General features: G+C 39.1%; 14 protein-coding genes, 1 long non-coding RNA gene and 1 pseudogene across 20 annotated transcripts; 5 read left to right on the forward strand and 11 right to left on the reverse strand.

Moving 5' to 3' along the window:
- Positions 1 to 6,917: 6,917 nt before the first annotated feature.
- On the forward strand, positions 6,918 to 9,887 carry LOC110746922 (uncharacterized protein At2g34160). The gene is made up of 5 exons (XM_021947151.2): positions 6,918 to 7,119; positions 7,444 to 7,492; positions 8,734 to 8,796; positions 8,878 to 8,942; positions 9,521 to 9,887. The coding sequence occupies exons 1-5, from the start codon at positions 7,003 to 7,005 to the stop codon at positions 9,614 to 9,616; spliced, it is 390 nt and encodes a 129-aa protein (XP_021802843.1). The 5' UTR covers positions 6,918 to 7,002; the 3' UTR covers positions 9,617 to 9,887.
- Positions 9,888 to 12,215: 2,328 nt separating this feature from the next.
- On the forward strand, positions 12,216 to 15,200 carry LOC110750046 (Pentatricopeptide repeat (PPR) superfamily protein). The gene is made up of 2 exons (XM_021950304.2): positions 12,216 to 14,002; positions 14,499 to 15,200. Exon 1 carries the CDS (start codon positions 12,330 to 12,332, stop codon positions 13,911 to 13,913), a length of 1,584 nt encoding a protein of 527 aa, XP_021805996.2. The 5' UTR covers positions 12,216 to 12,329; the 3' UTR covers positions 13,914 to 14,002; positions 14,499 to 15,200.
- Positions 15,201 to 15,358: 158 nt separating this feature from the next.
- Positions 15,359 to 16,396, reverse strand: LOC110745270 (protein PHLOEM PROTEIN 2-LIKE A1-like). Its single transcript, XM_088249770.1, has 3 exons — positions 16,200 to 16,396; positions 16,003 to 16,112; positions 15,359 to 15,874 (listed from the first exon to the last, which is right to left on the reverse strand). The coding sequence occupies exons 1-3, from the start codon at positions 16,242 to 16,244 to the stop codon at positions 15,499 to 15,501; spliced, it is 531 nt and encodes a 176-aa protein (XP_088105896.1). The 5' UTR covers positions 16,245 to 16,396; the 3' UTR covers positions 15,359 to 15,498.
- Positions 16,397 to 19,285: 2,889 nt separating this feature from the next.
- LOC110747120 (uncharacterized) lies at positions 19,286 to 21,931 on the reverse strand. The gene is made up of 3 exons (XR_015834376.1): positions 21,325 to 21,931; positions 20,473 to 20,553; positions 19,286 to 19,569 (listed from the first exon to the last, which is right to left on the reverse strand). It is a non-coding gene; the product is annotated as an uncharacterized LOC110747120 (long non-coding RNA).
- Positions 21,932 to 29,302: 7,371 nt separating this feature from the next.
- Positions 29,303 to 33,167, forward strand: LOC110745269 (putative disease resistance protein RGA3). Its single transcript, XM_088251159.1, has 3 exons — positions 29,303 to 31,244; positions 31,323 to 32,739; positions 32,839 to 33,167. The coding sequence occupies exons 1-2, from the start codon at positions 29,391 to 29,393 to the stop codon at positions 32,697 to 32,699; spliced, it is 3,231 nt and encodes a 1,076-aa protein (XP_088107285.1). The 5' UTR covers positions 29,303 to 29,390; the 3' UTR covers positions 32,700 to 32,739; positions 32,839 to 33,167.
- A 635-nt stretch (positions 33,168 to 33,802) lies between these two features.
- LOC110770372 (O-fucosyltransferase family protein) lies at positions 33,803 to 38,238 on the forward strand. Of its 2 annotated transcripts, none has more exons than XM_088250916.1 (6): positions 33,803 to 34,144; positions 34,545 to 34,624; positions 35,055 to 35,125; positions 35,221 to 35,309; positions 35,605 to 35,826; positions 37,287 to 38,238. In XM_088250916.1, exons 1-6 carry the CDS (start codon positions 34,017 to 34,019, stop codon positions 38,017 to 38,019), a joined length of 1,323 nt encoding a protein of 440 aa, XP_088107042.1. In that variant the 5' UTR covers positions 33,803 to 34,016; the 3' UTR covers positions 38,020 to 38,238. The 2 variants fall into 2 exon arrangements, with proteins under 2 accessions (XP_088107042.1, XP_088107043.1); XM_088250917.1 differs by having other exon boundaries at positions 34,084 to 34,144; positions 35,021 to 35,125.
- Positions 38,239 to 38,602: 364 nt separating this feature from the next.
- On the reverse strand, positions 38,603 to 41,516 carry LOC110770380 (endoglucanase 9-like). The gene is made up of 3 exons (XM_088250915.1): positions 40,299 to 41,516; positions 39,754 to 40,230; positions 38,603 to 39,667 (listed from the first exon to the last, which is right to left on the reverse strand). The coding sequence occupies exons 1-3, from the start codon at positions 40,785 to 40,787 to the stop codon at positions 38,942 to 38,944; spliced, it is 1,692 nt and encodes a 563-aa protein (XP_088107041.1). The 5' UTR covers positions 40,788 to 41,516; the 3' UTR covers positions 38,603 to 38,941.
- A 663-nt stretch (positions 41,517 to 42,179) lies between these two features.
- On the reverse strand, positions 42,180 to 48,239 carry LOC110748080 (Pentatricopeptide repeat (PPR) superfamily protein). 3 transcript variants are annotated; one of them, XM_088250914.1, is made up of 2 exons: positions 48,106 to 48,239; positions 42,180 to 46,113 (listed from the first exon to the last, which is right to left on the reverse strand). In XM_088250914.1, exon 2 carries the CDS (start codon positions 44,658 to 44,660, stop codon positions 42,186 to 42,188), a length of 2,475 nt encoding a protein of 824 aa, XP_088107040.1. In that variant the 5' UTR covers positions 44,661 to 46,113; positions 48,106 to 48,239; the 3' UTR covers positions 42,180 to 42,185. The 3 variants fall into 3 exon arrangements, with proteins under 3 accessions (XP_088107040.1, XP_088107039.1, XP_088107038.1); XM_088250913.1 differs by lacking the exon at positions 48,106 to 48,239 and adding an exon at positions 46,489 to 47,147; XM_088250912.1 differs by lacking the exon at positions 48,106 to 48,239 and adding an exon at positions 46,489 to 47,147 and having other exon boundaries at positions 42,180 to 46,286.
- On the reverse strand, positions 48,167 to 50,064 carry LOC110770373 (Tetratricopeptide repeat (TPR)-like superfamily protein). Its single transcript, XM_088250918.1, has one exon. The coding sequence runs from the start codon at positions 49,525 to 49,527 to the stop codon at positions 48,328 to 48,330; it is 1,200 nt and encodes a 399-aa protein (XP_088107044.1). The 5' UTR covers positions 49,528 to 50,064; the 3' UTR covers positions 48,167 to 48,327.
- Positions 50,065 to 50,603: 539 nt separating this feature from the next.
- On the reverse strand, positions 50,604 to 54,193 carry LOC110770381 (Peptidase S24/S26A/S26B/S26C family protein). The gene is made up of 8 exons (XM_021974510.2): positions 53,966 to 54,193; positions 53,348 to 53,460; positions 52,931 to 53,002; positions 52,182 to 52,217; positions 51,644 to 51,689; positions 51,356 to 51,443; positions 50,938 to 50,995; positions 50,604 to 50,842 (listed from the first exon to the last, which is right to left on the reverse strand). Exons 1-8 carry the CDS (start codon positions 54,042 to 54,044, stop codon positions 50,792 to 50,794), a joined length of 543 nt encoding a protein of 180 aa, XP_021830202.1. The 5' UTR covers positions 54,045 to 54,193; the 3' UTR covers positions 50,604 to 50,791.
- A 1,178-nt stretch (positions 54,194 to 55,371) lies between these two features.
- LOC110770377 (B3 domain-containing transcription factor VRN1-like) lies at positions 55,372 to 58,820 on the reverse strand. Its single transcript, XM_021974505.2, has 7 exons — positions 58,594 to 58,820; positions 57,505 to 57,898; positions 57,092 to 57,267; positions 56,639 to 56,915; positions 56,204 to 56,541; positions 55,796 to 56,063; positions 55,372 to 55,704 (listed from the first exon to the last, which is right to left on the reverse strand). Exons 1-6 carry the CDS (start codon positions 58,696 to 58,698, stop codon positions 55,818 to 55,820), a joined length of 1,536 nt encoding a protein of 511 aa, XP_021830197.1. The 5' UTR covers positions 58,699 to 58,820; the 3' UTR covers positions 55,372 to 55,704; positions 55,796 to 55,817.
- Positions 58,821 to 59,794: 974 nt separating this feature from the next.
- Positions 59,795 to 61,446, forward strand: LOC110770375 (Putative thiol-disulfide oxidoreductase DCC). Its single transcript, XM_021974503.2, has 5 exons — positions 59,795 to 60,020; positions 60,457 to 60,514; positions 60,669 to 60,776; positions 61,038 to 61,130; positions 61,248 to 61,446. Exons 1-5 carry the CDS (start codon positions 59,843 to 59,845, stop codon positions 61,327 to 61,329), a joined length of 519 nt encoding a protein of 172 aa, XP_021830195.1. The 5' UTR covers positions 59,795 to 59,842; the 3' UTR covers positions 61,330 to 61,446.
- Positions 61,447 to 61,523: 77 nt separating this feature from the next.
- On the reverse strand, positions 61,524 to 65,708 carry RBL5 (RHOMBOID-like protein 5). Of its 2 annotated transcripts, XR_002528738.2 has the most exons (6): positions 64,401 to 65,708; positions 63,486 to 63,649; positions 63,224 to 63,399; positions 62,703 to 62,959; positions 62,492 to 62,606; positions 61,524 to 61,840 (listed from the first exon to the last, which is right to left on the reverse strand). XR_002528738.2 is itself a non-coding variant. In XM_021974501.2 (5 exons), exons 1-5 carry the CDS (start codon positions 64,676 to 64,678, stop codon positions 62,549 to 62,551), a joined length of 933 nt encoding a protein of 310 aa, XP_021830193.1. In that variant the 5' UTR covers positions 64,679 to 65,706; the 3' UTR covers positions 61,854 to 62,548. The 2 variants fall into 2 exon arrangements, 1 of the variants encoding a protein (XP_021830193.1); XM_021974501.2 differs by lacking the exon at positions 61,524 to 61,840 and having other exon boundaries at positions 61,854 to 62,606; positions 64,401 to 65,706.
- Positions 65,709 to 66,212: 504 nt separating this feature from the next.
- Positions 66,213 to 69,162, reverse strand: LOC110770378 (RHOMBOID-like protein 5). The gene is made up of 5 exons (XM_021974506.2): positions 68,677 to 69,162; positions 67,871 to 68,034; positions 67,402 to 67,583; positions 66,696 to 66,952; positions 66,213 to 66,593 (listed from the first exon to the last, which is right to left on the reverse strand). Exons 1-5 carry the CDS (start codon positions 68,937 to 68,939, stop codon positions 66,515 to 66,517), a joined length of 945 nt encoding a protein of 314 aa, XP_021830198.1. The 5' UTR covers positions 68,940 to 69,162; the 3' UTR covers positions 66,213 to 66,514.
- A 28,028-nt stretch (positions 69,163 to 97,190) lies between these two features.
- LOC110763652 (F-box protein CPR1-like) lies at positions 97,191 to 100,706 on the reverse strand (annotated as a pseudogene). Its single transcript, XR_015834539.1, has 4 exons — positions 100,429 to 100,706; positions 99,285 to 99,677; positions 98,866 to 99,216; positions 97,191 to 98,156 (listed from the first exon to the last, which is right to left on the reverse strand). The product of XR_015834539.1 is annotated as an F-box protein CPR1-like (transcript).
- A 23,963-nt stretch (positions 100,707 to 124,669) lies between these two features.
- On the reverse strand, positions 124,670 to 126,402 carry LOC110750417 (F-box/kelch-repeat protein At3g23880-like). The gene is made up of 2 exons (XM_021950748.2): positions 126,342 to 126,402; positions 124,670 to 126,085 (listed from the first exon to the last, which is right to left on the reverse strand). Exon 2 carries the CDS (start codon positions 126,055 to 126,057, stop codon positions 124,774 to 124,776), a length of 1,284 nt encoding a protein of 427 aa, XP_021806440.2. The 5' UTR covers positions 126,058 to 126,085; positions 126,342 to 126,402; the 3' UTR covers positions 124,670 to 124,773.
- Positions 126,403 to 134,401: the final 7,999 nt, after the last annotated feature.

Below are 134,401 nucleotides of genomic sequence, written 5' to 3' on the forward strand. Positions count from 1 at the left end.
AACATCTCAACATCCAGCCTTCATTCCATATCAGCTTTGACACATCGGTTGAAGTGATGTGAGATATTATTTCTAGCTGTTAAATGTCTATTTGACACTTTTGACACATCGATTAGTGAAATAAATTATTGGGTGAGGTGAGGAGCTTTCGTGCTGGTTCCACTTCTCAGTAGAAAAATTGAAATGGGTTTCTTTCTAGAGTCTTCATTTGGGTGTCAATTTCTAAAGTGAGAAAAAAAGTTGAAACGAATCGGATCATACGTAGATAAATGACAAAATTGATCTTGCTGGGGGATGTTGGTCTCTGTGGGTCTGCCGCTTTATATTTTTTTATTTAATTTTTATTTATCTATTTGGCTTTAGTACAAGTTTATCTTCATTATAAAATTAGTGGGTTTCTTGTTTAAATTAAAAACATGTGAATTGAACAGTCAACTTTCTTTCTTCCTCAATAATGATAGGCGAAGCATTGAAATAAATATCACTAGATTAAAGATTAGTCTGTTACTATGAATTGCCCAATTGATAATATCCTGTACTCTTGTAGTAACTGAACTTCCTATAATATGAATTAAAGTATGGATATGTTTAAGTTATAACTGAACTTTCTCTAATATAAAGAGGTTGCAGCTTTGATGATTGAGTTTGACAGGACTGTTCGAGAGGATTTTGATGATATAGCTCACCTATTTTAGCATTCTAAAGCTGTTGTAAATACTTTTAATCTAACCTCATTAAAAGAGGTTGTGTGATTTACGAAGGGTTATTCTAAACACTTTTATTTTTTATATCTATTTCATGTCAAAATAGAAAAACACACGAGTAACAGGGGTGGCAATATGCCGCATAACAAGAATCTAATATGATATTCACTCATTAATTGGACGACATAAAGGAATTCAACCTAATTAAGTTTTTTCTGGCTCAAGAAAAATGGGATGATTCATTAACGGCGATTGGTAGGCCAATCGAAACTCTTTGCTAACTTTTAAACATGTCGCATTCATTTGGATGTGACTGGAGAACTCCACCCACTGATTTAGATTCACAAGTTGAGCTTGAAAACAGTCTCTAACTTGCATACGTTGTTGTGTAACATTTCCATTTTGGACCGTCGATATGAAGTGTCAACATTTTGACCACCAACTAGGTTTTCAAGTTGATCACAAAAGTTGGAACTTGATGGTGTTTTTATTTCAAATTTCTAGGAGTGGTCCATGTGACTGTCTGTGTCCTTGGCCATAGAGCTCCAAAACGAGAAGAGAATCGAAAGCAGACAACAAGGGACCAGGTAGGAAACAACTGGATTATTACTTAATAAATAATAAATCTTTTATAAACTTAATTGATAGAAAATTACCACTTGCATCTCTAATTGATGATGAACAATATTGTTTCAAAATACATAATAAACTTTTGTTCATTTTGTAACTTTCTTTTTTTTAATCAAAGAAAAACTTTATTAGATAAAATTCACTAGTACCGGACCATTTCTGGTACAAGTGGTAATTAAGCAAATCAGGTTAAGGCTAAAAAAGAAACTAAGCAAGAACCAGACCATTTCTGGTATAAACATTATTTCGAGTAAGGTTCGGGCAAAACTTGGATTTTAAGAGCAAAGCTTGGCTGAAATTGACAAGTGTCAAAATTCCATTTGTTTTGAGGAGGAGCAAAGCTTATCGGCCTATCTTATAAAGTAAAACTTAAAATTTCGATTTCTTGTGTATAAACCAAACCTATATATCACTCTCCACCTACTATGATTAGCATAAAAACCATATTATGGTTCATGTATATTTGTTTAATTAAAAACATTTGGTACCAATTAGCATGATTGTCTCGCATAATACAAAACTTGATCACGAGGTTAACTCCCAATTAGGTTCGGTTGACAAGGCATCCATTATGCATAGTTGTTTTTTTTGAATTTTCAATGGAACGTGATGGTATGCAAAAATAAATGAGCTTTATATTTTGAAGAATCAAAATTAATTACTCGATTTTATTCCAGGTTTTTAATGACTGCCAAGTCGGCCATCCTTTTTTTAGAGAAAGTGTAGACTATGTAGGTGTAGCAAGAAGAAGTGACAAAAAACATAATCAACATGAACCGTAAAATAGTTGATAAGATTTTTGAGTCAGCTGGCAACATGTTGAGGGAACATGCATGCATCACAGGAGGTCAAGTTGGATCGTGCTGTTTCAAATGACGCACGTGGAAAATACCTTAAGGGGATGGAAAATTAATTTTATATATCCCTAAATAATGTCTCAGGACCCTAATATGATCTGTAATTATGTTTAACTGAAGTGTAAAGAGGAGATAAGGGAGTTATAACTCAAGTCAAGTGGATAAGAAAATTTACTCTACACTAAAGGTCATAGGTTCGATTTCACTCTCCATAATATCACTTGTATTGGAATAGAAAATAGGATACCAACTCAAAGGTAATTAGGAGTAACTGATATATTTATTCTTCTCTTAGACGCCAACAATCCCTTTTAAGTTGATGCATAGATATTGGTAATGTCCAACTTGTCAAGTGAGGCTTTGAATCGTCGCTTTGACATGACATAGGTCAACATATATCTGCAAGCTGCTTCGAACAAGACACAAATGGTATAGCAATTGACTTACGCTCCATCTTCTCCTTAATGAAATGGTGATAAAAGTCTACATGTTTAGTCCGATCATGTTGCGACTGACTGTTAGCTATATCAAATGCACACTGCTATCACAGTGGAGCTTTGTAGCAGTTCTCTATTTAAACCAAATTTCAATAAGTAACCTCCTTAACCATAGTATTTCACAAATATTTCACAAATCCCCTGGGCAATCCCTATGCACTCACACTCTACAGAAAACCGAGATACAACATTTTGTTTCTTGCTATGCCACATAACTAGGTTACCACCAACAAAAGTGAAGTAACCTGATGTAGAACGCTTATATGTAATATTCCCTACATAACCTACATAAGTGTAATCTTCTAGATCCAAGTGACCATGCTTTTTAAATAATAAACCCCTTTCAGGAGGAGACGTTAAGTAACTCAGAATACGTATCACAACATCCATATGATCCTCATCAAGTGAATGCATAAAATGGCTAGCAACACTTATCGCACAGGCAATGTCAGGGCGTGTAAGTGACAAATAAATCAGTCTCCCAACCGACTTATGGTATCTCTCTTTGTTAGTTGGAACCTGATTCAAAAATAAAAAAAAAATATACAAAATCTTCTAATTTTACTCAAAACATTAATTACAAAATCCATTCGTAGTAGAAATAGTTGATTCACGCCAACAAATTTCCTCAAATGTCATGTTGAAGGTTATGGTTCTGTCGGCATATATTTCATATATATGCCAATTTTCCTCAAATCTCATTTGCTTACGCATTCTTCTTTTCTTTTCTGAAAAGGATCGTAATTGGATCAATCACCTTCTTCTACTAAAATTCCACTAAAATTTTACAGTAGAGACAACTGCAGCCGCCCCCTCCCTTTTCTCTTTGTCTCTGACATCATCACGAGGCACATATAAAGTGCATGTGGCCTACTTGCCTCTCCATAAAATAATATCACCGACTTTATGCGACAACAATGGGTTGCATAAATAAAGCACCCAAATTAATTAAACAGAAGCTAATAAAGCACCCCAAATTAATTAAACAGAAATTAAATTAAAGCATAAAGAAATTGATCTGCATGCATTTCACGTTTATTTTATACGTCTGTTGAGCTTTGTGTTTTGGAATCCTTGCGGTGACACTTATGTGATTCATAAATTAATGTTGTTGAGTGGGTTTAATATGAGTGAGTATGTCGTGGAGCTTGTCTAGTTAGCATGTAAAATGTACGTGAAAAAAAAACATGTATAGTGTTTTAGTGATTGAAGACACTAAAATAGTGAGGGGACACATTTTTTAATTGAATTCAAGAAAGTACCCTTCATCTGGTTTTGGCATGATTTACAAGTATATAGCATTGCCTATGAGTTTCTAATTACGTAGGCAAGACCACTTCTGGGAAGATTCAAGTAAGGTAGGTATCCGCCTCGAGGCTTCGATTTTTCTCTGGTAGAATTCCAACTAAAATATATGAAAGTGTTCTCGATCAAACTATCGGATGGCCATGTTTGGTGACATTGAATTGGATACTCTATATATTTAAAGCATGTTTAAGGAAGAAATGAAATATTTTTTTTAATCTAGTTGAAGATAGAAGATAGATAACTCATGAAGAAAACTTATCCAATCTAATCCCCACAAAATGGTAGGATAACAACTTATAACTAATCCTTCCTAATCCGTCCAACATGAAAAGTCATTCACCTCTACTTTCATTTTCTCCTCCAATATTAGGCACCAAACGGGTACGATCGTACATTTGAATGATCGATCAAATAAATTTTATTTCATGAACCATTTATTGGTACTCACCACCCACTAATCTTGTATTCGTACAAGATTAACTTTTATCCCTTTGAGTTAATATATCTTAACGATTTCTTGCTACTTTAATTTATATATAAGAAAATTTTAGCTGATTAGTTTTTAAAAAATATATGCAAAGTTAACTTTGTAGTGGTACTATTATATTTATGCTAGTATTCTACCGGAAGGGGACTCGAATTTGAATGCAAGGGAACGGGCTCACTGTCCTAACCAACTAGCCTAACCTACGTACTTTATCTAATCAAATCGGGGATCGGGTTTTACACCCGGGTTATACTAAGTATGTATTAACAAGTAGTTAATATACTTCTTTGATTATTTAATGAAGTCACCGAATTTTTCCCAATACTTGATAAAGTTATATTATGTTTTCAAGTAGGTATGATATTTTATTTAAGACTTGGCAACATGTCCAAAAACATACTCCAGTGGAGCAGTGCAAACTGGTCACAGGTGATGTCGAAAGCAACCAACATTATGAATTATGATAATGTTGTCCTAAGGCTTGTAAAGTTTATAAAATTTTAATCAGAGTTGGTAAATTCGTACACATGCTGGGACTGAAAGTGACTATGCTCAATGCTTTGGCATGCACGATAAAGCCCTCAGCTTTTCCTTGCTAATCCTTGTCAACCTGCACCACTGTTCTACAGCTTATACAGTAATAATGCACCAAGTGCAGCATGCGCATGCAAAGATTAGAAAAATATTAATTAGTTCTTTCTTGCAAGGATAAATATATTAAACCAGAAAGAGAGAGAGAGGAAGAAAAAAAAAAAAAAAACAGAAAGGTGTTTTACTTGCTCTGTGGTTGACAGTATGATTTTCACAAACAAAAGCTCTCGAAAGGTTCTTTCTTTATGACTCAAGAGACGAGAGTGCTTTGGGGTTTGAGGGTCTGTTTTAAGGGCTAACTATTTCTTGGGATGAAGGCTTCAAGACTCAAGAGAGCCACCCTCTTTTCAGTCTTGTTAAGTAGTATAAGGAGTAGTTGATCAAGAGTGAGTGCCTTATATGCGCCCTTAGGTGAGGTTCTATTTCTTAACCGTTAAATTAAATTGGTTGATATGATCTTATGGTTAAGAGATAGTGCCTCACCTAATGACCATATATAAGGCCCTCACCATAAAATGACTCGAGAGTTGATTTACCAAGGAAAAGAATTTTGTTGCAGACCAGTTTGCCCACTTGGGTAATGGTCTCAGTTTGGGCTGTCATATTCTTTATTTCCTCTACCTCTCATTTGTTTACCCAAAATGTCAATGGGGGCCTACTCATGAGAGCCCATAAATAACTTAGGCCCAGACCACTTGAGGAAGTGGTTGGACTCCATCCATGCGCTAAAATTCAATCTCCCCGAAGGTCGTCTAAAGCGGAAGACGCCGCATCATTACAGGACCAACCATCTAACCTTTATCCTTTTAAATTTGTGATGCAAGTTTTTTGTGGCCTGATTTGTGATACAATATTTAGATGATTGGTATTTATTTTTTTATATGCAAAATTTGTTGCCAGTTCCAAGTTGTTTCCTTTATCATTATGCTTGTAGATTTATGGTTTATGCTTCTACAACTTGAATGTTAAAGATAAGAAACTCTTTCATGGCAACAAATAAGAACTCTTTTATGGAAAAAATAAGAACCTCTTTTAAATTTACGTATGATAAATTTATTGATGTCCAATCACATTGTATGAGTGACCGACATCATTGATATTTCATTAACCTAAAAACATAGAATTAATAAATAGGGTTAATTACTCAAATGGTCCCCAAACTTGTACGCGATTTACATTTTAGGGCATGAATTAAATTTTTCGTTTAAATGGTCCATCAACTCTATATTAATTACTCAAATGGTCCCACCGTTACATTCTGTCAATATTTCCGTTGAATATGAGGGCAAATTGGTCATTATTTACCCTAAAATTTGGTTAAATCTAACAGAAAATTAGACGGTGGGACCATTTGAGTAATTAATATAGAGTTGATGGACCATTTGAATGAAAAATTTAATTCAGGCCCCAAAATGTAAATCACGTACAAGTTTGGGGACCATTTGAGTAATTTACCCTAATAAATAAATACACGTTTTATAATTTTTTGTGTTAAAGCGCGACGGTCACTTCAAAAAATTTCAAATAGGTGTGGACTTCCAATTTACCCAAAGAAATCAAATAAGAGAAGAGGATAAACAAAACTCCTATAATATTATGACAAAATGAACTTTTTTTTTTGGTATCTATTTGAAGGTTTTGGTTTTTTAAAGTTCAGTGAGAATCGAGATCGAAATTTTGCACTGTCCAGAATGATACCCAAAAAAAAAAAAAAAAACACTTATGCGTGCTTTGAAGTATTGTACCGTGGGTACCGACTGGCTGTAATGCTTGTACCCTTATCGTTTCGGACCGAACCACTTTTCGGTACCTCAGGCCCATATATATATGAGAAATCAATTTTAGAAAGATAAAAAAACGGAGAGACTGATCAAAAGGGGATTTAGGTTTAGGGTTTTGGAAGCTGTTCACTTAATTGGCTTACTGCAATGGAGGAGATTACTGAGGGTGTGAACAACATCATCATCGCAGATTCACACAAGAAGAACCGAATTCAGGTCTCGAATACCAAAAAGCCCCTCTTTTTCTATGTTAATCTTGCCAAGGTAAACCCTTCTCCCAACCCTGTTCTTAATTCTCTGTCTTTGTACGGATATTTACATGCGCATACATGTGTAGATATGCTTGTATGCCTAAATTGGTTCTGGGTTTTCTCTTCTTTCTTATTTATAATGCCTGGCTTCTGCTGAAATTTGACTTTGTTGGTTAACTTGCAAAATTAATCTTTACCTGGAAATAGAATGTTTTTGGTTGACATAAACGAATCAGTTCTTTTTTCTTCTTGAAGTGTTTTGGGATTAATAATTTATTCTTATCAGTTCATTTATTATTCGTATTCATCATGTTTCTGTCAATTGATTGTTTTGCAGAGGTATATGCAACAGTACAATGAGGTGGAGCTCTCTGCTTTAGGAATGGGTATGAAATCATTGAGCTGTTTCCATCTCATTAAGCTCTAAAACTTACGACTGTGTGTGCGTGTGTGCGTGTGCGTGTGTGTGGATCTCTGTGCATATGCATGTGCTAGTGTGTGCCTTATTAATATGTTCTTCGACATGACGCAAAAATCACGGAACTGTTGACGTTCCTAACTAAGCTCTGGATAACTAATGAAACTTAATGTTAGGTCATTTGTATGGGTGTTCTTTGGGTTCATCTATATTATTAAACAAGTTAACATTCCTGTTGTGGTTTCTATGCACAATCTAACATTCCTGTTGTTTGACGTCTGTTGGTCATAGTGAATTAAAGCTGGGATCAATAGTGTGGATATTACATTTATTTAGCCCTGGAAAGAGAAAGTTTGCCAAGAGCCATTATGTCATAATAACTCTGTTTCTAGTAGTGAGAATTTGAATAAAATCTTGACGTGTTTCACAATTTCTAGAGTGTAGACTCTTGCATACATGTTCCAGTGGGCTAGGATGAAGAAGTTCTCTCGTTTGTTGGTCCAGTTTGGTCATTGCTTAGGTTTCCTTGCTCATGTTTAATATGATGATTATTACAATTTTCAAGTAATTAAGTCCTTACTATTTCAATATATACTCATAGAAAGAGAACAAACTTTTAATAGGAAAACAAAGGCTTGTAGTAAAATTGTTCTAATTGGTAGTTGGAAGGGATAAATGGACAAGTGTTTAGTTAACAAGTAGAGGGGTTGCTCTAAGGTAGCGTCTGCTTTGCAGAATGGGATTCCAAGAATCTGATACCCATTACTGCTCCATGGGTTTATAGAAACCCATGACAGTTAGCTCCATTTCATTATTTGGCAATGTTGGGAGGGGAGATAGTTTTATGAAACCAATGAAATTCTTTAATGTTTTTTGGAGGCATAAATAGGGTCATTGTTGTTGTCATTTATTATGAAGTTTAAGCCAGTAGATGGGAGACCTGCCTGCTCCTTTTGGGAATGCAAAACCCCATTTTATGGGTTTTAGACACCGATAGGAATGGGAACCTCCCCTCCTGTGTGCACTTATCAAACATGGGAAATGAATGTGATTCCGTAAAACAAACTTCTAACCAAGAATTTTGGAACTTAGGCAGTTCTATAGTTTGAGGGAGCTAAGTTGCATTGAAAATTGTAGTGTTTTATTATAGTTTGGATTCCTTTAGTATGAATGCTAATTCGCAGATTAATTCTCATTGTACCACTGCAGCTATTGCCACTGTTGTTACAATTGCAGAAATTCTGAAAAACAATGGGCTGGCCGTTGAGAAGAGTGAGGCTTCTATCTACTTTTATATCTTTCTGCAAAGCAACTATCATTATTCAATTTACATATTCTTGAATATCAATGCAGAAATCATGACATCGACTGTTGACATAAAGGATGATTCTAGAGGGAGACCAGTCCAGAAAGCCAAGGTATTTGAAGTTTTATTTCTATTAAAATGTGTTTTGAATCTTATCTTGAAATATGTTTAGCTTAGATCTGTTAAAAAGAATGACTGAATGTATATGTTAATGAAGCATTGGAGTTTTGCATGGAGAGATCCTTTTGCAATTATTGTTGCCCTACTTGATTGGTCTGATTCATGATATTAAGTGTGGATTTATATTCTTGGGCTATCTGTCCTGGTAAAGGTTCCTACATGGAGGTTAAAAGTTTAGTGCACCAATAGTGTTATCATTTCACATGAACTTTATATGGTTATTTTCCTTTGCAGTTACTTTTTGACCATTTAGCAAAATTTCTTGGGTTCTTTTCAAAATATATCTTCATATCCATTTAGTGTACGTCATTAGAGTATAATCTTGTTTTCTGAGGTCATCTCAACAAGAGTTCTACCATTTTGTGAGGGCTTCTAGCTCAAGAAGCATAGAACTTTACACCCCACATCCATGACAAGCGATTGGGTCTTGTCTTCCCTGCCCCCTAATTAAGAAATAAGCTTGTGTTCCATTTTGTTTATATTATTTATTGTTATTTTCTTTTGGTTTAGATTGAGATCATACTTGGGAAGTCGGAAAACTTTGATGATTTGATGGCCGCTGCAGCTGAAGAGAGGGAAATTGCAGGTGCTGAGGAGCAAAGCTGAAAGAAATTCCTTGTTTGAGGTTCCTCTTAGAGTGTGTTTAGCTTGAATTATGTATCCTAAATTCGATTATGGGAATAAATTTTTTGCTAAAATATATTATCCAAGAATAGAATATGTTATGGGAAAGGCATTTGTTGTATGATTATAACATTTGTCCTCCGTTTTGTCTTAGGAGTGGGTGGGGTGTGGGGCTATCTGTTTCGTGAAAAATATGGGACATGCTAAGTGTAATTGACCCTAAAGTTATTTAAAAGTTTAGATTAATTGCCCATTTGATTGGTAATAAGCTATTTGGCTGCGTAAAAATGTGAATAATGTTAATTCCCAAAACTTAATTAAAAAAACTTACTATATGAATATTCATATACAAGCCAAAGTCCAATTTTTATATATATTTTATTTACGAAAGTCCAATGGTATTTAATTTCTGATTTCATAAGATTTTCTCCGGAGGAAAGTAAAAACCAATCAAGAAAAGCAAAATCAACTTCATACCTAAATAAGCTATGGTCCATATCCATAGGCAATCTCGTAAATATGTCCAATATCGATTCCTATTTTAGAAATCTAAATAATTGCTCCACAACACAATAAATTTTCTGTTGCAGACTAGCGGCGCGGCGTTTGCTAAACAAAACCGCATAGCCACCCACGCTCGCCTGAAGCGTGTGGATCAGCATTCGTTGGATAAACGTACAAAGTCTCTGTGCCGAGTGTCTCTTCCACCTAATCACTGCCCGATACGCCAACCAGAGCCCTAATCACTGCCCGATACGCCAACCAGAGCCGTACGATTGGAAAGTGTGGAACACAACTGTCGAGTGGGACTGTGGCATGTGATATGCATGAACCTGAGCTTGGATGGTCATGCATCATGTATGGGCCATGGCCCAAGGCCCATGACAGCTTTTCACCTCCTTCCATATATTTAAATTTCCAAAAATGAAATCAGTATTATAAAAAATTTGAAAATTAAGTCCAAGTTATGTTACTTTGAATTTGAATTTGTTTGGGTGGCAAAAGGTTTCTCAATCATATAAAATTAAGGACTTTGTTGGAATTATTTGTTCCATATTTCACGACTCTGCTTAATCAAAAAAGTTAAATTTGATTTCTGCAATTTTCAACACTTAATCAAAAAAGTTAAACTGAACTCCAACAATTTTCAACACTGAAGAAGTCGGACAGAATTGAAAAAGGTTATATTGGTTTACTCCACCATCTCAAAATAGTTTAATTCCAAGTCTTTGATATTGTTCCCTGAAGTTTTCAAAGACGTGGAAAATGGAAAAACAATGAAAATGTTACAATGTATGATTTCTAAATAGGTTTGAGAATATTTGAAGGCTTGCACATCACGAATCTTTAAAAAAGATGGGAGTGAGGAATACCCCTACGTGCTAAATTCAAAGGAACAACTAATAATTTGCATTTACATTTCCAAAAGTAGCATAACTAGACCATGTACTTTTCCTCTTAATCAAAATATATGCATTCTTCTCACAAACTAATTCACTTCACCCATCTAACCCAAGTTCATGAATATCATGCGACATCAATATTTCACACAATAAACATTCTATGACTTCCATGATAATCATGATATTTTTATTCTTTTGTAACTTCCATCAATATTTCACAAAATATATGCATTCTTTTATGTTAATTTTTTTTAAAAAAAACAACGCCAGTACAGCTGTACGGCTATACTCTTGTTTAAAAAAAAAAAAAAAAAAAAATTAAACTCAAGTATCGACGGGTGGCTATACTATTTATAAAAAAAGGGACCCGCCTAGCGATTCGCCTCCCACGTGTCAAAAACAATAGAGCCGCACGGCTATACTATTTTTTATATAAAAACCTGTAGTATAGCCGACCGGAGATACTCTTTAAGTATATTATATTTAAAAGGCGTATAGCCGCACGGCTCTACTATTTATTAATAAAAAATTAAAGACACGGATCCTTCTAGTTACATTAGTTTTTACTTTATAGATATTAATTTTCAATCAATAATATGCGAAACTTTTGTGTATAATACGTGAATTTTGTTTGTATTATTGAAAATTTGGTAAAAAAAACAAGTGTATTGTACATAAAAAATACATACATACATGTACAATACGAGTATTAAATGTAAAAATGTTAAATTATTTATACGGGTAATAATTCTGGAAATATAAAAACTCAAAAGGGAATAATAGAGACTCGGGTAATGGCCCAATAGTAATGAATAATGATATAAACTACTCTTATTGATAAACAAGAATGGGGGAAAAACAATTAAAAAAAATATCACAATATCTATGTAAAGAGTACACCCGGTAAAGCCGTGCGGCTATTTTCTTGTCTTTTAAAAAAAATCCCAAGTATAGCCGACCGGCTATACTATTTGTAAAAACAATTTAATAAACGATGCCCGTAAAGCCGATCGGCTAATATCGTCTAAAAAAAACCTAAGTATAGCCGTGCGGCTATACGATTTATAAAAAGGGACCCGCCTAGCGGTTAGCCCCACGTGTCAAAAACAGTACAGCCGCCTGGCTAGATTATTTTTTATAATAAAAAACCGTAGTATAGCCGCGCGGCTATACGAATTAAATCGCATATGTGCGAGTAGTCCTCGGCATTTCTCCTATAACTGCATATCATTTCCAGTGTTTTGGCCCCGCCTTGTTTCTCAAAAACCAAATCCATTTACTAACTCTCTAAAATGTCCCTAAGATCTCTCACCTCTAAACCCAAAACCCTTCACTCTATCTTCCACTCTCTTCTCTCACCCTCCAAACCCAACACTCATTACAATCCCTTCTCTTCTCTCACTTACCAAAACCCACCACCTCCACCTCCACCATCACCACACCTGGTGAATGAGATCTCACGCATTCTCAGCGACCACAGAAACCCTCACCACGACTTGGAGCATTCCCTCAATCCTTTGTCTACCCAAATATCCACAAACTTGGTTGAACAAGTTCTAAAACGGTGCAAAAATCTTGGCCTCTCTGCCCACAGGTTCTTTCTTTGGGCTAAAACAATTCCGGAGTTTCAGCACAGTTTTGAAAGCTATCACATTTTGATTGAGATTTTGGGAAGTAGCAAGCAATATGCTGTGTTGTGGGATTTTCTTATAGAAGTGAGAGAGTCCAAGTGTTTTGAGATTGTCCCAGAAGTTTTCTGGCTTATTTTTAGAGTTTACAGTAGAGCTAATTTGCCTCGTGACGCTATTCGAGCTTTTAATAGAATGGTTGAGTTTGGAATTAAGCCTGGTGTTCATGATCTTGATCAGCTTATGTATACGTTATGTAAAACAAAACATGTCAAGTATGCCCATGAGTTTTTTGATAAAGTTAAGAGTGGGTTTGAATTGAACGCTAAAACTTATAGTATTTTGATGAGGGGTTGGGGCGACATTGGTGATTCGGATGAAGCGCGTAAGTTGTTTGATGAAATGACTGAACGAGGATGTTTGTTAGATGTGCCTGCGTATAATAGTTATTTGGAGGCTTTGTGTAAAGGTGGGAAAGTTGATGAGGCATATAAGATATTCCGGGAGATGGGGTCAAATGGAACTGACCCGGATGCTTGTACTTATTCGATTTTCATTCGTGCATATTGTGAAGCCGATGACATTCATTCGGTTTTTAGGGTGCTTGATAGGATGAGGAGATATAATCTTTTGCCTAATGTGTATTCTTACAATTGTATTATCAAGAAACTGTGTAAGAATGACAAGGTGGAAGAGGCTTACCAACTTTTGGATGAAATGATTGAGAGGGGAGTTATGCCGGATGCATGGAGTTATAATGCAATCCAAGCTTATCATTGTGACCATTGCGAGGTTAACAGGGCTCTTAGGTTGTTATATAGAATGGAAAAGGATAACTGCAAGCCGGATCGACATACTTATAATATGGTGCTGAAGTTGCTGATTAGGATAGGAAGATTTGATCGGGTGACGGAAGTTTGGGAGAGTATGGAGAAGAGAGGATTTTATCCTTCTGTTTCAACATATTCTGTAATGATCCACGGTTTGTGCAAGAAGAAACATAAGCTAGAGGAGGCTTGTAAATACTTTGAGATAATGATCGATGAAGGCATACCCCCATATTCTTCTACTGTTGAGATGTTGAGGAACCGGCTTAGGGGTTTAGGGCTCCTTGAGTACGTTGAGATACTTGCAAGTAAGATGGAACAAAGCACTTCTTGCTCAATACAAGAGTTGGCAAACTTGATAAGAGGTAATAAAACTTATGCAACATCTAGAAGTGAACATACTGACAATGAAAGTGATTGATAAAACAAAAGGCTGAGTATCTGGGACTGGCAGGATCTGCATGACTCAGTTTCCTGAGTCTGAAGAGAGCTCTCCGGATGAACTGTCAGGTGTAGTCCCCGCTTCATGCTACTCTATTTGTCTATTTGTATAGAATCTTGCTCTTGCATGTCATTGAAAGTTTTAGAGAAAGCAATATGTTAATACCCCAGTTAGTTACTTAACCAGGACTATATCCTTAGAATTGATAATCAGGTGGTGTGAAACCAGAACTGGGAGAAGCAAATTATTGGTTTCCATGCCTCTGTTAGTAAGTAATACTAGTTACTGTTTTCTCAGTTGTGTGGTTGGTGGGTAGTGTTACTGCCTACTGGCAGTTATACATCTTTTGATGGTCCATCCATCGCTAAAACATCAATTTGGTATTGCATATTATTGCATATTCATGATATTTGGCTGCGTAAAAATGTAAATAATTTTAATTCCCTGGGGCCGGGGAATTCAGATGGTACTGGTTTTTTTTAATTACACATCATTAAATACTTTGCACGGCTACACTAAGGCAACTGCATTTTGATCATTGCCATGTGTTTTATGTTACTGCAGATATTGACATTGGCATCATATGATTGGAGAAATCTTGAAAAGATTGTGGGTTGTTATCTGAAGGGTTAGTTACTTACCCCTCTACAGTATAATTGTGTTTCTGGATTTTCGTTTATTATGGAATAATGTTTTGGGGACAAATTGATTTATTGTTTATGTTCGTTATATTCAAAATACACATAAACAACTATATCTAAAGTCATCCAACCAAAAAAAAAAACTCTTGCAGGCCTTAAAAAAAAAGAAAAAAAGAGAAAAAAGAAGAGAGATGAGAGGGGTACAGATCAAGGGGAAGAGGGCATCTAAATTACTTTGAAGAACTCAAACTTGTTGTTTTACACCTTCAGTGAAATTAATCTGCTTCTGTTGTATCAACACAACATGATAAATCATGAACCCAATAGAGCATGGAGACTGATGAAAAAATAAGTATTTAGGGGGTATGGGTTATGAGGAGGAAAAGATAAGTGTTGGTGATGAAGGAGGACGATATAGGGTGTGGGGAGGGAAACCAAGGGAGGCCATGGCAGATCTAGGGAAGATAGAGGCGTTGACTTATTGCTATTTAGTTTAATTTTAATTCTTTGATTAAGTAATTATGTGACAAATGACATAAGTTGCCATCTCATGTACCACATAAATTGTTAAGTAAGTTGGTCACCGTAGCATTACGATTAGACATAATCTTATTCATCTTAGTTCCAGCTGTTTGGGAGATTCATAATCCTACTACATTTAGGCTTGTAGGTTTAGACATAATCAAATCCAAGTTCTGTTTAGGCCACTAAGCATCTTACCAAGATTGTAAATCCTATTCGGTCATATGGTTAAAAAGTTAGGATGCATATAACCCAAAAGAATAAAGAAAAAGAAAGATATAGTATTACATGTACAACAAATCCCTGCCAGAACCATTGGAGAAAGACTTCAGCTAGCGTTGATCAGCAACAAAAAATCCTACACTTGTATCTTTTATTTCTGATAACCAAATAATGGCCGTCTAGTCAATCTTTTCAGCCGGCTTGATGATGATACCTTGGATGATAAGCCCTTTCTTCCAGTGTCCCCCATGTTGACAAAGATCAAACCAGACTTCTCCATTTTCTTCTCCCTTAACCTCAAAACTACCACCACTAAGCTCTATCCACTCCCCTCTCGGCTTCTGAAACAGACTATATTGCCGCTTTTGCTCCCGTCCGTCTGGGAATCTGATCTTAACAGTTACAGGGAGTTCCCATCCAAATGCTCCATTTGTTAGTTTGACTTTGTATGCAATCTCATACACAACTCCTGCTGAGAGCTCTGACATCTTGAATTGTCCTCTCACATTCACCCAGCATACAGACAATAGCTTGACTACCTCAACGTTGTCTTCACTGTGAATCAAACGAATAGTTAATCACCATTTTACCGTGCTTAATTAATAACAAAAATCTATGATGATAGTAATATATAATTCAAATTGTGCCCCGAATAAGACATGGATAGATAATATGATACGTACCTCATTTCTTTGTAACAATTCCAAACCCAGTATGGAGGGAAACCCCAAGTGACATCTAACCATCTTGCGTACAACGTCATGCATCTAGATTTCTTCTCAACCCATACTTTCTGCATGCACAATGATTAAAAGAATGGGGAAAACAAGTTAAAAGATAAGCACCTTGCAATTGTCTAGTAATAAATAATTAGGCTCACCACTTTCTTGAACTCCTGGAATTCGCCTTTCGCCGAATCCGTCATGATCAAATTGTTTCACCAGTGTCACAGAGAGGGAAGAACTGACCTCATCTGCTCGGCTTCTCTAAAACTTTTACAACCAACCAGTTTGGAATTGGAAGGAACTGAGTTTCATATAGTTTTTATAAAGGCCAAATAGTCATTTTCGTCCCCATAGTTTGGGTCAAGTTTTACCTTACTTTAATACTATAGTTTTTCACTTTTTCATAGTAAACTTATTAATCCAATTCCAGGGTAACAATTACCGTTCAACGGAATTAGCACGTGAGGTGCTTACACCTGGCATGCTTACTTTTAAGTAATAGGAATAAGAAGAAATGAGATAGGTTAAATAATCTGATTCCTATTTGATGAATCATTTTTTAGGTGAGAGACATGTATTAAATGATTCCTTGTGTGTAAGTAAACAAACGAAAAGTCATGAATGGAAATTATTCACTTTCTTCTAATTCTCATTATTTATAAGTAAAAACGTGCCATAAGTCGAATTTACACTTACACATGCCCTTCACGTGATAATTCCGTAAAAAAAAACTTGACGATATCAAACAGTTCTCAAATTTGAACCTTTCAGGAAGCTACAAGAGTAAAATCTAGAAGGTCCAATTTACCCTTACACTTGCCCTTCGCGTCAGAATTCCGTCGAAGAAACTTGATGGTATCCTCATTCAACAATGGTTGGTGTGAGGTCTGGATCGGATGACTTGTATAAATTTGAGAATCGGCATTATCATTAACTTTTCAAATTTTATATTCTGGTACCAAGTTGGCATATTCATGTTGACTATGTCGAATTAACTAGGCTCCACCAAATTGAGGCCCCGTTTGGGATTGCTTTTTTTCGCCAAAAACCTGTTTCACTTTAAAGTTAAGCAGTTTAAGGTGTTTGGTAAAAAGAAAATATCCCGATTATTTTAAAAGCAATGGCATTTTGACAGAAGCTTTTAAAAGCAGACTCTGGGTTGCTTTTCAAAGCTGCTTTCAAAAGAAGCAGAGATGAACATTTAATGAATTTTTTTAATTTCCAAAATACCATCATTCATTTTAAAAAATAACACCACCTCCACTTCCACATCCAACTCCACCACTTGCACCACCACATTCACTACCTCCACAACCACCGCCACCACATCCTCTTCCTCCTCATCCTCCACCACCACCACCACAACCACCACCTCCACCACCACCTCCTCCTTCACCACCACCACCACCACCACCACCTCCTCCAAAACCTCCAAATCAACCACCACCTCCACAACCAACATCACCACCACCACATCCTCCTCCTCCTCATCCTCCGCCTCATCCACCTCATCCACCTCATCCACCACCTCCACCACCACTACCTCCACAACCAACACCACCACCACCACCACCATGCTGCCACTGCCACCACCAACTCCACCTTCATCACCACCATCACCTCCACTCCATCACTACAACTACCACCACATGATTAGTACATAACACTTTTAACATCAAGTTTATTTTAGTCATTATTCACAGTTACAACAATTTTATATTAAAATTTACCAAACGCTTTTTACACTGCTTTTTGTACTAATATCACTTTAAAAATATTGTTTACCAAACATGGAGTTGCTTTACTTTACAGCTAATTATTTTCAAAGCACAGCAAAAGCAACTTTTTTTAAAAGTGACAGCAATCCCAAACTAGGCCTGAGACCTTTTCAATTCAAGTGAGTTTTAAAATTCCAGAAGGACCAAAACCAAAGTAGAGACGAGACACAAGTTTGTGTAACGTAATGATTAATATGATGATGGGTAGTTGGTATAACCAAGGACTAAAATATTTGATAATATCGAGTTTGTTTTTTTGGGTCTAAGATATTTTGGAATATATTCATACATATATTGTATAAGTATCGATAATATCGGAAAATATTGACGTCAATAATTTCTCACACTTCAGCAACATTTGACCAAAATATCGCTATAATATCGAGATGATGAAGACAATGAAAAATTTAAAGAGTTATTTACACTAACATCCCCTGAGGTTTCTTGTGTTTTTACAAAACCTTCCCTCATGTCTCAAAAATTACACAAACACCCCCTGAGATTTCAGTTTGTTTTCACAAATTGATGACTTCATTTTAAAAAAAACTTATGCAAATGACAAAATTAATCTCAATGAAGTATTGCAATCTAATCTCAAAGGCCAGCTTTGTCATTTGGGAATTTTTTTTATAGGTATAAAATCATCAATCTTTGGATGAAAAATCAATGAAAATGAGTTTTGTGAAAACAATTTAAAACCTCAGGGGGTGTTCTTGTAAATTTTAAAATCTTAAGGAGTTTTGTAAAAAAGCCGAAAACCTCAAGGAGTGTTAGTGGAAATAACTCAAACTTGAATCATATAGGAACTCTATGTGGTACTAAGTCATTCATGTATATTACCATGCAATGTATAAAGTGTAAAATATTGTAGTAAATCATTATAAATAAATGATTATGGTGTGTTTAATCTTCTTTCATTAATTACTACATATTTTCTACACTCGCAAGTCTTTGTTAGCTCGCTATATAATCAACTTAAATGAGTTAAACCCATCATGCAATGCATTTCCTTCCAATTTTTTTGTGATAAAGTAATAGATAATTGACTAAATAAACATCCTCCAAAGTTTCAAGAAATTTTTTCAAGTTTTTCTTACAATTTCTGTGGTTTTTATTTAATTTTTATCGATATTGATAATTTCCCAATAATTCCATCGAAATTTTCCTGTTTTTAGACTACCGATATTTCCAAACCATCAATATTTTAGATCTTGGGTATAACTTACTCAATACCTAGGACTTTAGTTTTTTGGTCTCTAGTTGGTTTAAGTCCTTGGTAGTGTTTTTTTGGGTGAAACAAAGGGGAACCCCAGAAAACAACAACTAAACACCGGACATCAGGCGAGGCCTAGCAAGACCAAGTATGTCACGCCCCGAATTTTCAACAACAATTAATCTGCAAAATTAAACAGAACAACCAACGATCCGGGACGCGAAGCTCGGAACCTTCAACAAAAGTACCTAGAAATTTAAACTTTTCTTTCTTGATACAACACACTGTTCCGAACCACAATGTCAATAATGACTCAACTCTTCTGAGTCAAATATTACATTACAAACTCACAACATAAATGAACAATCATCATTTTACATAATATGCTCCTCAGAGCTTATTTCACACAGCGGAAGTCTAACACTCACCAACACTCTCACACCACACTTTACAGTATGTGGAACCACCAATGAGCCTCCTGCTCCTCACCTTAATTCTCCTGCTCACCGTCTCTACCACCTGCAGGATTTTCCCCTACACCATTGAATAGTGCACCGGGTTCACCACAGAACAACCCGGTAAGCTTTCTAAAGCTCGTATGAGTAAACCACGTCCACAGTATAATATGTCAATTGCACATAATATACAAACACATGCACTTACATTAGCACACCACAATCCTTGTATAACCAAGGTAATCATAATCATCAATATCATCACAATCACAATTCTTTTGTTTTATTTAAAGAACTGTTTCGATCACCACCTGTGACCACACCAAAACTCTTTATTTCAAAGTAGTTTTCACACGTCAATTGTTTGACAGATAGAAGAGAGAATACTATGAACCTCTAATCTATAACACTACAAAACACCATAGTAGTGTTCACTCATGATTACACACCAGTCATGAGTACTAGATGGCGCCAGACTAGAGCTCTAACTGTTCTTGGGTCTTGCTCCCTAGGGTAATTTATCCCTCATTATTTGCCACGAGAATGCCCACCTGACAAACTCAGAAGGGATTCAAGGTATTCTCACCTAAATCCATCAACACCAAAACACCAACACCAAAACAATATAAAATGTAGTTTCACATTAAACATTGTTTTATAGCCAAATACACCAATCACAGCAATATATATTTATTATATATATTTATGTGGTTATTCACGAATGAATTTCCACCATACATCCACAACATATGTTATATGGTTAAACACCAAAATCTTCAATAATAAGTACTAATTCAAAACAAAATAGGTTTCACTTACCTCATGAACCGTTGATGAACAAGTTCATGTGTTTTAAATCAATTAAACATTTTATAAAATCACAACCAACATGTTAATTATAGCCATTAACATTATCCAAGGTCACCTTATAATAAATATAATAATTCGTGACTTTACTCACGATTAGGATGGTTTTACTCACCTCTCGTCCAAGCTGCGTCTTCAACAACTTAACGAATCCTCAATCTCAAACCTCAACGAGCAACTCAATCTCCAACAGTACCTAAGCAAAGTACATAGCTCAACTTAGTACAAAACTCCAAAAATCCAAGATTTCGCAACTAATGACGAAATTGCCCTTTGGACCAACCGGGGGTCCAAAGCGATCAAATCTCGTCCAACCAACTTCAAAACTGTGACATACGTGCTGTCGACGTCGAATCATGACCAATGACACCCATTGTCCAAAAGGTCACTATTTGGGTCCCGTGGGTCCCACATACCGACACTCCAAAAATCCGCCTTTGGCCCACAACCTCGGATTCCAAATCCGATCTCACCAATGGACTCTAAATAGTCCCAACATCACCCTGCAACAATTTGGGCCCAATCCAACGGTCGGATAATTCTACATTACACGATCGAATGGCGATCGCTCGCCTTAACTTTGAAATTTAATAACTTATGATCGGGACGTCCGATCATCAATCCGTCTGAACCTACAGACTCCTCACAACACCAGCTACAACATAATTAAAATTGGACACGATCCAACGGTCCGATAATCTCAAATCAATGGTCCACATTTGTGAGGCTCCGATCGTCGATTAAACGACGGAATCTCAACAATTCAAACATACAAACATGTTCAGTTACTCCAGCACTACATTCTGTCTCTAAAGCCCTAACTCAGAATCGCCACCCAGCGCCGCCACGCGCCGCCACCGCCGGTGGTGGTTTGGGTACTATTCCGGCGACGGACCACCCTAAAATCGCCGGTCAAGACCTATGCCAAAATGTTCGTAATACTGAGTAGAACAACTTTAATTCTTACCTCGAGGTCCAATTCGAAGTGTAAGTGGCTCAAACCGCCGGTTGAAGTTGCTGATTTCACTATTGACGAACCAACTTCGCGGCGTCGCCCTGCCTTCACTGCACCTCCGATGACTCCGAATCTTCTTGGGTTATGTTCACAAGATATCAGGCTTTCTATCTGGGTTGGTGGTGTCGATCACCTCCACCGTACGCCGCCGCAGAAGCCGTCGGAAATCGCCTCTCCGATGAGCTCTCAAACCTCCGGATTCAATTGCAATTTCTGAATCCTCAACAGTGTCCTTCTGAAATTTATAGGCAAAGTCTCTGTTTGCAGTTTAGTCCCTGAAACTTCAAACGAGTATAACTTCTTTGTTTCAACTCGGATTCACGAACCGTTTGCGCCTACGCGTTCGTGAGATCAACCTCGATTTTCCAAATCAAAAATCATAATTTTCTCGCTTCAATTTCTTGTACTTCCTTTGTAAAATCATAAACTTAATCATAAAGGTATTTTGTCCCAAATTGAGATTAAGTCACTTAATTCCAATATTTCCACACCAAACCAAAATCATACAACATCCAAAATAGTCACACGACTTAATAATATTTTCCACAAAAATAATAAAACCAAATATTATTTTTGAGGGTATTACAAAGTAAGTCATCCACCAATAAACCAAGCAAGTCCTTGGTGGTAGTTGGTTTAAGGTACATGAGTCAATTTTTTTGAAATTGGGATATATACTTTTCTATATGGTTCAAAAAATTGACTCATTCAATGAGCAATGAATGCAATGTTTGATGTTTCTAGAAAATCCGTGGCATACAAATTTTGTTCTTTGTTTGCAATAGGTTGAAGTGGAGTATTATTTGGGGTGGACTTAATTTGTAGGTAGTGTTTAAAGTATATATTTTAAATAAAATGATAGTGTGGGGATTTAAACAAGTTTTAATTTTGGGACTCGGACATAACAGATGTACAGTTTTCTACTAATTCATGATAGTTTAACCATTGGGATAAGCTGATCTATACCCTACAAAGAGGATGCCCAACAAGATTCTCGACCACCTTGCAATGTACTTCAATAATTGGAGAACGTTCATCTACTTTTCTAAAAACTACAGTTTCACAGATATTTTAATGGGTATCCTAGAAGACTAAGAACTATATGATTCCTATTCAACATTAGGAGTCAAATGTTAGATGGTTGAATTGAAACTTATAATTTTGTTTTTTTTTACAACGAAAAAAAAAATGGAACTTGACCCTGACCCTAGAGCTGTGTCAAGAAGTAGAACGAAATCCCTCCTGATGATTTCCTCTATAAATAAGCACACAAACACGCATATAGAATTAAAGCAGCCTGCAGGCCATCTTTGCTCTACCTCTCTTTCATTCAATAATGGAAGGCAGCCTGGGATGCTCTTCAGGCCTTAGGCCATACTAGCTTATTGTTTCCTTTCCTTCAATCATCTTTCTCTTCCATTTGTTGCTCTGGGTTTTCTACTTTGGAAGCAAATAGCAAGCTAGCAAGCAACATGGCTGAAGCAGTTATCACAACCCTTGTAAGTCCCGTAGTGAGCATTGCACTGGACAAATTGTCTTCTCTTGCTACAGCGGAATTTTGTGCATTCATTCATGTCAAGGATGACATATGTTGATGCTCAAAATGGTTGGGCCAAGATTGAGTCCAACTTAGTGATGAGGTGTGATGGATGATGGGTGAAGGTTTGGACCTTCAGCGTGTATGTGAGGACTTAGCCAGTTTATGAATATACAAAAGACAAGATATATGTGGTTCACCCTTAATGAATGGGCTACGTCCACAGAGAAGATGTTCTCATTATGATATTGTTTACATTTGTACAAGGGGATTAGACCCAAAGATAAATGGAAGAAGGCCTAGGGCCTAAGGTACAAAGTTTGGAGTCTGGAGCCCAGGAGTCAAGTCCCCGGGTCTGGAGACCCAGGACTCGAAGGCCAGACTAACAGGAGAGTCCTGAAGAGGGAGCCCAGCTCAGTTTCGAATCCTCTCTTAAGTGGAGAGTGGTATGCTTTTATAGGTGAGAGGGAGCCTTCACTTCTTGTTGTTTTCCGATGTGGGACTCCTCTTGCTTTGCTTAGAGTTCCTTCTAGTCTTCTAGTTGCTTGGTCAGTTATGGTGTCAACAGTAGTCCCCCAAGTTCGCGAGTAAGAAGATACTTCTTGCTTGGGGATTTGTAATCTTAAGTGCACTGGCCGAGCAACACCGTAGTTTGTCTTCCAAGTCGTATAGTGCACTATCCCCAGTCCCCCAAGTCCCCGGGTAAGAAGAACTTTGGAGGGAGAGAAGTTGCAACAAAAAACCAAAGTGGTTTGGAGGGAGAGAAGGTTTTTTTTTTTTTTTTTTTTTTTTTTTTTTTGGGCTAGGTCAGCCAAAAATTGGCAAGTCCCCATTTTACCTTCTGCATGCTTCCTGCCGTTCGGCAGTTCTTTTTTTTTTTTTTTTTTTTTGTTTTGTTTTTTTTTTTGTTTTTTGGAGGGCTAGGTCAGCCAAGTAGCTAGCCAAGTAGGCATTTTCACTTCCCAAATTCCTTCTGCATGTTGCCTACCGTTCGGCAGGTGCAAAATTTTTTTTTTTTTATTTATTTATTTTTTTTTTTTGGTGGCTAAGTCAGCCATTTGCTTTGGTAAGGGAACAAAGCTTGAGGGTTTAGCTTCCTTGCCGAACGGTAGGGAGCATGGAGAGGAAAATAGAGTCCCATACGGGCTTGGCTTTTGAGGCTTCGGCATGGAATTGGAGCCAACATCAAGAGCTGGCCTCTTAATGTTTCAACAGGAGAGCCGGGCATTTTAGGAAGAGCCGGGTCATGTGGGTTTAGCCTGGGCATTTAGCAAGGGCTGGGCCGCAAGGGTTTCGGCAAGGAGTCTAGTTATAGTTTGGGCTGGCATGAGTGTCCAGAGGCTGGGAGTTTTGGAATTTGGAAGGAGGCTAGGCTTCGCAAGGAGCTAAGCTGCAGATTTGGCTAGGCCTGAGTGTTGGGTTAGGCGGGGGACCAAGGTGCCGATCGGTAAGGGCCATCCATGGCTTTTATTGAGCCTGTTTTGCTCAAGATAGGGCTAGGCAAGGGCTAGGCCTGAGTACTCAGCTTAGCCTTAGGAGTTTGTTTTGGAGCTGAGCCTTCGGAAGGGGGCTAGGTCCCTTGGATACTGACATAATTTTGGAGTTGGGATGGCGAAGGCGATACAAAGCTTTGCATGTTGCAAGGTAATGTTCCTAGGCTCGGGGTGCCTAATGTGGGCTTAGGCATGGGGGGTGCTGAAGGCATGTTGCAAGAGATGGGTTTAGGCACGGGGGTGCCGAAGGCAAAGGGGATGCTAAAGGCACAAGGGTGCCGAAGGCAGAGTGGTTTGCCAAACGCACAAGCTCGCATGTCACAAGGCATTGTGCCTAGGCACGGGGGTGCCGAAGGTGAGCTTAGGCATGGTGGCGCCGAGGGTGAGCTTAGGCACAGGGGTGCCAAAGGTGGGCTTAGGCAAAGGGGTGCCGAAGGTGAGCTTAGGTAAAGGGATGCCAAAGCTTGGATGTTGCAAAGCATGGAGGTGCCAAAGGTGGGCCTAGGCACGGGGGTGCCGAAGGCGAAACAAGCTTGCATGTGGCAAGGGGAAGAGCTAGGCACGAGGATGCTGAAGGCACAAGACTTGCATGTCGCAATATAAAATGCCGGAGGGCATGGGGTGCCGAAGGTGCCAAGCTTGCATGTCGCAAGAGGAAGTGGCTAGGCACGGGGGTGCCGAAGGTGAGCTCAGGTACGGGGGTACCGAAGGTGAGCTTGGGCACTAGGGTGCCGAAGGTGGGCTTAGGCACGAGGTGCCGGAGGTGAGCTTAGGCACGGGGTGCCGAAGGGGAGCTTAGGCACTGGGGTACCAAATGTGAGCTTAGGCACGGGGGTGCCAAAGGTGGGCTTAGGCACGGGGGTGCCAAAGGTGGGCTTAGGCACGGGGGTGCCAAAGGTGGGCTTAGGCACGGGGGTGCCAAAGGTGGGCTTAGGCACTAGGGTTTGGATGGGTCCGACCCTTTCCCTGAAGGCTGGGCTTTGGAGTAGGGAGCTGGGCTTGTTTGGGAAATGTTTTGTGTCATGGCATGGGCCGTTTAGGGGGCTGGGCCTTTTAGGGGGCTGGGCCATTTGGTGAGCTAAGATTTATGGGAGCCCCCAAAAAAGTTGCATGCCCCTTGCCGTTCGGCAAGGGGTTTAGAAAGTCCCGGGCTTGGGCCTAGAGATGAGCCTAGTCCCTGTTTTTGTTTGAGTGCCAGTTTTTGGGTTTGGGCATTTTAGCGATAGTTGGGAGGTGAAATGGGGCTCGACCCAAGGTGGGCTTTTGGAGCTAGGTTAGCAAAAAGGAGCTAGGTCATTTTAGAGCTAGGTCAACAAAGATGAGCTAGGTCATCTTTTGGAGCTTGGAGCTAGGTCAGCAAAAAGGAGCTAGGTCATCAAGTGGGTGAGCTAGGTCGCTTTTTAGAGATAGGTCAGCAAGTGGGTGAGCATGAGCTAGGTCGCACTTTAGAGCTAGGTCAGCAAGTGGGTGAGCTAGGTCGTTTTTTAGAGCTAGGTCAGCTGCGAGCTTTGGTACATCCCTTGCCGATCGGCCAGGAAATTTGTTGGCAAATGTTGAGGCCTTGTGGCCCATTCTTCGGCATGGTGAAGTAGTGGAGCCTTTGGGGATTTTGACATGGATTTGGAGCTGGGCTCTAGAAGAAAGAGAAGGAACCTTCAGCAGGGCCTGGGTGTGTTTGAGCTAGGCACGTGTCGTGCTGTTCAACAAGGGGCCATGTGGGCTTGGGTTGAGCCTAGAGTGCTAGGCTAAGCTAGGCAAGGAGCCAAGGTGTCGGTCGGCAAGGGGGAGATGCCGAAGGGAAAAGGGATGCTAAGGGCACAAGGGTGCCGAAGGCAGAGGGGTTTGCCAAATACATAAGCTTGTATGTCGCAAGGAAATGTGCCTGGGCACGTGGGTGCCGAAGGTGGCACAAAGCTTGCGTGTCGCAAGGCAATGTGGCATGGGCACGAGGGTGCCGAAGGTGGCACAAAGCTTGCGTGTCGCAAGGCAATGTGGCCTGGGCACGTGGGTGCCGGAGGTGGCACAAAGCTTGCGTGTCGCAAGGCAATGTGGCCTGGGCACGAGGGTACCGAAGATGGCACAAAGCTTGCATGTGGCAAGGCAATGTGGCTTGGGCACGAGGGTGCCGAAGGTGGCACAAAGCTTGCGTGTCGCAAGGCAATGTGGCTAGGCACGTGGGTGCCGAAGGTGACACAAAGCTTGCGTGTCGCAAGGCAATGTGGCATGGGCACGAGGGTACCGAAGATGGCACAAAGCTTGCGTGTCGCAAGGCAATGTGGCTTGGGCACGAGGGTGCCGAAGGTGGCACAAAGCTTGCGTGTCGCAAGGCAATGTGGCTTGGGCACGAGGGTGCCGAAGGTGGCACAAAGCTTGCGTGTCGCAAGGCAATGTGGCTAGGGCACGAGGGTGCCGAAGGTGGCACAAAGCTTGCGTGTCGCAAGGCAATGTGGCTAGGCACGTGGGTGCCGAAGGTGACACAAAGCTTGCGTGTCGCAAGGCAATGTGGCATGGGCACGAGGGTACCGAAGATGGCACAAAGCTTGCGTGTCGCAAGGCAATGTGGCTTGGGCACGAGGGTGCCGAAGGTGGCACAAAGCTTGCGTGTCGCAAGGCAATGTGGCTAGGCACGTGGGTGCCGAAGGTGACACAAAGCTTGCGTGTCGCAAGGCAATGTGGCATGGGCACGAGGGTACCGAAGATGGCACAAAGCTTGCGTGTCGCAAGGCAATGTGGCTAGGCACGTGGGTGCCGAAGAGAAGGAATGCATATGTGCAAATTTTATTATTATTTTAAGAAATTTGGGTACCTTGTGGATATTTGAGCTTGTGGCATGTCCTTGGAGCTGGGCCTTCAAAGCTTCGGCAAGGGCTTGTCCTTCGGCAGGAAGAATGAGGGGCTTGATCCCGCGAGTTTCCAAGTTCTTGGTAGGTGGGCCTCATGAGCTGGGCTTTGGCAAAGGCCTGGGGTTTGTGCTCTGTGGAGCTTGGCTTCAGCGGGGGCTGGGGGCTTCCAGATTTGGCAAGGGTGTCTTGGGGAGCACTTTACGAGCTGGGTCCATGGGGGTCCGAGTGTTCGTTTAGTAGAAAGGCCAAGGTGGCGCGAAGGTGTGTTTGAAACTTCAGCAATGGAGTTTTATGCGATGTTGGGCTTGAGCAATGGCCTTGGGGCCGGGTTCCAAAGCTGGGCTTCGGCAAGCCTCCTTGACCCAGGTGGTGGCTAGGGTTTTGAGGGTAGATTCGGATTTTTAGAGGCTGGGTCCTTCCGTTTTTGAAACGTAGCTGGGGCCTTTTTGTAGCTGGGCCCTTGTGCTTTTATAGCTAGGGTTTTTATACCTTCGGTAAGGGAGTCCAAAGATTGGAGATAAGGGCCAGGGTTTGGGGAGAGGAGGTGCAAGTCCCCTATTAGCTTAAGACATGTCGTCACCTTTTAGCTTGAGGGGCTGGGTCAGCCAAAAATTGGTAAGTCACTCCTTCACCTTCTGCATGCTCCCTGCCGTTCGGCAGGGAAGCTAGGCTCCAAAATATATTCGGAGCTGGGTCCGTAGTTCAGCTCGGAGGAGGTGCCGATCGGCAAGAGATATTCGAAGGTATTTTGGTGAGGGGCTGATCTGTCTTCGGCGAGGAGTGGGTCTAAGTGCCTAGTTTTCGCATCGAGTTGGAGCTGGGTCCGTGGTGTCGTTCATCATTTGTTCGTGGAGGGGGGTTCATCCAATCTAGGACCGTCTAGGGTTTGGGTCCTTGACTGACGGCAAGGAAGTGATTGGAGCCTTTCGATCCTTCTGAAGTGTGGGCAAAGTTTTTAGCTGGTCCTTCAAGGCGTTCGCGATTTCTCTTGGCTTCAATTGGTGCCGTGAGGTTTCAAATGCTTTTGCCAGAGCTGGGGTGTCTTTGGCAAGAGCTTTTGAAAGATAGATAGATGGCTGCAAGGGTTTTTGCAAGGAGAAGACTCAAGTTCGTTCGGCAAGCTCCGACTGATAGACCTTCGGAGCTAAGGCTGGGGTCTCTTGTACTGTTGTAAGGAACCTGGGTCAGCCAAGCAAGGGTGTCGTGACCATGGCAAGGGTATGGTGGGGTGCCGAAGGCAGCGCACGCCGAATGATGGAGCTTGTGGGACAAGCTCAAGTCCCCATATTTTTACTCTTCAAAGAAGTGTCGGTCGGTACTTTGAACTGAGATGTTGGGTTGGCCCTGCAAGCCATGCAAAGTATAGCCACACTGATTGGCTTTTTCTTAAAATATCATCTTCTGCAATTTGTTGACCTGGCATTCAAGGTGGCTCCAGTAAGGCATTGCCTAACGGCAGCCTAGGTGATGTTGATTGTATGGGTGCCGAAGAGCACTGGAGAGGGGAGAACGACAGAAGCCTTTTGTGTCAATTCCCACAGACGGCGCCAAACTGTTGATGCTCAAAATGGTTGGGCCAAGATTGAGTCCAACTTAGTGATGAGGTGTGATGGATGATGGGTGAAGGTTTGGACCTTCAGCGTGTATGTGAGGACTTAGCCAGTTTATGAATATACAAAAGACAAGATATATGTGGTTCACCCTTAATGAATGGGCTACGTCCACAGAGAAGATGTTCTCATTATGATATTGTTTACATTTGTACAAGGGGATTAGACCCAAAGATAAATGGAAGAAGGCCTAGGGCCTAAGGTACAAAGTTTGGAGTCTGGAGCCCAGGAGTCAAGTCCCCGGGTCTGGAGACCCAGGACTCGAAGGCCAGACTAACAGGAGAGTCCTGAAGAGGGAGCCCAGCTCAGTTTCGAATCCTCTCTTAAGTGGAGAGTGGTATGCTTTTATAGGTGAGAGGGAGCCTTCACTTCTTGTTGTTTTCCGATGTGGGACTCCTCTTGCTTTGCTTAGAGTTCCTTCTAGTCTTCTAGTTGCTTGGTCAGTTATGGTGTCAACAACATAAAAAAGCTAGAGAGCACGTTAACAGACATTCAACAGTTGATTACTCAACTCATTTCTTCTAATTCTCCCGACATGAAGAATTGGCTCGTAAAGCTTCAAGCTGTAGCTTATGATGCAGAGGATTTGATCGACTGTTGGGCAACAGAATATCACCAGTGGAAGATGAAGAAGCAGGTACGAAAACTCCGTCTCCCATTCAACACTTCCAACTTTTTATTTCAGCAGCGCCAATTGCGCAAGTTGAGAGAAATTAAAGCAGAAATAAGTGAGCTTTTACCAAATGGACAGTGCTATAAAACCAGCATTGGGAACCCTACGTCTAGAAGTCAAAGTAGTTTACAACCACAACAAACTGGTTCTCTTTCAAACAATCTAGTTGTTAGCAGGGAAGAGGATAAAAAAAAGATTATAGAACTGCTAATACCAGATGAAGAAGCCAGTGATGGGGGCAATCTTTCTTTTGTTCCCATTGTAGGGATGGGAGGATTAGGTAAAACAACTCTTGCCCAACTTATCTATCAAGATGAAAAGGTTGAAAATTATTTTGAGATTAAAACTTGGGTTTGTGTAACAAACAACTTTGACATGAAGAGCATTTTCAGAGAAATAGTGGTTTCTCACATGTCTGAAAAAAATATTGGCCATGATGTCAACAACCTCTCCTACGCCCAACTACAAACCCGTGTTCAAGACATCCTGACCCGAAAATGCTTTATACTTGTCCTAGATGATTTATGGAATTATAATCATGTGGAATTGCAGCCACTATTGGATGTCTTAAATCTAGGGGGCAGGGGAAGTAAGGTTCTGGTGACTAGTCGGATTTCAGATGTTGCAAATATTAAGGGTTCAAAAGCCCCTTATTATTTGCAATGTTTGGATGATAATGAATCGTGGTCATTGTTCGCAGAGATTGCATTTAAAGAGGGTAGTTTTGCACATAGTGATGTTGAAGAGTTAAACGTATATGGAAAAGAAATTGTAAGAAAATGCAGTGGTTTGCCTTTGGCAGTAAAACAAATGGGAGGTCTGCTACGTGGGAAAACTGTGGATGAGTGGAAACATATCATGAGAAGTGAAGCATTGGAAGTAAAAGAGGATAAGATACGGCCAGTTCTTAGATTGAGTTATAACCATCTGCCTTCGCCTGATCACAAGCAGTGCTTTGCGTACTGTTCCCTGTTTCCGAAAGCTCATGTTTATGAAAAGAATGAATTGGTTAAATTGTGGATGGCAGAAGCATTTATTCGACCTCATAACAGACAGAGGACAGAAGACATAGGAAGAGCATACTTCAAGGAGCTGTCAGACAGGTTCTTCTTTGAAAGCTTAACCCAAGGCAAAGATGATGGAAAATATAAGATGCATGATCTTATCCATGACTTTGCACAAACAGTTTCCAGTCCTTTTTGTTGCCAAGTGACAGATACGAAAAGTTTAAAGTCAAGAGTTGATGAAAAATCTCGTCATGTATCATTTCTTTCAAAAGATGTTGAGCAGCCTACTATAGAGATCATCAGCAGATCGAACAAGCTGCGCACACTTTTATTTCCTGTTCAGCACTTGAGAACCTTTGGGAAAGCGCAATATGAGATATTCGATTCACTTACGTATATGCGTGTGCTAGACTTGAGTTCAAGCACGCTTCTCAAGCTGCCAGATTCAATTGAAAAGTTGAAGCTTTTGCACTACCTTGATTTATCAAAAACTGAAATAAAAAAGCTTCCAGAATCTGTATGCAAGCTCTACAATTTGGAGACATTGAAACTTTTGGGCTGCCCTTGGCTTCTCAGTTTGCCAAAGAAGCTCAAAAATCTTGTCAAGTTGAGGCATCTGGAGCTGGATGAAATGTTCTGGTACAAGGCATCCGCATTTCCACAAGGCATGGGGTGTCTAACCAGTTTGCACAATTTACACAAATTTCAGGTTGGCTTTCCCTTTTCATTTCTCTTCTTTTGTTGTTGCTCCTTATGCTTCCATCTAACCCCCATAAAACAATTTCAGGTTGGCAGGGATACTGGATACAAACTTGAAGAATTGAAGAAAATGGAATACCTTACAGGAACACTGCACATCTCTAAGCTGGAAAATTCAGAGAATGCAGTGGAGGCTAACTTGAAAGGAAAAGAAATGATTCAGAAAGTAGTATATGAACGGAGCAGCAACACATCTGATGTTAATTTGCAAGATGAAGCCGCTGCTAAGCAGGTGCTCGAAGACCTGCAACCTTACTCAAGGCTCAAAGAGCTCCAAATATGTCACTACAGGGGCACTGACTTTCCAAATTGGATGAAACATGGACAGCTTCGGAATTTGGTTAATATTTCTTTGAATGGTTGCACAAGAATCAAAATCCTCACTCTTGGAGAGCTGCACAACCTTGTAGAACTCCGTCTCAAAAATATGCTGGAGTTGGAGGAATGGCAAGGAGAGGTGTTCGAATCGCTCTCAACGTTAAAGATAAGCAACTGCCCAAAGCTGATGAAAATGCCTCGCCCCTTTCTAAATCTGCGTGTTCTAAAGATCAAAAAGTGCGCATCACTGGAGACCGTTCCATTCAGCGGAGCAATGGTCGTAAAACTTGTTGACAATCCTGTGCTGAAGCACTGGCCGGAAGTAACACTAGTTTCTGTTGTCCAATGGGTAACTAGATACCTAAATTTCTCTGCCTCTCGCTTGTTGGAAGTGAATATTATCCACTGCCCCGAGCTGCGTTCGCTGCCAAGAAACGTCTGCCCACAGAAACTGGAATTAAGTGGATGCATGTCGTTGAGATCACTCCCTGACCAACGCTGCTCGGGGAGGCTTCAGGTTTTAGCATTGGATGCTTGTCCTGATGAAACACTAGTGAGTATGATACCTGGCACCGGGAGTTTATACTCCTTGGCGGTTTCAAACATCTCAAATTTCATCTGCCTTCCAAAATGGCCTAGTCTCCCAGGACTCAAAGCGCTGTACATCAGTAATTGTGGAGATCTTGAGTATCTAACCAACCAAGAAAACAGGACATTGTTCAACGGCTTCACCTCTCTTCAACTTCTCTCCATCCAGAAGTGTCCTAAGCTTGTGACACTGCCAGTTGAAGGGCTCCCAACCTCTCTTCAAGTTTTGATCATTAGCTCATGCACGAGCCTCGAGTCATTTGGGGCCCCTGACGTGCTCAAGAATCTTACCTCCCTCCATGATCTTTACATCGAAGATTGCCAAGCACTCCAGTCATTGCCAGGGGATGGCCTGCCAACCTCCCTCCAGCATCTGTCTATCCAAAGCTGCCCTTCACTGATAGCACAGTGTGAGAAGGAAGATGGTGATTTGCCAAAGATTGAAGGCATTGCTGATAGGGAAATTAAGCCATCTACCAGAACAGCAACCTCATCATGAGCAGCTCGGTATCGTCTTCCTGGGTGCTGCGCAAGTGGAGGTACATCTAATTAGTGTATATATAACACTTTGCTTGCTTGATACAAATTAAGCCTAACAGTTATAAGTTTGCTAAAGGCTCTATATAATTGACTTGCAGGGAAGTGAAGCTGGATGGAAAACCTGCATGATAGTAAAAGAATTACAGCCTTTTTTTTTTCCCTTTTAATTTTCCTGGTGATGGATGTATCCTGTTTTAGAGGGTTGTAATTTTTTTTTTTTTTTTCCATCTTTCTTTAATGTACGATAATAAGCAGCTTCCTACATCTATGTTGTAAGGAGATTGCCTGTAAGTTTTTTTTCGTCTATTTCTTTAATGTGTAAGAATAAGCAAACCTTCCTACCGGTGTTTATGTTGGAAGGAGGATTGCCTGTAAGATTTTTATTTTTCTCTTTCTTTAATATGCAATAACAAGCAACCTTCTGACATTTAATTTCAAATCTTGTGACTGAAGAAAAGTAATTGATTTGAACAGAATGGTTTCAGCTCCAAATTATAATTGCCAATAACTAAGAACCCTAGTGGCATTTTAGTCTCTATTTTATTAGAGGAGATTATGAGTTCAAACTTCATAGCACTTGTTAAGAACACAAAACAAGTCTTGATAGAGAAGAGAAAAGATGATTGTTGTTGTGGTTAGTTATGTCATCTGAGCTTGTACTGGGAATTATTTTCACTGTTTGCAACTTTTCTCTAGTTGTTTAGGGAGTGACTGTTATACTTCTATATCTTGAAACAAAGGCCAAGTCTAAAAGTTCTTCATGTGTTGGAAGGGTACGTTTTCAGAATTCCCTTTGTTTGATGCGCGTGCGCCTCTCTCATGTTGTCTTTGCTTGCCTTTGTGGAAAACTTTTCATAACAAAAATGCTATTTCACATTTCAATTGGAGTTAACATTTTTATAGAGTATGAAATTGTCACTCAACTCATCAAATTCAAATATAACATTTTGCATTTAACATCGTTTGTTGTCAAAATGTTCCATACCAGTTGCTCGGGCCAGTGTGCCCCTTTGCACCGAAGTTTGAATAATGATGGGTTAATTACAGTTATGCCCTTTCAACCTTTTGATCAGAGGCACAATTGAGAAAACAATAACCGTAGAAAACCGGTATTTAATCCGGTCCGGTCCACGTTCCAAATCACCGACTCTTAATATATTCTCGATCCTACGGCAATGAGAAGACAGACAATCCACAGTGAGCTTCTTCTTCTCCGCTCGTTTTTCTGAGGCTCATCAAACAAATATTCAGATCGATTTGGCTGCTGAGAAATGAGATGGTGGTGATTTCAGTGAAGCCCATCTTCACCATAGGGGTCCTCACTCTCTCTCTCATCCTTGCCGTGCTTCTCTTATCGCCTACTTCGCCTCTCTACAAAGCCCCTCTCTTTCTCACTTCACCCATGTATGTGTTTATAAGCTCTTCCTCTGCTTCTTATTCTTACCATTCTTTGTTCTTTCATCTTTAATTTGTTGAATAGTTTTAGTGGTGAGGAAATTGGAGGAAATCTTAGATCTTCAAGAGTTCTCTTATGCATATATGTGTATAATATATACATATATTTTTAGTTCATTGGATATGTGTACGATTTATATTCAAAAGCCATTCATTTATTAAATAAAGATTTGTCTTTTTTTTTTTTCCCTTGTTATTTTCAATCGTGTCCTCCATGTTTGGTTGCTGTTAAAATCTGAGAAAAGAAAATTACAACGCAATTTGGGCATAGTTTGAAGTGATTTTGCCATTATTTCGGAACCAAAATACTGCGTAAACCATAAATGTCTGGTTGACTTTGTGAATGCAGGAACAAGTTGGATATATGGAGTGTTGGGAGGAAGGTAGAATGGAGACCGTGCAAGTGGTGGCTACAAGGACACCTCACTGGTAATTCCGGCAAATTTTGCTTCCTTGCCTTTCGCATCCTGTTAAGTTAGCCTGCCGTTGGGTTACTTAGATATTTTATTTATTATTTTGGCAAATTGGGTCAAATAATGCTTTCAAATTGAACAATGACAAACTAGAGTAAGCAAGTAATATCTGCGTGCTGAAATTAAAATATTTGAAATGTTACCCCAGAATGATTTGTGGTATTTCGGGTACTGAGAACTCTTTAGTTTTATAGATTTTATTTGGGCTTTGTATGTTATACGAAAATGTGGACACCACAAAATTTTCAAAAATTTATGGTATTTTGCTGTGATGGGAATAGAATTAGGATTGAGATGAGGTTACTGCATAGTTTTGATATTCTGAGTCAATCGTAATTGACTATCATTGCAGACAATTGCATTGGTTTTTTGTTAAAATGCTGCAGCTCTGCCATCAAAGAGTAGTGGATTCATCCGTGTGGATTGCTATGGTGGCCTTAATCAGATGAGAAGAGATGTAAGTGATTGAAGAATCTCATTAATTGTTTTAAAATTGCTCGACTTTAAGCAGCCAGTTTGCTAAATATGACAAATTATTTCTGTGGAGTGCAGTTATGTGATGGTGTTGGTATTGCCCGTCTTTTAAATGCAACCCTTGTTTTGCCAAAGTTTGAGGTGGCTGCTTATTGGAATGAATCAAGGTAATTGGTGGTTTGCATATCATTTCCATGGGACTGGTGGAATATCACCTCCTCTGGTTCTTGAAATTCTGATTGACTATGGGACCCACCTTTAATGTCTTGAGGTTGAGGCAAAGACAATTAATTACTTTATCTATCAAACTGAACAGAAAGGCTTGTGCTATACCTAAATATTGATTATGGTAATGATCTCGTGTGGAGAATATATGGCTGCTCCACTCCTTTAGAAGAATATGTTTTTTTAATTTTGCTTGTGCAAGCAGTATCCTCGTGTAACGCTTCGGTTTCACATCAGTGGTTTTGCAGATGTCTTTGATGTTGACTACTTCATTCAACAGATGAATGGCTTCATCAAAGTTGTCAAAGAGTTGCCGTCCGATATTTCATATAAAGAACCCTTCCATGTAGATTGCAGCAAACGCAAAGGCCAATTTGATTACATTGAAAGTGTTCTTCCGTCGCTACTGGAGCATCATTACATTTCAATCACGCCAGCAATGAGCCAAAGAAGGGATAGGTATCAACATTATTCATTTCTGTTCTTATATTTGGGTGTTTAGAAATTACATTGGAGGACTTGGTACTGTGAATAGGTACCAACTTTTTTGGTAAAGGCCAATAAATGTGGTAAAAAACTTACCATCAAGGAGTAAAAGTCAACTTGAAAATGTTGGTTAGTTTGTTAACTTGAAGGTTGTTAGCATATAGAAAAGTTTCTTGATAAATCTGTAATGTGTAAGATGCTTATTATCATCACATTGGATTTGAAATTTGATTCAATATGAACAGCGGCCTGTTTGATTCATATTCCAAAAATTAAGATACCATGCAAAAAAATCGGTGGGATTCTCAGTCTTTTAAATATATGGAAACAAGTTTGGTATTAATAAGAAATTGTTTTCAAATTCCATATAGTTGGTATTGGCTTATGAATCCTCAATGTAGGGCTCAGTGAGGCATACATTTGGGGCTATGGTCACGTCCAAAATGTGTGGCTTTGGGTTAGAAGACTCGGTTTCAGGGCTTGGGTTCTGTGGCTGTGGTTTTGGGCTTGGGTTCGAGCCGGGGTTCGCTACTTGGGTTATGGGTTGAGGTCCGTCGCTTTTGGCTCAAGGATCTGGTTTTGACTAGGTTTAGGATCCGGGGCTCCAAGACTTGGTCCAGATATGGGGGTTGGGTATTAGGTGAAGATCCTGAGCAGAAGACTAGGTGTGGGGTCTTGGGCTTGTGTTTGGGTTTTGATGCTCTAAGTCTAAGCCGAAGTCTAAGGTTTGAGATTCATTCTTAGGCTTTCGGTTTGGTTTTGAGGTCTTTTCTGAGGCATGAAGCCTGGCTTGGGCATGCATTCTTTATTTTGGACTCAGGTTCACGGCTAGGGGCCGAAGTTTGACGTTTGGTACTCGAGTCCAAGGTCAGTGGTATGGGATACGAGCCTGGCTCTGGTGTTCAGGAAAAGGCCCTCCTAGATCCAAGGTTCAGAGCACTAGGTTTAGGGCTTGAGTTAGTGATCTGTTGTCTCGGGCTTAGTGTTTGGTTCGGAGTTTTGGGATCTAGGCCCATGTTCTGGTTTACAGATTCACGGGGGGACTTTGTATTTGAGGTCGGATGTTTTGAGTCTCTTTGGATACAATGTTTTACAAAATGTTGAAACAACTTTTTTTTGCTTTTTCAGAACTTCGGTTATTTTTAGGTCTATATGAAACAGTCTGTCAAAGGCTCCTTTGTTATTCTTATATATACATATATATATATAAAGATTTATTGAATGCCTTGTTTTAAAAAAAGCCAAAAAAGAAATGGAAAAAAAAAGGTTTTGGGTTGCAAACCAAACAAGCCTTATTCTTGGTTATTATTTATTTTTTAGTCTGAATAAACATTTGTAGTTTCATGACTGAAAAACATATGCATAGCTTTCGGATGTTACAACTGCTGATCTTTAAAGTACACTGATACCGTTTTGTCTTCTGTACTATGTAGGTATCCTCAGTATGCAAAAGCTTCCCTTTGTCAAGCTTGTTACAGTGCATTACGCCTCACCAAATCCCTGGAGAAGAAAGCCTCCGAGCTTCTTGAAGCCATACCTAAACCTTTTCTATCACTTCACCTTCGGTTTGAGCCTGATATGGTAGCTTACAGTCAATGCGAATACCCAGACCTTTCTTCTGCCTCCATGGAAGCCATTGAAGCAGCACGGGGGCATAGAAAACCATGGACTGGAGAGGTGGCCCAAATTTGGAGGAAACGAGGGAAATGCCCTCTTACACCTAATGAGACAGCCTTCATACTTCAAGTGCTTTCCATCCCAACAACCACAAACATTTATCTGGCTGCTGGGGATGGTCTGATGGAAATTGAAGGATTAACATCTGTTTACACCAATGTATTTACCAAGTCTAGCCTTCTTAGTGGTGAGGATTTCAAAAGCATGCATGGGAACACAAAAGCTGCATTGGATTACTACGTTTCTATCCACAGCGATTCGTATATAGCAACATATTTTGGAAATATGGATAAGATGGTTGCAGCAATGCGAGCCTTTAATGGCTTGTACAAGACTCTTTTCTTAAGCAGAAGAGCTTTTGCAGAATTCACTTTTCAAGGTTTGAGAGGGAAGGAATTGATGAACGCTCTATGGAAGGCCCACAGAGATGATTTTGCCATGGGGAGAGGATCTGCTTTGCCTCATTGCTTTTGTGAGTTCAAATTATGATTTCAGATCCCAATTTGGTCTTTGCTTCCTTCCTGTTGTTTTTTTTTTACCCTTTAATTCATTTGTGTAATTGCTATTACTAATGTACTATACAAGAACCTTTCTGGATGCCCGTCTCTCCTACCCTGGAATTTGGTAGGATCAGTATGTTCATCAATGTAGACAGACACCAACTCTTGATCAAAAAAATTAAAATTAAAAAGGAGATATTGACTGTAAGCCAACTCTACGCAAGATCTACATTTACATCGTTGGCCAATTCTTTGACAACCTATGCTTTACAGGTTCAATATTATTTTAACTTGGTATCAGAGCTCTAACATTGTATTATGGGTTTGAAATCTTATCATTAATTATGGTTAAACAAACTACAACTAGGAATGGGTGATATCCTTAATTAGCCACAGTTTGGTGTAAAAGAAGACCTTCATGCTTGGTACGAGTACTTGGTTATACCATGGTTAGGTTATAATGTACTTAGATGACATTATAATGTAAAATTATTTGCATAGACTTTTACAATTCATGTATGCAAATATTTTTTCTTTGGTCAATCATGTACGCAAAGATTTTGAACAAGAAAGAAAGGAATAAAACAAATGAATTTCAAATAATTTCTTGCATGCATATCATTTCAAATGTACTACATCTTTCATTCTCTGTTTTCCTAGCTCCTAGCTATTCATTCCCCTATGGTCTAGGGTAACAAAACTATCAAATTTCAAAGCTACTTATATATGCTGCTGATCGTACTTATCTTGAGGGTATAATTTGTCTTCCTGCACTGCATGTCTTTTGTAGTCATGTTTGCATAGTTATAATTATATATTGAGATAAAGGCTACTTCAAATTCAAACTACTCTCAGTGTAGAACTTAAAAATGACACATTGAGAACATGAACAATTACGGCTTCGACATCGCTCATGGTTTTGATGCTGATAGAGGAGGAGGTGGTGGAGTTGGAAACATTGGAGGAATTGCAGAGAACATGGTGTTTTTGTCAATCCCATCAGTTCGATCTCCTGACAAAGCAACAAGAGCTGCCACTAAACCTGCATTTCCCACAAGAGTAGGCTCGGTGTAATTGTAATTAGCACGAACATCATGGAAGCCGTCATGTTTGTCCGGACCAGCAACCATGGCGCCAACAATTGTATATGGGTTTGGCTTAAAACTGTCCCTCCATTTCCACCCACCTTTACAACTGTATTTAATCTTCTTCTTAGGAATAGATGCGCCCCTATGGTGGACATGTTTCGGAAAATGGTTACCAAAGCCCACAACATAGCTCATTTTCTTTGGATTTTTTCCAAGGATGTAAACAATTTGGGTTTTAGCAAAATCTCGCAAGACATCAACAGAGAAGACGTTGGGTCCACAATGCAACCCGGCTGGTTTGTCTGCAGCTTCGAGATAATCACTGTAGACAGTGGCTAAGAAGGCTGCATTGACTACATACTCAAGAGGTCGCGGCCTTCGAAGATGTCCACGATTCAATTGGATCAAGCCCCCTCTTGTTCTGTTAAAGATTGTGAAAGCTGGTAGGTATGAGCACATGATTGTGTTGGTCTCGTTGTGAAATCTCCTCAAAGTTGTTTCGTATGGGTACCCAGGATTCAAGAGTAGCCTCAAACGGGTCAGAAGCACCTAAATAAAAGAGTACTAATCATAAATCGCATCAACATAACATATTGAAACATGAACACCACTTATTATATATAGATAATATGTACCTGAGCACCAACAAGCTTATTGTCCCAACTCAATACTCCATGATTAGGCCAGTATTGATTAGGCGCCTGGGAGAAGGTAGCGTGTTTGGCAAGAGCAGGTGTTGTTGCCAACTGAAGATAAGAGGAATTGCCTGTGGCGTAGTACAACCAAGTGCTGGCCCATAGGTATTCATCCCAGTAACTGGTGGAGTTATAGAAGAGTGGTGCATCCGAGCTACCAGAACTATAACGGCCTCTCGAATCCCTTGAAAATTTGAAGAGTGTTTTGGCTCCATGGACGAGCTTTTTTGAGTAGGCTCTGTTGTCTTTGAAAACAATGGATGCAGCGGCTAGGGAGGCAGCCATTTCCGCAGCAAGATCAGAGCAAGCGTGGCATTCGGTCACCGGACGAGTGTAATCTATATCTTCAGGACGCATCCAGCAATATATATCGTTAGGAGTAGTGTCTTTTCCTCCATCCATGTTCCCCAAACCAACCTGTCAAAATACACAGCAAATTAGTAAAAAAAAAAACGAAGAAAGTTTAGTGCTATATATATATACACCTGGGAAACGATCCTGTCAATGGTATCAGCTGAATTGTTGAAGGTCTTGAGGAAGTAATCGGTGCCCCATTTGATGACGTCTTTAATGTGGTCGAGTTCTTCAGCAGCTTCGTATTTCGCATTGTATTCAATAACGCTCCAGCTGAGCATAGTCATGGTGAAGGAATTAGGGAAGTTGAACTTGATGGCATTTCCGGCATCGTAGTAGCCGCCCACAAGATCACTTGTCAGAGAACCGGAGGCGGAGGGCTTGCCATCTGTCAGGCAAGAATCACCCCTCCACGACACATGGTTATGGTCTGAGAGTTTTCCTGATCGCTGGGCGTTGAAGAACATCAGAGCCTTGTGGAGCGCCGAGGTGTAGCTGTTTGGGGAAGGAGTTGGAGGGCTTGCGTGGACAGTCGAGGCTGCAAGGAAGGTGGCAACTAGGAGCATCATTGCCGCGGTGTCGCGATGTACGATGATGCATGTCAACTGATGATGATGCATCCTTAATGAGTTCTTACTTGTCTTGGAAGAGGAGGAAGAGATTTCACCACAAGCCACACCACACAAAGCATGCACAAATAAGATGTGAGGGTTTTGAAATCATCAGAAAAATCATCAAAAGAAACAAAGTCAAGTAATAGGGGAAAATTTCATTTTAATTGGTTTGAGTAAGTTGACTGGATCTTAGCATCTAGAAGTTGTTAAATGTTGCTCTCTCATGAAATGTCATCAATTTTAAATATGGTTTGAGTCCTTGGCTGGATCTTAGCTAAAATCTAAGAGGTGATTAAGAAACTGATTAAATAACGAGAAAAGTTATCAAAGAAATGTAATAAATTTTAAAAATATATTAAACCCATTGAGATCATGTTTGATTACGCCCTATCTTTCTTAAGCAGGAGAGCAGGCTTTGAGATCTTCTCGTCAAAAGTCAACCCCAGCATGATCCACAAATCACTCTTCCTTGATGACTATTGATTAATTATGATTCTAACTAAATCATTGCCCATATGTATGTGTATATCTATTAATTGTTGTTTCCATTGTTCTACTGTGTATATAATCAATTACTCATGTAATGAGTGTGAAAACCATTTCAGTCAAAGCCAATCTTAGGCTCGTTTCGGAGTAATTCTGGATAGGCCAATAATCACTTCTCCATATGTATTTTAACAAGTTAACATACACTCAAAACAAAAGGAAGAACAGTGTATATGTAACTGACGTAAAACTAACCTATGAAACCACTTCCTTTATGGCTTCACCACCCTGCAGTAGAATTGACCATCATCCTTCCTAGCCTGGCAACCGAAAAAGAGGAGCATACTGTTAACGCTATCACAACCAAAATCGCATTATTTGCCTTAAAGAAAAACAGAAATAGTAAAAAGAAAGACAGAAAAGATCACAAACAGACACACTGAGTTTGTCACATACCTCAAAAGGAAAGTCACGTTTGATCCAATATCCTGCTGACATGCATGATTGCTTTCGTATGTAATAATTAAAGCTAATCTACAAGTATACTGAACTATTTGTACTTGAGCGTCACCAAACTGCATTCACAAACACCATAAGGTAGGATTAATCTATGATCAAAGAAAGCAACCTTTGGCTCGTAAGTCCAAAGTGTTTGGTCTGTTAAGAATACCCTTACCAAAATATTTGTATATAGAGTCAAAGAAACTCTTTTGGATCCTCGAGAGCCAATTCTTATGATGGATTTATCAAGTCATCATGTCCACAAAATGTCTAAATGACCCTCATTTATGTTATGTAACCACTCAATGTATCATGGAGTGGAAAAGTGACTTCCGTTGTAGCGCTAGCTTACCTCAACTGACAACTCACTGGCCAAAAAAAAAAAACAAAAACAAAAACAAAGATGATGTTCTTCCTCTATGTTTTTATGTCTGTAAGATCCACTTCTTGGTCTTGAGACTTAAATTCTTCAACCAATGACTGCAGAACAAGTGTAGCTTCAGATGGTCTTCCTTGATGTAAGTAATCATCTAATATGAGCGAGTATTTTAAAGAAGTTTGGAGTTCCTGGTCCTTCAAGTCAAAAGAGATGATATTCTTCCATTCCTTGGATCTTCCTTCCAAGCAAATACCATAAAGCAGACCAGCAAAAGAAACAGAATCTAGAAAGATACCCTTATTTACAAACTTATCACACAACTGTAACGCAGTTTTAACCATCCCATTATGGCAAAGGCAAATGTTAATGGAATTATACACAGCAGCCTTTTGAGACCAACCATCTGATATCATCCTTCCAAAAAAACCCAGAAAAATAGATTTCTCATTTTCTTGAGACTCATGCACTTCCTCCAAAATTGCACCAGGTTCATTATTTGTGAACCCATTGACCAGATAATGGAAGGTAACATCATTAGGAATGCACTTGTTCTTTAGCATTAGTTCAAAAAAGGAGACTGCTTTTGCAAGTTTACCTTCCTTGCAAAAGTTTCCAATAAGTATGCTGTACGTGACTACATTTGGCTCCATACCACAAGATTGCATCTCTCTGAAAGTTTTTACAGCTCCACGGGAATCTCCCTTGTGGAAAAACCCATATATCAAGGAGGTGTACGTGACCACATTTGGCTTGCATCCCTGTTTGATCATCAGTTCAAACAAATTCAGAGCAGCATCCAAGTTATGCTGTTTGACATACCCATCAATTATTGTTGAATAAGTGAACTCATCAGGATGATGATGATGCACTTCCCTCATTTTTTTAAAGCATGACAGTGCATCCTTCATCATTCCAAATTTGCAGAAACCCTTAATCATGGCATTGTACCCCACAACACCAGGGTCTAGACCCTGGTCAATTGTTAACCCAAATAGTTTCTTTGCCTCGTCAAGGTCACCATTTCTGATTAACCCATCTACCAGAGTGGCATAAACAAATGCATCTGGCGGTATATTTTGGTCAAGCATCTGAGCAAGCAGCAGCTTGGCAGTAGAAAGCCTCCCTCTCTTGCAAAGGCCACTCATCAAAACATTGAAAATGCCAGCATCAGGCACTACTCCATTTTCCATCATTCTGTCCCGGACTGTCAATGCAGTATCAACTTCCCCAGAAACAACAAGTCCATGGATGAGAGCTCCATAAGAAACCAAATCAGGTTTGTGTCCCCTTTCTGTTATCTTAGTAAATATATCCAATGCCCTACAGTGTTCCCCTTTTCTGAAATATACATGAAAAAGAGGAGTATAACTAAACTTATTTGGCACTAATCCCCTTTCCATTGCGTTGTTTAAAAACTGCTCAGCTTCCTCAACCTTCCCATCCTTACATGAACTATTAATCAAAATATTGTAGGTCGTAATATCTGGCTCACAACCACACTCAATCATCATTGTTACAGACTCCACTCCTTTAGCCGAGCTACCGTGTTTACATCTAGCATCAACAATACTATTATGTACTTGAACATTGATAGTCAAGCCTCTCTCCTTCATTTCCATCAAAAGTCGATCAATCGCTTTAAAGTTTCCTTCTTTGCAGTACCCATTTATCATAGCTCCATAAGTTTCCAACGTGGGCAAAAACCCCTTCAACTTCAACTCTTTAAAAAGCCGATTAGCATTTTCGACATCACCTTTCTTACAATATCCATCAATAAGTGTATTGTAAAAAACAACATTTGGTACACAACTCTCTCCCCACCTATCCTCAATCAACTTTCTACCTTCCTCAACTTTCCCTGCCTTACACAAACCCTTCACCATGATACAAGTACTATAGTTATCCATACATACATGATCACCACCACCTTTCTCAGCCATTTCATCATACACCCGGTGTGCAACATCAACTCTCCGATTCTTTACAAGCACGTTTAGCAATGTATTGCACGCAAAAACATCCGGAACACAATCATACACTTTAACTACAAAACAATAAAAGTCAAGAGCCTTATCAACGAGCCCAGAATCTGCATATGCGCGAAGTACAAAACTCAACGCATCAATGGTCGGCTTTACTTCTTCAAATTTCATTTGCTCCATTACCAATTCAATCTCCGAAAGCACTCTAAACCTCGCCAAAAGCTTCAAAAGCGAAGAGTACGCAAACCCATCTGGAGAGCAGCAATACGGTCGCTTAAAAGCCCAATCAAAGAACTTCAAACCCAATTCTACATCATGTATTCGGTCCAAAACGAAATGGGCAACGTCGGAAACAAGCGTTTCGGTTTCAGAGAATTGGGTTGCAAGAGATTGTTCCCACTGGTCGTCGGCTCTGAGGATTTGGATGGTGTCATTGACTAGCCTCTTGATGTGGGGTGGTGAAGAAGAAGATAAAGAAGCGGGCTTTGGGTTGTGGAGGGGTTTGATGCGAGACAGAAGGGTCTTCGACATGTGAGAGTCTGAACAAGTTTGGAGTTCCTTGAGGGTTTGGAGGTGGTGTTCTTGGTATAGAAGAAGATTACAGTCAGAATCGGTGCACGCATTTGTTTGAACAAAAAAAGCGCCAAGTTTGATTTGATTTCCATGGCTTTGGATTTTGAAGGTCCCGAAAACGGTCAAGTCGACAGTATTCTATTGTCGTTTCTTGCTCTAAACGACGACACCATTTTTACAGTCTTGAGAGTTCAGTAATTATTTTGTTACCATGAAGTTCATATTTAAGGTAATTTCGTTTTTAGTTTTCAGCTTATACTCTTTTAGCTAGAGATAAAAGGGAAAGTACTTGAAAAAGAAAATCACTTAAAATTGTTTCCATTTTATGTACCATTTTAAATGTATTTCTTCCATATCTCTCCCTTCCTCTACGATTTGCTTGATATCTCGCTTCTTGTATATGTTTTTTTCTCTATTTCTAACAAAAAAAACAAAACAAAATGATTATCAAACGAGCTCTTCAACTTTTTAAAACACTCTCGCCAAACAATGAACCTGCAACTCGCGTGGTAAAAAACACTCTCAACAAGCATGGGCTCGTGCTGCCAGTTGACATGTTATATTAACTAAGTAAAAAGTTATGTAGGAATCATATTTCCAAAAAAAACTATTTCCTAAACCAAACGAGATATGAGACTCAATCCCTTCCTTCTGTTTCCTGGCTGGATGGATTAGTTATTCCGAGTCTCAAAACTGCAAAAGTGGTCTTAGATTGGGAAGTTGGTTTTGCTTTCATCTATTGGCATTATCTGTCACTTTTCTTTCCCATCTTCCTAACTCCATAACATACAAGGTAAAGGAGAGGCTACTAAATTATACGAAAGCCTTGTTGAAGGGTCATTTTGGGCATATTCGAGCTGGGGTTGCTATCAGGCATCACCAATCAAATACTTCGCATTTAGATGAATGTCACCGAAACTCTATAGGTAGCTCTAAGTCAAGTCTACAATTTGGAACCAAAACAAATTTATAACAGCAACACGCATTTGTCTAGAAGACGATTTATTTCCAAGAATGGCAAAGGCAAGAACCAACAAGAGAGAGAGCTCTATATCAGTTAATTTACAATTGGAAAGCTCTATCATAGACAAAGTTACTTAACTTCCTAGGCAGCGCCAGTATTTAAGAATCGAGGTTGAGCAGTCAATAGCAAGCCTGTTCTCACCTATCAAGAGTGGTTGGTAATGGTTAAACCATCCGAAACTGCAGAGCAATCACTAAAACTCCTCCGACACAAGAATTCCAAGAGCTGAAGAAAGATCTGCTATCTAAGCAAAGGAAACACACCACAATAACTTAGGCAGGACAAGCTCCAGCTCATGATGCAGCAACTCAACTTCTTCCTTTTGCCTCCAAAGGTACCAAATGAAGCGTAATGAATCAACTCCCACCTTGGTGCGTTCCAATTTCCCTTGCCACAGAACAGTTTAAGCCAACATTCTGATCAGAGACATAATCCAATGTACCTTAAAATATAAAGAAACACATCTAGCAATCACTTTGCTGCTGAAGAACTGCTACACATGTGACATCAATTCTCAACCAAATGACCCCCCCAATAAAATTCACTTTAACCAGCTGTTCCTACAGACAGAGACACACAAACGTACGCACATACACACCCCACCAAATCAGAAAGGCAAGGAAAGCTATATATCAAAGACATACACACAACAAAAGAAAGGGCACACACACACACAACAACACCAGATAAAAAAGAGTCAAGCTATCTATAATAAAAGGAAGTTCTTGACGTTGGGCCCACTGACAGATTTATTATCCTTACCTGAAGAAACTATGATGCACCTTGAGGAAGGGAGGAAGAAGATGTTTGAGGATTTTCTGTAAAATATAGCTGAATAAATATTTGATTATATTGTGGGAAGGTGAGAAAAACATTATACTTATACCAAATCAGAATTTATATGCAACGAAAGTCTATCCAATTAGCCCGGCAAGTTATTATTTATGAGAATTTTTTTATTTTTATTTTATGGATTTCTTATGAAGAAATATCTCAAAAGGAACATCACGTTATGCTTTCATCAGGTTCCTCCTCCTTTTTCTTTTTCAAATAAGTTTTTACCCTGTTCCTCCCATGAAAGACAGGCTAAATGATATGGTTAACCTTTTAAAACACTCAACAATACAGATAAATCTTTTGCTAGAGAGTAACCTAAAAGTGTGCATGAGAACTTGGATAGGAGGACTTCAGAAATTTCCTAAAGCCAAGTAGCGATATGAGAATAAAAACATCTCAAGCAAAAAACGGTCCCATTCATAAGAATAAAAGCTGTAGTTCTTCTGGAGTCAGACTCCAAACCATGGACTGCAGACAATATAAACTAAGTTGTTTAAATAAGTACTGCAACTGAATCCTCTCTTCATTTGTTGATATCTTTTTTTTTTTTTCTGGAACTGACACTCGATCTTTTCACAATCCATATTTCAGTCCATCTAACAACACTATCAGTCCCCAGAAGAAAAAAGAAACTAAAGGCAAACACTAGCTGTGTGCTGACCTCACACTATAAGAAAACCATGCATGGGGACACAAACAAGTCTGTAGATGTATTTCAACATATATATAGACAACCTTTAAATTAGCATAGATATTCATTAGTGTGTAAGCAACATTTGACCCAGTATATGTTCATTAGTGTGTACATATCATATACAAATGTGCATATCCTATTCTCTATCTTCCTCGTTTAGAGTATGCTGCAGCAACCCCCCAGTCACATCAGATAACTTATCATTTTGCTCATGTATGCCTAAATATTACCTATCATCCATTCAGCATGTACTTTGTTAATCATCAAAAGGTTTTGTACATACATTCTGTAAAAGAATAATCCCCATATGTTACTCACCTTACTTCCGGTCCATTAAAGAAATTGGGTAAAATGGTCAAGAAGGTCTGGCAAGTTTGGGACATAAGAACACCATTCCCAATTTTGCAGAGTTAGTCGTTTAAAACCACCACAGCTACTAATTATGACCAACTAATTGTTAAGAATCCAATGTCTATAAACTAACCATCACTCTGACCATCGGCCATCTTATATCCTTATGTGTTACTTTTAAATAACAAGTTTCGTACTTGTAAGGTCTTTAATTATAATAAAAGGAATTTGATTTAGATGGATGTAATACTAATAAATAAATAAATAAACACTTGTTTCATCATCATTCAAATTATTTGAAATTACCGAAATAAGCATTTAATAATATTAATATCTAATGGGTAGGACTTTGCCATTATTCCCTGACCCTTCTGTTCTGCACCACCAAAGCTGAAAGCATTGAACAAACAATCAAAATCATAGAAGCTAATGACCCAACAGTTGAAAAGAAGAGCTGACTACAGCATTAGAGGGGAGCCGTTGCAGAATGAACTTACAACAAATTTGGGTGATAGCTGTCCATTCAGTGCTCCATTTAAATTGAGGTGGTACTACAAATTATTGAAGAAATGAGGATGTCCCTTTCGTATGATTAAAAAAATTCATGTCAATTGTTCTGCAAATTTACAAATGAGTGGGGGAAAAAGAATACTAGCTCTTGTTGAGCTGTCCAGTTACATAATCTACCACTTCTCAGTTTTCCAGTCCCTCATCTTAATTCAACTCTTGCTCAGTATGGTTTGTAAATCCCCCAATTGTTTTGAAGAAAATGGAGGCACCCTTTTCCGAACCAACATCATGACTGCCTTAGCCTTACCAAGCTGCTTGCCCCTCTTTAGGCCTTCAAGCAATGCATGAATGGTATCCACATTCGGATACCAATTCTTTTGCATGCAGTCTTTACACATAGTATATGCCAAATCAAAATCCCTTCCTTTACAAAGATAATGAATCATGGTCTGATAAATTTTGATATTTGGCTTGTATCCCTTTCCATGTAGAGCAGAATACACCCTTTTAGCCATTTCAAGATACCCGGCCTGGAAAAACCCTTTGATCACCAAATTATATGTGACCTCATCAGGTGTTATCCCAACATTCTGCATCAAACCTATCAATTTGTTAGCTTCCCATGCTCGTCTTCTGTTAACCAAATACTGGATTCTAACATTGAAAGTTGCAAGATTAGGCAAACACCTCTTCAGCACCATAAGATTCCATAAACCATTACCAATCTCGCACCAGTTTTCCTTATAAAATGCCGACATCAGTGTGGTATATGTAATGACATCTGGTCTTATTCCCAACTTTTCCATCTGTACCATGATCCGATATGCTTTAACCAAAATTCCCATTTCACAAAAAGCCTTGATAAGAATATTAACCGAAAATACGTCCACTTCAATGTCAAACTTCTGTGGAACCTCGTTCAGAAATGCCTCAATGGCTCCTAAATCACGGGTTTGAGTCAAAACTTTGAGTGCAGCGTTGAAGGATTTAACAGTCCTACAACAACCATATAAATGCATATCACAAAAAGTATCAATAGCATGCTTAGTCATCCCAGCCTTACCATACAATGTTATAATCCTCATAATGAACCCTTCTCGCCGACCTTGAGGAAGAGTCTTCTGATGCTCAAGCAAATGTTCAATGTAATCAAACCTTCGAGCTCCAGCTAGCCTAGACACCGTGTCTTCAAATGCAAATCGGTTCTCAATGACAAGCGTATTATGAGCGTTGGCCTTAAACAGGTGGAATAGCTTTTCGGGGTCTCTCTCGGCTTTAAGCTTAACGAGGGCAGGTTCTTCCAAAGGTTTTGTATCAAAAACGTGATTTGACACAGCTGCAGGACAACCATTTGAAGTTATGGCAATGGCGGCATGACAAAATCTGCGACTGGTTCGCAGAGAGAGCATGTTTTAGGAGCTTCCTCAGATTGATACATACCCATCCATCAATATCAAGATTCTACACAAACCATTATGAATATATATATCCACTGCCTACTTCACAAGTTGAACAAAACCCAGAAATTAGAAAACCCAATGACTAAAACCAGAGACGATGTTCTTCAAATTTTCTCAAACTAGAACACGCCAATTAGCTAAAATCAAGATTTAGGCACCAACCTGAGAGAAGCTTCAATGCCCATGTGCCAAAACAAAGACCCAGAAACGTAAACTACAATCAAATTAAATTAACAGAAGAAGTGCAGGCATACAAGTATGTTCTTAGATTGGTGGAGACTGCGAATGAAGGGTTGGATAATAGCTGATTGAGCAAAGGAAGATTTATAAGAGAGAAAGCGAGGAGTTTTAGCATTGTGGATCTGAGCGAAAGCTCTGTGGGGTTTTTGGGGGTTTTATTTAGGTTTACTTTGTGGACTGTGTGATGGCACAGCGTGCAGGTCCATGCTAAGGAAGCGTGGACTGCTGAAATACATTTTGAGGGGATTGGTTGGTTAAAGGATCAAGCTTCTTTTTTTTTTTTTTTCGGATTTAGTCTATGTTTCAAAGAATGGACAGGAACATTATTATTGGAAACAAAGAAAAATACTTTTCAATACCGTGATAAAACTAAAATTTATTTTATATATTGATACTAAAAACACTGTTTATACATTGCATTTGTATTTCCAATGGTAGAATGCCTGGATGCTTGATCAAATCCTTGTTACATATTTATGTCGCACATGTTGTCAATATATATTTTTTATACAAGTGATATTGCAGAAAGAATGCTTTATTATATGTTGTAGAGCTAACCTTTTTTGGTTCGAGGAGTGTTGTGAGAAAGAATTACCGACACATGATGTTATTAATCTACATGTTGGTTATTATACGGACGAATCAGACTTAAACTACATTGGTAAATTAGTAACAGGGCAGGGTAAAACATTAGACTCAACCTTTTTTATGGTCTTGCTGAGAAATTACTCCGTATATGGGGCGTGTAAACAGTAAAGGTTTGAACGGCCAAGTCCTCAGCAAAATTTTGGTTCTACAAAGGAGAAACTTTAAATAAAAATTAAAACATTAACCAACTATTCTGCTGTCATCTATCATATAAAAATGTAGCATACAATAAGAAATTTAGCATATGCGAAGGGGAGGATGAGAACTTCAGGAAATTGACACAACGGTTCTTTTTCCGATTGACCACCCCCGGAGTTTGCTTCAGTTAGTCCTTTGATGTTATAACAAGCAACCCCAATGCGCCAATTAGAATATACTGAACAAAAGAAACAGAAGGGATTGCTTCCTGATATGAATAAAATCATTCTGTCTGTGCATGTTTTGTGAAACTTTTCTGGGGGAGAAACAAACCTTAATAATAGGCTTTTCAGTCATGATAATTGTTACCCAGCCAACATAAGGTAAAAACCTGAAAATGATTACAAAGTGATTAAATTTGTGATAAGAGGCATGCAACTTCCTTTTCTTTATAAGAAAAAGGGAACAGAGAATAAAATATAAAAGAACTATATATGGGTTAATTTTGTTTTTCAAATAATTTTGGATGGCTCCATTTTCAGTGCACTGGAACAAGCAAAAGTTGAATTAAGAGGGGTAGATAATTCGGTAGAGAGCTTAAAACTATAGCTCAAAATTTTGACCCAGCAGCACAATACGAAAGTTGCCTATGTTCAATATGTGGAAAATACCCAAAAATAAAATGGAGGCAATACTCTTATTTTCTTTTTTCATATGAAACGAAAAAGGAGGCAATGCTTAGAGTTCTCACCCCACAGCTCTACCCATGATATGATGCCGTTGAAGCCACAGCTGACCATGAGCATACAGAAGCCTGTCATCCCCATAATTGTTATCTCCTGAGGAAACAACATAAATTGGGAGTGAACACTTGAGTAAAGAAGCCATGTAGCAGGAAACAAACATAACTATCAGCAGCATGTTTTGAAACAGAAGAAATACTGAGGTAAGAGCAAAAATATGAAGTATGACACATCTTGGGAGAGTTTAATTGATCAATACTTGAACAACTATTTACATATACTCCAGAAACTGGTACCTTTGGTAAGGACATCAACTTCTCCAGTATCTTGTTGTTCATGAACCTGCAAAAACAATTGATGAATACTGCTCACTGGACCCCAATTGATTTTAATGAACTGATTCTGAAAAAAGAAAAAGGCAGAGACCAAATCTACATCAGGCATGTGAACCTTACTCCTAATTTAGTATGGTCCTTTCGAGAACATCATGATCTCTTTTAAGTTCCTTTCCAACTAACCTAATAGGTCCAAGGTGTATGCCATGAAAGAATGATAACATTACTATCCTTCAAACCATAATGTGGTGAAGGAATAACCTAATCTGTGAGTATAATTTTGATTCTTTTGATCCAACATAATTTTTCCTGCAGATACAATATCAAATGCTTATAGACAGATGCCTGAACCTTGTCCACAAAATCTGATTAGAGTCCTATATTCTCCTCCATAATTCATTATTCCTTTCATGAAGCTCAAAGATAAAACTCAGCACCACCTCATTTCAAAGGCCAAAAGTCAACATGATTTAGCAACATCAAAAGGTGTATTATTTACCTTAATGACACGATGGACAATTGGAATTTCACGGCCCTGGACAAAATAGACAAAGGAAAGGAGGACATATTAGCATGTACTTCTCAATATGGAGAATACATCACCAGCAAATATTGGCACTCTATTAATTCCTACATCACATTATTGACAAGATGCATACTGAATCAATAAATAAAATAAATTTTATTTATAAGAAAAAGTGCTACTACTTACTACCTAACGGAACACACAGATTCCATTCACATATTAATTAGAATGTTGGGAAAGAAATTATTAGAAAGAAGAAAATTCCAATATTTTCTCTTGAGATCACAACTGAAAACTTTCTGCCCTTTGTACAAATACTTAGAGGTTCCAATGAAAGTTCCCAATTATAGCTCTCACAGGCCCTAAGAACATGCTAGTTGACAAAATAGGAAAACAATGTATATCGCAACCCTCAAATGATTTAAATGCCAGAGGATTGGGATTTATTTTTAAAGAAGAGTGGGTTGTACGGTAATTCATCATCATACAAAAACAACAAAGACTGAAAAATGTTCAAATTCATCACGAAATAATGTATCACTAGTATATACTCTTTATCATCACAAGTTCACAACACATTAAGCCAAAAGGCAAGACATGGAGATGATTCAAAAGTATTTAGGAAAGAAATCAGAATGAATACTGAAACAAACCTGACAATTACCAAACATACAAAGATAAATTTACAATATAACAGAGTAAAAAAAAATAAAGGCACTTACATCAACATTAAAAACAACAATTTCTCCTGCACGAATGGGATCTTTACTCATGTGCAAGAACAAAATATCCCCCTGCAAAACATATTCATTCTTATAATTAGTTCAGTGGCAAAAGAAACATATACATAGATTGAGAAACGACATTGCTAAAGAGATAAATCCAGGTACATCAAAGAGGAGTATCAAGAATCGTTTTCTCAAAGAAAGATACAATACATAAGAGAAGGGAGAACTTTTCTTCTCACTTCTATCAATATGTAGAGCATGCACAATCCTTGTTTTATGATAAAAGTATAAATTAGGCAAAGTGAATTAAATTAATAACTAAGACAAATCAAAAGGCATGACAAAACTACTTTGATCAAAATATTATTTGGTACTAAACCATTGATGCCTTCATGCACTATTCTATCTCACCCTCTTGAAACCGGGTTCCATACTTCCAGACAAAACAACAACAACAGGAGATTCACTGCCGGTAACGCACATCAATGCCTTCCATATTATAAGAGCAGATGTAACAATCATACCTGAAACAGAAATCAGACAACACCCACTTAAGTATTTGCAGACAAATTTTGAAACCAGAACAATTGATCACTCTTCCAAAATCCAAGTATGATAAAGGATTACGATTTCGAAATTGACTACTAAGTCATAAAATTTCAACACCAGTTGAAAAAGAAGAAGAAGCACATCTTAAATTTAAATCAGCAGCCACAAATTAGAACCACTACCAAGTAACCAAATTAGCATTTGTTAATCAAATAAAGTCCCCAAACAATTCATTCACATTATTGATTTTTTAATAATACCCTTTAATTATCACTAAGCTCAGTAAAGTTTCAAGCTTTACTCTCCAAAACCGCCTGAAGATAAAACAATGAAAATTAAACGTTGAAAACATCACATTTTGATGCCTACCCACATTTTCTCATTACCCAAATAGATAATAGAAAGTATAAATTCCAAAGAATACGACCCGGAACGAGAAAAATAGAGAGAGGGAAACAGTGGGTTTAAGGGTTTACGAACCGAGACTGACGGCCTGGGTGAGGACCTGCCGGATCTGAAGGGATTTGATAGAGTCCACGGTCTCACCGATCCAATCCATTTCTTCTCTCTTTGCCTCTTACCACCTCCTTCTTTTTCTTCTTCTCCTCCCTTTTGCTTGTCTGAGAGAACTACAATAGGCCGTACTAGAAGGGCCGTTTCTCCGTGCTCTTCAGAAGCCGTTTCTTCTATTTTGTTCTTCGTTAATGTTTAATTTTTTCTTTAAAAAAAACAATTTAACAAGTTATTTTTGTTCTGCAGCAAAAAAGAAAAATAAATAACCAAGGTGGTTGGTGTGAGTGGTTCGGCACTCTCATTCCTTAAGAGAGGTCAGGAGTTCGATCTCTGCTCTCGTACGAAGTCACCGCTTGGCCAACACTTTACCCCTTACGGGCCGACCCGGTGTGAGTGGGGATTAGTCTGGGTTGTGGTTAAGGCTTAAAGGTGCCACCTATAGTTGGGGCCCATCCAGGACCACCTCATGGTTCAGACCAAAAATAAAAAAATAAAAAATAATAATAATAAATTTTATTTGTGAAGTAAAATAAATTTATTATGGGAAAATAAGTTTATTATACACAAAAAAATATTTTAATAAGGGAAGTACCACTAAATGAATGAAAAGATTTTAACCAATGAAGACGTGCCATATCAGCAAAATGATGTAGCAAACTTTACACATATACTCTCTACCTTTCTGTGGAACAAAAATAAAAAACTTTACCCATTACTTTTTTATGACGACTGTTATTGACACTCCAAAAATATCATCCATCTCTTGCTTTTTGCAACAAAAAAGAAACAAATACTCCACCTTCTACTTCTGGCAAATTTTTGGTGATAAAGTTTCTTTTTTGTTGCATCTGACTCGATAAAAATCTTGGCCAAGACTGCTTTTTCCGACAGATATATGAACCATTTTGGCTCACAAGTGGAATTAACATGGAAAGTGTACAAAATTCAACCAGTCCTTAAATCTTTACAGAAGGTATAAGGTTAGTACAATCTTTGAGGATGCCAAGTTTGAGCCGAACAAGAAGTTTGGTGAAATTGAAATTGCCAGTAGAGAAACAACTAATCAAGCACAACTCCTAAAATCATTCATTAAGATATGGTTTGAAAACCAAAAGATATGAGATATTATGATCAGAAATTCTCTTATACGGACATCCGGACGTTATTATCGTGCAGACGCCATGTATTTTGTACTACCCATCTCTGTTTTCCTGCCTGTTTACAATAGGATCCACACGTTAATAACGTGCGGACATCCGGATAAGAGAATAACTGATATTATGACAGTGTTTTTTTTATTTTATACAAGCAATATTGGAGGAGTGAATTGAACCGCACAAAGTATACTTCATCATCATTCAACTCTGCTGCAGTCATATAGAGACCTCCTAGATTCATGCCTTTCAAAATGAACTGTTCGAGATGGAGTTGAAATTCAAAACAACAAAAGAGATTCGTAGATTGTTCCCTTTCTAAGGTAATCAAAACAACAATGGAAGGCAAATATATAAGCATATAGTGGTAATATCAGTTCTTATGTTAGAACATCTTTGAATTTTCAGGCGTCCTCTGCCTTCAATATTCAGATAGGACTTGGCAGTACTAGTGGATTCATAACAAAATATTCAGCTTCCATTGCTTCATCCATCAGGCTTCTCTTTTAATTTTTCGACTTGAACTGATCCTCGGACTTCAGTTGCCTTCCCCTAAAACAAAAAGAGGGAAGGATAACACATGTGTTATGCAGAGCAGCCCTAATGGAGCACAAATTCACAAATTAACCAATAGATAACTCACCTGACAAGGTGCACTTTGCTGCTTATTTAGCGCGGAAAAGGACAACATCAATTAAACGTTTGATGTCATTACTCAACACAAAGACACACACATCTCCGATTTCCAACTGATTGTCTTGCACAAATTTCATCCAACCAGTCTGAAATCTGACACCTTTGCCTTGTTGGCCTAATGAGACAGGCCAAGTTCTTCCATCCGAAACACGAAGGATGGCATTATCACGACTCCGGTTAAGAAGATGTTTCTTGATGAACTTGGCTCCTATATTCTGAAAGGAGAAAGAGAAGCAGGTTAAAACTGAGAATTTTGGAGTGTTTATGATGTAATTTGCTAGCTATTCTTTTCACACTGACATACACAGATAGAAGTTAGCAGATGTTGTGCATAATGTCTCTCTAGAAAGCTTACCAAATAACGTGCATGGATATATGAGGGATGCATAACAACCGTGGAAGAAGGGTATTCTGATCTGAAAGCCTTTGCTCTCTGAAGAGCTCTATCTGTTCCGCTTTCCGTAACTGGATTCAACATCCTAGGAACCTGAGGTCTTCGTTTTAGAAATTTTTGAGTCCTAGACGAGCCACCGACACTTTTGTTGTTATTTTCTGCTGTACTAATCGAACATGTTCTGTTTTTCTTGCTGGGCTTTGTTTTCGGGCATGGTGGAAAATCGTCCAAGAGTTCAACAGAATCATAATCTTCATCAGTTTCTTCCATCTCGGACATTGTTTGTTCCCCATCAACATCTGCAGGCATATAAAAAAGAGAGATGAAGGTGACAGATAGTTAATCTCTGTGGTGCTTCGATTGACTAATTAGTTCAAAAATTGAAAGACAACTTACCCGGTGACAAGGTGTTTGCAGCTTCTATGGCACGGAAAATGACAACTTCAAAAGTAAGTCTAATGTCGTCAACCAACACAAACACACATACATCACCAATTTTCAAATTATTGTCTCGCACAAATTTAAACCAACCAGACTGGAATCTGGCTTTTCGTTTTGCCCTTTCACATTTCAATCCAAGAGACCAAGTTCTCCCATCCAAAACCCGAAACATAACGTTACCAGAATTGTTACTAAGACGTGTCATATGGAAGGAAAAATCGGATGGCAACCACTGAAAATAATTAAATGGAAAACAAGAAAAAGACAATAAGAAAATGTTGAAGAGAGAGTACCATGATTGTGCTCTGTGAAAGTACAGTTGCTTAGTTCTTTTTCATACTGTATGATCTATAAATACAAGTTAACAGAAGTTGTGATGGCAAGCACGGTTGTCTATTGAAAGCTTACCACAAAAGACCGATTGGTATAAGATCGCGTCATGGGAACTATGAAAGAAGGTTTGTCAGATTTGAAAGCCTTAGCTCTCTGAAGAGCTATAACTTTTGCACTTCCAGTTCGTTTTACGACTCTTCGAGTGGTAGACATGCCACTGCAATGTCTTTTGGCAGGAAACTCAGATTTTCCTGTTAAAGAAAATAATAGGATATTTCAAATGAGAACAGAATGGGAGAAAAAACAATAAAGTTGAAGAAAAAAGCAAAACACATAATTCTGTAATTTTCATATCTGATTTGAACAGATGAGAATTCTTAATTCTAATTGACTTCTCAAGCATCATTTCATAAGGTTGAGTGTTTTCTAGGTCTAGTTAAGATGTGGAGCCACATTGTGGAAGTTGATGTTGGTTTCTGCTTTAATACCACTTGAACTTGATTTTCTTGAGTGGGGTAGAAAGTTGTCCAAGATTTCAACAGAATCATCACTAAAATCATCATCAGATTCAGATTCAGATTCAGAATCATCAACTTCATCGGTTTCTTTCATCTCGGGCATTGTTAATGGATAGGCAATCTCTGTGAAGTTTCGGTCAAATATGTGAACGCAGAATTTGGACTTTCCTTCATAGCCAAAAACTAACGAGTGACAGTAGTCTAGAGAGTAAAACGTAGAGAACTTTGGCCAACCCTTGTCCAACCAGGCCTCGTCTTCCCATCTTCTGAGTTCAATTTTCCATTCTGAACCACTTGGAAGCTTAAGAAATACTGGATTTGATAGATCATATCCATATTTCATCAAAAATTTATTGGGAATCCTCTGCGCAACATAGAATGTGTCAGTCAAGTAACAGACCATAAAGTGAAAAACATTATCCCATACTTTTGTAGCTAAGAAATGAGTCATTCAATAAATATATAGCATATAGCTACTGCAGCAAAAAAAAAAATTCACTACCACATCAATGTAGATTCATTTCTCGCTTTCGCTTCAAGCATCAGCACACACATGTATCATGAATACTAGCCGTAGAGGAGAAAAAAACTAGCCATATAAACAGTAGCAGAAAATGTTGGCGAGTCATCAATTTCGTGCGGAAAAGCAGCCATAGTTGAACTTCAAATGTGTTTCAAAGATTTTTCTACAGTTTATGGAACAAAGCTGTGTTTACTCGGTTTAATCTGATGGCAAAGTCCCAGAGGTACTATAAAAGAGAAATTTTTTTATTTTTGTCTCTAGAATCACTGACATTTAACTATGAGTACATGCATCTCATATCTAAATTCTAACAGGTTTCCACGGCCTAAAATAGTTAATTAGGAAACACCAACCATGAGCAAACACCATTTTATCTCAGCAAAAACACAATCAGAAGGAAACTACGGACACCTATCTGTGGAAACAACTTCCTCATTATGCATTCATGGCTCTAGCTAGCTATGTAAGAGCAAAGTAGCTACATTTCTAGAGAGAGAGAGAAAGAGAGAGAGAGAGAGAGAGAGAGAGGTGCTCACAAGTTTGCTCTGTTTACAAGTACCCTTTGAGATAATCTTTAAGAAATGGGGAGTGTTGGTGGAAAACGTTGGCCGGTTAGGAATTTTCCGTTGAAAAGAAGCCATTTTTGAAGTTGAAAAGCTTCAAGATGTGTGTTTCAAAGCTTTAGCAATATGTTGTGTCCTCAGTTCTCAGCTAGAAAAGCAGGGGGAGTGTTTTTATTTGATTTGATGGTGAGTGCATGAGGTAGATAATAGAAGAAGGTAGCCAATTAATGAACTGTTTGCCCAATCAATTCAATTGTCAGGAATTCAACTCACAACTACTCAATGCCTTTATGCCTGTTTTTTTTCAGGGGAGTGGACTTTGCATGTCTTGGGAAGTTGGGATATAAATTAGTGTACGAGTCAAGAGTGATGAATGAATAAATGTGTCTAGGCTGACTCTGAGTACCAAATTCCCATATTGATATACCCGGTCGGTATTGTTGAAAATATTATCTGTTTTTAAGCTTCTATTTTTCTTCTTGGTAATTGATTAAATAAAAGGTGAGCTTTATATTTTGACACAATTATTCACTCAACCTATCTATGAAATGTTTTTGAGTTGTAATCGTTGCGTGAAATGCAAAATATTAAATTTGAATTCGACGGCTTAAGTAAATTTAACATTGTGTACATTTTTTTGCACAATCCGAGATGTCAACTATCATACTTTGATCGAATCAATTTTCTCCTTTAAGTCTTATTTCATGTTCATATCAGGTGGAGATAACAACTTCAATTAGCAGAAAGTCAGAAATTATACTTCAAATAAAATCAGACAAAATTATCGAAATTGCAAAATTAAAAAGCACAATCACCAAATTAGGTTTTGAGTCAAACTATAGTTACCAGCTCCATTCCGTTGACCAAAGTTCCACGTCAACCTTCAAAGCTTTGCTCTTGTCAACAAACAAAAATCTAACAAAAGAGCTCAGTGTCAATGGTATGTGAACTTCCACGTGGTACCCCAAATGTGAAGCCACGTAAAACTATTTTGTAAAATTGAGAGTCCATTTACTTTTCTACCCCATAAGTTTCCCTACTATCACAGAGAAGCCATTCTCACATCCCCAGCACACACAAAACTCATTCTAGCCAAAAGGGTACTTCATGTAATTACCTCGACTCTTCAAGGTCAAAATAATTCATGTACTTATATATTTTACAATTTCCTTTTGTGTTCTTATATTTTTGGGTCTGAATTCCTCCGCTTCGAACAGCTTTCATGGCGCTTCTGGTTCCTGGTGGGTGCGTACGAGTGGGCTTTTCACGGCCCGCGCACGTTAGACGAAGGCTAACTACGTTTGCTACCGTGTCCCCAACCCGAGGTGATAGAGTGGACTGGGTCGAAGCAACTTCAGGCTTCTTTGAAAATGACACGAGGCCCATCATGTTATTTGACGGTAAAGCAGTTCATTTTAGCACATAATTTCATTGTTATGTTATCATGCGCTTGGTGTAAATAGAACCCGTTTAATATTATGGGTTGTTTGGTTTTTTCATTTTATGGACAAATAATTTCTCTGTGTTGTTGAATGATGCACCTAAAAAAGTGATATTTTTGCATTAAAAGGCAACCTAATTTGATACGTTATAAGCCATGTTTAAAATAAGTAAAAATGGAAAATAAAGACTATAGATATTTTTACATATGTGATGTGTAAGATGATTTTGTGTTGTGGTTTTTACTGGTTTATGTGTATCTATCTATGCTTCTTATGGTCCTTTATATGTTCTAAACGAAAATGTGTCAGAGTTAAGTTCAATTGGTCAATGTGGACTTGGTTAAACTTCATCACATGATTGCCGATTTTTCGTTTCTTAATCTTTGTTTTACAGGTGTTTGTAACTTATGTAATGGAGGTGTGAAGTTCGTGCGTGATAATGATCGAAATAGGTTCGATTCTCCTCCTCCTTTGATCTTTTGTAGACTCTAATTATGATATATGTCATCCATATGTTTCATGACTGCAAATGTTTTGGTGTCTTATGAGGTTTATCTTCAGTTTTCTGCGCAACACGTTTATTCTTGTTTAAACCACCACTGACAGGAGAATAAGGTTTGAAGCTCTCCAGAGTGAAGCAGGGAAGAAACTGCTAAGAAGGTCCGGAAGAGCTCCGGATGATATTTCAAGTGTTGTTCTTGTTGAACAGGATAGGTATTTACAATGACTTTTGTGTTTATTAAGAGCAGTTTACCATCTTCAAGTTAACTTTATGATAAATGATTCCGACTTTAAATTCCATCTAAATAGTTGTCTTTTCTCACTTAACATATTTTATTTTCAGTGAAACACTTTATCAGTTTGATGCTTCCAACTGCTTGCATTTTTTTAATCTTAAATAACTTAGAATGTAGCAGATATATCTTATAAAGGGATTATATGAATAAAAATGAGAGCTGACATGGTGAATTTTAGATCCTTCATCAAGTCAGAAGCTGTTGTGAAGATAATGGAATACATCGACTTACCCTTCCCCCAGCTAGCATTCTTTCTACAGTTTGTACCTCTGTAAGTCCTTCCCTGCTTCTTATTTTATAATTTTTGTATGCTAAGATTTGAAACTGATGAAAGAAGCAATCGATGATAAACTGTTTCCATGACTTTATTTCTTCTTGACGGATGCAGTTTCGTACGGGATTTTCTATATGACAATGTTGCAAACAACCGTTACACAATTTTTGGTCGCTCAGACGCATGTGAGATATAGGCATTAGAATACTTAATTTTCCTACTAAAGGTATGTATATTGGCAAGTGCGGATCTGATGAATTTTGGTTTTGTAAGCTAAGTTTTGCTTTTATTAAATAGAGTAAAATTTCCTTCAGAGTTGTCTAATTGACTTTCTCAAGTTGATTACAATATAGTTTAATTTTAACAAGACATCTAGAAGTACAGTGTACATGTGAATTGGGAGAGTAACTCATCTTCCATCAACAATGCTTGGGGTGTTTAATCAAAATGCAGAAAAATTCTGAAATAGAAATTACAGAACTCATCTACATTGCTACCTTGACTAAAACATAGCATTGTCTTCATCTACTCCTCCTTATCCTAGAAGACTCCCTGCTGTCTTTGCTTATACTCTGTTCCTCTCCCGTGCTAAAATCTCTTTGTCGGTCCCCTTTTTGTGGTCAAGTGAGCGCACATGCACACCCACAAGTGTGTTTTGAGTCTATTTGGGGTTATACCATATAGGTATTTATGTCTTTCTTACAGCCCTGTTTACCATCTTGAAGTTTAGTGTTAAACTCATTATGCTCATTCTCAGACGAAAACAAAAAGAAATTCAATCAAGGACTATTAGCAACGGAAGTTTCATAATTTACGAATTTCACTTGTCATTGGCATGATCGGTGTAAGCAACCATCTCGTTAAAGACAATATGAACTCTTTACAGATAAGAAAGAATAAAAAATTATTTATCAGTAACTTCGTACGATATACATATATATGTTTGCATGTATACATATGTGTGTGGTATATTATACAACTTTTGCTAATTGCGGAATTCAAATAAATAATACTGAAACAGTGTTCAAGCCAAACTTAGTATAATGTGATCATTCATGTAGCTTAATTTCCTATATCTGTTGGAGCACTGTTAACTTGAATATAGCATATGTCAAACTGTATTCAAATCTGTAGCAGCTTCTAGTTGTCTGGTTTTCAAGATATATGCATTTTGTACATATACATACATTTACAACATCTGAACATTCACAAATATACATCCATACGTCAGCAGTAAAGTTAGATTCACTTTAGACATGCATGTGTTTCAGCCTTTTCTGATATAAGGAAGTATAATTTGTGGTGGGTTCTGTTGTTCTTTTTCTTTTTTCGGTCTTGTAGAGGAGGTGGTGTTATACCTGAAATTCTTGAGTAGGCAGTTGAGTTCTCAAGAATATTCATTCGATTTCTAGAACTTAAGGCAGATTTTTCAGTGCCTTAAGACCATATAGCTTACCAAAGCCATATGTGTATCTGGAATGAATGAAAATAGATAAAACTTAATCAGAGACTGGAGGTTGATTAATTTTCATTGGTATTAAGTAAATTGCCTAAAGGAAAGAAACTTACCCAAGAATTAAGATAACAAGAGCACTGATCCCTAGCACATATTGATAGCCCTTGTGCCTAGGTTTATGTTTGCCCTCATAGGTTGATGGAAGATGCTTACGGCGTATATAACCGTATTGAGGACGAACAAGAATAATAAAGCCAAGGAAAAATCCTGCAAGGAATCCTCCTATATGAGCTGAATTGTCCACTTTAGGTAGAAACCCGACAGCCATATTCAGGGCAATGACGACAATGAGTATCAGGAGCGCTGTGCACTGAATAGCAAAGTTAGATCTTAGATGCATCCCTCATAGATCTGTGCTTATAGTTATAGTTGTGCTTAAAATTTGTATGAGCTTGCCATATATGGTCTACCTCTCACAACATACATGTGATCTTACAATATTACAGTGAGTGCCACATACATGTTAGAGGTCATATTGATTGTATTTGATGGCGGTTCACGGGCATAGTTGTGGGTTATTTGACTTACCAGTTAAGAGTGATTGAAAGCCAGAGAAAGAGAAAAGAAAGGTTACCTTATTTACGTAGATTGTCCAGTTTATTAGAAGCTCAGAAAGCATGGCTCCCAACAATCCAAAAAGTGCTCCGGATGCACCAACTGATATAGTCGGGCTTGTGGTTCTCATAAGATGCATAGTCGATCCTAAACTTCCACCTAATCCAGCAAGCACATACAAGAGTCCTATTCTGACTGCCAAATTTAAACAGTGGAGAATGGTTAGCATGCACTGATCATGTAAAAACTAAGTTAAAATCTCCTGAATCTTAAGTTCTTACTAAATCCAAATTCCTGCTCAAGTCGGATTCCTATGAATAAAAGGCTCATCATATTGGCAAGTAAGTGAACGACTCCCGCATGAAGCCACATGCAAGACAAGAGGCGCCATCCTTCGCCCTCTTCCACCACTAGTTGCCTTTCAAGGGCTCCTAGTTTTTTTAGACTGCAAGCAGTAGCAATTAGATCAAGGTTTTTCATGTATTGAGCATGCTGACTATGTGCAATAAGTTGTAGCTTAGAGTTGGCCTAGTTGCGCTAGCAATGATTTCTAAATTGGCAGAGTAACCGGACAGATTTCCCGGGTTTGACTCGGGCTGCTGAAATCCACTGTCCCTACATTTTGGGGTGGCATAGAATCATGGGCAGTGAAGTTGCCAAGACCTAGGGGGGAGAATGTGAAACTATGCTAGAGAGATTAGGTTACTTAAGTAAGACATAAGAATCCAAATATCAATTGGAACTACCCCTTTTTGAGTAAGAAAATTCTTCTTTTTCTTTCAAATTCGAAGAGATTGCATAGACGGAAGTATATGAATGTACAGAACCAAACAGAGTATTGAATGGGATTCATGTTCTGAGCAAGTCTCAAGCCTCTAACAATGTTAGCCAACAGGCCGACTCTATAGGTTGCTCTAATTTTCCATACACCTTCAACTTTGTAGGTTGCTCAAATGAGTTATGCTTTAGTCGTAATCAAACTCCATACAATGGTTTCTGTTTTTGTTTTCCACTCTCATACCTCAGTTGATTATTAATTTTAAACCTCCACCCTCCACAAGAAAAAAAAAAAAAAAGAGAAGAGAAAATGGTAAGGATTGTGAAACACATTAAAAGAAAAGATTAGCCTCATAAATTCTATTGCGAAACAAGAAAATAAACTGAAAATAGAAATCATTGAGAGAGGAAATTCTTACGTGAGTCCGGCAGGACCAAGGAGAGGGTTTTCTTTGAAGGGTTGGAAAGAGAACCTCTTCAAAGAAGGAAGAATACACTTATTCTCGTCTATTGATGGACAGTCATTGACGTACATGGTGTAAATGAACACGGCTACATTGGCCACAAATATGATTGGCACAAGCCACGGCACCCATGGCTTTGGTGGTGGGGGGCATAAGTGTGGCGGAGGCATGGAAGGTCTAGCCTTTTCACGTCCCTTCTCCATGTCTTCGGAGGATGGCGGTCTCTTCCCCATTTCGGCCACGGGGAGAAAGGGGAAGGGGTGCACACTGCACCGGCACTATTGGCAGCGGTGGCAGATGCTAATGTGCACCACCAAGTTACAAGGAGGAGAGATAGACGAGAGAAAATATTGGCTTTGGGTGGCAAGGATCGAGTTTGGCTAGGGTGGTAGATAAGTTTGGCAACTCTCCCCGATAATAGATGGGAAGAAATTACTTTATGCCCCTTTTATGTTATAACCTTCCATTCTTCAACAAAAAAACAAACAGAACAGATAACAAAAAGGGAGAAAATAAAAATAAAGTTGGGATTAGTAAACAAGAGGTTTGACTTTAGCAACATAGAGGAAGCTGTATGATTAATGACCATGCTGCATGATGCTTCTGAACTGCTTTCAATTAATTTTTCATGAAAAGTTAAAAACCAATCCATATTGAAATGTGGTTTCCGTCGGTTTCTCTCAGATTTTATATATATATTTTTAAAATGTACAAATAAGCTTGTTTCATACTAAAACTTAAAAGTTCCAAGTGCTAATTTTATGATACTTAACGATAATTGGATCGGTTCGATTTGGTTTTTGCTAAAAATTACATCCAATAATCTCTATGATGTGGTACTTGGTGCTCAACCGCTCTAACTTATCCCATTGTAGATTCTTGTTACATGGAGAAATTGTGCCAGCAAAACCAACCTGGATATAGTTTAGTATTTGTTACAAGACTTGGCACATCCGCCACAGCCTTCTACCACAAACTTTCATATTCTCAAACCACAGACTTTGACCTGTTGATCGCCAGCTATGATGACTTGTTCCAAATGATAAGGAAGCTGACTCAACATAAGTGTTTTAGGTTTTGATAGGTGTTTCTGGTTAGGCTGTTAGGATTGGCTTCATGCCTTAGTTGTATTGGTGATTATGTTGTCAACAAACAGGGCATTTGTGATAATCAATACAGTTACTCACTCTCTTTGCAGTCTCACTCTGATCGTCTTTCACCAAACACAAAGGTTTACCTCTGAACAGAAGTCGAGTCGTGATAATGACGCATGTTGTGTGCCGGCACCCGGCAGTCAGCCTACTAGCAATAGACCCTTTTTCATCTCCAGTTGTTTTAGTTAGAAAAGAAGGATGTGTATTGATTATGGGGCTTTAAATGATATCACAGTGAAGCCAAGATGCCCCAAGTGTTTGTCAAATCGGGTGTCTTGGTCATGTGAAATTAAGGCCATACTCAAGGGTATCTTGGAATCGATGAAAGATGCAATAGATCGTACACTAGTTACAATTTTTTTCTTTCTTTCTTCAGGATGGTTGTAGGTTCCTCGTGAGATTCGTACATCACGATGACCGCCACACATTTTTCACTAGCACATACTAAAGGGTATGCATATTGGCAACTGCGGATATCATGAATTTTGTTTTGTACCCTAAGTTTTGCTAACAGAATGAAATCGACTTCATCGTTGTCTAATAAAATTTCTGTGAAAAATGCTCGGGTTGCTTAGTCCGAAAAATGCAGAAAAAAATTCTGAAACCAAAAGAATATCGCCAAAAAATTGTTGTGATTACTAAAATTATGAAATACTCATCTGAGCATCTCTCTCACAATCCACAAAATACTGACCTCTCTTAAATCCCCACAATCATCTCTCTCATGTACACTTACATATGAACATTGGCAGGTATATATATACATCAACGATACATATGCATGTGGTTCATACGTATGTTTTGCGTACATAAACAAGTATATATTTTGTTGTGTTATACTTGCAATTCTTCAAGAACATGCAGTTGAACCGTCAAGAAACTATGGTTTGTTCATTACTCAAAACTTATACAAGCTCAATAGTTTTTGACGCTGTCAGGCAGATGCTCTTTAATCTCCTTTATGTTAAATAGCTTACCAAAGCCAACTCCATATCTGCAAATTAAGAATTTTTTTTTAATCAGAGACTGGATAGCTAACTTTCAATGGTTAACCTTGAACAGATTGTTGAAAGAGAAAATGAAATTAGTAACTTACAGAATAACCAACACGACCAAAGCAACGAGCCCTAGAAAATATTGACAGAAGTTGTGCCTTGGTTTACGTTTGACTTGATGGTATGATGGAATGTACTTGCTGCTTACATATCCAAACTGAGGCTTGACAAAAAGAACAAAACCAAGGAAAAATCCGGCGACGAGTCCTCCTACATGACCTGAGTTGTCCATCTTAAGTAGAAACCCAATAGCCAAGTTCAGGGCAGCATTGAGGATGAGTATCATGATTGTTGAGCACTGAATAGGAAAATTAAGAGGTTAGATTAGGTGTGGGAAATAGGATCTATGCTTATGTTCCTGTGATGATATTGTGGTTGTGTTGGAATTTAAGGTTAAGCATTTTGGCTTTTGAGTTTGCATTGAAAAGCTAATTAAATGGAAGCGTAAAGCGACGTAACACAATATCAGAACAGAAAATATAAGCAGTCCAAACTTTAACTGTTGGGAAATAAGACTTCTGCTTATGCTCTTGTGACATTGTGCTTCTGTCCAAATTTAAGGTTAAGCACTCTGAGCTCAGAGTTTATATTGAAAATAAATTAAAGGAAAACCCGAATAGGAAACCACATAGTTTTGGATACAAACTCAATATCAGCACTTTGAGCTTAGAGTTTATGTGAACTTTTATTTACCAGTTAAGAGTTACAGAAAAGAAGGGGAATAACTAAAGAGAAAAGAGGCTTTACCTTATCGTCATAGACTGTCCAGTTTGTGATGAGCTCAGAAAGGGAAGCTCCCAACAATCCAAAAATTGCCCCAGATGCGCCAACTGATATAGTCTTGCTTGACTTGTCGTGTTTGATAATATTAAGGCAAGACGCTACATTTCCACCTAACCCAGCCAGCACATACACGAATACGAATCTATCTGCCAAATCCAAACAGTTCACACAACAGTTAGCTAAGCATTCATCATGTAAAACTGACTACTTGGATTGTAAACATCCTATTCAAGGGCTAAACCAAGATCGAACGATTTTTTGAAAGGATAATCCTTTAAAGATAACCTAAAACATAGACGGTTTCGATCATTGAAATACATTGTTGGATAGCCCTAGGAAAGATGTGTGCACTTTTCTTAAATTTAGAACATCCTTAACATAGAAAATGTATATATATATATATATATTTGTATCATGAATGTTAATTTCTTACGAAATCCAAAGTCCCGCTCAAGCCGAAGTCCTAAAAAATCAAGGCTGAGCATGTTGGCAAACAGATGAATCAGCCCGGCATGTAGCCACATGGAGGACAAAAGGCGCCATGGTTCACCACCATCCACTACTAGTTTTCTATCAAGGCCTCCTAGTCTTTGAAGTCTGCAAATAGATTAAGGTTTTGCACAGTCAGTAATTAGTAGAAGCTTAATTAAAGATGGCCTAATTGAGAATTAGGGAACAGACAAAAGAGGGAGAGAGAGAGAGAGAGAGAGAGAGAGAGAGAGAGAGAGAGAGAGAGAGAGAGAGAGAGAGAGAGAATTAGGGATGGTTGCTAAATTGGTATTGCTTTTCCATTTTTCCTCACCCTAGATAGTTTTGTTGAAGTTGGTTATAAAATCACAACTTAAGTGATGGATATCTCCTTTCACTTCCAATCACAACTTAAGTGGATATCATATAGGTTATAAAATCAATTAGCCTAGCTACATTCTTTTGTCTAACTTTTCACCCAATTCCAATTATAACTTGAAATCTTAGGTCCTTAAGATCAATTACTTTCCCCTAATTGTCATTGAAATTCGTATATGTTATGGTTTTTAACCTCCACCTCCCCCTCCCAAAAGAAAATGATAAATTACATAGAAATAATTGCTCTCTAACATTTGCAAAATCCATCTCAATTTCATCACATTAATTACCCTCATAACAAGTTTTGTAATCCCATTAGCATAAATAGAAAAATAAGAGAACAGAAACAAACAAATGAAAACATTGAGAGAGAGAGAGAGAGAGAGTCCTTACGTTTCAGGGGTAGGACCAACCATGCGGTTATCTTTCCAGGGTTGGAAAGAGAACCTATCCAAATAATGGCCTAACATGCATTGATCCTTTGAAATTCTAGATGGGCAATCATTCTCATACATGATCCATATGAACAACCCGAGATTCACCAAAAAGATAAGCGGCACCAGCCACGGAGAGTACCGCTTTGGTGGTGGTGGCATTAGTGGCGGCGCGTAATACGCTGGTGGAGGTGGAGCATAGTATGGCGGGGGTGGATACATTTTCTTTTTTGGTTTTCTTGAAGATATTATATCAAATTCGGTATATGTGTGCTGCGCTGGGGAGGAGGAGGTACACACTGTCCCGGCAGTGTTGGCGAGGGTTGCAGGTGCTGCGCTGGGGAGGAGGAGGTACACACTGCACCGGCAGTGTTGGCGAGGGTTGCAGGTGCAGATGCAAATGTGCACCAAGTTAGGTTGAGGGCGAAGAGAGAGATATAGGTTTTGGGTGGCAAGGAACGAGTCTTGTTGAGTTGTTAGTTAAATAAGGTATGTGTTTTTCCCGCTAATAGATGTGCGGTGGACATGACTTAATGGCCTTCCATAATTCCATTCTTGAAAAAAGAAAAAAAAGGAAGGAAATCTAGCTTTTGGTCTAGTTGTAATTGTCTCTATTTAGTTGGAGGATGTCTAAGGTTTGACTCACATTATTGCGAGGATGATATATTTGTGATGAGTTCGATACCTTATTGTGGATAGTCGCATTGTATGACGTAACTTTGTTGTGCGTGCATTATCTGACTCGTTTTGGCGTAACTTTGTTCTTCAGTAGGACTCTTTTTTGAACCCAAATTCTTCCTATGTTAAGTAAGGGAATAGGATGAACAATGAGTAAGAATGGGATCAACTATCCCTCCTAATTGATCACATTCTTGTATTTACTAACACACATAGGTATTAGAATAATTTCAATTCCTGACTTCCCATTTCTTATTATAATCAATTTCATTCCATAACCATTACTTGTAAGTATTAGAATTTCTTGGAATTGAATTTATGAGAGGAAAAAGATATCTCCAAATTTTGTAATAACTAATAAACGTATACGTTAATGATTACTATTCCCCATTTTCAAATTCAACATTTTTATATTTTGAAATTAAGGCCGTCAGTACCTGAGTTAGACATAAGCTGCGGATATAGTAATTAACACCGAAAATTTGTTGTGATTGGATTTCTAGCTGTGAGGAAAAGGAAAAGTATGACATGCTCCATTCTAGTCTTTTTTCTTTTAAAGTTTCGTATATTTTGTAGTAACGGAAAACTGGTCCGTATAAGTATAACCATAAAAAAGCACAAAATTCTAAAATTGTCCTTCGACTTGCAACATCTAGAAAGTACTTGGCTACTGTCGCCCAAATTGGATCTACAATGATGAAAGGAAAACTCGTAACAAATTACAGGAGCTAAATTTATCATTTGGTGTTTTCTTAATTTTGTATTTCAGTGGTGAATGTAATTAGTTAATCTTTGCATTTTCATTAAAACGAAAACTAATCTTTGCACGACACTACATAATATGTTGAGGTAAAGTTAGTTTAAGTACTAAAAGTAACTAGCCATTAATTGTCTCTCTGAGTTAATTCAATAGAAGCGCTACTGCACCTCCTCCCCTCTCCTCTTTTTTAATTTATTTATTCAAAGATCATATGTGCAAAAAATCACTTGAATCCAAAATCATTTTACCACTCAATTAATGGTTGTAATTTTAGTGCTTTTTTGAAGCACCATATTCGTCGATTTTGTTGGGCATAACTAGATATTTTACCAGTTTTCGCTTTGTTTAATTTTTTTTTTTCAAGAATGATCTATGAATGAAGACTTGAAAAATAGACGGTTTTGATAATTGAAATAAAATTCGTAGTGTGTCCCAAGGGGTGTCCCTCACCCTCAAATAAAATTATATGAGAGATTCCACAAGAAAGGGGAATATATAACGTGCGGACGTCTATATTGGAGAATAACTATATATATATATATATATATATATATATATATATATATATATATATAACATGTTTTTTCATATGTTTATAATGGCGTCAGCACGTTATTAACATATAGACGTCCGCATAGGAGAATAATTGTATATACAATATTTATAATCTATATATATAAAGCAAAAGGTAGAGAATGGTGAAACATTCAAAATACCAAAAAATGCCCTTGGTTAATGCAAACATTAAGAATTGAAATTATTAATTAAATGAGGATAATATGGTAAATTCATACTTTTTCATATTTAAAAAAATTAAAATTAAAAGAAAAATAAGATAATGGCCTATTTTTATGGAACACAACTACCCATTATCTTTTTTAATTCTAAAATAAATGTTAATTTTTTTTAAAAAAGCCTCTTGCAGGCGCCGAAGCATGTACGGAGAGGCTAGTATATATGTATATTCTAAATTTACATACTCCACTTAAGTATATCTGGCGTCACTTTTAACATTCCTAGAGGACAGATAAAATGAAAATTAAAAAAAGCCACATTCTTAGGTTTGCCTCCTCAGTTACTAGATGTAGCTACTGTACCTATTTGGTACTTCGGAGGATTTCATATTTGCCTTCTTGACCTTCCACAAGGCCCCATAATTATCTGCCCCCATAATAAATAAACAACTAGTTTGCTTAATTTAAAAAAAAAAAAGAAAAAAAAAAGTGGCAACACACAGTTAATGTTGTTTTGTATACTTAATACTAGCTTCTCCATACGCGCTTCCGTGCCTGCTAGAGGCTTTTTAAAAAAAAAAATTAAATTTATTTTAGAATTAAAAAAGATAATGGGTAGTTGTGTTTCATAAAAATAGGATCCATTATCTGCATTTTGCTTTATATATATAGATATATATAGATACGGACATCATTAATCATATCATGTAGCCCAACAATAGAAAATCTGAATTTAACCTATAAATAAATTTCAATAAAATTGTAAATATCAAATACAATAATAAATTTAGATGAAATTAATCTGTTAATCCATCAAACTCTTTTCTGAGGACAAAGAGCACTTTGTAGTGTTGAAACCATCCCAAGAAGTTCCATTCAAACTCTGTGGAACGGTTAGGTTGCACAGGACCTCGCCAGACATTCGACCAATTTTTTCTTGAAAAGCAATCACCACATCAATACTGTAGAGGTGAGCAGCATTGGGAAGCACAGGTTCCTCAAACAAGAGAGGTTTCCACCCTTGAATAAGGGCATTCTGAAAAATGGTTGTGTTCTTGGGGTCTTGGTGAATCGTTGTACGGCTATCGATCAAAGTCATCAAACCAAATTTCTTGTTTTGATAGTATGCAATGACTTGGGTGTCACTCAAGTTAAAGTGGATTTTTTTGTTAGGGTTTGTGAGGGTGATGTTGAGGGCGAGGTTGTAGGAGAGAGTATGGTTAGTTTCGGTGTAATTGAATCGATTAAGATACGCACCATTGATGCTGAATTCGGGAATTTTGTACCCCGAGTGCAAGGAGATAACTAAATAGGCGCAAGAACCAGCAATCACCACCAGCGCCATCACAAACAGGATAAAAAACACGATCATTTCAATTATTACCAATATCGGATTGTCGATCTTCTCGATGTCTGAACTTTCAGTTGCAAACATGGTTAAGAAAAAACAAGAAATTAATAGTTGGAGGAATTAATGGAATAGAAATTAATGGAAGAAAAAGCAAGAAATCGTTGGAGAGAAATTAATGGATACAAAGACGACAATTCTAAGGTTAATTTATAGCATTCCCCACCCCAAAACCTTCTTAGAAGAGGAATTGAATCCAAATCAATTAAGATTTCATTTATTTTCCTTTGGGGAGAAGGATTGGAAAATTTAAAGGTATATTATCGATTTGGATTTGGACTAATTGATTTTCCTTTCGTAAATTTATCAATTAGGATTTCGATTGCCCCCTTTTATCGTGTTTTTTTTTTCGTGGAAATTTTTGGAAATTTGTTTTGATTCTGTCTTTTTAGAATGCCTTGAATGGTTGAGTTGAGATTAAGTCTCATTAATTTTTTATTCTTTAATTAATTACATAATCAAAATACTTTTTAATTCACTCCTTCCTTATCTTTTCTCTCTCTTCATTGATATTTTCCACACCTTTCCTTATCTTTTAAAAAAATTGAAACTATTTTGGAGAAAGTATTAAGTCTGTCTGCTAGCATCCCATCTTCAAGTTTAACCCTGTTGGTGCCAATGGTGCCGTAAGAAGCAGGGCTAGTGTTCTGGGCTCCTTTTCTCCAAGCATATAACTTGCCCAAGACTCTTAAACATGTGTCTCTGAAATCGTTGGGTATTTAAAAGGAAGGGAAGCTATGGCAGCTATTGCCAACAAACAGCCTCCTTCTTCTTCTTCTTCTTCTTCTTATCTGCCTCCATCCCCTAATCCCCTTCTAAAATCTTATCTCACCTTGACTCTTCTCTTCCACATAGCGATATTAGATTTCCTAGAATTCCAATCCCTAGAATTCCTAGAACTCATGAAAATTGGCAACAAAAAAAAAAAAAAAAATCATATTCTTAATTTTTTTTTTTAAAGATTAGGGACTTAATTGAAAGTTAGGTACAAGTTCAACAATTACCAAAAGATATGAAAGCATGACTTGATAGTATTTCATGCATCATGAACGTTGATGATCACATATTAAATAAAGGGCTCCAGTTCAAATCAGACATAACAACTCCCAAAGTAAGCACACCCACCTTTTCTCCAATGGCTTTGACCAAGAAGTTCATTCGTTGCTAAATTAAGGCACTTCTTACAATGACCATCCATAATCAAGATCTCCAGTGCATTGAGCCGCATCATATACTAAATCTCTGTTTTCAAGACTCCAACTTGTGTTTTTCCAAAAGCATACAGAAGTTTACTAACGAGAGCTTCAAAACATAATTTGGTTAACAAATCTTGAACCATCTCATCAGAATACAACGAACTATCAACAGATTTTGTGTTTATTAAAAATAAAAATAAAATCCATTAACCGTGTCTGTTGTACCGAAGAAAACTTCATTTGAGTATTTAATGAAACATTCTTCATACCAAATGACAGCTCCTTGATTTTGAGGACATTTCTTGAGAATCTCTTGACTTGCTAATTGCAAACTAATTGGGGGATCATATTCCAACATTGTGCTACGCCATATACAAGAGGATTACGTTCTCTAGATACACCCTTGGCGACGCTTCTGAATCCTGTATGGGTTATGTTAGATAATTTTGTGAGTACAACATTCAACTTAACCTCATAAAGCCCCTTGGGTGGAAATTGTAGCTGCCTCGAACATTTATATCCTAAAACAACAAGAAGACCTCCATAGCTCACATAAGGAAAAAAAAAAGACATAGATAAGAGACTTATTGCGATCAATAGTCTTTTTGAGTAAAACATGTTTAAACAAAATTGAACTTTGTTTCAACTTAATTGTTAAATCATCTGCATAAAGCAAAATTGAAGTCATGAGCTGTGTACGGGTAATGTGCATATATAACGTTATTTGAATTTCTCGTTAGATTTTCAATATGTAAACTTTTACCCTGGAATTTACAATGTATGTGATAACATGATAGCAAATGCATCTTTTGGCCAAATCATTACATTATTCGAAGAAACACTACTACAAAAAGGGCAAAAGACAACCATAAAAAGACGACGGTAGAACAAAAAACCGTCGTTGTTTTTAAAAAGACGACGGTAACAAAAAACCATCGTGGATAAGTGACTTAAACAACTAAAAAATGGAGATACTGTTGAGAATTTTTTTATAACGACGCACACAAATAAAAAAGCGTCGTCTTATTAAAAAGCTTTTCTTTAGAGTTAAAATCTGACAAAAAAACAACGACAGCAGGTATGACAAGCGTCGTCTTTTAAAAATCAAGTGTCCTTTTTTTGGTAAAGACATGATTGTTTTGAAAGAACTGTCGTCTATTATATGTAAAGATGACCGTTTTTTTTTTATAAAAAGGGTCGTCTATTATTAAGTAAAGACGACAATTTTTTTATAAAAAGGGTCGTCTTTTATGAAGTAAAGACGACCCTTTTTATATGAAAATGGTCGTCTATTATGAAGTAAAGACGACGGTTTTCATATAAAAAGGGTCGTCTATTATATGTAAAGACGACGGTTTTCATATAAAAAGGGTCGTCTATTATGAAGTAAAGACGACGGTTTTTTTATAAAAAGGGTCGTCTATTATATTTAAAGACGACGGTTTTTTTATAAAAAGGGTCGTCTATTATATGTAAAGACGACGGTTTTTTTTATAAAAAAGGGTCGTCTATTATGAAGTAAAGACGACGGTTTTTTAATAAAAAGGGTTGTCTATTATATGTAAAGACGACGGTTTGAAAAATAGCGTCGTTTGAAAAACCTTTTACGTCGCTTTTTAAAAAACTATGACGTTGTTATGTGTGTACAACGTCATTTTAAAGAAATCATGGTTTAGAAATACGCTCTTCGATAATCATCGACGGAAAACAAAAAAACCGTCGTTAACAATATAAATAAACATGACGCTTATTACATCTATACCCTAAACCCTAAACCCTAAACCCTAAACCATAAAATATAAACCCTAAATTATATATATATATATATATATGTTTAAATAATTTTAGAAAAGGGATTATGGTTTTACGGCCTAATATATATTAACCATAAACCCTAAACCCCAAAAATAAACCTTTATCCCCCTAAACCCTAAACCCTAAACCATTAAAGTATAAGTGATGTTGTGACTCATGAAAACATTTTTCTTTTTTGTGGTAATTTTAAATTTGTATAACTCAAACTTAATTTTTTAAAGCTTAAGGGGGAAGAAAATATCTCAATGACTTCATAGGAGTTGACGTTGCATTTTTTGGATTTATTTTAAATTTATTATGAATATTTTGAATTAAATAGAATAAAATATTATTAATAAAACCCACAAACCACGTCGGCATTAAGAAATTAAAGACGTTGTAAATCATAATAAACGACTTAATTTTAAAACAAACGAATGACGGATTATGTAAAGACGACGGTTTTTTATGAAAAGGGTCGTCTATTATATGTAAAGATGACGATTTTTTTATAAAAAGCGTCGTCTTTTAAAACACGCTAAAAAAAGGCCGCTTAAGTGAATTCGCGCTCGACAAATTTTCAAATTTTCCCCCGTCTTTGAAAACCTTATCGCTCATTAACAAGCGTCGTCTTTTAAAACACGCTAAAAAAAGGCCACTTAAGTGAATTCGCGCTCGACAAATTTTCAGATTTTCCCCCGTCTCTGAAAACTTTATCTCTCCCTCCTTGAAACCTCCTGAGCTCCTCTCTTCTTGAAACCCTCCTGAGCTATCTGAAACACTCCATCTCTCACCTTTCTACTCCTCATACGTACCTATCAGCCATCGATGCCATCGAAGCAGCGACGCCGTCAACGCCATCGACGCAGCGACGCCATCAACGCCATCGTTCTTCGCATCAGTCATCACTAGCCGCCATCGACGCCATATTCACAGTCAACGACGACGATGTCCTTGAAAACATATCTAGAGACCTTGCGAGATGGGAAAATCCTAGAACATCAGATCTGGTCTTCGATGTCGCCTGAGGTTCGATGACAGATCTCCATCACGCCTTCTTGGTGAGCTCTCGCCATCCACGTCACAGAAGCAACTCTAAGTTAGTCAAAATGTTCTTCTGTATTGTGTTACAAATGAACTTTTCCTGCATAAGCTTATGCTTGTATAGATGATGCATATTTTTTGTTAGTTAAGATGACCTTGAAAACAGATCTAGAGACCTTGCGAGATGGGAAAATCCTAGAACATCAGATTTGGTCTTCGATGTCGCTTGAGGTTCGATGACAGATCTCCATCGCGCCTTCTTGGTGAGCTCGCCATCCACGTCACAAAAGAAACTCTAAGTTAGTCAAAATGTTCTTCTGTATTTGTGTTACAAATGAACTTTTCCTGCATAAGCTTATGCATATTTTTTGTTAGTTAAAATGACAGCAAGATAATGTAATCTTATTGTGGTTTTTGATTGCTCAGGTAAGATGACATGGCAAATAGGTGCTGCAGCTTATATCAAGTGCAGCTCAAAGGCCAAGATGACAACTTAGAAGAATATAAGATCCATTTGACCAAGATGACTTAGAACACTACTCCAAGATGACAGCTGAATGTGGAGAACAAGTACAAATTGTGGAAGATACAACAACCATAGGTTAATGCTTTGGATATGGTATTTTGTAATTATAGGTTATAATGTTATAAATATGGTATTTTGTATGGATATAGTAGGAATCAAGATTGGTAAACAATGTAATTACAATTGAATCTTCAAGTTTTATGAAAGAAATAATTTTTTAGGATATCTAAAATGAAATTAGTACATCATTTTTACAGATAATAAACGGCGATTTTTTGGAACAAAACCGTCTTTTTTAGATTTAATAGACGTCTTTGGATATAATAGATGACGGTTTTTTCAGAAAAAGTGTCGTCTTTACATTTAAATAGACGACGGTTTTTTCAGAAAAAGTGTCGTCTTTACATTTAAATAGATGACGGTTTTTTCATAAAAAGTGTCATCTTTACATTAAATAGACGACGGTTTTTTCAGAAAAAGTGTCGTCTTTATATTTAATAGACGACGGTTCTATAAAAAAAAGTGTCGTCTTTACATTCAATAACGACGGTTTTTTCAGAAAAAGTGTCGTCTTTACATATAATAGACGACGGTTTCTTTTAAAAACCGTCGTTTTTACATATAATAGACGACGGTGAATTACCGTCGTAGTTTGACTTTCAAAAAGACGATTGTCGATTTAACGACGGTTTGAAAAAGAAAAAGACGACGGCATTTCCCCGTCGTCTATTTCAATTTTTGTAGTAGTGAAAAAAAAAACAATATTGTATAACTGACAGTTTTATTACCTTACTGGTTTGGTCCACCTGATCAACATCCAATCCTCAAGCACACCACTTGAGGGTTTGATCCACTATGCTGAAAAACTCCTTGCATGTGGAGTTCAAACCTTTACACAACTAGAGCACACCGCTCTTTCTCTCAAGGTGGAAGACACCATTCTCACCTCACAGGGTGACACCAACCCTCGTTACAAGTTGGAATGAAGATTTCTAAAGAACAACAATTCTCCTTTATGAGAGGCATATACAAAAGAAGTTTCTTATATGATAACTCTCCTTTTTACAAATGAGATTCTCATACTAGAACTCTTGTATAATATGTGTTTGTGCAAAAATCCTCACGGGAGAATATTCGCTTTGTGATTCTTAAACCTTTGATCTTCCTTCTCTCTCTTCCTCGATTCTTGTAAAAAAGACCGGAGTAAATAGACCTCAACATGAGAGTTGACCAACTAACTCAGAGAATGGACGACCAAAATGACTTGGTGAGGCAGCTCCTCAACCAAATAAACTTGGCTCAAAACCTTGGCCTTGGACAACAAGGCGAAGAGGGAAGGATGTACGAATGCGCCGGTGGGCATTTCGATAGGTCCCAAGCAGGTCGAGCAGGAGTAAGCAGGCAAGGAGAGGGACAACAACGTGGTTAGCTTGCTAACATGTCACAAGCATCTATAAGCCATACTCAGAGCAGACGAAGTTTCCCATCTGGATTGAGTTCAAGGACCAACGCATGTGAAAGGCTGGAACCGCGACTTGACATCCGCGCCCGCCTGGGCCCGCAGGGAAATATTCACGAAATGCTAGGCCCTCAGGGAGGTCAACCTGACGACTCTCACTTGATGATCATGAAGAAATGTGCTCCACTACCCACTCCTGAATAACCAATTCTCGTCAACAAGCTACAGGGAATCCCTCGCAAGCACAGTCCACCAACACACGGCCTAGGCGGGACAACTGAGAAGGTCAACCCTTGCGAGCCAACAAGGAAGTCAATCTGCGTCACCCAAGTCGTGAAGCTCACCCACGTGACCCACAAGCCATGCGCGCAGAGGATGTCGAGAAACTTGTGAACAATCAGCTTTGAGATTTGAAGATCGGAGAAGGTTTCGAACATGCTCTGTGCAGGGAGGTGGACCAAGCAAACTCCTCACCATTCACCATTGAAATCGAGTAGGCTGCTCCCCTAAAGCGATTCTCAACGTCTTCGTTCACACACTTCAAAGGGGATTCCGATCCCGAGAGCCATCTGAAACACTTCAAAAGTGTTATGATCCTTTGCAAGGCCGACAACGCGCTAATGTGCAAAGTGTTTGTCATGACTTTGCGAGGAGTAGCCCAGGATTGGTTCCACACCCTACCATCCGGGTCGATCAGCAGCTTCAAGGAACTAGCTTACGTCTTCACCAAAGAATACACTTCTTACCGGACGATCAAGAAGAACCCTGACCATTTGTTCAACCTGCATAAGAAGTCTGATGAATTCCTCAAAGACTACATCAAGAGGTTCAAGGCGGAGAGGGCAAACATTGTAGGATGTGATGACCAAGTTGCGTCCTCTGCCTTCGAGACTACATCAAGAGGTTCAAGGCGGAGAGGACGTAATTTGGTCATCACATCCTACAATGTTTTCCCTTTTTTCCTTGAACCTCTTGATGTAGTCTCGGAGGTATTCATCGGACTTCTTGTGCAGGTTGAATAGATGGTCAGGGTTCTTTTTGATCATCCGGTAAGAAGTGTATTCTTTGGTGAAGACGTAAGCTAGTTCCTTGAAGCTACTGATCGACCCGGATGGTAGGGTGTGGAACCAATCCTGGGCTACTCCTCACAAAGTCATGACAAACACTTTGCACATTAGAGCGTCGTCGGCCTTGTAGAGGATCATAACACTTTTGAAGTGTTTCAGATGGATCTCGGGATTGGAATCCCCTTTGAAGTGTGTGAACAAAGGTGTTGAGAATCGCTTTGGGGGAGCAGCCTGCTCGATTTCAGCGGTGAATGGTGAGAAGTTTGCTTGGTCCACCTCCCTGCGCAGAGCATGTTCGAAACCTTCTCCGATCTTCAAATCTCGAAGCTAGTTGTTCACAAGCTTCTCGACATCCTCTACGAGCATGGCTTGTGGGTGAGCTTCACGACTTGGGCGACGCAGATTGACTTCCTCGTTAGCTCGCAAGGGTCGACCTTTTCGGTTGTCCTGCCTAAGCCATGTGTTGGTGGACTGTGCTTGCGAGGGATTCCCTGTAACAGGAATTTGTTCTTCAGGAGTGGGTAGTGGAGCGTCTTTCTTCATGATCCTCATTGTGAGAGTCGTCAGGTTGACCTCCTAAGGGCCTAGTGTTTCGTGAACATTTCCCTGCGAGCCCAAGTGGGCGCGGATGTCAAGTCGCGGTTCCAGCCTTTCACGCGCGTTGGTCCTTGAACTCAATCTAGATGGGAGACTTCGTCTGCTCTGAGTATGGCTTACAGATGCTTGTGACATGTCAGCAAGCTCACCGAGTTGTTGTCCCTCTCCTTGCCTGCTTACTCCTGCTCGACCTGCTTGGGACCTATCGAACTGCCCACTGGCGCATTCGTCCATCCTTCCCTTTTCACCCTATTGTCCAAGGCCAAGGTTTTGAGTCAAGTTTATTTGGTTGAGAAGCTGCCTACCAAGCCGTTTTGGTCATCCATTCTCTAAGTTAGTTGGTCAACTCTCAGATTGAGGTCTACTTGACTTTGTGGACCGAAGGCCCTTCGATGCCTAAGTTAGTTCGATTGAATCTAGGTGAAACAATAGCTAAAAAAAAGGTACATAGATTTCTTTATGATGAGAACCGGGTGGCCGGAGTCGTGTGTGGTGGCTGGAGCCGTGTATGTAAAATATGGAGAGAAGAGAATGTTGTGGTCGGCGGCGGCTAGGGAGAGAGAGAGAAATGGAGAGTTTCGGGTATTTTCTCTGGTTGTAGAATTAGGTTTTGAGTTACCTTGAATGATGAATGAAGCCATCTATTTATAGGAGACTCGGAGGCTAGGGTTTCGTAGAAAATAAAACTCTTATTAGGGAGGAGTTTATTCTTTCCCCAAATTGTAGAGATTGAGTCTATTAGGGATTTAATTGGGATCCAAATCTCCTTATTAGGATAATATCTAAATTAATGACATTATCTTATTAAATAAAGATAATATCCTATAATTAATATATTATCCCTATTAATTAATTGACCAAATAAATTAATTCTATTAATTAATTTAAGGGATATTCTTGAATTAATTAATATATTATCCCTAGGGCCCGTTGATATGTAGCAGCTTGAGAGAGTCTGCATGTTGAATTATGAGTTTGAAATTTGAAATTAAGTCAAGAGTGCAGCTGATTGATTTGGAAAAGCTTGGACAGAATGATTGATAGTTATCCGTGATTCCCCATGTTTGAAATGAAGTGCAACGGCTGTTTGAAATATGTGATCTGGTTCCAAATGGTCGGTTTGAATATGATCTGATTCAAGAAAGTGGACATCCAAACGGTAGCAATGTTTAGTCTGCCTTATTTCCATTGAAAACATTTAAATAAATTCAGTTTATATCAATATTGATACCTCAATAAGTGAATGTATACTTAAGATTAAAGGAATAAAAGTCGCCAAACATTTCTTTGAAAACATGAGTATTTCGAAAATCCATTTTTTGTATACTTAGTCAAATTCAAGAGAAAATGGCTTTGTATGATATGAAATGCGGTCCTAAGGTCATTCTAGGGTAAAGAGCCTTAAGAGTTCAGTCATCAAAAGAGTTTTACAAGAATATCCTAACTCTTACTTATTGAGTAAATATTTTCTTGAGTGTCGGCTTCTTGCTCGGTGTTCCAAACTTGTCCCAATGTCTACAGTACTTTTGATCCTTTGAGAATACATGTGTTTCTTACAGCTACCATACTTTGAAATACATTAGATAAATAAGAACAAATTTGTTATCATCAAAACATATACAACATGTAACCAAGGTGGTTGGTGTGAGTGGTTCGGCACTCTCATTCCTTAAGAGAGGTCAGGGGTTCGATCCCTGCTCTTGTACGGAGTCACCACTTTGGCCAGCACTTTACCCCTTACGGGCCGACCCGGTGTGAGCGGGGATTAGTCTGGGTTGTGGTTAAGGATTAAAGGTGCCACCCATAGTTGGGGCCCATCCAGGACCACCTCATGGTTCAGACCAAAAAAAAAAAAAAACATATACAACATGTTTATATAATAAATTCATAAGGCTGACATACCGAAGTTCGATTTCTTCTTCTTTGAATCTTCATTTTGGTGATATTGCTTGATTACCGACCCACAACCTCATATTTCCCTAAAATTAAGATCTTTGCATTGCAAAGTAATAATAGAACTTATGCTACTCCCTATTGGCATCACAATATTAAAATGTTAAAACCAAACATCATAAAACTATGTTATCAATAGCGCATAAGGAATGTGATTTAATAAAATAGGATGTTGAGAATAGTGTGGAAACGAAAATCATAAGGCAGACCAAAATAATCGAAACTTCATTTTTATATAATGCAAGTCATATTACGGTGAAATGAGAGTTACAGAAAACTAAATAGATTTTACTGTCGCCACTACCATGTCATCTCACACACCAACTCCTCAAGATCACCAACATTGACCTTTTCTTTTTTAGTAAATTGAGTTTACAACCTTTCATTTATTTTTCTATTTAAAATACCCAATTTTTTCAAATAAAACCCGTGACTAGGATCCAAGTAAGTAAGTTACCTAATCTAGCTTAAAATCTAATTTATTATATTTTTCAGATTCCAGAACTACCCTTATTTACAAGTTAACGTGTTATGTGGGGGTGTAACTAATGAGACACGTTGAATTTGGAAAGATCTTCAAAAGGTTGTAATGGATGTAGGAATTAATTTAGAAACTTATTCGAAATTAAATATTAAATTCAACATTAATGTATTAGTAATCTACATGTGATTAACGTTTTGGTTTAATAAAAAAATTATGTTGTTTTCCATTTATGAATTATACTACTAGTAATCTATTTTATTATAGTTTTATAAATAATAGTGTACATTCTAATTATGTTGAAAAATATTTTGATAATCTATTTATTGTTTGTTTTATGAAAAACATTTTTTTAAATGAACCTATTTTTTCTCTAAATAATGCACCTATTTTTTTCTTTAAATAATGTACCCTTTTTTCTCTAAATAACGTACCTATTGTTTGTTTTATGAAAAATAATTTGATCATCTTTTTATTGTATTTGTTTTATGAATTTTTTTATAAAATGAACCTATTTTTCTCCTCCAAATAATGTACCTATACACATTTATAAGTATATTGTAAAATAATTTATCTATGAGTAAATAATGTACCTATATTTTTTTATAAATTCTTGTGTACCTATTTTTAATTTATGAAAAATGTAAATAAATTTCAATTACAAAGTAACATACTTAGTTTTTTTTATAAAAATTTTGGTAAATAATATACCTATATTTTATTTAAATAATATATTTATATATATATTTATACGTATATATTTATATTTATATTTTTCATAGGTACATTATTGGATATGTAATTTACATATATTTTTTTTTTGGTTTGCAATTTTAGGGGCCAATATGTGAGAGGGAATGACAACCGAAAAAAATGGGGTGATTGATATTCTATTAATAGGGAGTATTAATTACAATTATGGTAGTTAATGAAATGCTTGAAATAAATTATAAATAAAATATGAAGTCTGGTGGCAACGATGTAAAAACATAGGAATACCTTGACCTCTTATATCCTATTGGTCATTTAAATTTGAAATTGGGTTTTATACATAGATTTATAGAGTGATGGGTATATGTCTAGGAAATAGAAAATGTAGGGAACTATATTGGACAATATATATTTAAAAATTTATATTAAAATATAATATAGTGGCTGAACTTTTAAGTTGTAATGTGCCAAAATAGTAGAGCCGTGCGGCTATACTCGGATTTTTAATTTTATTTTATAAAAATAGTATCGCCGAACGGCTATACTCGGTTTTTTCCTTCTTTTTTTTTTTTTTTTGAAAAATAGTATAGATGCTTGGCTTTACTGTTTTGACACGTGGCGCCAAGGCGCTGTGCGGGTCTTTTTTTTTAATATATATAAATAGTATAGCCGTGCGGCTATAACCGGTTTTTAAAAAATTTCCTAATCTTTTAAAAAAAAATCATATAGCCAAACGGCTTTACTTGTTTGACACGTGGCACCTAGGCGCTGGGTGGCCCCCTTATATATATATATATATATATATATATATATATATATATATATATATGTTTCATCGCATTAATGATATGATATTCCGTTAGACCATCAATATTCCATTCTACTATGGAGCTTCCATCATACTGAGCGGAATTCCACATTCCATCTTCCTCGAACTGTAAATCTACTGGAGTGGGTCTGGGGTAGTAATTTCTTGTTTTAGCAGTTTGAGTGAATTTCTTTTCATTTGTTAACCTATTAATTTCAGGTCGTTCTTCCTTAAACATCGTTTCAAGGTCTTCTATTTCTCCTTCAGTGAGAACCGACACTTGAGGACCTTTTCCTTTATCTGACAATTTTACTTCTGATAATTTCTTTGCCAGGATGTCAACAAAATTTTCATCTTCTGACAATGTTCTTCCCATCTTAAAGTTTTTATTATCTAAAGGGGGAGGTGGTTTGAAGAACACCTGACTACTCATTTCCTTGATCCTTTTAGTTTCTGAGGGCCCGGGGTCGGATTTCTGCTCCTTTACAGAAACAGACGTTTCAATCCTAGTGACTTGCTTTCCTAGAGACTGCAGAAACAGGTTGGTGTAATTATTCTGCTGAATAACTGCGCCTATATCCTCTTTACTAGCTGTGCGAAAATTATTGGCGCTATCATCAAGGAAAGTGGTTTCTTTGTAGGGAGCCGCTATCATATCTTTCTGTTTTATTACCATCTCGGGTGGATGTACGGCTTTTACTGATTTCCCATCTTTGGAAGTGTAAGTCGAGAATGGGCTTCCTATCATCTCTACATGGCTCCTATATTCAGGAATGTCATATTTCTGAGCACACCAATCTAACCACGTAAAAAAGAAACAATTGAATTTCTTTTCTTTCATAAAGGCGGTATGGGCTTTCCAGAGATGATTTTGCCTATGCTCCTGAAAGGCTGTTTCAAACCAGATTCTTTTATTAATATTTTCAATACTCAGATAATTCCTTTTTATCTTTTCGTGTTCTATTTCAAAGGATTTTAACATATTTATTTCAAATTCTACATCCGAGAAGGAAGGCTCGGGTTGAGGTGGATTTACCCTAATTCCTGGGTTTGGAAGGGTTTGTTCAAACCTGTAGGCTGGCCTTTGTGTCTGTTCCTGGGTTCTCCTAAGACCTGCCAAGATCATTCTGTCATGGTCTAGATCGTAAGCTATATCAGAGGAGGTGCTCGACCTATGGGGTTCTAGGTTGGGTCTAGAGGGTGCTAGATCAATCCTAGAGGTACTCGACCTATGTGGTTCTAGGTTAGATCCAAAGGGTGCTAGATCAATCCTAGTTTTTCTAGTATTGGAGAATTGTATTTCTACCTCTCCATCAGCGAATTGGGAGATCCGAGTAGGTTCTTGATTTTCAAGGGGCTTCTTTGGGACTATTTCATCCAAAATCCACTTTTCTGGTAGGGTTATATCACTCCACTTTATCATTTTTGGGACTGCTACGTTTGATTTTTCAAGGTTGGTTTGGAACAAGGTAGTTTCACCTTTGCTGTCTAAATCTTTAGCTTTGGGACAGACAGTGTTCATAACCTTATATGAAACCCTATAAATGATCGCTAGATTTTGGGATCCTGGGTCTATATCATAACCCTGAGTTTGAATATTCAATGTTAAAGCTTTTAAGACATTTACGTCGGAAAGTGCAACGGAAAAGTTTGGGAAACAGTTAAAGTATATCGGACCTTCCCCTAAGGTTGACTCAACTATTCCTAACAAGGAATCCGTGAACTTTCTATGTCTTCCATCTCTTACACAAAGCAAGTTTGAACTGGGCAATCCTGTTCTGGTAAGTGGGGTCCTACTATGGAATACCTTCCTCCTGAAATTAAGGAGTCTTTTCAAATGAAATTTTGTAAATGGAATAAGAATCATCCTGATCAAAGGACTTTGTTCATGTGGTTCATGATAATGTATGAGCTACCTTGGATATTAAAGTGGGAATATGTCATCTCGGAAGACATTGATGAAGAATGGACCTATATTCCTAACTTAGTCCGCAGCATCTTAATTCGTTGGTGGGATAAATTCACAAGAGACCACTTAGTTCCTGTCAAGATCACCCCAGCAATTATTCCCTCCTTTGATCCTGTTGCTGCTCAGCCTTTGGTCACTTCTCCTGCCAGTCTAAGTGTTTCGCAAAGGCTACAGATGCTGATAGATCAGCCAGGCTCTTCTTCATCAAAAGAAGATTTGAAAAAGAAAGTCCTCGAGATCCTGGATTTAGATGACGAGTCGATGGCATCAGCTTCCGCCACTCAACCTGAAGATGAGGTGGACCCTTTTGCTAATGAAGACATGCTTGACCACTTTCATCCAGATCTCCATTCGGATCTTTATGGTGGGCCCAAGTAATATTATGTCTGATAAGAAGACAATTTGTGTTTACTGTAATTTGTGATAAAGCTTTTTACTTTTACGTTTTTCTGGTAAAAGCAATACGTTCCTGCTTTTACTCTGTTTTTATTTGCCTTTTGTAAGAGTCTGCCTTTTTCCTTTTTTGGCCGCTTGCGTGAACGTTCGGACAGAATCATTAAAGTGAAGATGCCGCTCTACTGTAGGCTGCTTTGTGATCTTCTGCCTCTAATTGACACGTCAACAGCCAGGAGACTTTAAATGAAGGGCTTCTCCTCCTTTGCGAAGCACCGAAAAAAGATCGCCTCTCAAGCAGAAAATAAACTTTGTGTTTTGAGTGTTTTGGAGTGTTTTTGAGTGTTTTCAAGTGCTGCTTCTGCGAAGCTTCTGTTAAGCACTACTGCCTTCCCTGCTTCTATGTAAGTTTGTTGAATATTAATGATACTACGTTTGATATCGTATTTAATTTCTCTATATTATTATCCTTGGTTTTGGCTTTGTATGTTTGAATTACTCATAATAATTATGTTTATTCTCTACGTCTCTACACTACCTTCCGCTCGAAAGCTTAAAATTGATTGAGAAAAATTTTGCTCTTAAGAGTCTGGGCCAGTACCTGGTATCAGAGCCAAAAGTCCCTAGAAGAGTGGTTAAGTTTAAGGTTCAAACTAAGTTGTTGGTTTAATCTTCTGGTTTTTCTGTCAAGTTTCCTTTACTCACTAGTCATCGAGTTGTCTAGCTGTCAGATAGGCTCATTAGCCGTTGCCCGTTAAGCTAAGGCGTTGAGAGACCTAGGCAGGGACTAGCAACCTTGAATTAGGAGGAGAACAGAAGGAAAGCATAAAATCCAGAATTTTAAAATGGCAAGCCTTAGGAGAATGTTGTCTATCCGTTCTTCTGGAGAAGCAAGCTCTAGTAACAGTCCTAGCCATAGAACCCTACGAGTTAAAAACTCTCAAGAAATAATCATGCGGGACGTAGAAAAGGAGTTGTGCAACTGGGATATACCCAGAGTACCCATCACTGATATATACTATAAAGGATCTTTCAAGTTCAGATCTGATTACGCAATAAAAACTGTTGAAAAAACGATATCTGTCATTGATAAAAAAAGATAGTTTTCAGCTATTCACCCAGAGTCAAATCGACCAGCATCTGGAGAGAAATTATAACTATTTGCACATAGGATTGGTGCAGGTAGCGGTGAAACCACTTACCAGAACAGGATTGCCCAGTTCAATCTTGCTTTGTGTAAGAGATGGAAGACATAGAAAGTTCACGGATTCCTTGTTAGGAATAGTTGAGTCAACCTTAGGGGAAGGTCCGATATACTTTAACTGTTTCCCAAACTTTTCTGTTGCACTTTCCGACGTAAATGTCTTAAAAGCTTTAACATTAAATATTCAAACTCAGGGTTATGATATGGACCCAGGATCCCAAAATCTAGCGATCCTTTATAGGGTTTCATATAAGGTTATGAACACTGTCTGTCCCAAAGCTAAAGATTTAGACAGCAAAGGTGAAACTACCTTGTTCCAAACCAACCTTGAAAAATCAAACGTGGCAGTCCCAAAAATGATAAAGTGGAGTGATATAACCCTACCAGAAAAGTGGATTTTGGATGAAATAGTCCCAAAGAAGCCCCTTGAAAATCAAGAACCTACTCGGATCTCCCAATTCGCTGATGGAGAGGTAGAAATACAATTCTCCAACGCTAGAAAAACTAGGATTGATCTAGCGCCCTTTGGATCTAACCTAGAACCACATAGGTCGAGTACCTCTAGGATTGATCTAGCACCCTCTAGATCCAACCTAGAACCCCATAGGTCGAGCACCTCCTCTGATATAGCTTACGATCTAGACCATGACAGAATGATCTTGGCAGGTCTTAGGAGAACCCAGGAACAGACACAAAGGCCAGCCTATAGGTTTGAGCAAACCCTTCCAAACCCAGGAATTAGGATGAATCCACCTCAACCCGAGCCTTCCTTCTCGGATGTAGAATTTGAAATAAATATGTTAAAATCCTTCGAAATAGAACACGAAAAGATAAAAAGGAATTATATGAGTATTGAAAATATTAATAAAAGAATCTGGTTTGAAACAGCCTTTCAGGAGCATAGGCAAAATCATCTCTGGAAAGCCCATACCGCCTTTATGAAAGAAAAGAAATTCAATTGTTTCTTTTTTACGTGGTTAGATTGGTGTGCTCAGAAATATGACATTCCTGAATATAGGAGCCATATAGAGATGATAGGAAGCCCATTCTCGACTTACACTTCCAAAGATGGGAAATCAGTAAAAGCCGTACATCCACCCGAGATGGTAATTAAACAGAAAGATATGATAGCGGCTCCCTACAAAGAAACCACTTTCCTTGATGATAGCGCCAATAATTTTCGCACAGCGAGTAAAGAGGATATAGGCACAGTTATTCAGCAGAATAATTACACCAACCTGTTTCTGCAGTCTCTAGGAAAGCAAGTCACTAGGATTGAAACGTCTGTTTCTGTAAAGGAGCAGAAATCCGACCCCGGTCCCTCAGAAACTAAAAGGATCAAGGAAATGAGTAGTCAGGTGTTCTTCAAACCACCTCCCCCTTTAGATAATAAAAACTTTAAGATGGGAAGAACGTTGTCAGAAGATGAAAATTTTGTTGATATCCTGGCAAAGAAATTATCAGAAGTAAAATTTTCAGATAAAGGAAAAGGACCTCAAGTGTCGGTTCTCACTGAAGGAGAAATAGAGGACCTTGAAACGATGTTTAAGGAAGAACGACCTGAAATTAATAAGTTAACAAATGAAAAGAAATTCACTCAAACTGCTAAAACAAGAAATTACTACCCCAGACCCACTCCAGTAGATTTACAGTTTGAGGAAGATGGAATGTGAAATTCTGCTCAGTATGATGGAAGCTCCATAGTAGAATGGAATATTGATGGTCTAACGGAATATCAGATCATTAATGCAATGAAACATATGATGATGTACGCTACAGCCTCTAAGATAAAAGGAAATGGAGATAAGAGGGTGGCTGAAGCTATCATCGCAGGCTTTGTAGGTCAATTAAAAGGATGGTGGGATTTCCACCTAAGCGACTCAGCAAGAGCCCAAATCCTGAACGCCCAGGTGGCTATTGGTCAGCAGAATGTACAAGACCCAGTAACTGGATTAATCAAAAGTGAAAACATTTACCAGGAAGATGCGGTAAATTCACTAATTTACACAATTACTCTACATTTTGTAGGAACTACAGAATTACAGCACGACAGGTCTAGAGAACTCTTAATGAACCTTAAGTGTCCTACCTTGTCCCATTTTAGGTGGTATAAGGACGTGTTTTACTCTAAGGTGTTCACTAGGCAAGACTGTAATGCTGACTTTTGGAAAGAGAAATTTCTTTCAGGATTGCCACTTCTATTCGCTGAAAAGGTTAGGAATAGAATTAAAGAGAAAAATGGTGGTGTCATTCCTTATGGGTCTTACACCTATGGGGAATTGTCCTCTGAAATCTGCGCAGAAGGATTAGCTCTTTGCACAGATATGAAATTAAGAAAACAGCTTGATAAGCAAAAGGCCCTAGGAAAAAAGGAATTAGGTGACTTTTGTGAACAATTTGGTTTTGAACCAATAAAATCATATTCACATAAAACATACAAGAAGGGAAAGAAATTTGGGGGGCGTAAGACTAAAAAATACGAGAAATATAAGTCTGAACCCAAGAAGCCATATAGAACTTTCAGAAAAAGGAAATACACAGGAGATACTAGCAAAAAGGCTAGTAAAGGAAAGAAAGGAGCTGTCCCTACATGCTATAAGTGTGGAAAAGTAGGACATTATAAATCTGAGTGCAAAATGAAGGATAAAATCAGTAACCTAAGCATTAGTGAAGACCTTAAACAACAGCTTTGCCAAATAATGCTTAATTCATCTAGTTCTGAACAAGATAGTGATGACGAACTAGCCCAACTAGAAAATGAAGAATTGTTTGAATCAGATACTAAGACTAGCTCAGGTAGCGAGGAAGAGTGCGCCTGTCAATTTAAAGATCTGAGAATATGTGTCTTAACAAAAGAAGAAAGTCTAATAGTAGACTTAATTGATAAAATAGAAGATCCAGAAAAGAAGAGAGAAGCTTTGGAAAGTTATATCTCGCTAGCTAGAACCGGACCAAATAATCCCCAACCGGCCATAGCTAATGTAAGACAACCAGTTGAAAACTATAGTTTTAAGACTATAGTAAACAGAATGAATGATAAAATTCATAAAAAGGAACCTACGCTCAACGACCTTCAGTGCGAGGTCCATGATGTGAAAGAAGAACTTAGAGAGTTAAAAAATAGGGTTAGAGTTTTAGAACTCTATCGTCCTTTTTCAGAAAAAGATACAGAAGAAAAATCTGAGCAATTAGAATTCGAAAACCTAATGGAAGAATTTCAAGAGAAAATAGAACCTGTAACAAGAGAAACCCTACAGGAAGAACAAGTTAATACTATGAGATTCATTAATAGCATAGATAAGGTAATATCACAAAAATGGTATGCTATGATAACTATTGTTATTAATAAAACCTACAAGTTTACTGTTGAAGGGCTGATAGACACTGGAGCCGATCTTAATTGTATAAATGAAGGTGTTGTACCAACGAGGTATTTTCAGAAAACTACCCAAGTCCTACACACAGCAGTCAATAGTCAAAGGATGGGGATTCAGTTTAAATTATCTAACGCTGCTGTACTTAATCAAGGAATTTGCTTTGAAACCCCTTTTGTCTTGGTGAAAGGATTAAACCAGTCCCTGATATTAGGAACCCCTTTCATTAATATGCTTTATCCTTTCTCTGTTTCTGAAGAGGGAATAAGAACTGAGGTAGAGGGTCAACCTATAGTCTTTAGGTTCTCTCAACCACCCAAGCATAAGTATATTAATGAAATTCAAGAAAAGATAAAGAAGAAAGAAAGTTATCTATATCACCTGAAAGAAGAATTGCAGTACAAAAGAATAGAGGAACAACTGCAAGACAATAGGGTAAAAGAAAAGGTAGAAGAAGTCCAAAAGATGTTTGAAAATCAAGTTTGTGCCGAAATACCCAATGCTTTTTGGAATAGGAAAAGACACATAGTGGAATTGCCGTATGAGCCTGATTTTGATGAAAAGAAAATCCCAACCAAAGCTAGGCCAATTCAAATGAATGCTAGGCTAATGAAAATTTGTAAATCTGAAATTCAAGATTTATTAGGGAAAAAGTTAATTAGGAAAAGCTCATCTCCCTGGAGCTGTTCTGCCTTCTATGTAGAAAACGCAGCATAATTAGAAAGAGGGGTACCTAGATTGGTGATAAACTACAAACCTCTTAATAAAGCCTTAAAATGGGTTAGATATCCAATTCCTAATAAAAAGGACCTTTTGGATAGATTGAATAAGGCAGTAATTTTTTCTAAATTTGATATGAAATCGGGATATTGGCAGATTCAAATTGCAGAAAAAGACAGGTACAAAACAGCCTTTAATGTCCCATTCGGACATTACGAATGGAATGTTTTACCGTTTGGTCTAAAAAATGCTCCCTCTGAGTTTCAAAATATTATGAATGATATATTTAATCCTTACACAGCTTTCACCATTGTTTATATTGATGATGTTTTGGTTTTTTCTAATTCTTTAGAACAACACTTTAAACATCTGAATATCTTTTTGAAAGTTGTGAAGCATGCAGGATTAGTGGTTTCGGCAAAGAAAATAAAATTATTTTCTTCAAAGATTCGTTTTTTGGGACACAATATTAATAAGGGACTGATAGTTCCTATTGATCGAGCAATATCCTTTGCTGAAAAATTCCCTGATGAGATAAGGGACAAGCAACAGTTACAAAGGTTCTTAGGAAGTCTTAATTATATAAAAGATTTTTATAAAGATTTGGCTCAAGATTCAAAATTGTTATACCAAAGGTTGAAAAAGAACCCAACTCCCTGGTCAGAAGAACACACTAAAGCGGTAAGAAGGTTGAAAATTAAAGTCAAAGAACTTCCTTGCTTAGCCTTAGCCAACCTCGAAGCCTTTAAAATAGTAGAAACAGATGCTTCAGAAATCGGGTATGGAGGAATCCTAAAACAGAAGGTCAATAATTCAGAACAACTGGTTAGATTCACTTCTGGAGTTTGGAAACAGGCTCAAAAGAATTATTCTACTGTTAAGAAAGAAAAGCTAGCCATAGTCCATGCTGTTTCTAAATTCGAAAGTGATCTTTTAAATAAAAAAATTCCTGATAAGAGTGGATTGCAAGGCTGCAAAAGACATTCTGTTTAAAGATGTAAAAAATTTAGCATCAAAACAAATTTTCGCAAGATGGCAAGGAATACTATCTGCTTTCGATTTTGATATTGAATTTATTAAAGGTGAAACTAATGCGCTCCCTGATTTCTTAACTCGAGAATTTTTGCAGGGTGCGAACCAGGAGTTCCGGACAAATGACTCCAAGTAGGAGCTCTTCAGGAGCTCTTGCTAGGTCTTCCCCGACTGATCCAAAGCCCTTGATGACTTCTTCTCCATATAATAAGGGTAAGGAGAAGCAGATTGCTGAAAATCCATTCCGTGAATATATGAATATGTCTGTAGCAATTATTGAAATGAATGATCTGGACAAACATCCGAATTTTCTAGCTGAAAAATATTTAAGGGATAACCTTCCTCCCTTAAATAAGCCCCGTCTATTCTATGAAACTCTCCTAATTGAAACTAAATCTGTTAATATAGTTCATCGTCATAGGGGTGAAAATACCAACACAATAGCCTTTTCCAAAATTCAAATTCTAAATGTTATTTCCTTGGAAGAATGGGGTCCTAGCCCTGAAAGGGCTAAAAGATTTATCCATCCTGAAATTAGGCCATATTCATATAATTTCTGGGATTATAAAAAAGCATGGGAATATGTCTTATGTTTTCAAAATCAAAACTATTCTCATACTTGGTTCATCCAATTTAAGCTTCGGGCTCTGAAAGAACTCCCAAATTGGTTCAAGAGCTTTTTCCTTATCTGGGGTCCTACTATGGAATACCTTCCTCCTGAAATTAAGGAGTCTTTTCAAATGAAATTTTGTAAATGGAATAAGAATCATCCTGATCAAAGGACTTTGTTCATGTGGTTCATGATAATGTATGAGCTACCTTGGATATTAAAGTGGGAATATGTCATCTCGGAAGACATTGATGAAGAATGGACCTATATTCCTAACTTAGTCCGCAGCATCTTAATTCGTTGGTGGGATAAATTCACAAGAGACCACTTAGTTCCTGTCAAGATCACCCCAGCAATTATTCCCTCCTTTGATCCTGTTGCTGCTCAGCCTTTGGTCACTTCTCCTGCCAGTCTAAGTGTTTCGCAAAGGCTACAGATGCTGATAGATCAGCCAGGCTCTTCTTCATCAAAAGAAGATTTGAAAAAGAAAGTCCTCGAGATCCTGGATTTAGATGACGAGTCGATGGCATCAGCTTCCGCCACTCAACCTGAAGATGAGGTGGACCCTTTTGCTAATGAAGACATGCTTGACCACTTTCATCCAGATCTCCATTCGGATCTTTATGGTGGGCCCAAGTAATATTATGTCTGATAAGAAGACAATTTGTGTTTACTGTAATTTGTGATAAAGCTTTTTACTTTTACGTTTTTCTGGTAAAAGCAATACGTTCCTGCTTTTACTCTGTTTTTATTTGCCTTTTGTAAGAGTCTACCTTTTTCCTTTTTTGGCCGCTTGCGTGAACGTTCGGACAGAATCATTAAAGTGAAGATGCCGCTCTACTGTAGGCTGCTTTGTGATCTTCTGCCTCTAATTGACACGTCAACAGCCAGGAGACTTTAAATGAAGGGCTTCTCCTCCTTTGCGAAGCACCGAAAAAAGATCGCCTCTCAAGCAGAAAATAAACCTTGTGTTTTGAGTGTTTTGGAGTGTTTTTGAGTGTTTTCAAGTGCTGCTTCTGCGAAGCTTCTGTTAAGCACTACTGCCTTCCCTGCTTCTATGTAAGTTTGTTGAATATTAATGATACTACGTTTGATATCGTATTTAATTTCTCTATATTATTATCCTTGGTTTTGGCTTTGTATGTTTGAATTCCTCATAATAATTATGTTTATTCTCTACGTCTCTACACTACCTTCCGCTCGAAAGCTTAAAATTGATTGAGAAAAATTTTGCTCTTAAGAGTCTGGGCCAGTACCTGGTATATATATATATATATATATAAGGTATAGCCGTCCGGCTATATACGGTTTTTATATATTTTTTTAAAATAAATAGTATAGTCGTGTGGCTATACTCTGCTTTCGCCGACATAGATCTGTGCTACGAACTTTCTTTGGGAGAGTTTTTTTTGTTTTTTTTGTTAATTTTGGAAAAAAAAATTGTTTCTTTACTTTTGTTTTTTGGGCCAACTTCTTTTATTTAATATATGTAATTAAGTTATATCTTAGTCTTTTTGAATTACTTTAATTAGTAGTTAATTATTATTTCTTTAGTGAATATTTAAATATGTTACTAATTTCACAAATGACTTAATAAATAGTAAGTATTTGAAGTTCAATGGACGTCGAAAAAATAAATTACTTATTTCGTTTGGGTGTCTTAATTAGATTTCTCTAGAGCCCAAGAGCCCTAAGGCCCAAGTCTTTGAAAAGCAAATGTACAATACTCGTATTATACAGGTACGTAAGTATTTTTCATGTTTAATACACGTATTTTTTACAAAAATTTCAACAAGACACAAAATTCTCACACATTATTGAATAAAAATAATATATATTTATTAATGAAAGCCAAATCCAAAGCCGAGCCTATAATCAAGCCCATTAGCCCAACTCTCCAATATTAACCACACTTACCAAACAATCATAGTGCTTTGTTTATAAACACCTTTATAGGAGTGTGGATTTTCGATGTGGGTTAATCTGATCATGCCCTTCAAGATCATCAACATAGTGTGAGACAACATTCCCCTTGTTCATAAGTTTCCACCAAAACAGCAGGATGTACAAGTGGATGCAAATTAGCAGCTTCCCTTGCTCAAATGGGCAACTTGAGACATGATAAAAACTGCAATCTGCTGTACACTCTCATCCAATCTCCACCACTTTAAAGCAGGAATGAAGTTTGAAAGTTTTGCTACCAGATTGATTATAACAAACTCTCTCCTAATCGATTCACCAACACCAGGAAGCCTAACCTTTACGACAACTACTATGGGGCTTCACATGTTGACCAGGGTACCTAAATCTTAAAGTAGCTCTCGATCGATGCACTTGAGCAGTACTTCCAGATGTTACTGGTTTATCTTCAAAATTATCAAAACTCTCAGGGAGCTTGCGACCAAATGCTGGTTCGATAGTTTCTTGGTGTAGGCAAAGCTATAAATGTTCAGGAGCTTTGGTGTGAAGCTTTGAGAGCTTGGTGCATGCATAAATATAATCTATCGGGAAGAGATTTATGCAAATTTGATGATTCAATGGCCGAAAGATATGGAAATTTGATTCCATCGTTTTCGATGTGGGATTTTATAGTCCTGAGTCCTGACTGAAGGAGCAAGCACTGCGAAGCTGGTGGCTAAGTACCGGTCAGGCATGCCAATTTTGTCTGTGCTAACTGGTACCTGAGAAAAAAAAGAAAGAGACTCTTTTGACTGGTCATGCAGTGATGCAGCTCCAGCAAGGCATAGACTTATATACAGGGGTGTTTTCCCTCTTCTCAGAATCTCAGCTCTGGCTCCATAAGAGCTTCTCATGCTGAGTCCACATAAGAGATCATACGCTTTGCCATTGAATTTGCAAAGTCCCTTTACTTTAAACATTATTAATTAATGTGATTCTATTAACCATTATTAATTATGTCACTTGAAAATTAGGACAATAGAGTCCCACATTGGAAAGCGACTGGACGATGCAAATACTTAATTATAAATACTTATATCATATTTTGTAATTACCGAGTCTTGTAACGTGGGCTTGTAATTAAGTAGGACATTAAAGTGATTGCGATGTGACAGAGACTAAGCTAAGTTGGACAACCCACCCACTATGAGTGGGTAGCAAATAATAATGAATCTTAGTGTTTAATAATTAATCTCAGTGTTGAATAATTAATCTCAATTTATTGTAGCAAACCAAAAAAAAAAAAAATTCAGAAAGGAACAAAAAGAAACACGCCCTTGCAATGGCTCAACTCTTCATCTCCAAATCACTTATTATTATTATTATTTTTTAAATGAGCCAACTCATAATCAAAATAGCTTTTCTTTCTCTCATAAACCACACACCTCTTGAACCAAAGCTTTAGAACCCCAATCAACAAGGTCTACAGCAACTACAATGGCCATGGCCCCATTTGGCAGCCCTAGCAAAACTATTTACTTCTCTAATATGCAAATAAAAAGAGAAATGTAATTATTTTTTATTTTTTTATTTTTGGGTTTAAAAGGAGGGGTGCACAGATAGAACCCTGTTGGATTTGTTGGTGATTGTTATTTTATTTTTTTTCTGGTAATAATAATGATAGTAATTCATGGAGAAAAAAAAAGGGTAGGAAGTTGTGCCGAAATGTGTTCATCCTTTGGATAAGAGCTAATTGATATTGAATAGTACCTAGCTAGTTCAACACTTGGGGTCGTTTGGTACGGCGGACTGTCATGGATTGGACTAAATCCTGGGACTGTCTCGGATTAGCTCGGATTGGACTAAGCTGGATTAAGTACTGACCTACATTTGGTGCTGCGTCGGACTAAGAAGCTGGATTGTGAAAATAGTGAAGACCTATGTTTGGTGCTGTGTCGGACTAAAAATTCATTATTATAATATTTAAATTTAATTAAGAAATTTGACTTGAAAATTATTTATATTTAATTAGAAATATTTAATTGGGGCTGATGTGTAAAAAAATAATTTATAATTTAAAATTTATTTATTTTTAAAAATTATATTCTCTTCCTACCTCTGCCTTTCCCATCTTCTTCCTGGCTGTCTGTCTTTCTTTCCAAATTTTCAAAGGGAAAAACAAAAAAAAAAGCTAATTAGCCCCACACCATAACTTTTCACAAACCAATTACCACACCACAAAATTAATTAATTTTTTTTTTAAAAGGCCCAAGTGCCCAGAACGCAATTGGGATCTTATCTCATCCCTTTGTTCTTCTTTGGCCATTACCAGAACGATGGCTGCACGGCTCCAATCAGCAAAAGCCGCTGAAAAACATCTTCATGCGATTCGACATGAACTCCGACGGCAGCCTCACCCAGCTCGAGCTCGCTGACCTGCTCTGGTCTCTTGGCGTCAAGTCCACCAGCTACCAGCTCCAAGTCCTCTTGCCAACGAAAACGGCACCACCGTCGAGTTCGACGAGCTAGTCACGGCCATGGAGGTCTTCCAGTCGTTCGAGAGGAAGAGAATGAGAGAGTGAAGGCTGTGTTGGTTGGACTCGTGCTTTCAAAATAGCACGCTCGCTATTTTGCGAACCGCATTTCATCCTCGCAATATTGAACGAGCGAGTCCGGTGTTTTTTTAACCAACGGACTATACAATCCCATTTATTTTAGTCCCTCTTTCACCAAACGCTGGTTTCAAAGTGTTATTTAACACTGTCCTGGCTAGTCCTGGCTAGTCCAGCCTACCAAACATACGGTATAAGAAAATCACTTTTGGGGACAATGATATGTTGGGGCCAAGTAGACGTTAAGGGCTCGTTTGGGAGGACCTAGTTAGTTCAACCAAACGTTAAGATGTCAGAAGTTTTAAATTAATTTATCATGCTGATAACTTAGAATTTTGGCAGCTTTAAATTGCCATTGCCAAGTAAATACAACGAAACATCAGGCACTTCAGGCATAGGACGCTACTGCCCTACAGATCAGCAACAAAATCAACATGTTAGATAACAAGAACCGGGAGTTACCGCACTTCAGGCAAATGACGTTACAGCACTACAAATATGCAACAACAGAAAACAAGAAAAGCGTTAATCAATTGTAAGCATTATAGCTGACATCAGTGGTCATTAAAACTTTTCCAGTACTTCTTCAGGAGTGCAAATGAAAATTCTTCTTCCCCAAATGAAAGCTAAACTGGAAACGAAACTATTATACAAATGAAAACCATTGGAAAAGGGATTAAAGCATGAACTATAGCACAATCTCTTACAGAAGCAAACAATAAATTGAATACACAAACTTCACTACAGTAGCAGTAATCAGTCCACCCTCAAAAGTCATACCAACTTGATATTATATGAGTCAAAAACTAAAAGCACTCATAAAAGACCAGTCTAACCGTGTTTACATGAAAGCTGAGTTGATATTATTATAATTATATTGTTCTTAAACTTTTTGATATCCAAATTGAGTTTCCATGAGAGCTGAGTTGACTTTAGTCACAAGTTGTGTTCTAGCAACAGAAGCGAGAAAGACAATCAGCTAAAGGAAAAAAAACCCACACAAGTCGACATAATAAAGATCCCACAGCAATTTCGTCACCAATCATGCTTTTAATGAACATAAAAACCTGGCAAACAAAGAATTGAAATGTTCTGCTCTCAGCACTATAATCACATTACCTGTTCTTTCTCTTAGTAAGACTCTGCATCGCCCTTGTCGAGTAAGAGGAGGCTCTCTTTATAAAAATGACCAGTACAATATTTATATCCAGAAATCCCAAGAAGTTTAAACTGTTTGCTCACAAGGTCTAGTGGTACTAGTTCCTGCCTCTTTTTTTCTTTGAGCAGTAATAGTACTTCCCCACTCTTCCCTAAAACATAAGGCGCTGAGGAAAATTGTTTATGGACCTTGTGGACTAAGAGTAATCAATTTGGTCCATGATTCCTCTCTGCCATACTCTTTCATCACCCATATATCAAGAACAGATTCTTCACGCCCATAATCCATATAGAAATCTTCACGATTGTTGGCCTCATGAACAAAGCAATAGATTTTTTGTTATCTGAAACAGACAATTGCAATCCCCATTTGGGATTCCAATGGATAATCTTCGGCATAGGCATCTTACCGAACACCTCCTTGCCCAGGTCAAACGTCAATAGAAAATAGCGAGAATCACCATTTGTGTAACCAACTACAGGCCAATGAAGAACCCCATTAACAAAAGCATTGGATGCAGCTCCATTTGTTTCCACATGCAGCAGAAACACAACCAAGACTCCTCCATGTGCCAGTGGCTAGGGAATAAACCTCAGCTACAGTTGGCCCCTCATCTTCATGTTGTAAAGTTACCAATCGCACAACCTTATAGTCATTGGTCATAGCATCAAAACCGAACCCAATAGAAGCATCATACCCACCATGCGTCCTAAAGGTAACTCCAGGCCTGGGAAGGGTCACTAACTTTCTAATCACAAGGCAGATTAGCCCGCTACAAGTGCCGACCACACGAAATACCAGACCCGCCCATCATTTTATTTAAAAAAAATACCAGACCAGCCGAAGAAGTGGAGCTGACGTTTAGAGAAGAAGAGTGAAGAAGAAAGGAGTAGAACCCTTTCTAGCCTCTAGGAGATTCATTTCCGTACATGATAGTGCGGAAGAAGAAACGCGTCGGCTGAAATCCTAATGCATCTCTCTTCTCTATTTATATCTCCGTCCCTGATTAAAAGCTTGAATAAGGTTTATCTCCGGTTGATCTGGTGGTTTATGAATTGGAAAAGCTTTCCTAGGAACAATTTTATGCGAAAATTTCTTTTTAACGCCATAATGAAATCTTATTTCTATTTTGACCCCTCATTTTTCTGTAGCTTGTATATTTTGCCGAACTTTTCATTTGTACTTTTTACAAATTTTGCCGAATAAAACACATACGTATTTAGGATTTAGGGCATTATGTATTTCATTCGTACTTTTTCATGCATTGCCCTCTCTAATAATGCAAGCTTCTTTGGTGCTATGTTGAGAATTCTTAGCTATGGAGGTTCTTTTCAAGATTGCTTAATGAATTGTTTAACTAATTACAATGCTCATATCATAGTTTCTCTAGCTTTGAGCAAAATCTTACTTTTTGTTAGCAGATTTGGGAGTCCATAAATCATTGTTTCTTTCGACTTATATGCACTCATCCAACAAAAAGTTTGACAGTTGTTGCTCGCACTTGTGTTGAGTTCTTTTGGCACAGTACTTCTTCTGTATCAACTAATTCGGGGAGATCCCGTGGCCAAACTACTCCAATCAAATGGCTTCCGCCCAAGCCCCCATTTCTCAAGATGAACTTTGAAGGTTCTGTTAAAGCTTCTTCTTCGTCTGCTTTGGTTTTTGTTATTAGAGATGCAGGAGAAACACAACCAAGATTTCTCCATGTGCCCGTGGCTAAGGAATAAACCTCAGCTAGAGTTGGCTGCTCATTTTCCTTCAATAAAGTCACAAGTCGCACAACCTTATAGTCATTGGTCATAGCATCAAAACCGAACCCAAGAGAAGCATTGTTCTTACCATGCGACCGAAAGGTAATACCAGGCCTCGGAAGGGTCACCAACTTTCTAATGGTTGGGTTCCATATAAAGAAGTTGTAAGCATATTAGCATAAGAGGGGATATCATCCGCAAGGCAAATTAGCCCATCACAAGTGCCAACCACACGATTCACGAAGATGTGAATTCCCAAAGTTTTTCTTTGCGGCAATTGGAAATTCAATCTTGGAGTACACATCAAACGCCTGGTTATCATGATGCACAAAGTGAACATCGTCTTTTACCTTGTGAATGACATTGTTTTGGTAGTAGGTGAGGCTACAGCTACCAGAAATTCTGTGGAGTAGGAGGAGGTCAATGTCATTCTGGTTAGCAAAGTCCACTTTCGGGCTGAGGTGGGGGTGAATAAAGCATCAGTTTATGATCATGGACCTCCATGTCTTGCAGACTAAAGTACATTTAACCAGACTAATTAGGATCTCTTGTATGATTTCCTGAAGAAAAGAGCGTGCACTTCAATTTTCAATTTGATCCCTTGTCTGACATCTTTTATGTTATCTGTGGGAGCAAAAATCCTCCCACAAGAATATTCGGTTGATAGATTCCTTCGTCTTCTCCGCCTCTCTTTCTCCCTGCAAAATGAAGAACAATAAGAGGACCACACCCGGGGGGTGTTGGCCAAAGGCCCTCCGATGCCTAAGTCAGTTCAATCGATCTATAGAGAAACGATAGCTAAAATAGGGTACGGGAATATGTATGAATGGTGAAAATCGGGTTGCCGGAGACTCGTGTATAAAGGGAGAGAGAGGGTGGAGGCTAGGGTTCTTGAGAATAAATTCTGCAGAGTTTCAGTATGAGTTTAGACGTACCTCAACCCTTGTATGTGGCCATCCTTTTATAGAGGTCTCGGGAGCTAGGGTTTCAGAGGAATAATTCCGTAGATGGAAGGGAATTATTCCTCCCCAATTTGGCGAGATTTGACTAATTAGGGATTTGATTTATTGATTTAAATCAAATCCCTAATCAGGATAGCAATCAAATCAATACCTAATTTTAATTAGGTAACTCCTCCATTAATTGAGAATATTTGTAGGAATCAAATCAATCCTCAACCTAATTAGGAATCATTCTATTTAATTGGGTAACCCCCAATTAAATTCAATAATTCCTAATTAGGTCAAATAATCCCCAAATGGAAGGAATTATTTGACCTAGGGTTATCAATTAATTCGGTTCCCACAAATGCCCCCTAGCTTCTGCATGGCGCGTGGTGGCATGTAGGAGATGTAAATTATCTGTTGGGCTGTCCAGCTGTAACTGGGCTTCCTTCAGTGAGTTGGACTCCTTTTGCAGATTGGGTTCCCAATTGGAGTGAGCTTTTGATTGTTCTTGGAGTTGGGCTCCCAGTAGGAATGGGCTTGCGATTCCTTCTTGACCTAGGATGCTGTTAAGCTCATAATTTCATACATATACATGCCCTATTTACTTACTTCTTTTGCTTAGTTTCTTAGATTTCTAAGTTATTTGCCTCCCTTTGTGTGTTTTGTAGGCAAATAGAGCAAGAGAGCATAATTCATGCAATTCAAGCATGTTAAGGCCTAATTTGGATGAATGGATGAAGAGCTTAAAAGACAAACTCATTTTGGCTACAGCCCCCTGCCAGTCCAGTTCCGTAGGCCATATTGCAAGCTTTGTTTCAGTGACCTACACAGCTCGGATGAGGCAATATTCTTCATGAAAGTTGTTCCAATGGGTGTGTACTATAACATATCCACAATTCAGCCTCATTGGATAAATATGGAGTCTGTTACCTAGCAAACACAGAGCCATGCTCAGGATGGATTTTATCAGCGCGCAAAATGAGTTAGCAATTTGTTTTGGTCTTAACTTCCTCCTCCGACCTTGGATTGGCCCAAATGATATATGGCTGGAAAGAAGACATTCTGAACTTCAAGTTTGAGTGCTTAAAGTCTTAATTTTCTTAAGGGAAGCCCAATTCGTAAGCCCTTGAAGTTGCTGGTCATGCTGACCTCAGGATGAGCTATTGTTTCTGGTTGGAAGCTTGGTCATGGTGAGCTAGGCATGAGCTATTGAGCTGGTTGGAAGCTTGGTCATGGTGACATGAAGATGAGCTAGGGCTGCTGGTGGGATTTATTGGTGAAGTGCATCAACCAATTCAAATTTTCTAATACAAGTGCATCAACCATTTCAGATTTTATAAAACAAGTGTTGTATGCATTAGCCATATTGAATTCAGATTTTTCACTTCCTTAGGCCTATAAATAGGGAGGTTCTCTAAGCTTGTAAACACACCACAAGGGGGGGAGCTCTCAAACACTTCTCTAGAGCTCCCTTCCCTTCTCTCCCTCAAATTCTCTTAGTTTCATTTTCTAGTTTTCAATTGTTGTAATGAAATATTTGTGCTGAAATTCTCCTTAAGTTTTTCTTAGTTCCACTTTACTTTTCATTATGTAAATTCTTTTCTTTAGTTTTTCAAGTTTGATTAGTTTCCAAGTTTCAATTATGGTTCATGTTCTTATTCATTATGCTTATAAGTTAATATGCTAGTTTGAATGATTGATCACCATTTAGGCTTGCATGTTAGCTATCTTGGTTTGAATTAAGAGTATACACCATGCTTTAATTCGAATTGAACTATGAATAGGAAGAGTATGTATGGGCATTCGACAACAGGGATTAGATACATGCTTGGTTGTTTAAATTGTTCTTCTATGCTTAATGGGTTCCTAATGCTTAATTTTAGGTTAGACAACAAATGATCAAATTAGGGAATTAGGAACACAAGGTTATGACCACACACCATGGCTTAATCATACTTTAGCTAGAACCAATCCATTAATCTAATTGAACTTGGGAACTTATTTGCTTGAGTTAGTTATTTCTTTCTTCCTTGTTTTATTTATTTCCTTTCTTTTTCATTTCTGTTTTGTGTAGGGAAACTAAATTGGATCATTCAATCACCAATCCCTGTGGAATCGACCTCGCACTTACATACGCTAAACTACCAACGGTTCGTGCACTTGCGAGTATCACAAGTTGAGGATGCAACTCAATCCATTTTGGTGCAGCTGTATCTACGCAACAAGTTTTTGGCGCCGTTGCCGGGGATCGGTAACATTGTTTGATTCTATTTGGCTTTCCTACTTTAATTTTTTTTCTTAACTGGACAATTTCAAGTTTTAAAGTTAATGACGTTAATGGACAAGTTGTGTTTGTAGTCCAACAGAAAAGGACAATTGCCCAACAAGCAAGAGAACTGGGTTTAAGTCACAGCTTACACAACCCATTGGTGCTTGTTGCTTTGAAGCATGAAATTGGACTTGTGTTGATTTTTCCTTTTCATTTTTAGTTTTTTTTTATATTTCATAATCCTTTAATTCCGTTTCAAGTTTTTGTGTGTGTTTGTTTTAGCAATGTAAATAGCTCAATAAAAATGGAGAGAGATGGCAACTTCAAAGATAGGAAGTGTGAAGTAGTGGGAGAAGTCGCGACCTCCAAATGCATCACGCTCGACCTAATTGCTTCAAGGGGGAGCATTTCAATCCTTTCTCTTTACTTGTTATTATTTTAAATTTCTATTTCTTTTTTTTTTTTAATTTAAAAAAATAAAAAAATTTAAAAATTTAAAAAGATTTTTCATATAAGCTGACTTATGGTAACTCCAGTGAGCACTTCCGTCAATACAGTGTCTAGGAGTTCTTTAGGCGACACCTTTGGTGTCTAAGAAGTTTGGGTTTTAAGCGGGACCATTGTGACCCCTCCAATCTTCCCGGATCCCCTGGCTGTGTTTTCTGAGGCCCTTAACTGGTCATCCGTGAGTTGCTTATATATTCATTTTTATTTTTTTTCTTTCTAAACCTTCTTCTTAACTTTTCCCCTTGTCATTTACATGTTCTCAATCATCTTTACTTTGCTTTAACATTGAGGACAATGCTTCATTTAAGTTTGGGGGTGCTGGAAAGTTTTTAGCTTTTGTGTTTGTGTCTGAAAACGTAGGCTTCTTCATTGCTACAATTTTTTTTTTCTGCTACTGTTTTGAAAGTTTGGTCCACGTTGTGTTCTTCATTTTTTCATGCTGAATCCAACGACGTAAATAACGTTAAATTTGACCAAGTGGTTTGAAAGTTACATGTCAAAACAGATTATATGTTGAAATTGAGCAGAACAGCAATTTGAAACCTCACGTTTTTCTTTTCTGTTTCTTTTCTTTGAGTCATTTTCAGTTTTCCTTCCCACACCAATGATAAATCTTGAGTCTAACTTCTAATATGGCTCTTAGGAATTTGATAAGCATTGTGTTAGGTCTGAATCTTATTCTTTTGCTAGCTAAGTCTCACATAATTATTCTTGAACTTTCTATGCACTTTAGCCATGATTATACAACTCTTGCATGTCTTACCCAATTGTATGCATTTTTGCTTGTGTGATTCACTGGAATGTCAAGTTTATAACTAAGATATGATTTAGGCCATCTTTGTTAAGCCTCTTTCTTTTTCCTCCATCAACCCATACAATACATATTCCATTGTAAACCCCTTTGTGCTCAAACACTTAGCCATTTCTTTCTATCACCTTATCATCCATTAAACATCCTACCATCTAGGGAACATAAAGAGTATGATTGTATTTCAGATTGTATTCAAGGCAATAAATGAGCTAAAGAAAAAAAAAATCAAAAGAAAAAGAGAAAAGAAGTGTGGCCAATGTAGTCACGACCCTAGGGTGATATAAGGAGAAATAAAGGTGATCTAGGGTAAAGAGCCGCAAAATTGGGCCAAATTTTATACAACGTGTGTAAATGTCAAATTCAAATTGTGAAGTGATTCAATTGCAAAATATGGTGTTGTGAGCTTTTCAATTTATGTGCCTTACATTTCAAATGTCAATGATCTTGTTTATATGACATGCTCTACTTTGTTCCTTAGACTTTGTGTTCCAATATCCATTCTTTGTCTAACCATTACCATAACCCCATTACATCCATAAGTAAAGTCCTATTGATCTTGGTTTAGCTTGGCAAACTTGTGTTCATTCTTGCAGGAATTCATATCGTTGTTTGAGAAGCATGAGTTGTATCTTCATGGCTATTTCACACACACACGTTGAGCATGATTTTTTGTGAGATTGTGGTAGCACTTGAATAATGTTTAGAACTTCCTTAGTGCTTGTTTTGTTCCTTGTTGAGCCATGTCTATGAAGTTAAAATTTCTGTCTGGTTGGAAGGTTAACGTTTTTGTATTTTGTTTTGTTTTGTTTTGCTTAAGGACTAACAAATCTATTAAGTTTTCTAACCATTTTGTTTTGTAGAGTTAGAAAAACGTTTGTGGGTATCGTATCTGTTAAACCCTCAGGAGACACAACTCCTCCTACTAGGGATGCCTAGAGGTTTAAAGGCTTGTTGCATACGCTCAATGCAATCGAGTTACCTACGAAAGTGGTCTAGTTAACTTCTTGTTTTGTTTTTATTTTATTTTTTTTTGTTTTTCTTTTGTTTTACTCGAGGAATAGCAAAATCTAAGTTTGGGGGTGTGTTAAGCTCATAATTTCATACATATACATGCCCTATTTACTTACTTCTTTTGCTTAGTTTCTTAGATTTCTAAGTTATTTGCCTCCCTTTGTGTGTTTTGTAGGCAAATAGAGCAAGAGAGCATAATTCATGCAATTCAAGCATGTTAAGGCCTAATTTGGATGAATGGATGAAGAGCTTAAAAGACAAACTCATTTTGGCTACAGCCCCCTGCCAGTCCAGTTCCGTAGGCTATATTGCAAGCTTTGTTTCAGCAACCTACACAGCTCGGATGAGGCAGTATTCTTCATGAAAGTTGTTCCAATGGGTGTGTACTATAACATATCCACAATTCAGCCCCATTGGATAAATATGGAGTCTGTTACCTAGCAAACACAGAGCCATGCTCAGGATGGATTTTATCAGCGCGCAAAATGAGTTAGCAATTTGTTTTGGTCTTAACTTCCTCCTCCGACCTTGGATTGGCCCAAATGATATATGGCTGGAAAGAAGACATTCGGAACTTCAAGTTTGAGTACTTAAAGTCTTAATTTTCTTAAGGGAAGCCCAATTCGTAAGCCCTTGAAGTTGCTGGTCATGCTGACCTCAGGATGAGCTATTGTTTCTGGTTGGAAGCTTGGTCATGGTGAGCTAGGCATGAGCTATTGAGCTGGTTGGAAGCTTGGTCATGGTGACATGAAGATGAGCTAGGGCTGCTGGTGGGATTTATTGGTGAAGTGCATCAACCAATTCAAATTTTCTAATACAAGTGCATCAACCATTTCAGATTTTATAAAACAAGTGTTGTATGCATTAGCCATATTGAATTCAGATTTTTCACTTCCTTAGGCCTATAAATAGGGAGGTTCTCTAAGCTTGTAAACACACCACAAGGGGGCGAGCTCTCAAACACTTCTCTAGAGCTCCCTTCCCTTCTCTCCCTCAAATTCTCTTAGTTTCATTTTCTAGTTTTCAATTGTTGTAATGAAATATTTGTGCTGAAATTCTCCTTAAGTTTTTCTTAGTTCCACTTTACTTTTCATTATGTAAATTCTTTTCTTTAGTTTTTCAAGTTTGATTAGTTTCCAAGTTTCAATTATGGTTCATGTTCTTATTCATTATGCTTATAAGTTAATATGCTAGTTTGAATGATTGATCACCATTTAGGCTTGCATGTTAGCTATCTTGGTTTGAATTAAGAGTATACACCATGCTTTAATTCGAATTGAACTATGAATAGGAAGAGTATGTATGGGCATTCGACAACAGGGATTAGATACATGCTTGGTTGTTTAAATTGTTCTTCTATGCTTAATGGGTTCCTAATGCTTAATTTTAGGTTAGACAACAAATGATCAAATTAGGGAATTAGGAACACAAGGTTATGACCACACACCATGGCTTAATCATACTTTAGCTAGAACCAATCCATTAATCTAATTGAACTTGGGAACTTATTTGCTTGAGTTAGTTATTTCTTTCTTCCTTGTTTTATTTATTTCCTTTCTTTTTCATTTCTGTTTTGTGTAGGGAAACTAAATTGGATCATTCAATCACCAATCCCTGTGGAATCGACCTCGCACTTACATACGCTAAACTACCAACGGTTCGTGCACTTGCGAGTATCACAAGTTGAGGATGCAACTCAATCCATTTTGGTCCCAAGGTTAACAAGCCCAACCCTACATGAGGTGCAGGCGTGTCTGATCTACTCAAGACGAACTTTCGGTCAAGCTTGTCCACTTGTGCTGAATTGGTTAACCACGTCCGCCAGGGCGGTGATCTTGGCACCTTCTCGAGTCTTTCCTTGGAAAAACAAAGGGAAGCAACATTTCATCTACCTCAAAAAAGAGTAGTTCTTGTTGCTGAAACTATCCGAAACTCCTCTGTTGTTGCCCCCTCTTCTGCTGCTGACTTGGTTAGTCGAAAAGATGCCTACTTCCGTCTTGAGCACAAGAATGCTGACGTCTCCTTTAGTTACGACAAGCTTCTGGCTAGATTTGGCGCATATCATAAGTCTGCTGAAAAGTCCAAGTTCTAAGCTACCATGAATGCGTACAAGTTGGGCTACTTAGACTGTTCAAATGGAAATGATCCCTTCTATGCCGTTGGAGATGGAGATATTGAGATGATCTGTTTTGACTTGCTCCATATGCAAAGTGAGCAGGTTAATGTTGTGAACATGGAAGGAGTTGAAGAGTAGGTGGCCGAAGAAGCGGTAGTTGAAGAGCAGGTGAAGCAGAGGAGGATGCAGCAGATGAGGTAGTGGTAGACGTCGCGGACAAGGCAGGTGGAGCTGCTGAGAACGTGGCTGATCAGGCGGACGCCGAAGAGGCTGAAGATCAAAGATCTCCTGCTGGCGTCTCAGAGTAAATGAAGACTCCTTTATTCCTTTTGTAGTCTGCTTTCTTGTTTTGAATAATTAGTCTTATTCGACCATCTCCCTTTTGTTGAACTTGGCCGGTTGGTCAGCTTGCTATGAAAATTTCAGTTATTTTTTCAACTTCAATTTGCATATTGACTTGTGAACTGCTTGAGTAACCAGCCTGTATTTTGATTGCGCATCTTCTTTTGGAGATTTATAGTTGCCAGGGTCCCCCTTGAGGGACTCCGGGCGTGTTCTGCATATATTGTCGGATGTTTTGGTCGCTGCCTTGCGTCTCCCGAAGGATGCTCCTTATGGGCAGCTATGTGACTATCCTGCCTCCCTTAGGAAACAGATAGGAACCTGGATACCTCCCTTAGGAAATTCCTGGCGCACCCTGCGTCTCCCTTAGGACGCTTCTTATGGGCTGCGTCTCCCGAAGGACTCTTTGGTCGTCGCCCTGCGTCTCCCGAAGGACGCTGCTTATGGGCAACTGTGTGACTATCCTGCCTCCCTTAGGAAACGGATAGGAACCTGGATACCTCCCTTAGGAAATTCCTGGCGCACCCTGCGTCTCCCTTAGGACGCTTCTTATGGGCTGCGTCTCCCGAAGGATGCTTTGGTCGTCGCCCTGCGTCTCCCGAAGGACGCTGCTTATGGGCAACTGTGTGACTATCCTGCCTCCCTTAGGAAACGGATAGGAACCTGAATACCTCCCTTAGGAAATTTCTGGCGCACCATGCGTCTCCCTTAGGACGCTTCTTATGGGCTGCGTCTCTCGAAGGACACATTGGTCGTCGCCATGCGTCTCCCTTAGGACGCTACTTATGGGCAACTGTCTTTTGTTGGGGCAACTGTCTTTTGTTGTGGCACATTCTGGAATTTGCAGTAAATGGTTCTCTTCTTCAGAAATGTGCAGGGCTCAATCATCTGCTTATCGATGAATTGTGAGCCATTGTCGGTAATTGGTGGTTGTGGGCAGCCAAATCGGCAGATGATGTTTCTCCAGATGAATCGTTCCACATCGGCTTCTTTAGTATAGGATAGAGCTTCGGCCTCGATCCATTTAGTAAAGTAGTCGGTGGCAACGATCATCATGTCCTTTTTGGCGGGCGCCGGCGGCAGAGGACCCACTAAGTCAATGGCCCATTGCATGAATGGCCATGGATTGTTTTGTGGATGGTAGACTTCGGCAGGCAGGTTAGGAATTGGCTTGTATCGTTGGCAGCGATCACATTTCTTGACATATTCAGTGGAGTCGTGGCGCATGGTAGGCCAAAAGTAGCCTATATTTAGAGCCTTCTGGGCTAGTGATCTGCCCCCAGAGTGGTTGTCACACCCGCCGTCGTGTATTTTGCAAAGGACCTCGAGTGTTTGAGGGTACTTTATGCAGGTAAGATGAGGGCCGGAGTATGATCTGTGGACGAGCTTGTTGCCGTGCATGCAGTATCTCGCAGCCTTCTGCTGGACTTTTCTAGCTTCGGACTTGTTCATTGGTAGATTTCCATTCATCAGGTAGTCGATGATGGGGTCTTGCTAGTTGGGGTCCTCGTCAATCTGCATTGCGTCGATTGGCTCTATTTCTTCAATGCTTGGTCGGTCTAGGTGTTCGACCGGGATGGAACGTCTGAATTGGGTATCCAGCGCGGACCCTAGGCTTGCCAGGGCATCTGCATGCGCGTTCTCTGCTCGAGGCACCTGTTGGATGGTGAAGGTAGGAAACGCCTTCAATAGCTCTTGGACTTTGTCGAGGTACAAGATCATCCTTGGGTGCTTTGCCATGTATTCACCTGAGGCTTGATTCGTGATCAACTGGGAATCTGAGTAGATGGCTAGCTTCTTGATCTCTAGCTCCTTTGCCAGGCGCAGGCCAGCGAGTAATGCATCGTATTCTGCCTCGTTGTTTGAGGCTGGGAAACCAAGCCTGATGGCCTGCTCCAATAAGGTCCCATCTGGGGTGATGATGACGACGCTTGCTCCCGCTCCTTTTTGGTTTGACGCTCCGTCTACACGCAATTGCCACATGTGTGTGGGTTGGTCAAGTTCAGCGGATGTGCCATCTGTTTTTCAACTTTCCTTCTTATGGTTGACCATCTTCTCTTCTTCGGCTGGTGAGGTGAATTCTGCCACAAAGTCTGCTAGGCCTGGGCTTTTATTGCAGTCTTTGGCCGGTAGAGGAGGTCGTACTGGCTTAGTTCTATAGCCCATTTCATGAGTCGCTGGGAAGCGTCAGGGCTGTGAAGTATAGATCTTAAAGGGAAGTCGGTCATGACGATGACTCGGTGAGCTTGGTAGTAGGGTCGTAACTTTCTCGCGAAAACTACAAGTGCCAAAATAAGCTTTTCCAATTTCGGGTAGCGAGTCTCTGCATCGAGGAGAGCTTTTGACGTGTAGAATACCGGATGTTGGGCCCCTAGTTCTTCTCGAATGAGACCTAAGCTAACGGCTGAGTTGGACACTGCCAGGTATACGAACAAGTCCTCGCCTGGGACTGGTTTTGAGAGCAGGGGAGGTGAAGTGAGGTAAGTCTTCAGATTCTGAAAAGCTACTTCGCACTCCTCGTCCCACTTGTCTCTTTGTCCTTTTTTCAAAGCTTTGAAAAATGGTCTGCACTTGTCGGTAGATCTCGAGAGGAATCAGTTGAGGGCCGCTGCTCTGCCAGTCAGACTTTGTATTTCCTTCATTGTGGAAGGTGACTTCATCTCGAGAATGGCCTTGATTTGTCGTGGGTGTGCCTCGATACCTCGTTGCGTGACTAGGTATCCCAAGAATCGGCCGGACGATACACCAAACGTGCATTTACTTGGGTTCAATTTCATGCGGTACTGGCGTAGCAAGCTGAATGCCTCAGCGAGGTTTTTGATGTGATATGCACGTTTTGGGGCTTTGACCAGCATATCGTCCACGTAGACTTCCATAGTCTTGCCGATCTGCTCCTTGAAGATTTTATTCACGAGCCTTTGGTATGTTGCTCCGGCGTTCTTTAGCCCAAAGGGCATGACTTTGTAGTAGTAGGTCCCTCTCTCGATGATGAAAGAAGTTTTCGCCTTGTCATCCTCGTGCATCAGGATTTGATTATAGCCCGAGTAGGCGTCCATGAAGCTGAGCAGCTGATTGCCGGAGGTGGAATCTACGAGTTGGTCGATTCTCGGCAATGGGAAGTTGTCTTCAGGACATGCCTTGTTGAGGTCAGTGTAGTCGACGTAAACCCTCCATTTGCCCTTTTCCTGTTTCGCTACCAGAACAACATTGGCCAGCCACTCGTAGTAGGAGACCTCTTCAATGAAGCCGGCTGCTAGAAGTTTGTCGATTTCTACTTCAATGATTGCGACCGGCTTTGGAGCGAAGTTACGTCTCTTCTGCGCCACTGGCTTGCTGGCTGGGTTGACGTGGAGTCGATGACAGATGATGTTCGGGTCGATGCCGGGCATGTCTGATGGTGACCATGCGAACATGTCCTTGTTGTCCTGGAGGAAGGTGGTCAGCTCCAACTTCTCGTCTGGGCTTAGGCGCGAGCCGATCCGCGTTTTTTTATCTGGCTGGTCAGGATCCAAGGGTATTAGCTCGATGTCCTCTTCGGGTTTCCATCCTTCTTCAGGAGAGACCTCCGGACGGATTTCCTCGACTTGGTCCTGATGCTTTGATTGCTATAAGAGGATAGCTTTTTCCTTCCCCTTCTGGCTTGCTCGGTTGCTAGGAGTGGGATCTGGGTGTTCTACTCCCTCCAGATCTGCCTGATTCACAGGGAGGAACTGTGTTGGCTTGCTTTTCTTCAACCTTTGAGCTGAGCATTTCCTCGCCATTGCCTAGTCGCTGTTGATCTGGCCGACACCGCCCCCAGGAATTGGGTAGCGGATTTTCTGATGAGTGGCGGATGTGATGGCGTTGATCTTACCGATCCATGGTCTGCCCAGGATGCCATTGTAGGGTGAGACTTCATCAATGACCATGAATGTTTGTGAGCTGATTACAGGTGGGGAGTAGACATCGAGATCTATTATGCCCACTGTTACTATCGTTGCGCCATTGAAGCCAGTCAGCGACCTGGCTGATTTGTTGATCTTTGCTTCCAAGCCCATCTGCTAGATGACAGTTAATTGCAGGATATTGGCTGCGCTACCTTCGTCCACATGGATTCGGTTGACCATGGCCTGGGCGATTTGAATGCTAATGACAAGGGCGTCGTTGTGTGGCATATCGAGGCCGATCAGATCTTTCTTTTGGAAGTCGATCACTGGGCCGGTGGAAGGTCGGTCGAGACTTGGGAGACCACAGTGGCCTGTTTGATCTTCCTCTTCTTTTCTTTACTGGTCAGCCTAGACTCCTCGGAGTCGGCGAGGATTGTGTTAATCCTTATGACCTTCTGAGGTGGCTCCTTGGTGGTGTCGCGATCCTCTATCCGCTGGATGGCTTGCTTCGCAATAAACTCCGTGCAGTGACCTTCTCTCACGAGTTCTTCAAGTTGCGTTTTCCAAGCAAAGCAGTTGTTTTTTGTGTGTCCGTGCGTCCCGTGGAAGGCACATTATTTTCTAGTATCTCTCTTGTCTGGATCTCCTTTCAAGGGCGACGACTTCCTTACCCAAGGTTTGTCCTTCACTTGGGCTAAGATTTGGTGTATGGGGATGGAGAATTTGGTGTAATTCTCTCCTGCCGTAACGTCCTCTTTTGGGTGCGACCTGCGCTTGTCCTTGTTCCTGTTGCTGAACCCGTCGTTCTTTTGGCCTGCCCGCTTGGTTGGTTGATCTTCCTGCTTAGTAGACTTCTTTGCTGCGATTCGATCGTCATCCCAGAGCCATAGCGTTCCCCGGTTGCGAAGACCTCTGCCAGAGTCTGGCTGGGAGCGATAGTCAGCTCGCGGTATAAGTCGTGTTCAGCTGGAAGGCCTTTCTTGAAAGCAGAGGACGCGATCCAGTCGTCACATCCTACGATGTTGGCCTTTTCTGCTTTGAATCTCTTGATGTAGTCTCGAAGGGATTCGTCGGACTTCTTGCGTAGGTTGAACAGGTGGTCGGGGTTCTTTTTGATTGTCCGGTAAGACGTGTATTCTTTCGCGAAGACGTATGCCAACTCCTTGAAGCTGCTGATCGACCTAGATGGTAGGGTGTGGAACCAGTCCTGAGCTGCTCCCCGCAGGGTCATCACAAACACCTTGCACATCAATGCGTCGTCGGCCTTGTGGAGGATCATGACACTTTTGAAGTGTTTTAGGTGGCTCTCGGGATCGGAGTCTCCCTTGAAGGGCGTAAATGAAGATGTCGAGAATCGCTTCGGGGGAGGCGGCTGCTCAATTTCGACAGTGAAAGGCGTGGAGTTAGCTTGGTCCATCTCCTTGCGTAGGGCATCTTCGAAGTTCCCGCTGGCTTTCAAGTCTCGTAGTTGGTCACTCACAAGCTTCTTGACGTCCTCTGCACGCATTGCTGGTTGGACACGTCGGTGACCCTCGTGATTTGGACGACGCTGATTGACCTCCTCATTGATTTGCAAGGTTCGAGCTTCTTGGCTGTGTTGCCTAGGCGGCGTGTTGGTGGACTATGCTTGTGAGTGATTCTCCGCAGCTTGTCGACGAGAATCGGTCCTTCGAGAGTGAGCAGCGGAGCGCCTTTCCTCGCGGTTCTCACCGTGAAGGTTGTCAGGTTGACCTCCTTGGGAGCCTAGCCTTTGAAGAATCTTCCTCGACGAGTGGACAGCAGAGCGCCTTTCTTCACGATCCTCATTGCGATGGTCGTCAGGCTGATCTCTCTGGGAGCCTAGCCCTTGAGGAGCATTCCTCTGCGGGCCTAGGTGGTCGCGGACGTGGAGTCGTGGACCCTGCCTTCCTCGCACGTTGCTCTGAGTGTGGCTTGCAAATGCTTGTGACATGTTGGCGAGCTGATCACGTTGTTGTCCTTCTCCTTATCTGCTCATGCCTGCTTGACCTGCTCAGCGCCCGTCGATCTGCCTGTTGGCGTAGTCGTCCATCCTTCTCTCTTCGCCTAGTGGTCCAAGGCCAAGGTTTTGAGCTAAGCTTATATGGCTGAGGAGCTGATCGACTTTCTGAGCTAGCTGGTCGACTCTCTGATTAAGGTCTGCTTGACTTCACGGATCGGGAGGAGAGAAGTGTGTGGAGCCCAACTGCATACGGGCTAGGGTTTCATGGGAGGTGTACGCGGGAGCGTGCATCGAGTGCGGAGGCAACGGAGGGAACGCTTGAAGTTGCTCCAAGATTGGGCCTAGGTCGGTGGTGGTGATGAGCCCACCTTGATGGGAGGTTCCACCATGCTCGGCGGTGGTGCCATGAGGATGGCTAAATCCGGCCAAAGGGCCTTGGGCGGCTACGGTGACCGGCGCGGTGGTGAGAGGTGGTGGCGCCACCATGTCGATCGCGGGATCATGGGTAGAGTGGCTTTGGGCCGTCGCGGATTGAGCCATGGCGGCGGCTTTGCCTCTCGTCATCTTGCTTCCAACCATGGTTGTTTGGAAGGCTTCGGCGCATTGGAAAATAGGAGGAACGGATTCCTTGAGCACGCGTTGAGTATAACTCGTGCTCTCAATGAAAGCACCAATTTGTGGGGGCAAAAATCCTCCCACGAGAATATTCGGTTGATAGATTCCTTCGTCTTCTCCACCTCTCTTTCTCCCTACAAAATGAAGAACAATAAGAGGACCACACCCGGGGGGTGTTGGCCAAAGGCCCTACGATGCCTAAGTCAGTTCAATCAATCTATAGAGAAACGATAGCTAAAATAGGGTATGGGAATATGTATGAATGGTGAAAATCGGGTGGCCGGAGACTCGTGTATAAAGGGAGAGAGAGGGTGGAGGCTAGGGTTCTTGAGAATAAATTCTGCAGAGTTTCAGTATGAGTTTAGACGTACCTCAACCCTTGTATGTGGCCATCCTTTTATAGAGGTCTCGAGAGCTAGGGTTTCAGAGGAATAATTACGTGGATGGAAGGGAATTATTCCTCCCCAATTTGGCGAGATTTGACTAATTAGGGATTTGATTTATTGATTTAAATCAAATCCCTAATCAGGATAGCAATCAAATCAATACCTAATTTTAATTAGGTAACTCCTCCATTAATTGAGAATATTCGTAGGAATCAAATCAATCCTCAACCTAATTAGGAATCATTCTATTTAATTGGGTAACCCCCAATTAAATTCAATAATTCCTAATTAGGTCAAATAATCCCCAAATGGAAGGAATTATTTGACCTAGGGTTATGAATTAATTCGGTTCCCACATTATCCATGTCTTGCACATTCAAATAGTTATACCAACTGAGAAAAGCAATGGAGACATTCATATACAATTTTTAGTCGGAAAATTAAAAGTACAAAAATCCAAACCAAATCCATCATAAAGGAAAAAAAAAAAGTTACAAATTGCCTTTCAATTAATGTACCAAATAGCCAGCTTATTCTTCCTCCAGTATATCACGCTGGTAAAACTGTTAAGAGAAATGAAACCAGATTATATATGCTTGTACGTTGTACATAGTATGCACCTAGTAGTGTCACTAGTGGTGGTGGTTGTTGAGGCGGAGCTTGTTGGAAAATTGGCTCGCATAAAGGGATACAAAGTTTCGGACTCGCGACCGGTCACTAGCTATTTGCGACCGGTCGTTTAGAAACAGAATCGAAGTCTGGAGCTATGTCGACTCGCGACCGGTCGCCAGCTATTTGCGACCGGTCATTTAGAAGCAGAATCGAAATATGGAGGTTCTGTGCAAACGCGACCGGTCGGTCAGTGCGTGCGACCGGTCGCCCAGCACGTGCTGTTTCTGATTTCTCGAGTTTTGGACTCCAATTTCAAGGGCTATCGCCTCCTACCTACTTGCAAGGACTCTAGAGGTCACTTCTAAGTCAGAAGAACGTTGGCAATCAGTTGGGAGGTTGGAGGTAGCATTGAAGGACATTGGAAGACTTGTTTCAAGGTGTAGCTACCCTATAGTTCTCTATAGGGTGGCTACACAAGTAACCATCAATACATAGCTTGTGGCTGGCCTAAACCTGTGGTCTTTGTCAGGTTTCAAGGGCAGAACGTGGGAGACAAAGCAAGGGTCTTCTCTCAAGGCTAGAGGCTCAGGTATTAAAAGGAAAGAGTGAGCAAGTCTGAAATGAAATGAGAGTTAGAGAGAGTTGGAAGAAAAGTAGCTGGAACTAGTGAGTTAAGAAGAGGAGAGAATTCTCAAGTGTATCAAGGTGTTGAGCAAGGGTGAGAGAGAAACAGATTGTGAGGGTAGTGTTCTAAGGGGGTTTCCATTTGTAAACCAAAGTTGTAACCTACTTTCATAGTGAAATTTCTCAAGGGGATCACCAAAGAGGATGTAGGCAAATTGCTGAACCTCTATAAACACTTGTGTCTTTTGTGCTTGATTAATTTCTGTGTGTGTGTGTAAGACTCATCCATCAAAGAGTCTTGTCCAAAGTCCATCAACAACAAGGTCTAAAGGGGACTGAGTTGGTTCTAATTCACAACAAGTGGTATCAGAGCTGTGTTGGCAGCTGTGCTACTTCTTCTTTTGGAGTGCTAGTGTGTTGAAGATGGCAAGTGACAAGGAAGTTGAGAGTGGTGGCAGCTCACAGCAGCTGAAGCAACCACAATCAACAAGCATGAAGGTGGAGTTAAAGCCTTTCACAGGGAAGGAGAACTTCACACTTTGGCAACGAAGGATGAAGTCAGCTCTTACATAACAAAATCTCCATGTTGTGTTAGTTGGCAAGGAAAAGAAGCCAACAAGCATGACAAATGATGAATGGAGTGTTCTTGACGAGTTAGCTAGAGGAGCCATCGAAAACTACCTCTCCGATGAGGTGCTCATCAACGTGATGAAGGATACAGCGAAGCAAACATGGGAGAAGCTCGAAGAGATGTTTGCAGGGAAGTCGCTGTCCAACAAACTATTCCTCAAGGAAGAACTCCTAAATCTGAAAATGGAGGAGGGAGGTAATCTAATGGAACATCTAAGTAGTTTCAATAGATGTGTTGCTGACTTGCAGAGAATGGAAGTTAATTATAATACGGAGGATAAGGCTCTTATGTTGTTGACATCCTTACCTTCGTCCTATAAGCACTTCCGAACCACTCTTATGTCCGGGAAGGTTACTCTGAATTTTGAGCCTGTGGTGCAAGACATCATGACACACCATAGGATGGCTCAACGTTCGGGAGAAAACTCTCATGGCGAAGGTCTAGTTGCAAAGACCAGAGAGAGAGAGGCCGTTCAAAGAAGCGTGAAGGCAAGAAAGGCAACAGAGGAAGGTCCAAATCCAAGGCAAAAGAAGGTTGTTTCGAATGTGGGTCAAAGGAGCATTGGAAAAAGAATTGCCCCATATGGAAGGAGAAGAAGAACAAAGGAAAGAATGCAGCAAACACAGCTGAGGAAGTCACAGAAAGTGATGGTGAGCTTTTATGTGTAAATAGCAATGTTGAAACTAATGCAATTGCTAATTCTTCAAGGTGTTCCTCTTCCGATTGGATTTTGGATTCCGGATGCTCATATCATATGTGCTCAAACAAGGAGTGGTTTGATACATATGAGAAAGAAGAAGGTGGTGAAGTTATGATGGGGGATGGCTCAATTTGTGGAGTCAAAGGCATAGGTTCAATCAAGGTGAAGATGCATGATGGGGCTGTTAGGACGCTTGGGATGGTAAGATACATTCCAAAATTGCGTAAGAATCTCATTTCCCTTGGAACTCTTGATAAGAATGGTTATTCATTTAGAGCTAATGGAGGGAAACTCATAATCTCAAAAGGTTCACTTGTGGTTATGAAAGGGGAGGTTCAACCTAATTGTCTATATAGATTGTGTGGTACAACAATTACAGGTGGAGCAGCTGTATCCACAAGCAAGGACTCGGATGATGAAACTCAGCTTTGGCATTTGAGGCTAGGGCACATGAGTGAGAGGGGCATGCTGGAACTACACAACAGAAAATTGTTGAAAGGTGTTCAAAGTTGCAAGCTTGAGTTCTGCAAATCATGTACCATGGGAAAGCAATCAAAGGTGGCTTTCAAGCAAAGAAACAAGGAGGAGGGAAGCACGGGTGTGCTAGATTATATTCACACGGATGTATGGGGGCCATCACCGGTTAAATCAAAAGGTGGAGCTCGTTACTTTGTGACTTTCTTGGATGATTTTTCAAGGAAGGTTTGGGTCTACTTCATGAAGGAGAAATCTGAGGTCTTCACCAAATTCAAAGAGTGGAAGGCGGAAGTTGAGAACCTAACCGGAAGAAAAATCAAGATTCTAAGGAGTGACAATGGTGGTGAATATAAAGACAGCAAGTTCCTTGAGTTTTGTAGAAATGAAGGCATCAAGAGGCACTTTACCGTGAAGAAGACGCCCCAACAAAATGGAGCTGCGGAAAGGATGAATAGAACTCTCATGGAGCGTGAGAGATGTATGAGGATTCATGCGGGATTGCCCGAATCATTTTGGGCGGAGTCGGTTAACCACGCTGCCTATTTGGTTAATCGATCGCCTTCAAGAAATCTTGAGTTCAAATGTGCAGAGGAGGTATGGTCTAATAAGTCAATTGATTATTCTAATCTTAAGGTGTTTGGATGCAGTGCATATGCACTTATTCCTAGTGATGAAAGATCCAAGTTGAAGCCAAAGTCTCTTGAATGCATTTTCATCGGATTTGAGAGCGGTGTGAAGGGTTTCAAGCTATGGGATCCGGTGAACCACAAGAAGATACTAAGCAGGGATGTTGTGTTTGATGAGAAGACCATGCCTATGAACAAAGTCAAGAATTCAGAGGCAAATGAGGATGTTGTTGAGAGGGAAACAACCATTGAAGTTCCACTCAAGAAGGTGTTTAGGGATACTTCACAAGAACAGCCAACTGAAGACGTTCAGGAGGAGGTGGAGTCCGACATTGAGGAGGAAGATGCTGGGCAACAAGAACAACAAACTCAAGAGGAAGAAGAGGCTCAAGAACAGGTGGAGCCATCATCTATAGCTCGGTCCAGGCCCAAGAGAACCATCAAACCACCTCAAAGGTTTGGATGGGACAAGGATGCAGTTCACTATGCTTTGAATGCTAGTGAAGAAGAGCCAACCACGTTCCAAGAGGCTGTTGAGAACAAGGAACGGGAAAGTTGGATGGAAGCTATGATGCAAGAGATGGAATCTCTACACCAAAACTCAGTTTGGGAGTTAGTTCCTAAACCCAAAGGTCGAAAGGTTATTGGCTGCAAATGGGTGTTTAGGAAGAAAGAAGATATGCATGGGAAGGGAGCCACCATATTCAAAGCTCGATTGGTGGTTAAAGGATACTTGCAAAAGGAGGGAGTGGATTATGATGAAATTTTCTCTCCGGTGGTGAAACATACTTCTATACGGCTACTACTCTCCTTAGTAGCTCAAGAGAACATGGAGGTGGAACAAATGGATGTGAAGACTGCTTTTCTCCATGGTGACTTAGAGGAAGACATCTACATGAGCCAACCTCAAGGGTTCATTAAAGCAAGCAAGGAAAATCTGGTTTGTAGGTTGAAGAAGTCTTTGTATGGGCTGAAGCAATCTCCAAGACAGTGGAACAAGTGCTTCGATTCTTTCATGATAAAGATTGGGTATAGAAGATGTGAATCAGATTGCTGCGTATACACTCATGCATTCCAGGATGGTAATTTCATCTTTTTGCTTCTTTATGTTGATGACATGCTAATTGCATGTAAAGACATGTCAAAAATCCAGGAATTGAAGACATTGCTTGGAAGGGAGTTTGACATGAAGGATCTTGGTTCTGCACAAAAGATCCTAGGTATGGAGATAAGGAGAGACAGAAATGGAGGCAAGCTATGGCTGTCACAAAGTAAGTACATTTCCAAGGTACTTGAAAAGTTCAATATGATGGATTGCAAGCCGGTGTCTACTCCTTTGGCGGAGCATTTTAAATTAAGTGCGCAGGATTGTCCTTCTACGGATGAGGAGAAGGAAGAGATGAGCAAAGTTCCATATGCAAGCTTGGTAGGGTGTCTAATGTATGCAATGGTGTGCATACGCCCCGACTTAGCCCAAGCCGTAAGTGTTGTGTCAAGATACATGGCGAATCAGGGCAAACAACATTGGACAGCAGCAAAGTGGATTCTCAGGTACTTGAAGGGCACTAAGAGGATTGGGATATTGTTTGAAAGACAACAAGGAAAAGCATGTGTGTCGGGTTATGTGGATTCTGATTATGCAGGAGATTTAGACAAGAGGAGATCCACCACAGGATATGTCTTCATTTGTGGTGGAGGACTGATTAGTTGGAGAGCGGTGTTACAATCGGTTAGTGCCTTGTCTACTACAGAAGCGGAGTATATGGCGCTAACGGAAGCTTCAAAGGAAGCGGTGTGGCTGAAGAGATTGGCAAAGGATTTCGGGATTGCCCAAGACTTGGTGGTGATACAAAGTGATAGTCAAAGTGCTATACACTTAGTGAAGAATCAAGCATTCCACGGAAGATCAAAACACATTGATGTTCGGTACCACCGGATAAGAGATTGGGTGAAAGATGGAGACATCATGGTAAGGAAGGTTCATACAAATGAGAACGCTTCAGATTGTCTAACAAAGCCAGTCACAACAGCAAAGTTCAAGCATTGTTTGAACTTGCTCAATCTTGTTACATGCTAAAGATTGAGGTGGAGTTCTTGAGAGTTATCGGGACGATTCTCAAGACATTACAGATGTCCTGGAAGGCAATGATGTCCACAAGAAGCTTTAGGCTCGCCAAGGTGGAGATTGTTGGAAAATTGGCTCGCATAAAGGGATACAAAGTTTCGGACTCGCGACCGGTCGCTAGCTATTTGCGACCGGTCGTTTAGAAACAGAATTGAAGTCTGGAGCTATGTCGACTCGCGACCGGTCGCCAGCTATTTGCGACCGGTCGTTTAGAAGCAGAATCGAATTATGGAGGTTCTGTGCAAAAGCGACCGGTCGGTCAGTGTGTGAGACCGGTCGCCCAGCACGTGCTGTTTCTGATTTCTCGAGTTTTGGACTCCAATTTCAAGGGCTATCGCCTCCTACCTACTTGCAAGGACTCTAGAGGTCACTTCTAAGTCAGAAGAACGTTGGCAATCAGTTGGGAGGTTGGAGGTAGCATTGAAGGACATTGGAAGACTTGTTTCAAGGTGTAGCTACCCTATAGTTCTCTATAGGGTGGCTACACAAGTAACCATCAATACATAGCTTGTGGCTGGCCTAAACCTGTGGTCTTTGTCAGGTTTCAAGGGCAGAACGTGGGAGACAAAGCAAGGGTCTTCTCTCAAGGCTAGAGGCTCAGGTATTAAAAGGAAAGAGTGAGCAAGTCTAAAATGAAATGAGAGTTAGAGAGAGTTGGAAGAAAAGTAGCTGGAACTAGTGAGTCAAGAAGAGGAGAGAATTCTCAAGTGTATCAAGGTGTTGAGCAAGAGTGAGAGAGAAACAGATTGTGAGGGTAGTGTTCTAAGGGGGTTTCCATTTGTAAACCAAAGTTGTAACCTACTTTCATAGTGAAATTTCTCAAGGGGATCACCAAAGAGGATGTAGGCAAATTGCTGAACCTCTATAAACACTTGTGTCTTTTGTGCTTGATTAATTTCTGTGTGTGTGTGTAAGACTCATCCATCAAAGAGTCTTGTCCAAAGTCCATCAACAACAAGGTCTAAAGGGGAGTGAGTTGGTTCTAATTCACAACAGAGCTTGTGGCGGCTGCGGAGGTGGATGTAGAGGTGAATAGGGATTTTCATACTTAATTGGCTTGTTTTGTTGTAGTTATGATTCTAATTCCTCCGTCATATAATTAGTACTTAGTTTTGAAATTCGAATAAACCGTTGATATAGGTCAGCATTTGGTATATTATTACATGCTTTGATGTTGCCTTTTGACTATAGTTTCAAGCATATGGTATCCAATTGATTTCAACTCCTAATTAAATCCCTAGAGGAAAATCTTTCAATAAAAAACTGCAAAAGTGATTTCAACTCCTAATTAAAATGTTCTTACAGCAGACTAGTTCTTAATTCAAATGTTGAAACAGCTCTAGCCTCTAAATGTTGGAATCCCACATCAGTGGGGTGAAAGAAAACAAATGGGTTTAAATAGAATTACCACACTCTAACTAACATCAAGGCCTTTTGTGGTAAAACCCCACACCTGATGGATTGGGCAGGTGGTAAAGTGGGGACAGTATCGATATTGTTAGAGTGGGACCCATCGGGCAAATCCAAAAACTTCAACATGGTATCAGAGCCAGGTTTTTGCAAGCTAACGAAGCTTGTCACCACGAAGGAGAAACAAGTCGGACTCTTAAAAATTAAAAAATAATAATAATAATAAATAAATAAATAAAAAGGCCAATGAAGCTTGAAAAAGAGCCGACCTCTGAGTTCCATTGAAAACAAGTGGGCCCAACGAGAGCCGACCTCTGAGTTTCAATTGCTGATGTGTGGATCTTCACGTGTGATTACACGTGAGGGGGAGTGTTGGAATCCCACATCGGTGAGGTGAAAGAAAACAAATGGGTTTAAATAGAATTACCAAACTCTAACTAACATCGAGGCCTTTTGTGGTAAAACCCCATACCTGACGGATTCGGCAGGTGATAAAGTGGGGACAGTATCGATATTGTTAGAGTGGGACCCATCGGGCAGATCCAAAATTCAACATGGTATCAGAGCCAGGTTCCGTACAAGCTAACGAAGCTTGTCACCAAGAAGGAGAAACAAGTCGGACTCTTAAAATTTAAAAATTTAAATATTAAAAAAAAGAAAAAGAAAGGCCAATGATGTTGGAATCCCACATCGGTGGAGTGAAAGAAAACAAATGGGTTTAAATAGAATTACCACACTCTAACTAAAATCGAGGCATTTTGTGGTAAAACCCCACACCTGACGGATTCGGCAGGTGGTAAAGTGGGGACAATATCGATATTGTTAGAGTGTGGTAATTCTATTTAAACCCATTTGTTTTCTTTCACCCCACCGATGTGGGATTCCAACACTAAAACCAGGTGCTTTGTCCGAGCTTCTGGGAATTTTAATGAAATTTAAAAATCGAAGTGAGTTCCCTTCATTATTATTGAGTCGAATGTCAAATGGGGGTTGAGTTTAATGTTGCAAAAATAGACAAGCAACATATGTTGCAGGCATGCAGTCAACTAAAACACCTTCATTACCTTCATTACTTAATTAAAAGTGAATTCTGTGCTGTTAATTGTTCAGCTCAGGGAAAAATACGCAATAAAAATGGAAAAGAAAATTGCAAAAGCATTTCATGGAAACTGGTGCAGAGAACTGCAAAGGCAATTGAAATTTGTAACTAGATACTTCCATTAAAGTTTCCCAAAAACTGAAGAATAAATCGTGCAAGAACTACTAGATAACAAGTTCCATGCTAAGTAAATACACAGAAACATCAGGCACTTCAGGCATGGGACGCTACTGCCCTACAAATCGGCAAAATAATTGAACAAGAAAACGAAAATACATCAGCATGATAGATAACAAGAAACAGACGTTGACGCACAACAGGCATCAGGCACATCAGGTGCTTTCGGCAAACAACGTTACTGCACTACAAATCTGCAAGAAAAGAAAACATGAAAAGTGCTGCGTTAATCAATTGTTAAGCATTAGAGTTGACATCACTTATCATGAAAACTTTTCCCAGTACTTCTTCAGGAGTGCAAATCAAACTTCCTCTTCATGCTTACACAAATGAAATTAAATTGGAAAAGAAACTATTGTACAAATGAAAACATTGGAAAATGGATTAAAGCAGCAAACAAAACCATGTAAATTGAATACACAGACTTCACTACAGTAGCAGCAATCAGTCCAATGTCTATAGTCATACCAAGTTGACTAAGACTACGAGCACATAAAAGACCAGTCTAATCGTGTTTACATGAGAGCTGAGTTGATATTATTATAATTACACTGTTTTTAACTTTTTGATATCCAAATTGAGTCTCCATGTGAGAGCTGTGTTGACTTTAGTCACAAGTTGTGTTCTAGCAACACAAGCGAGAAAGACAATCAGCTAAAAGAAAGAATCCACAAGAAGTCTGACATAAAAAATATCCCACAGCAATTTAGTCACCAATCATGCTTTTAATGAACATAAAAACCTGGCAAACAAAGAATTGAAATGTTCTGCTCTCAGCACTATAATCACATTACCTGTTCTTTCTCTTAGTAAGACTCTGCATCGCTCTTGTCGAGTAAGAGGAGGCTCTCTTTATAAAAATCAACAGTACAATATTTAAATCCAGAAATCCCAAGAAGTTTAAACTGTTTGCTCACAAGGTCTAGTGATACTAGTTCCTGCCTCTCTTTTTCTTTCAGCAGTAACAGTACTTCCCCACTCTTCCTAAAACATAAGGCGCTGAGGAAAATCGTTTCTGGACCTAGTGGTTGTGGATTGAGAGTAATCAATTTGGACCATGATTCCTCTCTGCCATACTCTTTCATCACCCATATATCAAAAACAGAATCTTCACGCCCATAATCCATATAGAAATCTTCATGATTGTTGCGCCTCATGAACAAAGCAATAGATTTTCTGTTATCTGAAACAGACAATTGCAATGCCAACTTGAAATTCCATAGAATAATCTTCGGCATAGGTATCTGACTGAACACCTCCTTGCCCAGGTCAAATGTCAATATAATATAGTAAACACCGACATCTGTCTGACGGGCTACAGGCCAATGAAGAACCCCATTAACAAAAGCACTGGATGCAGCTTTATCTATTAGACATGCAGGAGAAACACAACCAAGACTCCTCCATGTGCCGGTGGCTAGGGAATAAACCTCAGCTACAGTTGGCGTCTCAACATCTTCACCCAATGAAGTCACAACTCGCACAACCTTATAGTCATTGGTTGTAGCATCAAAACCGAACCCAATAGAAGCATTGTACCCACCATGCGTCTGATAGGTAATACCAGGCTTGGGAAGGGTCACTGACTTTTTAATGGCTGGGTTCCATATAATGAGGTTGTAAGCATAAGAGAGGAGATCATCCGCAAGACAAATTAGCCCATCACAAGTGCCAACCACGCGAATATGTGAATTGCCGTAGTTTTTCTTTGCGGCCATTGGAAGTTTGATTTTGGAGTACACATCAAACGCCTGGTTATCATGATGCACAGAGTGAACCTCGTCTTTCACCTTGTGAATGACCTTGTTTTGGTAGTAGTTGAGGCTATTGCTAAGAGAAATTCTGTGGAGTAGGAGGAGGTCAATGTTATTCTGGTTAGCAAAGTCCACTGTTGGGTTGAGGTGTGCGTGAATAAAACTTTGGTTTATGATCATGGACCTCCATGCCTTGCAGACTGAAGTGCATTTGATCAGAGATTTAACGGATAGCCTAATTAGGATCTCTTGTATGATTTCCTCAGGAAAAGAGTGTGCCATCGCTTCAAATTTCAATTCGTGTATCCCTTCTGTGATATCTTGTATCTTATCCATGTCTTGCAAATTCAAATAGTTATACCAACTGAGAAAAGCAATAGAGACAAAACTCAGCAATAATTGAGAAAGGAAAAAAAAAACAGGGGAGCTGTTCTTAAAGCAGAGTACTGAAAATAACAGAGCAAAAAGAACCCTAAACGTCATATTATTCATATCAAACCTAATAAAAAATCAAAACCCATCTGGGAAAAAAATACTAAAGCCAAACCCATAATTTTTAGCTGACAAAAAAGCTCTAAAAAAACTCCCATAAGAAGGAAAGAGAAAGTTTAGGAACTTACAAATTTTGGTCCTGATGAGCAGGGCCGAAGTAATGTAGCTGAAGAAGAAAAGCTTCTAGGAATTTCCTTTCCGTACCCTACCAGATTTATATGCTTCTCTATTTATATGCTTTGTTACTGCAAAAGCTTTCCTCTTTTTTTTGGTCAGGCCGCAAAAGCTTTCCTATTTGTTTTTGAAGAAATCAAACGTTATAGGTTCGATCCTAGGCGCTTGTGAATAGAACAGACTTTGTTGGGAGAGGTCCCCGCTTTGCGCCCGACAGTACCTCGAGGGTTAGTCCCCGCAATCGCGCGGGGGATACCTTGGTTTTCACCAAAAAAAAGAAATCAAACGTTATAAGTTTCTTAGAATAAGTTGTTTGGAATATATATATATATATATATATATATAAGGTAAAAGGCAGAGAATGGTAAAACATTCGAAATACCAGAAAATGTCCTTGGTTAATGCAAATATTAAGAATTGAAATTATTAATTCAATTAGGATAACATGGTAAATTCACACTTTTTGGTGGGGGAGAATTTGGGTTTAGCCCCTCATGGGTTGGAGATGGTCTAAGAGCTTCTCATGTTGAGTCCACATAAGAGATCATACGCTTTGCCATTGAATTTGCAAAGTCCCTTTACTTTAAACATTATTAATTAATGTGATTCTATTAACCATTATTAATTATGTCACTTGAAAATTAGGACAATAGAGTCCCACATTGGAAAGCGACTGGACGATGCAAATACTTATAAATACTTATATCAGATCTTGTAATTACCGAGTCTTGTAACGTGGGCTTGTAATTAAGTAGGACATTAAAGTGATTGCGATGTGATAGAGACTAAGCTAAGTTGGACAACCCACCCATGAAATTCCCTAGAATGGCCAACCGATCTGTTTCTTAATACTTAAACACCAAGCAGGATTGAAACACAGCAACAATCCTGTAAACAAAAAACTCCAGAATACGCAGCGGAATAAATTCAAATAAAAACGCAAACAATTGCACAAAGGGACACACGATATGTTGACGCAGTAAAAACCTCAAGATGAGGAAAACAACTACGGGTACTATGCCGGAGAACAAATCACTATGAGAAAGAATACAAAAAGGTCTTACAAGTCTCTACTCACAAAACTAACGCTCACAAGGCAGACTTGCCTACTCACCTTTGCTAGTCAACCCAATCAGCGATCTTGTCTTCCTTCATCAACAAAAGATGGCACAACTCTGGTCTCGCCTGCTCACACCTCAAGGCACGATTGTTGATCACCAACATGCATAATGCTCATGAACTCACACATATATGAAAAGATGATGATTTAATCACTCATGGAGGCTAACAAGGAACAGCCACATGAGTTTTTCAATATGAACTCTCAAAAAAAAACCTCTACAAGAATATTTTTGTCGTTCTCTCTTTTTCAACGTTGCAGACCACTAAAACAAAACGGCTAAGTTCCTTTCTTAAATTACACGCTTAAAAAAACTAGGTCATAGACCAAAAAAGGCTTTTAGCAAAAATGGGCTTTTTAACAAATAAATTATTTCTTTAAAACAAATAAAGCCGCTTAATTAAAAACCCAATGTAAAGACAACAGAACCCTTTTACTTAAATAAAACCACGTTAAAAAACTCACTGATGTCTGGCACTGGATTATGTAAGACTGAAACCATATATCAGTCTTGTACATCTGACAGACACTTTTGATGACCTTACAAATATGCAAATATGAATGCATGGATGCAAAACATACCTTGGCATTGTCTCTGAGCCACACTGATTCAAGATAGCAGAACGTCACTTGAAAACTGTAGGTTACACGCAAAGACCTACCCTATGTTTTTGTAATAGGAAATTGCCAATATACTAAAAATTGGTCCTAACAACCCACTATGAGTGGGTAGCAAATAATAATGAATCTTAGTGTTTAATAATTAATCTCAATTTATTGTAGCAAACCAAAAAAAAAAATTCAGAAAGGAGAAAAAAGAAACACGCCCTTGCAATGGCTCAACTCTTCATCTCCCAATCACTTATTTGTTTTTTTTTTTTTTTTAAATGAGCCAACTCATAATCAAAATAGCTTTTCTTTCTCTCATAAACCACACACCTCTTGAACCAAAGCTTTAGAACCCCAATCAACAAGGTCTACAGCAACTACAATGGCCATGGCCCCATTTGGCAGCCCTAGCAAAACTATTTACTTCTCTAATATGCAAATAAAAAGAGAAATGTAATTTTTTTTTTTTTTTTGGGTTTAAAAGGAGGGGTGCACAGATAGAACCCTGTTGGATTTGTTGGTGATTGTTATTTTTTTTTCTGGTAATAATAATGATAGTAATTCATGGAGAGAAAAAAAGGGTAAGAAGTTGTGCCGAAATGTGTTCATCCTTTGGATAAGAGCTAATTGATATTGAATAGTACCTAGCTAGTTCAACACTTACGGTATAAGAAAATCACTTTTGGGGACAATGATATTGGGGGCCAAGCAGACGTTAAGGGCTCGTTTGGGAGGACCTAGTTAGTTCAACCAAACGTTAAGATGTCAGAAGTTTTAAAAGAAGAATTTTCATTTGCACTCCTGAAGAAGTACTGGAAAAAGTTTTAATGACCACTGATGTCAGCTATAATGCTTAACAATTGATTAACGCTTTTCTTGTTTTCTGTTGTTGCATATTTGTAGTGTTGTAACGTCATTTGCCTGAAGTGCAGTCACTCCCGGTTCTTGTTATCTAACATGTTGATTTTGTTGCTGATCTTTAGGGCAATCAGTCCACCCTCAAAAGTCATACCAACTTGATATTGAATGAGTCAAAAACTAAAAGCACTCATAAAAGACCAGTCTAACCGTGTTTACATGAAAGCTGAGTTGATATTATTATAATTATATTGTTTTTCACTTTGAGATATCCAAATTGTGTTTCCATGTGAGCTGAGTTGACTTTAGTCACAAGTTGTGTGTTGAGCAAATTTTAGAGTACACAACTCTAAGATAGACTTGTTGGAGACAAAACAAGTAAACAATTTACTTGTATTAGACTCACAAAATATTACAACAAACAACTCTCAAAGGAAAGACTAACTCTTACAAACACTCTTTCTCACTTCACTCACACTTCTCACAATGACTCCTTAGCTCTATAGCTCACTCTTCTAGTTGACACACACTTCACTTCTTTATTGTATACAATGCATGGCTTCATGCCTATTTATAGTTATGTGTTGCCGACTTTGCTCTCCATTCCACCGCCTTGTTTTACCTTCTAGACAATTCTTCATGCTTCAACTTGGCTGCCAACTTGCTTTGCTTTCCATAGTTTATGCATCTTTCTAGAATAAACTATATTATTCTAATACATCAACTAGTTACAAAGTCGGTGAAGCTTTCTCCAGTTTTCCAGATTTTTCTATAGTTATCTAGCTCAAATGTTGACTTCCTTTTCTAGGCTTTATTTCCTTTTATACTTCTAGAACTTTGTAGAGATTGCTCCTCAAAATAGGTTGAGCTGGGGTTGATACTTTAACACTCCCCCTCAACACCAGCTCACATCCTTCGCATCACATTGAGCTGATGACGAAATCTTTCCAACTTGCTGGTACTCAGACCTTTTGTGAACAAGTCTGCAATTTGATCATCTGTATTGATATGTCTCATCTCAATCTCTTCTTGCAGAACCTTCTCTCTAATAAAATGGTAGTGTATCTCCACATGTTTGGTTCTTGCATGAAAGACTGGATTTTCCGCCAAACGAACTGCTGATTGATTGTCACAGTATAACGGCACTGAATAATCTACCAGTTGATGTAGATCATTCATCAGCTGTGTTAGCCACGTGATCTCTTGAGCTGCCATTGCTGCTGCCCTGTACTCAGCTTCCGTGGTTGACAAAGATACCGTCGGCTGTCTCTTACTGCACCAAGAAATTGTTCCTGAACCAAGCTTAAACACGTACCCGGTAGTTGATCGACGAGTATCATGATCTCCCGCATAGTCAGCATCACAATAACCAACTAGCTTGCAATCTTCACCTTTCTTGTACAACAGACCATAGTCAATTGTACTTTTCACATACCTCAGTATTCGTCGTACTGCGTCCAAATGAGACTTCTTTGGATTTTGCATGTATCGACTCATCACACCAACTGCATACGAAATGTCAGGCCGAGTCAATGTCAAGTAGATTAGACTACCCACCAATTGTCGATACATCGTTGTGTCTTCCAAGTCTTTGCCTTCATATGCGCACAGCTTGACATTGGGCTCCATTGGCGTTGAGATTGGCTTGCATTCAAGCATCCCGAACTTTTGCAACAAATCTTTTGCATATTTCTGTTGACACAGAAATATTCCTTCTTGTGTGCGATCGACCTCTAGCCCAAGAAAGTGCTTGAGTTGTCCCAGTTCTTTCATCTGAAAACAAACTGACAAATTCTCCTTCGTCCGGTGAATTTCTTCCTCATCATCACCAGTGATGATTAGATCATCCACATATACCAGCACGATAGCTAATTTTCCTCCATTAGCTTTGACAAATAAACTAGGATCTGCATGGGTCACTGAATAACCACTTCGAGAGAGAAATTCTGCAATCTTACCGTACCATGCTCTTGGTGCTTGCTTCAATCCGTAAAGTGCCTTTTTCAGCTTGCACACATACTCGGGATGGACTTCGTTCTCAAATCCCATTGGTTGAGTCATGTAGATTTCCCGATCTAACTCCCCATGCAGAAATGCATTCTTCACATCCATCTGGTACAGGTTCCAATCTTTGTTGGCCGCAAGTGCAAGTAGGACTCGTACGGTCACAAGCTTTGCCACTGGACTAAACGTTTCATCATAATCTAGTCCGTATTGCTGAGAGAAACCTCGAGCCACCAACCGAGCCTTGTACCTCTCGATCGACCCATCAGGACGACGCTTTATCTTATACACCCATTTGCAGGATATGGGTTTCACATCTCTTGGCTTTGGCACTAGATCCCAAGTCTGATTTTGCTCAAGCGCAGTGATTTCTTCTCCCATAGCTTTAACCCATTCGGAACTCTGTGATGCTTCTTCAAATGTTTCAGGTTCAACTATGTCTTCTGCTATGGCTGCGTTGGCGTATTTGGGATTTTGCTTCCGTACTCTTGTTGACCTTCTGGGTTGTGACTGTGGAGTCGGTATTTCTACTTCACTGGGTCTAACTTCTTCTAGTGCTTGTTGATGTACACCAGTTTGCCAAGGATTCTGAGTAACCTCTTGCTCGTCCTCGTCACCGTCAAGCGAATCTTCATGCTCATTTGGACTCGGTCGGACTGGAACAATTTGCTCCCCCAACTTCTGTTGCAGCTTATCTTCAATTTCTCTCGAGTCTGGTAACACCTCCTTTTCTGGGGACCACCAAGATGATGCTTCATCGAACACCACATCTCGTGATGTGTAGCACCTTCCATTTGTAGGGTCACAACACTTCCACCCTTTTCTCTGGTTGTCGTATCCCACAAAGATACATCTGATTGCCTTCTTGTCAAACTTGCTACGTAGATGACTTGGAACAAATACGTAGCACACACAACCGAATACTCGAAAGTAACTGACTGTAGGTTTCATATCCCACAGTTTCTCAAATGGTGAAATAAATTCTAACCTTGGTTGAGGAAGTTTGTTGATCACATGGGCTGCAGTTCTCATGGCTTCAGCCCAAAACCTTCCAGGCACATTCTTGGCATGCAGCATGCTTCGACATATCTCTGCAAGATGCCGGTTCTTTCTCTCTGCTACTCCATTCTGTTGTGGCATGTTGGCACATGTGAATTGATGACGTATGCGAGACTCTCGTAGATACTGGCAGAATTCATTCGAGGTATATTCTCCTCCATTATCTGTGCGTAGACAAATAATCTTCTTTCCCACTTCTCCTTCAACTATCTCTCTAAACTCTTTAAACTTTGAAAATGTGTCGGATTTTTCTTTCATAAAGAAAACCCACACATACCTGGAGAAGTCATCAATGAACGTCACCATGTATCGCATCCCGCTAATCGATGGTTGCTTAACAGGACCGAACACATCAGAATGGATTAACTCTAGCGGTGCTTTTGCTTTGAACTTGGATTCCTTATATGGTAGTTGATGCGCTTTACCATATTGACATCCTGCACAGACCGTATCTGTTCTCACATCAAGCTGAGGCAGACCCTTGAGCATTGACTTCTTCATCATCACGCTTAGCTTGTGATAGCTAACGTGGCCCAATCTCATGTGCCATAAATCTGCTGTCTCGTTCTTTCTTGTCTTGTCTACATATGCAGACTCTGCTGACATTACGTAGACTGACTCTAGTCGTCGTCCCTCCATTGTCGGCATCCCTGAGATCTTGAGGTCTCGATACACCTTCACATCTCTTGGACTGAATAGGACATAGTGGCCTGATGATGTCAGTTGTGCTACTGAAAGCAGATTCTTCTTCATGCCTGGAACATGGTAGACATCTTGAAGTGGCACCTGGTTAGAATTGTATCGTGGTGCTACTATTGTCTTACCGATGTGGGTTATCGGTAACCTTGAGTTGTTGGCAGTCACCACCACACGATTGCCTTTGTACTCAGTCAGGTTCTGCAGCTTCTCCTTATCACCTGTCATGTGATTTGAGCAGCCTGAGTCGATAATCCAATCATTCTTGTAGTCAATCCTTTCAGGTGACGTCACAGTGAGAGCTATCTCCTCTTCCTCTATAGCAAGAGATGCTTCCGCGTCCCAAACATCCTCACTTTTCTCCTTTGAGTTGGAAGTAGCAGTATTACTCTCAGCGGGCCTTTTGTTGGACCAACAATCTTTCGCCATGTGGCCCTTCTTTCCGCAGTTGTAGCATTTACCTTCGAATCTTTTAGTATTCTTGGATTGACCACGGTTGCCTTGAAACTTTGAAGCTCCCCCTGGCCGAGAACTTCCTTCTCCTTGATGACTTTTCGCCTTGTCACCATCTCTTTTAGATCCATTACCAAAGTGCTGCTTGAAGTTGCCTTTACTTTTGTTGGTGTAGAGCGCTTCCTCCTCACCTTTTAACGAGACCCCTCCCATTTGCTTAGCCATAGCTTCTTGATTGGCAAGCAAATTTTCAAACTCAACAAGTGATGGTTGAGTAGGCCACCCTTGTACAGCGGCAACGAAGCCTCGGTATTCGGGTCTCAGACCATGGATAATTATCCTTTTTATCCTAGATTCCACAATAGCAGCAGTAGGATCTAAATCAGAAATTTCACGGCATATGGACTTTACCTTGTGGAAGTACTGAGCAATCGTCATGTCGTGTTGTGCAACGGATAGCAGCTCGTTCTCAAGAAGCTGTAGTCTTGTGTCATTCCTTTTTGAAAAGAGTGTTGCAAAGGTGTCCCATGCTTCCTTTGGTGTTTTGGCTTTCCTTATGTGCTCCAACATTTCTTCTTCAATTGTTGTCTTCAGGGCAAACATGGCTTTACCTGCTTTGATCTTCCACTTACGCAAAGCGTCGCTATTGTCTTCTCGTGGTTGTGCAACATCGTTGCCCCCGATGACATCCCAAAGATCTTGACCTTGCAGATAAGACTCCATGCATGTCGCCCACGTGTTGTAATTTTTGTTGTTGAGCTTCGTGATTCCTCCAACTACGTGAAGATCACCCATCGTTTCGGCAGAATTCCGGCAGTACCGAACAAGCTTGAACTAAATATGCAAACTTGTAGAGACAAACTCTTCACGACTCAAAGAAGCTCCCGCAGAATCAGTCACTGACCGTCCCGCTCTGATACCAATTGTTGAGCAAATTTTAGAGTACACAACTCTAAGATAGACTTGTTGGAGACAAAACAAGTAAACAATTTACTTGTATTAGACTCACAAAATATTACAACAAACAACTCTCAAAGGAAAGACTAACTCTTACAAACACTCTTTCTCACTTCACTCACACTTCTCACAATGACTCCTTAGCTCTATAGCTCACTCTTCTAGTTGACACACACTTCACTTCTTTATTGTATACAATGCATGGCTTCATGCCTATTTATAGTTATGTGTTGCCGACTTTGCTCTCCATTCCACCGC

Source organism: Prunus avium, chromosome 3, assembly GCF_965620075.1.
Source record: "Prunus avium chromosome 3, drPruAviu1.hap1.1, whole genome shotgun sequence".
NCBI lineage: Eukaryota > Viridiplantae > Streptophyta > Magnoliopsida > Rosales > Rosaceae > Prunus > Prunus avium.

Bases quoted from the DNA above. Each gene is read 5' to 3' on its own strand.
- LOC110750417 (XM_021950748.2), bottom strand. From the start codon at position 126,057: ATGGATAAGATACAAGATATCACAGAAGGGATACACGAATTGAAATTT.
- LOC110770373 (XM_088250918.1), bottom strand. From the start codon at position 49,527: ATGCTCTCTCTGCGAACCAGTCGCAGATTTTGTCATGCCGCCATTGCC.
- LOC110770378 (XM_021974506.2), bottom strand. From the start codon at position 68,939: ATGTATCCACCCCCGCCATACTATGCTCCACCTCCACCAGCGTATTAC. The intron at 67,584-67,870 runs GTAAGAAATTAA...TGGATTTGGCAG, and splicing joins TGAGCGGGACTTTGGATTTC to ATAGATTCGTATTCGTGTAT. The intron at 66,953-67,401 runs GTAAAGCCTCTT...TTTCCTATTCAG, and splicing joins GGACAGTCTATGACGATAAG to TGCTCAACAATCATGATACT.
- LOC110745269 (XM_088251159.1), top strand. From the start codon at position 29,391: ATGAAGAATTGGCTCGTAAAGCTTCAAGCTGTAGCTTATGATGCAGAG. The intron at 31,245-31,322 runs GTTGGCTTTCCC...AAACAATTTCAG, and splicing joins ACAATTTACACAAATTTCAG to GTTGGCAGGGATACTGGATA.
- LOC110746922 (XM_021947151.2), top strand. From the start codon at position 7,003: ATGGAGGAGATTACTGAGGGTGTGAACAACATCATCATCGCAGATTCA. The intron at 7,120-7,443 runs GTAAACCCTTCT...ATTGTTTTGCAG, and splicing joins TCTATGTTAATCTTGCCAAG to AGGTATATGCAACAGTACAA. The intron at 7,493-8,733 runs GTATGAAATCAT...GTACCACTGCAG, and splicing joins GCTCTCTGCTTTAGGAATGG to CTATTGCCACTGTTGTTACA.
- LOC110750046 (XM_021950304.2), top strand. From the start codon at position 12,330: ATGTCCCTAAGATCTCTCACCTCTAAACCCAAAACCCTTCACTCTATC.
- LOC110745270 (XM_088249770.1), bottom strand. From the start codon at position 16,244: ATGACGGATTCGGCGAAAGGCGAATTCCAGGAGTTCAAGAAAGTG. The intron at 16,113-16,199 runs GTGAGCCTAATT...TTGTGCATGCAG, and splicing joins TCCAGGAGTTCAAGAAAGTG to AAAGTATGGGTTGAGAAGAA. The intron at 15,875-16,002 runs GTACGTATCATA...TTTGATTCACAG, and splicing joins AATTGTTACAAAGAAATGAG to TGAAGACAACGTTGAGGTAG.
- LOC110748080 (XM_088250914.1), bottom strand. From the start codon at position 44,660: ATGTCGAAGACCCTTCTGTCTCGCATCAAACCCCTCCACAACCCAAAG.
- LOC110770375 (XM_021974503.2), top strand. From the start codon at position 59,843: ATGGCGCTTCTGGTTCCTGGTGGGTGCGTACGAGTGGGCTTTTCACGG. The intron at 60,515-60,668 runs GTTCGATTCTCC...CACCACTGACAG, and splicing joins CGTGATAATGATCGAAATAG to GAGAATAAGGTTTGAAGCTC. The intron at 60,777-61,037 runs GTATTTACAATG...GGTGAATTTTAG, and splicing joins GTTCTTGTTGAACAGGATAG to ATCCTTCATCAAGTCAGAAG.
- LOC110770380 (XM_088250915.1), bottom strand. From the start codon at position 40,787: ATGCATCATCATCAGTTGACATGCATCATCGTACATCGCGACACCGCG. The intron at 40,231-40,298 runs GTGTATATATAT...GTATTTTGACAG, and splicing joins TTGACAGGATCGTTTCCCAG to GTTGGTTTGGGGAACATGGA. The intron at 39,668-39,753 runs GTACATATTATC...TCTTTTATTTAG, and splicing joins ATAAGCTTGTTGGTGCTCAG to GTGCTTCTGACCCGTTTGAG.
- RBL5 (XM_021974501.2), bottom strand. From the start codon at position 64,678: ATGGGGAAGAGACCGCCATCCTCCGAAGACATGGAGAAGGGACGTGAA. The intron at 62,960-63,223 runs GTAACCTTTCTT...TTTGCTATTCAG, and splicing joins GGACAATCTACGTAAATAAG to TGCACAGCGCTCCTGATACT. The intron at 62,607-62,702 runs GTAAGTTTCTTT...CATTCATTCCAG, and splicing joins CTTGTTATCTTAATTCTTGG to ATACACATATGGCTTTGGTA.
- LOC110770372 (XM_088250916.1), top strand. From the start codon at position 34,017: ATGGTGGTGATTTCAGTGAAGCCCATCTTCACCATAGGGGTCCTCACT. The intron at 35,126-35,220 runs GTAAGTGATTGA...TGTGGAGTGCAG, and splicing joins TTAATCAGATGAGAAGAGAT to TTATGTGATGGTGTTGGTAT. The intron at 35,310-35,604 runs GTAATTGGTGGT...GTTTCACATCAG, and splicing joins GCTTATTGGAATGAATCAAG to TGGTTTTGCAGATGTCTTTG.
- LOC110770381 (XM_021974510.2), bottom strand. From the start codon at position 54,044: ATGGATTGGATCGGTGAGACCGTGGACTCTATCAAATCCCTTCAGATC. The intron at 51,444-51,643 runs GTACCAGTTTCT...TTGTTTCCTCAG, and splicing joins AGTTGATGTCCTTACCAAAG to GAGATAACAATTATGGGGAT. The intron at 50,996-51,355 runs GTGAGAACTCTA...AATCATTTTCAG, and splicing joins ATCATGGGTAGAGCTGTGGG to GTTTTTACCTTATGTTGGCT.
- LOC110770377 (XM_021974505.2), bottom strand. From the start codon at position 58,698: ATGGCTTCTTTTCAACGGAAAATTCCTAACCGGCCAACGTTTTCCACC. The intron at 57,899-58,593 runs GTGAGCACCTCT...TATGTTGCGCAG, and splicing joins CTTGTAAACAGAGCAAACTT to AGGATTCCCAATAAATTTTT. The intron at 56,064-56,203 runs GTAAGCTTTCTA...TTCTCCTTTCAG, and splicing joins ATATCCATGCACGTTATTTG to AATATAGGAGCCAAGTTCAT.